The sequence below is a fragment of the Calypte anna genome, chromosome 10 (assembly GCF_003957555.1).
Source record: "Calypte anna isolate BGI_N300 chromosome 10, bCalAnn1_v1.p, whole genome shotgun sequence".
Lineage (NCBI taxonomy): Eukaryota > Metazoa > Chordata > Aves > Apodiformes > Trochilidae > Calypte > Calypte anna.
In genome coordinates this window covers 1,134,010-1,244,659 of record NC_044256.1, presented here as the reverse complement: position 1 = coordinate 1,244,659, position 110,650 = coordinate 1,134,010, and the positions used below count along the sequence as shown (strand labels likewise).

General features: G+C 55.0%; 8 protein-coding genes and 3 long non-coding RNA genes across 12 annotated transcripts; 6 read left to right on the top strand and 5 right to left on the bottom strand.

Annotated features, from left to right (window-relative positions):
- Positions 1-17,490: 17,490 nt before the first annotated feature.
- LOC115598835 lies at positions 17,491-17,840 on the top strand. The gene is made up of 2 exons (XR_003987963.1): positions 17,491-17,564; positions 17,716-17,840. It is a non-coding gene; the product is annotated as an uncharacterized LOC115598835 (long non-coding RNA).
- Positions 17,841-20,901: 3,061 nt separating this feature from the next.
- Positions 20,902-22,353, bottom strand: LOC115598828 (translation initiation factor IF-2-like). Of its 2 annotated transcripts, none has more exons than XM_030457019.1 (2): positions 22,169-22,353; positions 20,902-21,618 (listed from the first exon to the last, which is right to left on the bottom strand). In XM_030457019.1, exons 1-2 carry the CDS (start codon positions 22,341-22,343, stop codon positions 21,008-21,010), a joined length of 786 nt encoding a protein of 261 aa, XP_030312879.1. In that variant the 5' UTR covers positions 22,344-22,353; the 3' UTR covers positions 20,902-21,007. The 2 variants fall into 2 exon arrangements, with proteins under 2 accessions (XP_030312879.1, XP_030312880.1); XM_030457020.1 differs by having other exon boundaries at positions 20,902-21,549.
- Positions 22,285-23,768, top strand: COMMD4 (COMM domain containing 4). Its single transcript, XM_030457022.1, has 8 exons — positions 22,285-22,370; positions 22,448-22,519; positions 22,615-22,680; positions 22,766-22,805; positions 22,880-22,999; positions 23,160-23,240; positions 23,330-23,506; positions 23,583-23,768. Exons 1-8 carry the CDS (start codon positions 22,368-22,370, stop codon positions 23,621-23,623), a joined length of 600 nt encoding a protein of 199 aa, XP_030312882.1. The 5' UTR covers positions 22,285-22,367; the 3' UTR covers positions 23,624-23,768.
- A 141-nt stretch (positions 23,769-23,909) lies between these two features.
- Positions 23,910-28,078, top strand: NEIL1 (nei like DNA glycosylase 1). The gene is given in 10 exon segments (XM_030456993.1): positions 23,910-24,267; positions 24,269-24,381; positions 24,541-24,660; positions 24,790-24,868; positions 26,000-26,099; positions 26,198-26,322; positions 26,623-26,650; positions 27,155-27,216; positions 27,362-27,569; positions 27,729-28,078. Coding segments are annotated over 10 exon segments (1,161 nt in total). The 5' UTR covers positions 23,910-23,961; the 3' UTR covers positions 27,749-28,078.
- A 264-nt stretch (positions 28,079-28,342) lies between these two features.
- On the bottom strand, positions 28,343-41,358 carry MAN2C1 (mannosidase alpha class 2C member 1). The gene is made up of 26 exons (XM_030456969.1): positions 41,052-41,358; positions 40,668-40,793; positions 39,951-40,074; positions 38,998-39,068; positions 38,579-38,756; positions 37,913-38,102; positions 37,383-37,489; positions 37,103-37,213; positions 36,731-36,823; positions 35,701-35,817; positions 35,348-35,443; positions 34,918-35,063; positions 34,406-34,529; positions 33,838-33,959; positions 33,320-33,405; positions 32,626-32,796; positions 32,258-32,340; positions 31,980-32,074; positions 31,741-31,845; positions 31,443-31,599; positions 30,531-30,674; positions 30,340-30,449; positions 29,411-29,490; positions 29,143-29,288; positions 28,899-29,002; positions 28,343-28,815 (listed from the first exon to the last, which is right to left on the bottom strand). Exons 1-26 carry the CDS (start codon positions 41,141-41,143, stop codon positions 28,698-28,700), a joined length of 3,096 nt encoding a protein of 1,031 aa, XP_030312829.1. The 5' UTR covers positions 41,144-41,358; the 3' UTR covers positions 28,343-28,697.
- Positions 41,359-42,970: 1,612 nt separating this feature from the next.
- SIN3A (SIN3 transcription regulator family member A) lies at positions 42,971-73,263 on the bottom strand. The gene is made up of 21 exons (XM_030456966.1): positions 73,182-73,263; positions 66,366-66,587; positions 64,516-64,692; positions 62,980-63,086; positions 61,786-62,068; positions 59,480-59,731; positions 59,113-59,265; positions 58,612-58,770; positions 57,361-57,450; positions 55,807-55,925; positions 53,653-53,863; positions 51,460-51,576; positions 50,497-50,735; positions 49,537-49,720; positions 48,760-49,333; positions 48,104-48,273; positions 46,858-47,031; positions 45,962-46,054; positions 45,534-45,628; positions 44,838-45,045; positions 42,971-44,231 (listed from the first exon to the last, which is right to left on the bottom strand). Exons 2-21 carry the CDS (start codon positions 66,552-66,554, stop codon positions 44,001-44,003), a joined length of 3,825 nt encoding a protein of 1,274 aa, XP_030312826.1. The 5' UTR covers positions 66,555-66,587; positions 73,182-73,263; the 3' UTR covers positions 42,971-44,000.
- Positions 73,264-75,889: 2,626 nt separating this feature from the next.
- Positions 75,890-87,327, bottom strand: PTPN9 (protein tyrosine phosphatase non-receptor type 9). Its single transcript, XM_008494114.2, has 13 exons — positions 87,191-87,327; positions 82,976-83,119; positions 82,373-82,462; positions 82,138-82,262; positions 81,285-81,390; positions 80,550-80,660; positions 79,552-79,880; positions 79,079-79,172; positions 78,910-78,979; positions 78,493-78,571; positions 78,137-78,287; positions 77,819-78,026; positions 75,890-77,523 (listed from the first exon to the last, which is right to left on the bottom strand). Exons 1-13 carry the CDS (start codon positions 87,221-87,223, stop codon positions 77,297-77,299), a joined length of 1,767 nt encoding a protein of 588 aa, XP_008492336.1. The 5' UTR covers positions 87,224-87,327; the 3' UTR covers positions 75,890-77,296.
- A 450-nt stretch (positions 87,328-87,777) lies between these two features.
- Positions 87,778-89,170, top strand: LOC115598832. Its single transcript, XR_003987960.1, has 2 exons — positions 87,778-88,072; positions 88,730-89,170. It is a non-coding gene; the product is annotated as an uncharacterized LOC115598832 (long non-coding RNA).
- Positions 89,171-89,429: 259 nt separating this feature from the next.
- Positions 89,430-91,400, top strand: LOC115598836. Its single transcript, XR_003987964.1, has 2 exons — positions 89,430-89,621; positions 90,963-91,400. It is a non-coding gene; the product is annotated as an uncharacterized LOC115598836 (long non-coding RNA).
- Positions 89,868-99,497, bottom strand: SNUPN (snurportin 1). The gene is made up of 8 exons (XM_030457001.1): positions 99,321-99,497; positions 98,940-99,093; positions 98,157-98,261; positions 97,955-98,051; positions 96,946-97,043; positions 96,576-96,653; positions 94,778-94,858; positions 89,868-90,911 (listed from the first exon to the last, which is right to left on the bottom strand). The coding sequence occupies exons 1-8, from the start codon at positions 99,470-99,472 to the stop codon at positions 90,594-90,596; spliced, it is 1,083 nt and encodes a 360-aa protein (XP_030312861.1). The 5' UTR covers positions 99,473-99,497; the 3' UTR covers positions 89,868-90,593.
- A 608-nt stretch (positions 99,498-100,105) lies between these two features.
- Positions 100,106-105,248, top strand: SNX33 (sorting nexin 33). Its single transcript, XM_008494106.2, has 2 exons — positions 100,106-102,535; positions 104,335-105,248. Exons 1-2 carry the CDS (start codon positions 101,095-101,097, stop codon positions 104,586-104,588), a joined length of 1,695 nt encoding a protein of 564 aa, XP_008492328.2. The 5' UTR covers positions 100,106-101,094; the 3' UTR covers positions 104,589-105,248.
- The last annotated feature ends 5,402 nt before the right edge of the window (positions 105,249-110,650 follow it).

Here is a 110,650-nt window from a genome sequence, read left to right as displayed (position 1 = left end):
CTGAACGACCCCATGCCGGTCCTTGTCTCTCCTTGCTGGGCTTCAGGCTGCTGCCCAGCTGCAAATGTCTCCTGAGGAGGCCATAGAGGGTGTAAAGAGGAGGTCTTGCTCCAGCAGGAGGAAACCTGGTAGCAAGATTCCAAATGGAACTGGGCATTTGTAGCCTGCGTGATTGAAGCCCTTGAGGGGTGCTTGCAAGAACAGCCCTCAGCAGGGATCACTCTTTTCTCTCCAGGAGCTCCGATTTGAAGGAATGGAGCAAGGGCTTCCTCCTCATCATCAGCACCATCAACGTACCGCCTCCCCCTCGGTCAAGGGTGGCTGGCAAGCCAGCAGGTGGGTTCTGTTGGACCCTAGGGGTCTGCCTCGTAGGCCTTGGGTAGCTCTGGGGAGGTGGGTAGGGCCCAGACAGACAGTGGAATTTCAATTGCTCCTCTTTTTCCTTCCCCACACTGCAGCAATGCTGTTCCCTCTCCAGCATCACACCAGGTCCCTTTCCATTTCTCTGCCTTTGTCCCTTTTTTCTTTGCTGACCTCAAGAGGACCTTTGGGAGTCCGCTTAACTGTCCCTTCACATAGCTTCTGGGGTTTTTCCACTCTTCTGGTCCTTGCTGATGGAAAGATCAAACCTTTGAACTGCTGTCTTTGCAGGACCTGGTGATGGGTAGGAGTCTCCAAGGGACAGAAGCCTCCTCTAGACAAGCCAGTAACCAGCCATGGATCCCAGCAGGGCAGAGGTCTCTGCACTCAGCAGATCCATGCTCAGGGTCGAGCACACCAGAGTCTCTGTACCAAGCCACTGTCAAGCCAGGGGATCCAGCAAATGCAGAGTCTCTGCACCAGGCACCACTGGCCAGAAATTTCAGAGGAGAGTGGGCCCTTTTGGATTAGGCAGCCTGGCCAACGATTCATTCAGAATGGGCTCCCTTTGCTGGCAGCTGAAGGTCCAGCAGTTCCTTCAGAGTGGCTCCTTTAGAGCAGCAACCATGGGCCAGCAGCCCCAGAGGAGCTGGTTCTTTGGACCTGCCAGCACTGGCCAGCAGTCCTGGGCGGGTGCATGGGAGGCATCTTCAGGCCGGCCAAGATCCAGCTGGCCGGGAGACGAGAGCAGAGGGTGGCACAGCTTTGGCCCTTCTGCCTGTTACCAGAGGAAGAGCAGGGACTGCTTTATGTGCAGAAGGGAACGTCACTGGCTGCTCCACATCGAACCACACCACCACATGCTGCACGCCAGGCAACAAGACAAAAGCAGAGGCTGGCACTGCTTTGTCCCTTCTGCCTCTTTCCAGAAACCTCCAGAGAGGTTTCGGAGCAGATCCCCCCTGTGGGGCAGGGATTTCCACCCCTTATCTCCACATGTCAGCACTCCAAGGGATCAGGCAGCTCCAAGGGCTCAGGGAGCTCCGGTGCCCCTCAACAGCAGCTCCTTGAGGGTTCCACCACCCAATGCTGCTCAGGCAAAGACACCACCACGGAAGAGGGAGCGGGGCAGGTCCCCGCAGCGGGGCTATGATCGCCGAAGCCCATCTGTTGATGTCATGGACTCTGGTGGGAAGAGGAGGAGGAGGAATTCATCATCCGAGCAGAAGAAAACAGACAAAAGCCCCAAGAGGCAGCGGAAGTGATGTCGGCCCTTGGAGAACAGGCAGCTGCCCACTTCAACAGCAGCTGGACATCAGTCCATGGGGCCTGATGTCCCCCTGAGAAGTCACCACTGTTGAAGTGTCTGGCAGCCTATCGCTTTGTGCCCCCACCCTGCCCGCCTGTCAGCACGTGGGCAGGGGTAACAGCTTGGATGAGTCAGGGGCACCAAAGCCAGAATAAAAACACTCGTTTGCCTTTCATGTGGAACTGAGGGAGAGTTTTCTTCTGCAGGGTTGGGGCACCTGGTGGCAAGAGCCAATGGGGAGGGGTCTGTGATGGCAGGTTGAAAGCTGTGTGCTGGCATGTGCCCCTCCTGCAGCTCTTCTCTGTAGAGAAGAGACTCGAATGGAATAGGCCCAGAGCATGGTGTTCAGTGGAACCCCGTAGGGGAGAGAGAGAGAGGAATGGGGGGGGGAAAAAAGCCCATCGTGGAGAAAAGCAATTGCAGAGGGTTTTTTTTTTAATATATCTTTGCTCGTTGCTCTTTGGTTTTATAACATGCTATTGAAGCTCTAAATGCAACGCCCCACCCACCAAACCTTGATTGCCTCTCTTTGCACTTTATTGTAGTTTTGCCACTGTTTTACACCGGGGTTTGTAATGATTCCAGAGAACAAGAGCTCGGAACTCAAGCCCCGCTACCGGTTCCGCCCGCCAATCCCCTCGCTGCTCCCCGCGACCTCCGGCCCCCTCGTGGGTCCAGACGAGCTTCCCAGGACCGCCGCGGCCCGGCCCCAGCCGGGGGAGCAGCCGAGCAGGACGTGCCGACCCCCGCCCGTCCCCAGCAGCGGCTCCCGCGGCCGCCGGCGCTGCCCGAACCGCTCCGGATCCGCACGCGCACCGCTCCCGGGACCCCCACGCCTAACAACCCTCCTCCCCGCTCGCTGGATATATAGACCCCGGCCCCGCCCCTCCCGCCACCACAGCCAATCGCCACCCGCAGCATCCCCGGCCCAGCCAATCCCGCCGCCCGTTCCCCCTCCCGTGTCCGCTACGCCCAATCCGGCCCGTCATTGCGATCCGGCCCCGTCCCGCAGGCCCACGAGTGACCGTCTCCTCCCCGGGACGGCGCCGGAGTCCCCGCTCTCCCCGCGGCACTAGCAGACCCCCGAAGGACGTGTCCCTGGCCAGGCAATGTGGAAGCCTCTCTGTTTCCTGCTGTGAGCACCTGAAGGAGATAAAAGGCAGATTTGGGGCCAAAGGTCAAAGACCCCAGCCGCTGCTTACATGGAGCTGGCCCAGCACAAAGCTGGCCGGGCCAACCCAACCTGCTGGCAATGCTCTGGTGTGATCACAGCCCGGAGCACCTCTTCCTCCACTTCCTTAATCCCGGGCTTCCTCTGCTTGCTCTTGCTTCCTACGTCCTTGGACGCACCAAGGAGCCTGCGCTGCCACCACCCCCCCTTCCCCGGCCAGAGTCCAGGGAGCAGAGCCTCAGTGCTAACCACGGCAGGGGTCGACTGTAGTGGAACAAAGCAATCAGACACTCTGGATTACCGAGAAGTGGGTGTGAGCCGGTATTCAAATCCACACTGTGCAATTAGGGGCAGGCCCCTATTGAGCATGTGCAGACCAGGGGGCCAATGAAAGGTGAAACTCACAGCCACAGACTAGCTCACTCTCGAGCACTGTATCACCTTTATTGCGCCACTAGCGCTCATCGCCTCCCAAGGTGAGGCTCTCGTGGCGCAGCTGGTTAAGACCCAGTACTGCGCAATGCTGAAAAGACCCAGGTTCGACACTCCACAGAGAGCCTCAGTCAACTACTAAACCATGTCCTTAAGGACCAGGCACTTGGGCACTGAACTCCTCTTCCCTGCAGCTTCCATGGGCTGCACAGACCAGCTGTGGAGATCAGAGCCCCCCTGCTGGGACCTGCTCAGACCCCCTCTTCCCCAGCAGGGTCTTCTCCTTGGACTCAGCACTGGGTGCTGGAGTCTCATGGAGCAAGGCTGGGTAACCCTCTCTGCTGTCTCCTTGCCCACTGGCGCAGCCTGCAGGGATGTGGTTCTTTGCAGACCATCCCCACCATCGCCTCCGTGCCAAGACAACAGTGTGGAGGTCCTGCCTATCCCTTCAGCAAAGAGCAGAAGAGTGGGGAACCCCCAGGAGCTGGCTGAGGGGAAATCTCAGACCCTCCCAACAGGCTCTCCTGGAAGGCCTGCAAAGGCAGAGACGTGGGCTGGATCCCAACGTGTGCCCCTGAGGCCATATGGTGCCACAACTGTGGTGCTGCATGGAACTGGAGGGTTCAGAACACAGGTGCCGGGCCACTATGGTCACAAAGGGCCACTTGTGATGTGCACCTGTGATGTCACATGGCAGGCCCTACAAAAGCCTGAGAAGTGGGCCAGAGGATGCCAGTGTGGTTTGAGCTGACCTTCGGGATAACTCGGCTCCTTCCTTGGCTAATCGTGTGGCCTTTTGTGTTTTGTTCATTGCTCCTTTCCTGCCCACTTTTCCTCAGCTTTCCTCCTCTGTCAAAGGGTGTTTGGGTTTGCCCTGCCGGGACAGAGGAGGAGAGGAGCTCAGGTCAGGGTAACGGAACAAGGAGAGGTCTCTCCTTTCCCAGCTCTTGTGGCTTTCCCGGCTCTCCAGTGGCTGTGGGAAGGATTCATTTCGGCTCCCTCTGCTAACACCACAGGTGAGCAGCAGCTCTCTGCAGACAAGGGGACACACAAGGTGATCTTTCCAAAAGGGCCTTGAGCACTGCTGTCAGATGGAGTCCTGTGACAGGGACAGCAGGGCCATCAGCCTGCAGCTCTGCAGGCACACAAGTTCGAATGTGGCTGGTTGGCCAGGCTGGCAGGGCACAGGATAGTTCCCAAAGGGATTCTCGACCAGACAAGTTCAATTGGCAGCCTCTCCTGAGGCTACATGACTTTCTGTCTTTGAGGTTTGAGCTTGTTTCCCTGGGTGGGTCCTCCTGTAAAACAAACTTGACTTGGGAAAGATGCTTTCGTGAACCAGAAAGGGCTTCTTCTCTTACAATGTCATTTCCCTGCAGTTGCCAATTGGAATGGCTCCACAAGGAAATGAGGACAAGAAGCACAGACCAAGAGTTGGAGCAGGACTCGAGAATATGGGCAATACCTGCTTCCTCAATGCTGTCCTCCAGTGCCTCACCTACACCCCATCTCTGGCAGACTACCTGCTCTCTCGGGAGCACAGCCAGTTCCTGTGAGTACTCGTATGAATGTCTCCTTGTCAATCTGTTGGGCACTTCCCAGGGATTCCCAGGATGTGGAACTGGAATGCAGGAGAGAAAAGCAGGCCCTTCTTTATCACCCCCTGTCCAAACCCAGCCTTGGGTTTCTTGGAAATAGAAAGAAACTTTTAGCATAGAAGCCACTTGTCACATCTGTCAGAAGGGCACCTCTTCCTAGCCCTGGGACTTGGTCTCCACTCCTGCAAGTGAAACCTTTTGCCCCAGCACAGAAAACTTCTGGTCAGTTCAGCATCCTTCTGCAGAAGGTTCCCAGGCACTTGCCGGGACACTGGCCTCTTGAGAGCAGAGGAGGCCTGTTCTTACCACTTCAGGATCTCCAGTAGGTTTTCCACTGCTCCGGATATTTGGCTAACCCAAAGAATCTTCTCTCCCTCCCTCCCCTCCTCCCTCTGTCCCTCTTCAGGTGTTTCGAGCAGGCAACTGTGTGATGTGCAGAGTGCAGGAGCACGTGTGCAAGGTCCTGCATGCCACAGGATCTGGCCATCGTGCCTTGTGGACGTCATCACTGCTCTCCCCAGGTAAGCCCTGTTGGTGCTTTGCCAGGTTTCTTTCCTCCTTGGGATTGGAGGGAGAGAACTCCCAAACTTTCTTCTTTCTTAGAAATCGGAGAACATTTCAAGCTCGGCGTGCAGGAGGACGCCCACGAGTTCTTTGCGCTGTACTCTGGACGCCATGCAGAAAGCCTCCATCTGTGTGATGGCAGCTTGGACACGTCTTGTCAGCACACCCGTCATCCATCAGATATTTGGGAGCTTTCTGAAGATCCAGAGGTACTTTTCCACAACTCTCTCTCCTGGGACTGGCTTGTGCCCTTCCCGCTGCCTGTGGGAAGCAGCTGTGTGGTGTGACTGGCGCAGGAGGGATGAGCAGCGTAAGCGGCACATTCGGTCGCCTTCCCCCTCTCCGCTGAGCTTTCCAACTTCCCTTCCAGTCTGCTCGCTCGAGCTGCCAAGTGGTTTTGATGACTTCGAGGCCCTTCCTGGATATCCTTCTGGATATAATAGTAAGAGAATTTGTAGTTTGTGCTTCAGGATGTCCCAAGGCCCCCTGTAGCTTTCCAGAACCCGGGGGTCTCCTCAGCCCCAGCCACCCGGGTGGTCACGCCAGCTCCTGGGTGAGGAGGTTGGGGGAGAGCATTTCCCTCAGCTCAGGGCTCTCCTTTCTCACTTCTCCAGGCAGCGGCATCTCTTTCTGAAGCTCTTGATACATTCGTGAAACCCGAGCTGCTGGATGCCAGAAGCGGCTTTAGATGTCGCCAGTAAGATGATTCCTAACAAACATCTTCATGTTAGATCCTGCCTTGGGGTTTGCTGTGGTTTAGAGTGCAAGGGAGGCTTTGGTGGAGGGGAGGTGCACAGTGATGGGACACAGCTTTTCTTGTAGTCCAGCCTTCTGACTGTTCTTCAATGAGAGTAAGGGTGTGGGAGATGGGAGAGCTCGTCTGGCTTTCTTGGGGATAGAGAGGAGGGGGCATTGCAAGGGTCCATTGCAGCACTTGGCTCTCTGCTTGCTTTCCAGCTGTGGCCAGGTGACTGCTGCCTCCAAGAGGCTGACGATTCACTGGGCGCCTGAGGTTCTCACAGTGGGACTCAAGAGGTTTGAGGATGCCTCTGGTGGGAAGATCACCAAGGTAAGTTGGCAACGGGAGGGAAACCTTCCCCTTCCTGGAGCAGGAGGTTTCCCCAGGCGGTGTGCTCCCCTCACGGGTTGTTCGTGGTGGGTTTTTTCCTGCTCCCTTCCTTGGAGAGGAGAGGAGAGTTGCCAAGGGAAGAAAAGTGTGTGCTCTGCCCCGACAGAGCTGCTCTGGCCCAGAACAGTTTCTGCCGCCCAACCAGAACATGGAGCTGTAGTGCTGACCAGCTCCAGAGCTGGATTTCCACCACACCTGGGTCCTGGTTCTTGGCAGGCTGTGTCATCAAGTAATTTGGGATCATTTCTGAGCCCCCTCGCTCTCTCCATAGGTTGTGAAGTATCCCAAGGTCTTGGACCTTGGGGCCATACACGACAGCGGGAGAAGCGCAGCACTACTCCTTGTACGCTGTGCTGGTGCACAAAGGAGAGAGCTGTCACTCGGGACACTATTTCTGCTACATCAAGGTAAAGAGCAACTTGCTTCCTCAGCAGGGGGAATTGTGTCCCTGGGGAAGACCAACTTTCCTGGCAGTGTTCCTGGCCGCCAGAGGCTTGGGGGAAGAAGGTCTCCTGAGGGCTGGAGGGGATTGGTTTTGGGAGTGCTCTTGGTTCTGTAGTGTCCTGCCTAGGCAGGAACCTAGGCAGGACACTAGGGCAGGGGCCCACTTAGGCAGGCAAAACCAGAGCTCATCTCCCTCTGATGCCCTTTTTGCAGGCCAATGATGGGCTGTGGTACAAAATGGATGGACACATCTGTGACTCGCTTGTGACGTTGACACAGGCTCTGCAGCAGGAAGCCTATTTACTGTTTATGTCAGGTTAGAACTAGCGTAAATAATGGCTTCAGAACGGTGTTTCCTCTTCCAGCTTTGGCTCTTTTTCTTCTCCTCCTCCTGAGTGTTCTTCTTTTCTGTCAGAGGAGACATTCCTCCACAAAAGTAGCACAGAGTGCTGTCAAAGCTGAACGTCCCCATGCGGTCCTTGTCTCTCCTTGCTGGGCTTCAGGCTGCTGCCCAGCTGCAAATGTCTCCCTGAGGAGGCCATAGAGGGTGTAAGAGGAGGTCTTGCTCCAGCAGGAGGAAACCTGGTAGCAAGATTCCAGTGGAAACATTGGGCATTTGTAGCCTTCGTGACTTGGAAGCCCTGACGGTGCTGCAAAGAACAGCCCTCAGCAGGGATTCACTCTTTTTCTCTCCAGGAGCTCCGATTTGAGGACTGGAGCAAGGGCTTCCTCATCATCATCAGCACCATCATGTACCCGCTCCCCCCTCGGTCAAGGGGTGGCTTGGCAGCCAGCAGGTGGGTTCTGTTGGATCCCTAGGGTCTGCCTCGTAGGCCTTGGTAGCTCTGGGGAGGTGGGATCAGGGCCCCAGACAGACAGTGGATTTCATTGCTCTCTTTTCCTTCCCACACTGCAGCAATGCTGTCCCTCTCCCAGCATCACACCAAGGTCCCTTCCATTTCTCTGCCTTTGTCCTTTTTTCTTTGCTGACCTCAAGAGGACCTTGGGAGTCCCTTAACTGTCCCCTCACATAGCTTCTGGGGTTTTCCACTCTTCTGGTCCTTGCTGATGGAAAGACCAAAACCTTTGAACTGCTGCTGTCTTTGCAGGACCTGGTGATGGGCAAGGAGTCTCCAAGGGACAGAAGCTCCTCTAGACAAGGCCAGACCGAGCCATGGATCCCCAGCAGGGCAGAGTCTCTGCACTCAGCAGATCCATGCTCAGGGTCGAGCACACCAGAGTCTCTGTACCAGCCACTGTCAGCCAGGGGATCCAGCAATGCAGAGTCTCTGCACCAGGCACACTGGCCAGAGAATTTCAGGAGAGTGGCCCCTTTGGATTAGGCAGCGCTGGCCAACGATTCATTCAGAATGGCTCCTTTGGCTGGCAGCTGAAGGTCCAGCAGTTTCCTTCAGAGTGGCTCCTTTAGAGCAGCAACCATGGGCCAGCAGCCCCAGAGGAGCTGGTTCTTTGGACCTGCCAGCACTGGCCAGCAGTCCTGGGCGGGTTGCATGGGAGGCATCTTCAGGCCGGCCAAAAGATCCAGCTGGCCGGGGAGACGAGAGCAGAGGGTGGCACAGCTTTGGCCCTTCTGCCTGTTACCCAGAAGGGAAGAGCAGGGACTGCCTTTATGTGCAGAAGGGAACGTCACTGGCTGCTCCACATCGAACCACACCACCACATGCTGCACGCCAGGCAACAAGACAAAAGCAGAGGCTGGCACTGCTTTGTCCTTCTGCCTCTTTCCAGAAACCTCCAGAGAGGTTTTCGGAGCAGATCCCCCTGTGGGGCAGGGATTTCCACCCCTTATCTTCCACATGTCAGCACTCCAAGGGATCAGGCAGCTCCAAGGGCTCAGGGAGCTCCGGTGCCCTCAACAGCAGCTCCTTGAGGGTCCACCACCAATTGCTGCTCAGGCAAAGACACCACCACGGAAGAGGGAGCGGGGCAGGTCCCCGCAGCGGGGCTATGATCGCCGAAGCCATCTGTTGATGTCATGGACTCTGGTGGGAAGAGGAGGAGGAGGAATTCCATCATCCGAGCAGAAGAAAACAGACAAAAGCCCCAAGAGGCAGCGGAAGTGATGTCGGCCCTTGGAGAACAGGCAGCTGCCCACTTTCAACAAGCAGCTGGACATCAGTCCATGGGGCCGATGTCCCTGAGAAGTCACCACTGTTGAAGTGTTCTGGCAGCCTATCGCTTTGTGCCCCCACCCTGCCCGCCTGTCAGCACGTGGGGCAGGGGTAACAGCTTGGATGAGTCAGGGGCACCAAAGCCAGAATAAAAACCACTCGTTTTGCCTTTCATGTGGAACTGAGGGAGAGTTTCTTCTGTGCAGGGTTGGGGGCACCTGGTGGCAAGAGCCAATGGGGAGGGGTCTGTGAATGGCAGGTTGAAAGCTGTGTGCTGGCATGTGCCCCTCCTGCAGCTCTTCTCTGTAGAGAAGAGACTCGAATGGAATAGGCCCAGAGCATTGTGTTCAGTGGAACCCCGTAGGGGGAGAGAGAGAGAGGAATGGGGGGGAAGAAAAGCCCATCGTGGAGAAAAGCAATATGCAGAGGGTTTTTTTTTAATACATCTTTGCTCGTTGCTTTTGGTTTTATAAAACATGCTATTGAAGCTCTAAATGCAACGCCCCACCCCACCAAACTTGATTGCCTCTCTTTGCACTTTATTGTAGTTTTGCCACTGTTTTACACGGGTTTGTAATGATTCCAGAGAAACAAGAGCGTCGGAACTCAAGCCCCGCTACCCGGTTCCGCCCGCCAGTCCCCTCGCTGCTCCCGCGACCCCCGGCCCCCTCGGGTCCAGACGAGCTCCCAGGACCGCCGCGGCCCGGCCCAGCGGGAGCAGCCAGCAGGACGCTGCCGACCCCCCCCGTCCCAGCAGCGGCTCCCGCGGCCGCCGGCGCTGCCCGAAACCGCTCCGGATCCGCACGCGCACCGCTCCCGGGACCCCAGCGCTAACAACCCTCCTCCCCGCTCGCTGCATATATAGACCCCGGCCCCGCCCCTCCCGCCACCACAGCCAATCGCCACCCGCAGCATCCCCGGCCCAGCCAATCCCGCCCCGCCCGTTCCCCCTCCCGTGTCCGCTACGCCCAATCCCGGCCCGTCATTGCGATCCGGCCCCGTCCCGCAGGCCCACGAGTTGACCGCTCCTCCCCGGGACGGCGCCGGAGTCCCCGCTCTCCCCGCGGCACTAGCAGACCCCCGAAGGACGTGTCCCTGGCCAGGCAATTGTGGAAGCCTCTCTGTTTCCTGCTGTGAGCACCTGAAGGAGATAAAGGCAGATTTGGGGCCAAGGTCAAAGACCCCAGCCCTGCTTACATGGAGCTGGCCCAGCACAAAGCTGGCCGGGCCACCCAACCTGCTGGCAATGCTCTGGTGTGATCACAGCCCCGGAGCACCTCTTCCCTCCACTTCCTTAATCCCGGCTTCCTCTGCTTGCTCTTGCTTCTACGTCCTTGGACGCACCAAGGAGCCCTGCGCTGCCACCACCCCCTTCCCCCGGCCAGAGGTCAGGGAGCCGGAGCCTCAGTGCTAACCACGGCAGGGGTCGACTGTAGTGGAACAAAGCAATCCTGGTCTTGGCAGGCTGTGTCATCAAGTAATTTGGGGATCATTCTGAGGCCCCCTCGCTCTCTCCATAAGGTTGTGAAGTATCCCAAGGTTCTTGGATCTTGGGCCATACACCAACAGCAGGAGAAGCGCAGCACTACTCCTTGTACGCTGTGCTGGTGCACAAAGGAGAGAGCTGTCACTCGGGGACACTATTTCTGCCTACATCAAGTAAGAGCAACTTGCTTCCTCAGCAGGGGGAATTGTGTCCTGGGGAAGACCAACTTTCTGGCAGTGTTCCTGGCCGCCAGAGGTTTGGGGGAGAAGGTCTCCTGAGGGCTGGAGGGGATTGGTTGGGAGTGCTCTTGGTTCTATAGTGTCCTGCCTGTGTTCTGGTGGAGAACCAGGCAGCTCATCTCCCTCTGATGCCCTTTTTGCAGGCCAGTAATGGGCTGTGGTACAAAATGGATGACTCATCTGTGACTCCTTGTGACGTTGACACAGCTCTGCAGCAGGAAGCCTATTTACTGTTTTATGACAGGTTAGAACTAGCGTAAAGATGGCTTCAGAACGTGTTTCCTCTTCCAGCTTTGGCTCTTTTTCTTCTCCTCCTCCTGAGTGTTCTTCTTTCTGTCAGAGGAGACATTTCCTCCACAAAGTAGCATGGAGTGCTGTCAAAGCTGAACGACCCCATGCCAGTCCTTGTCTTTCCATGCTGGACTGAGCCCAGTGTGGGACAATTGTGGTTGAGCCAGAACCAGCAACTAAGGAGGCAGAGTTCCTTATTTTTTGTTGGATAGCATTGTATATCTGATTTATAGCAAGGGCTGTTTGTAGTTCAAAGGACGTCTTGAAATACCCAGATTTTACTGCCCCGTGCAGAGCCTGTCCCAGACATCTCCCTGCCCCCACGCAGCTCCCTTGGCCCCACGGGCTCTCCCCACAGGCCGTGCAGCCTTGGGACAGCAGCACTGCCACCCCATGCCCACTCCCCATGGCCTCTCCTCCTTCCCCAGGATTGAGCAGAGTTCCGGGGAGCCGGCTCCCACTGGCCTGGGTGAAGGATAGGAGAAAGAGATCAGTCTCCCCATCCCAAACAAGGTGGCCCAGCTGCAGGAGACAGGTGAGTGAGGGGTGTTTGGCTGCTTTGCTGTGCTCCTGCATGGCAGGGGCTGCTGGCACATCCCTGGCCTGTTCTGTGCCAGTCCCCTCTGTGGGTCCCCCCGCCAGGGCTGGCTCTGCCCTCGGGAGCTGGCACGGGGCTGGGTGATGGCTAAGGGCCCTTTAGTCTCTCCTGCCAGCACCGTCAGCTCACCCTTCTTCCTTTGCTTTGTTCAAGATTCCTGGTATTCATCTGAGGAGAAGAAAGAGGGCCAGAAGATGGTTGGATGCTCCAGAAGGACTTAGGAGAGGTACCTACAGAGACTGCCACCTGCCTGTGCCTGTTGCACCTGCCCCACGGCTCAAAGATGCCTTCCCAGACAGCTGCCCTAAAAAAACAAACCACAACCACAAACCAGCAGAGTCCTGTGAGTACAAGGGATCAACAAAGGAGCCCATAATCTTCTCTTGTGCAGGACCAGGATCTGAAGTGGTTGAGAGATGTGATAGTCAACCTGTCACCCTCCGTCCTCAGGAGCCTGCAGGATGTCTCGCAGGTCTGGCATTTCCAGAGCAGGTCACAGTTTCCCCCGTGCAATCCCCCAGGGAGGTTTCTCCCCCAAGCCCTCTGCACCCTGAGGGGTCCAGAGGCATAGAAAGGAGCAGAGGCTGCAGTGGGAAGGGGCTCTGGCCACCTCCTGGCTATGGCAGAGTGGTGTGGGGATTCTTCCCTGAGCCTGCTGGCAGGGACCCCAGGGACATGAAGGCAGAGCCAGGCTTTGCTGATGTTCCCAGGAAGCTGTGGCAAATGATCCCCGGGTAAGGAGCCTCAGCTCGCTCAGGGGAGACAGCTGGCCCAAGCTCTGTGCTGCACCTTTGGGAGTGGAACACCAGGACCTGACCAGGGAGCCTGGGCCTTGGGCTGCTGGGAGGGACCCCTCCCTGTGTGTGGCATCTGAGGGGATGGTTGCAGTCCAGTGGCAGCACCATCCTCCCCTCTGTTCCCTGCAGGCCAAACAAATCTTGAAGTGCGTCCACAGAAACGCGGAGCACGTGCGCACAGAACCAGGGCAGTTCCTCCTAAGATCCGTGCTTGGGCTGCTGAGCGAGTGCTGCCCTGAGGAAACAGTTCAGATCCTGCTGATGATCAGTCCCTCCTGTGACAAGTATGAGCCCCAAGAGCCCTGGGGACTTGCTCCATAGCCCAGGCACAGCACAGTGGCCAAGGCAGCCCTGCTAACAGAGTGTTCTGGCTTGCAGTGCTGCGCTGGCCGTGTGGGAGATGCTGCTGTCCCTGCCCAGCACTTCTGGGACAGTTCTTGACCGGCTGCTCAGCGTGATCCAGGGCTGGAAAGCAAAGTGTGCTATCCCACCTGTGAGTGACCAGAGCAGGTCTTGCTCCCCTTCAAGGCTGTTCCTGGCTCCCCAGGAAAAGAGACACAGCCCCTCCTGCCTGCCCCAAACAGCCCCCTCCTCCAGGCCTTGGGGACACAGCCGGACAGGGCCAGCAGGGACCTGCCCTGCACCAACCCCCTTGTTCCAGCCCCACGAGGCTGCCCCGTGAGCTCCCCAAGGACAAATAGGAACCTCGCCCCTATCTGGGCAGCACTCTGCTTCCCCACTGCCTGCACCCCCTGCCCCGCACTGCAGCTGGAAACCTGGGGCAGGGGCCAGAGTTGGGTGCCAGAGGGGGGGTCACCGTGCTGGCCCAGGGAGGCTTGTGGGGCCACCCTGAAGCAGGAGGGGTTCCCCCAGGGCTGCTGGGCTGTAGCCTGGCAGATGGGTCACAGCCTCCTTGGGTGTCTCTGTGGGCTGGGCCGGTGCCTGAGCCGCACTCCACGTGCAGCCCAGGGGCTTTGGCAGTGCCCCAGCAGCTTCCTTGCACCGAGAGCTGTCCCTGTGTCTTTCTGCAGGCAAAGCAGGTCCTGTCCAGACTCAGTCAGCAGCCCCGCTGTCAGGAGATCCTTCAACTGCTCTTCCCCAGGCTCCTCATGAGCGTGATCTACAAGGTTTCCCTGGGTACAGTGATCCTGGGACAGGAGCCGCCTCAGGCTGATCAAGCCAGCGCTTTGGGGTGCGCCAGCCCCTTCCCCTGCCATTCCTTCCCCTGGGCCCGCGGCCAGGGCCCCTGCTCTGTGTGTAACCGGACCTTGCTCTGCACACAGGGTGGCAGTGGAGGGAATTAAAGCTCTGCTGCACGCCGCTGGCTATCAAGGCCACGTCGAGAACATCCAGAAAGAGGGCGGCTGGGACATGATGCTGGACGTGGACACCCTCGAGAGTGGAGTCACCTTGCTGGCCAGGTGAGAGCAGAGGAGTCCCCAGGCACCCAGGCCCCGGGCTGCAGCCGCAGCGCTGACCAGGGAGCGATCCGAGTGGCAAGGGGTGCTCCTTGCCTGGGGAGAGAGCAGCAAGTGGTGTGGAGGCTGTGGCTGGGGGCAAAGGCATGTCCTGGCTGGGCTGGGCAGGGCAATCCCAGCAAGGCTTTGCCTGCCCTGCTCACTGCCAGCACTGCTTTTCTTTCCCTGTCTTGCCCAGAGAGATGAGAAAGAGCCCAGCTAAGCAGCAACGCCTCCTGTTCCAGCATGTCAAGGAGATTCTTGACCAGAGGAGGGAATGGCAGTTCAACTTTGCCATGACTTTCTATACTGAGGTAAGCCTGGTGGGAAGCAGTGCCTCTGCCAGTTGCTCCTGAAGCCGTCCCTCTGGCACAGGCGGCTGCCGCCGAGTGGGATGACAGTCCCTGGAGCTGGGACAGAGGGCTCTGCTGCCTGGCAAGTCAGTCCCTGGGGCCTCCATCCAGCCCTTCCTGCTGGGGCAGTGCTCAGCACCCCCACGTGTCCACAGGCAGGGCTGCCCCCCGGAGGGGCTGTGTCAGCCCCCAGGCCCTGAGCTGGCAGGGGTAGCCAGGAGCAGCAGAATGCCAGGGTCCTGCAGCTCTGCCCGTCTCTCACCGCTGTTGTTCTTTCAGCTGCTGGGCTGCCAGGGCCTTGGGAAGGATCGGAGTGACGTGTACCTCCTCCACTCCTACCTGGGCCATGGCAATCAGACAATCCATCTGATGGCACTCAAGGGCTTGGTGGCACTCTCGGGAGATCCGCGGATGGTGAGTGAGACGTAGTCAGGCGGAGCCGCATCGGCAGCCTGGGGCTGGGGCAGGGGTAACACACTGGCTTGGGCCTGGCTGAGAGGAAGGAGGTGGCTGTCAGCAGAGAGAGGGGTGGCTGAGCAGGGGCCACAGAGCCTTTCCTCTCCTTGTTCTCTCCTTCATTCCCATAGGCACGCGCAGCGCCTGCCGGGAAGCCGGGTGGGAGGCTGGTGCTCAGCACGCAGGGCGTTTGTGCCAGGCTGCTCCTCCACTGCTCCACCCTCACAGCAATTCTGTTTCCTCCAGGCAAGAGAAATGCAGGACAGCTCTCTGCTAGAGAGCATCCTGATGTGCCTGAATGATGCATCCACAAACATCAGGATGGGGGCCTTGCTGCTCTTCCAAAACATGATGCGTCTCCTGAAGAAGAAAGAGGCCAGCCCTGTCGCTCTGCTGCTGGTGGAGAAGCTTCCAGCCCTCTTTGGTGATGTAAGGCTGATGTGGGAGCCTGATCCTGTAGAGGAGCATGGGGCAAGGACAGCTGCCCTCCAGCCCAGCCTCTTTGGGCAGCACATGGGCAGGGCTGCTGCCCTCCTCACGCCCCTGGGCTCTGCTGAGAGGGCTGCTGGGCTCTGCACCCAGCATGGCTTCTCCTTGGCCTCAGCCTCTATAGAGGTGCCCTGAGCCCAGCAACCCCAGAGCATCTCCCCTCACATTGACCATGTTAATAGCCTTGGTCACCGTGGGTGGGGAGAGACTGTAGCTGCAGTCACACCGTCTTCCTTCCTACCAGGAGTCCAGCCAGGTGCAAGAGCTCTCCCTCAGCCTCTTTGGGGAGACAATGAAGGCTGTGGCGAGGAGGGACAGGGGAGAGATGAAGAAGACGCTACGTAGGGTCGTGTTCTCTCTCTTCCTGCAAATGTATACTGAGAGCAGGAGTATGGCCGAGGTAGAGATTTGAAATCTGAGCACCTGCTTTGCCCTTCCTTCCCTCTGCCCCAGCCCTGGCAGCAGCAGCTCATCAGCTCATGCCCGTTTCTCTTGTGCTGGCTGTGAGAGTGCCATAGCTGAGGTGGTGGCTGCCCCGTGTCCCTGCCTCGGGCATTGAAGCCCGGGCATTCAGGCTCTGTCCCCAGTTGCCTCTTCCCATAAGTAGCTGGGGGCAGCTAGCAGCCTTGCCAAGAGGAGGGGGAGGACAGGTCTCCTTCTCTGAGCTGTGGTGCCAGCTCCCACCTGCTGCTGTTTTACAGGCCTCTGGCAAAGCCCTCCTCGTCAGTGCCAAGTTTCTGGGCTGGAGGAAGCTAAAGAGGGTGATCAAGAAGGGGAAGAGCTGGCTGATCGGAGAGACTTTGGTGAGGACAACCCCCAGGTGCCAGGGCCTGGGCTGGACAAGGGATGCTCCATGTGCCCAGGGTGTGGATGTGTAGCTGTTCCTGGCTGGCCCTGATCCAGAGCAGAATGCAGAGCTTGGAGCTCAGTCCCCCTTCCTTCCCCTTTCCCTAAGGCACAGCCAGGGCTGCTTCTGCAGGCCCCTCTTCCCCCCAGCCCCTGGGTGCTTCAGGAGCCCCCGGCCCACCTGGGCCCTGGCAGCAGCACGGAGGGGTCACAGTACCCCCAGCCAGACCCCCTCTGACTGTGGCTCTGGGTGCACCTCAGCCCCCCCGGGGCTCCTGGCTGGCAGAAAGGAATGGCCTGGGGGGGAAGGGGTGGGCTGGGCAGAGGGACTGCTCTGGCACACAGGGAATGGTCTGTGCCACCCCCATGACATGACTTTGGGCACTCTCCAGCTGGAGCAGGACAGGAGCAGGGTGGAAGACTACATGTGTTTGTGCCTGCCCTACCTGTCGGACTCTCAGGCCAGCGTGAGAGCGGAGGCCATGAGGTTCATAGGTGAGCCACAGCCCCCGGGGACCCTCTTCTGGCAGCCCGGCCCCAGCCCCCGGCGCTGCCCTGGCAGGCAGGAGCAGTCCTGTGGCTGTCTTGGGCAGGGCCCTGACCTCCTGCTGCCCCCTCTGCTCTGCCCAGGCCTTGGTGGCCTTGGTGGCCACCTGGCTCAGTGTCAGCAGCGCCCTCGGGGACTTGCCCGGGGCCATCCGTGCGGAGTGCTGGGCAGGAGGGCGTGCGGCTGAGCTGGCCGGGCCGGGGGCTGTGCTGCCGCAGTGCTGGGGACGGGGAGGTCTGACGGGAGCTCTGTGCACAGGGACTGCTGTGCAGCGCCTGGGGAGGAGTCCACCTGAAGAGACGCTGGAGGTTCTGTGCAATGGTGAGTAGGGTCAGAGGTGCTGGGTGCTGCCATTCCTGGCTCCGCTGCAGGGAAAGGAGGGAGAAGCTGTGACTGTCCCACCCCTGGAAGTGTTCATGGCCAGGCTGGCTGTGGCTTGGAGCTCCCCGGCCTAGTGGGAGGTGTCCTTGCCCGTAGTGGGGGGTTGGCTTGGGACTAGGCGATCCTTAAGAAGGTCCCTTCCAGCCCAGCCCAGTCTGGGAGCCTGGGATTCCTGAGCAGCAGCTTCCAGCTGCTCCCTTGGTCCCAGCTGCTCCTCCTAGTTAGGGAAGGAGAGGGATGGGGCTTGCATAGAAGGGTCTGTGCAGACAGCAGCCTTTCACCACTGCTCACTTTCTTTCTGTTGCAGCTGTCAAGCACTTTGATAAGGACCCTGATGCCTCAGCCAGGTCCCAAGCAAGTCAGACCCTGCACATCCTGCAGACGGTGACAGAGCTGCAGAGCCAAAGATGGTCCTTCCGGAGGCTCTGCTTCTGGTGCTGATGAGATGGGGCAAGGACAATCTTGCTGCCCCCACCTTCCTGACGGTACTTTCACCACTCCCCCGTCATGGCTGCTGTTCCCCAGACCCTCATGTGCACCCCCAGGCTGTGCCTGACTGTCTAAGTCCAAACGAGTGCCCCTGGAACTCTCCTGTGCCTTGACTCTCCCAGTTAAACCTCCCTAATGTCATCCCAGCAGGAGGAAGTGGCCGTGCTGGGTTGAAGGTCCTGGTGGGAAGATGTCATTGAGAAATTGTCCCTGACCTAATGGGTCCTAGTGCAGATGGCAGCATGTGAATAAAGATGGAAGAAGCAGCCTAGTGTCATGGCATCCTTCACACAGCCATCACCTCGAGAAGCAGAGCACACAGCATTTGTGCCTGGCCCCAGCTTGTTGGGCAGCCAGACTACCCTTCTTTTGGGGGGTGGTGCAAGGAGGCACAGGGCAGAAGGGAGTCAGGGTTTATCTCAGCAGAGCTCTTATAAAGCCCAGCACTGCTTTGTCTTCAGGGCTTCGTTTGGCAACTGCAGGAAGAAGGCAGAATGTAAAATGGAGGGCGTTTCACCCAGAGTGATGAGCCTCGTCATCAGGCACTCCTCCACCTGGACAGTCCTGGTCACACCTGAGGATGAGGATGAACGCTTGCTCCTCACAGCAGTCCTGCTCAGTGTCCTGGGCATCATGAGCTGGTGCTGAGTTCTTACAGCCCACCTACAGGTGAGGAATTGCATCAGCAGCCAGAGACTCCCAGCTGATTCCAACTCTCCCAAGAGAGTGAGAAGCAGCTGCTGCATTCCTCTTCTGTCACTTCCAGGAGGTCACCAGGGTGTCTGCAGAGTTTGTGGCCTCTCCCCCAGAGACCTGGAGCGGCTCGAGTCATGCGGCTGAGCGCACGCCCAAAGCAGATCCCCTCTCGGAGCCTGTTTGGATTCATCGGGAGCTGCCCCCCAGAGGCTACAGGAGGTTCCAGCCTTGCCGGGCAGGGTCCGTGTCACCGTGTGGGCCCAGGCGGCTTGGGACAGCTGGGCAGGGCAGAGCTGAGCCAGAGCTGCTTTCCTTGTCTCCTCAGAGCAGCGGGACGTGCAGCCTCCTGGCCTCTGGCATAGCTTCCAATAGGTCAAAGAGGTCCCCAAATAAAATGTGGCCTTTGGAAAGCACAGCATGTGGTGAAATCTGTTCTATGGCACCCAGGCTCTGATCCTGGGACAGATGGGTGATTCCGGGCTCAACGCATCACCAAATCACAGGAATTGTCCAGGCTCCATTTTCTCGCCTCTCTGGTGATTGTAAATGCTGAACACTGTGTCACAATCAGGCTGTTCAGTGGCAGCTTCCCTCAGAGACATTTGGGAAAAACAAAACTCTGTTGTTTGATGTAGACTAAGTCTGAGCAGTGCTGTGGAGCTCCAGCTTTGGGTGCAGTTCTGGGTTGTGCCCTGCAGAGGAAGAAGAGGAGCAGTTGCTGCCCAGCTCGTCTCTGTGCAGCCCCTGAGCACGCAGGGTCCTGGCTGAGTCCCCTCCGTGTCAGAGCCCCGCAGCAGCCCCGGCCATGAGCAGCCGGGCCGGGCACTCGGGCTGATGCCCTGCAGCTGGGCAGGGGCCGTGTCCTGGGGGTGGGGATGGGAAACTCCTGGGGCGGGGGGCACAAAAGCTGCCGTGAGCACAGCCCCTCCTGGGTTCCCGTTCCTCTTAGCAAACAGCAGCTCCTCCGTGTGGGGCTGGGGGCTCCTTCCTGCAGTAACTTTGCAAGAAGGTCCTTTTGGGCCATCTGAGAGGAAGCCAAAAGCAGGACTCTGATACAACTGGTAATTGAAAGCTCTTTATTCTGATGGCTGTTTGTTGCTTGGGGGTGTTGGGCAAAGGGCATTGGCTTTGTTGGGTGTGACATCAATGCTCTCTTCTGCAGTAGACTGGGCATTGGCTCTACCTGGTTATCTATGGCAATCTCTACTGAACTGTTAGGGTTTTTCTGTTGATGGGGAACTACACATCCTTCCTTCATACCAAGCTGAGTCCATCAGAGTCTGGAGGTTTTGGAAATGGTTGTCCCTCTTTTATATGTTTGTGTGTCAAGTGTGGTTTCTTCTCAGTAGACATAGAGGCAGCTGTGGGAATGGCAACACAAGTATGGCCACCACTTGAGCTTTGACAGTGGCTTTTACTGCTGTGCCTTGGCCAGTAGTGGCCCAGGGCACTGTTCTGTCAGAGCCTGCAAGAAGCAGTGCTGCTTCCCTGTCCTGACCCGGGGGGACAGGGAGTGGGGGTTTTGGATCAGTTCCCCACAGGTAGCCCCTGTGGTCAGGCAGTGAAGAAAGGCAGCTGAGCCCTGTGTTACTGAAGGCAAAGCAAAGATGGAGCACGTGGGGGAGAGCTCTGATGGAGGTGAAAGACCAAATCCTCTCCACAAATTCTTCAGAATCTTCTGCAGAAGGTTGAGCAGCAAGCCCTTGTGAGGTCGCTCTTCCCTCATTACAAAGGGAGGAACCTGAGCCAGAGAGAAACATTCAATCCTTTCTTCTGAAGGACTTGTGAGATGTATGGAAGGACTTTGGCTGGGATGAAGCTGAGACACTTGGCACCTGCTTGCTTTGGTGTTGGGTTGGTGGTGCTGGTGCAATCTACTGAAATAATAGAGAAGGCAGACAGTTGGGAAAGCTGTCCAGAGATTCAGGCATGGATCAAGCAATCGAGAAGAAAGTAAATGCTCTCAGCCTCTGGAGGAAGCTTCTGGCTTAAGATCAGATATCCATGGAAAACTATTTGGCAGCTCACCAGCAGGTCACCGCTGCCCTCCAGTGTCCCTGTCCCGCAGTGCCAGGGCTCCAGTCCCGGGAGGTATCGCTTCTGCCCGCCTTCAGACGGGCCACTCGAGAGAAACACCGCAGAAATCTCTCCCTTTCTCATCTAGCTTGGTGGCAAAGCAAATGCCCAGCCAGCTCTCTGCACTGACCGCTGTAGCAAGAAACAGCCTTTTGCTTCCAAAGCCAGAGGGCGGGGGGAAGCAGAGGGCAGCGTGTTGGGGTTTGGTTTTTTGTTTTGGTTTTTTGTGCTGTATCCACTCTGCCATGTCTGCTTCTCGGATGTGCCCTGTGACACTTCCAGTTTACGATTAACACCTCTGCTCCCCATTTCTCCTCTCTGGCACTTCACACGCACACACCCCACCAGCTCCAGCACGGCTCAGGATCCCCTGACCAGCTGCAGGGTCATGGCATCCCTTCAGGAGAATTTGGGGGTCCAGTCGCTGAGACTTCAGTGTGGTTGCTGAATTTAATGAGCAGAAAGAAAAATCTGACTGCCTAAATAGGGGGGTAGGAGCGGGGTTTCAAAGCAACGCAGCAGCTTGTAGTAGTGTAGGACCTGTTTAAAGAGGTCCGCATGCGGAGTCCCCGAGGCTGCTGTCTGCCCCTTCAAGCAAACCCATAGGACTTGAACCAACTCCGCCGCTCCCCTTCCCCAGGCGGATCCCGGGCAATAAATGTGTTTATTACTTCAGCCATTCCCGGCTCCGGGGCTCGATCGGGCCCTGGGAGCGGCCTTGTGCGGAGCCCCCGCCCGCCCCGGGACCCAACAGCCGCTGCCGGAGCTGCAGCATTGGGGCCGGGCCCCCGGTAGCTCTGCGGAGCGAGAGCGGAACCGGAGCCTGCGGGGCCGGGGCAGGAGGGAAGGACCGGACAGAAGCGGGCTGGGCGGGACCCGGTGCTGCCTCTGTTCGCGATTGGCTGTGGCGCCGGGAGGGGCGGGGCCTGGGCCTATATAAGGCCGTGCGGAGTAGAGGGTTCCGGTGCTGCGCCTCTGGGGAGGCAGCGAGCGGGAGCTGGGTAGGTCCGTGGCGGGCAGGAGAAGCGCGGGAGCCGCCGCTCGGGCGGGAGTGGAGCTGCAAGGGTTGGAGCTGAGATACCCTCGGTGGAGCTGGAGCTGCCGTAAAGCTTGTGGGACTGGAGCTGAAATCCATGCTGTGGAGCTGGGGCAAGAGCTGAAATAAGAACCATGGATGCCGGAGCTGAACCATGGGGTCAGAGCTGGAATCTGAGATGAAGATGAAAGAAAGGTTGTAGGGCTGGAGCTGAAACACTGGCCATGGGGTTGTGATAGATCCTGTAGAGCAGGAGCTGAAATAAAAACTGGGGCAGAGGCTGGGGCTGGAATAAAGACCATGGGGCTGGGGTGAGAGCTAAAAAAGAGCTGAAATCATTCCGGAGATGGAGCTGAAATAAAGATCCTGGGGTGGAAACAGAGACCAGAGGGCAAGAGTTGGAATGAAGAGCCTGTGGGGCTGGAGCTGAAACAGAAGTGGAGCAGGGCTGAGAGGCAGAGCCCGGGGCAGGGGCTGCGATAACCGCTGCGGGGCTGGGGGGGGGAGCAAAGCCCCTGGGGCTGTGGACGCTCCGGAGCGTTCGCCCTCGGGGCCGGGCCCGCCGGGAGCTGCGGCCGTGGGTGTGAGCGGAACCGGGACAGACCTAGGGTGGCCTGGAGAACGATGGCCAGGGCTGTTCCGGACCGTCCCAGCCGGGCCCCGGCCCGTACCCAGCAGCCACCCCGAGACAGGAACCCCCCCCTTCCCAGGGAGCCGCCGCCACCGTCCCTCGGAGCCTCCGGGAGCTCCACACGCCCCCCGGCGCCCCTGCCCCGGGGTGGCCCCACTCACCGTGTCCCCCGGGGCTGCCCCCGCCTTTCCGGACGGGACTGCAACAAAACGCGGACCCAGACCCGCCAAGGGAGCTCCTGAGCCGCTCCACCCTTTCCGGTCCCGGCCTGGCCCTTTCCTCCCGGGAGCCTCCGGGAACGGTTCCGGGTGGCGGAGGCGGGATCTGCGGCGGCATCGGGGAGCTGAGCCCGGCGGCACCATGGTGGGGCGGGGGGCGGCGAGGGACAGGGGCGACGCGGGGGGTCCCCGATTGGCTCTGACCGCGCCTTCCCCCCGCAGCGGTTCCGCTTCTGCGGGGACCTGGACTGTCCCGACTGGGTCCTGGCCGAGATCAGCACCTTGGCCAAAATCGTTAAGTGCCCGCGCCCCGATCCCCGCTCTGCCCCCCCGGCCCTTGTCCCCATGCCTGACCCGGCCCGGTGCTCACCCTCCCTCTCCCCCCGCAGTCCTCGGTGAAGCTGAAGCTGATCTGCGCCCAGGTGCTGCGGGACATGCTGGGGGAGGCCATGGAGGTGAGAGGCGCCGGCGGTACTCGGGGGTATTAGCAGAGGTGTTAAGCATGAATTGTTTCTGGCCCTGACGGCTCTTCTCCCGCAGTATGAGAAGATCCTGAAGCTGACCTCGGACGCCAAGTTGGGTGAGCACCGGGCCCAGTTCCCCTGGGACGGGCAACCCCTGGCGGGGCTCTCACTCCTGTTCTCTCACCCACAGAGTCAGGGGACGTGAAGGCCACCATCGCTGTCCTGGGCTTCATCCTCTCCAGCGCTGCCAAGCACAACGTGGACAGCGAGTCCCTCTCCAGTGAGCTGCAGCAGCTGGGGCTGCCCAAAGGTGGGGACACTCTGGGGACGACACCATGACTGTTGTCGCAGCCAGACCCTGTGGTGGATGGCGGCTGTGCTGGCCCCTGTCACCTCCCTATCCCCGGGGGCTCCTCTGGGGACTGGCAGAGCTGGCGTCAGCAGATGGTTCTCTACTCTGGCTCTGGCAGAACATGCCAGTGGGCTGTGCCGGTCCTATGAGGAGAAGCAGAGCTGCCTCCAGGACAGGCTGCGGGCCTGCAGCCTGAGACGTGAGTGCAGTGGCAAGGGGAGGTTTGGGGTCTGGGGGAGGTTTGGGGTCCCCCTGTCCCAGGGTGCTGATGCTGCCTGCCCACACTAGTGAGCCGGCTGGGCTCCGTGGGCTGGCGGGTGGATTACACCCTCAGCTCCAGCGAGCTGTGGGAGGTCAACGAGCCACTCGTGCACCTGAGCTTCAACCTGCGGGATGGGCAGTGCGGCAGGGCAGACACCATCCCTGTCACCCTCTCGGCTGACAAGTTCCAGGTGCTGCTGGCAGGTGAGGTCAGAGGGGGTGTTGCGGGGAACGCTGCGGTGCCGACGGCTCCCCCATTGCCTCCTGCCTCTGCCCTCAGAGCTGAAGCAGGCCCAGGCCCTGATGAACACCCTTCTCTGAGAAGCCGCCGGGAGGGGCGATGTTGGCAGGCGCCGGCACTGGATGGCGGGGGGGTGTGCCCCCCAGGGATGCCCGGCTGGGGAGGGGGCAGCCGGGGGCAGCTTTCCCCGTCCGGGAGCTCCAATAAAGTGACAGTGACCAAGCCGAGCCGCCTCCCGTCTGCTTCTTCCCGCCGCTGGCTGCCATGGCGCCTGTTGCCATGGCGCCTGTTGCCATGGCGACGCGGTGGGCTTGCAGCTTCCGGCGCGTCCTCCTCGCCGCGCAGCCAATGGGAGGCGGGGGCGGGGCCTGGGCTCCCCTTCCCGGTCCCGTTGCCGTTCCCGGCCCCGCTTCCGGCCATGCCCGAGGGACCGGAGCTGCACCTCGCCGGGCGCTACATCAATGAGGCGTGCGGGGAGCTGGTGTTCTCGGGCGGCGTGGAGCGCTCGGCGGTGGGCAGGGGCCCGGAGGTGCCCTTCACCAGCCAGGCCTACCGCGTCTCGGCCGCCTCCCGGGGCAAGGAGCTGCGGCTGCGGCTGATCCCGCTGGGCCCCGGCCAGCACCAGGACCTCGTCTTCCGCTTCGGCATGTCGGGGTCATTCCGGTTGTGTCCCGCCGCTCAGCTGCCCCGCCATGCCCACCTCCGGTTCCTCACCCGGGAGAGCCCCCCCGCGGGCTCTCTGCTTCGTAGACCCCCGCCGCTTCGGGTCGTGGCGGCTGGGGGATGCCTGGCAGCCGGACCGCGGACCCTGCGTCCTCTCCGAGTACCAGGCCTTCAGGTGAGTGTCCTGCCCGAGGGGAAGGGGAGGGAAGAGGGAAGAGGGAAGGGGAGAGAAACGGGAGGGAAAAGAACGATGGGAAAAGAGGGAAGGGCGGGGGCCCTGCTTGGCTCTGGCTTCTGTTTCTGCACAGCAGTGCAGCCCCGTGCCCCGTTGCAGGGAGAACGTGCTTAAGAACCTGGACGACAAGGCTTTCGACAAACCCATCTGCGAGGCTCTCTTGGACCAAAAGTTTTTCAATGGAATTGGGAATTATCTCCGTGCTGAGATCTTGTACAGGTAGGGTGACAGCTGGGGAGGTTTGGTCTCCAGGAGCTTGAGGGTGTCTCGGCTCCTCACCTGGTTACACGTTGGGCAAGTGCCAGAGCCCAGAGTTCAGGCTTGTGTGTAACTGATGGACTCTCTCAGGCTGAAGATCCCTCCCTTCGAAAAGGCTCGGACTGTGCTGGAGGCCCTGAAGGAGCAGGAGCAGGCAAAGAGGAAGAAGGTGGGGAATAGCTGGTGCTATTGCAGGCTCAGAAAGGGGCAGGTTTGCAGATGCCATAGCACTGGGGATTCGTCTGCCTGTGGGATGTCTCAGCAGATCCCTGGGGTCCCAGGAGCCTCTTGCTGGAGTGACCTGAGAAATATTCCTGACTGGGGCTTGGGCTCAGCAGCAGTGCTAGGGGTTCATTTTGCTTCCAGCTCTCAGTCTGGGCACAGCTGGCTGCCTTGCTCTGTCTCTGCTTTGGACCTAGCTGAGCATGAAGCTCTGCTTCAGCTCTGTTGTTGTTTTGGGTTTGTTTCAGCTGAGGGGTTGGGGCTGGTTTTAGTTTGTGGTTGGTTCCTCGCTCTGATGGGGCAGAACATGGTCACAAGGTCCCTGCAGAGCTCCCACTGCCTCTGCCCACACTGCTCGTGGGAGGTATTTGCTGTTTTGAGTCTTTGCCAACCCGACAGCAAGCATTTTCCCTTCACACCTGGAATGGTTGCTGCAGGGCATCTTTTTCCTCAGGCACATTACTGTCCCTTGGCCATAAACACCCCTGTCTGAGCTTGTCTGCCTCTCCAGTGGAGCAGCAAATGGGGAGCAGCAGTTGGGTAACCTCCCGTGCCCGGTGCTCCTTCACCCATTGCCAGGCTGATGAGCTGTGGCAGCTCCCCAGGCACAGGGCTGGGTGCTTGGTTGCCCTCAGGACATCTCTGGGTATATTTGGGGTGTGTAAAGAGGAAGGGGTGAGGGAAACAAACACCTTGCAAGCTTCAGCTCTCTGGGGAAGGCTGCAGTAGAGCCCATGGTGAATTTTGTGGCCTTAGGGGAGAGGAAGTGGCTATTTGAAAGAAACCTGAAAACAAAACCACAAACCCCTGAGACTGTGGGAGGGCTGTTTTTACAAACTGCTGGCATTCCTGTGTGCTGGGCACCTCTCATGTCTTTGTAGTTGTAGGGAATGTGCTAATGCCCAGTTCAAAACCGATGGTGACCTCAGGGCTGGCACCTGCCATGGTGGGGCACGTGGTGAGGAGTTTGGCAGTTCATCTTTGGGAGGGCACGAGGAGATGGGGAATCTGCCTGCTGATGGGGAGGAGAGACCCTAATGAGGGTCTGGCAGGTGACTTCCTTTCTCCACCCCTGCAGAGTCCTTCCCTGACACTGAGCAAAAAGCTGAAACTGATGCGGGGGAGCCCGGATCTGCTGGAGCTGTGCCACACGGTGCCCCTGGAGGTTATTGCAGCAGGTGAGGCACCAGGAGGTTCTGTTCCTAGCAGCAGGCACCCCATCACCACTGTCACCACTGCTTCTCTATCTCTATCCTTTCCTTCTCTCTCTTCCCAGAGAAAAATCTCTTGGAGCCAGATCACTCTGACAACTATGCTGCCTTTAAGAACTGGCTGCAGTGCTACTTGGTGCCTGGCATGAGCTCCCTGCATGACCGACACGGCAGGACCATTTGGTTCCAGGTAGGAGTCTGGGGTCACTTCCTGGGGCTGGGTGCTCCCCAACCACTCCTCCAAGGGGACAACAGCTCATTTTCTGCTTCCTGAGATTCCTCAGCATTACGCTGTGACGAGGACCCTCTGTGTGGCTGTGAGAGTCCCTGAGGCACAGGGCAGGCAGAGCAAGCACAGCTCCCTGGGGAAATGCAGCCGTTGTTTTCCTGTCACTGGCTGGGCCATGGGGTGGAGAAGGGGCACAGATTCTGCTGCCACTACCTGCAGAATGGCTGCACCCCACTCAACCCTCTGTCCCCTTCCTTGCAGGGAGAGCCTGGCCCCATGGCTCCCAAAGGTGAGTGTCCCCTCTCCTCCCCACCAGACCTACTGTTTCTCTGGGAGGGCTGGAGCCTGGAAGTCCCAGGGCAAAAAGAGGAGCAAAGTCCCTCTTCCCTGGGACTCTGTGCTTGGGGGACAGAGCCCACTGTCCCCAAGGCTCCCTGCCAGCACACCCACGTGCCTGGGTGTAGCCATGGCCCCCACAGGGTGCTTTTCCAGGCCAGCACCTACATCCCCTCCCACAGCAGCCAGGCTGGGAGCTGGGGTGTGTGGTCTCCCTGGGGCTGCCCTCCTGCACTGAGCAATGTTTTGGCAGGGGAGGGAATCTGGTGTGGGGGGAGAGGAGCTCCCTCAAGCTATTCTTCCAGCTCAGTTCCTCAGTGCTCAGCTCACACATCACCTGGGGCACCATCCCTGCAGGGTCACCGTGCGTGTCACCAGCCTGTCCCCTGAGGTGCAGGCACTCTCTGCCCCATCCCCTCCTCACCTCCCCCTAACCCAGGCACCTCTCCTGATGCAGGGCAGATGCCTCGCAAGAAGCGCACTCAGGTGAAGGCAGATCCTGAGGCTCAGACCCCCAAGGTAAGAAGCTTCATGGCTGATGCAGCTCCTGCTGTGTTCAGAGGCTACTCCTGAACTCACGGTGGGGTTCCTACCCGGAGTTTCTCTGCAGCCAGCAGTCTGACCACACTTCTGCTGCTGAGTTCTGGCTCTGATGTCCATCCAGGTCACCACGCGTGCCTTGAAACGGCCTCCCAGGGCTGCAGCAAAGCCTCCAAAACCAGCCACAGTGGAAGAGAAGGAGGAAGTGGCCGATGGGCTGAGGAAGGGACGTGTCCTCAAGAGAAGGAAAGCAGCTGCTGCTCCAGCCTCGTCCAAGCCCAAGCCACCGGCCAAAGCCAGAAGCTGTCGGACATCTGCACGCAGAGGCAGAGGTGAGGCTGGCAGCCCCAGATGTGCTGTGGGAGCTCCTCCTTTTGCCAGGGGGACCGAGGGGATGGCCACAGGGCAGGAGAGGAGCTCATGAGGCTTTGTGGGGCAGAGCCAGGCACTCCGTCACCCTCTGCCTTCTCCTTTCTCTCCCTATTTTCCAGGCACAGCCCCTGCCATGTGAATGCTGTGTGCTGCCCTCCTTCCCAAGGGCAGGGGGACCTCAGGGGAGGCCTGGCCAGGGGCCTGGGTTAATGCTGGGGAGAAATGGGGCTGCTCCACACCTGCTTGCTATGGGCTACATCCTGCCAGTGCAGGAAGAAACCGAGTTTGGTGATGGGGCCCATTTATCCAGCATCTTCCTGCTGTCCCTGGGCTCTTGAGGGGAATGAGGACCACAGACCACACATTTTGCTGGACTCTGACCCTTCCCATCTGCCTCAAGGTGGATTCCCTCTTCCTTCTCCTCTTCCCCTTTCTGGCTGCTACTTGAAACACTGCTTTTAGCTGATTAATAAAGTATTTTGTGTAGAAATCACTGTGCATGGCTTTTATGCTCAGGATAACACCCTGTGCCCAGCCTCTTGCCTAGGTGGGCTGGCAGTTTTCCCTACCACCTCACATCCCTACCCCCAGAAATAAAGGTAAATCCTGTCTCCTCAGGGCCAGGAGCTGAGGAGCTGAACACTAAGAGAGTGACAGCTACAGCAGAGCCCCAGGGAGGAGGCAGATGAGTGCAGTTACCTGGAAATAAAGTTAGGCTGCAGCTTGCTTTCATGTAATTACTCTCTTTACTTATGCTCCCCTTCCACAAGGGCAGTGCAAGAGGCAGGTGAAGGGAGCAGGGAATGGGACATCTTACACTCACTGCTGGGGTCTGCACAAGATGGAGGCTGAGACACAGGAGCCACCTGGGGAAAGATGCTGTCCCCCAAACACAGGGGACAACTGTCCTCCTTTCCTGATGGGTGCTCTCAAGCACTGCTCTCTGATGGCTGTGGGGGGCCAGGGGAAACTGCCTCTCCTTGGAGCCACCACCTTCTTGCACAGGGATGAGGAGAACCTCAGGCTGCAAATTGAGTTCCTGCTGCTGGCCCAGGTTGCTGCCAAGCCAGCAAAGGTGACCAGCAGTGTCACAGCTCCAAGACTAAGAGGAGGGAGAGCACGTGGAAGGGTGTGAAGGAAAGCCTCACACCCCCTGGCTCCAGTGGCAGACAGCCCCCCTTAACTGGCTGCTCCAGCAGGTCACAGCTGGGGAAGAAAACAGTGGGTGAGAGGCTGAAAAGGACCAAGCTCCATCCCCACAGGTGCCCAGCCCTCCACCATGGACTTACAGCATCGCCTCCTTCACAGGGAGGGAAGTCTGGAGCCAGGCCACAACCGTGCTGCCGTGTGCCTCGTACAGCCGAACCACCATGGCTTCAGGTCTGTCCTCAGCCTTTGGGGGACAGACCAGGCAGATGAGACAGGCACATTCTCTCCTGTCCCCCAGGGTACAGCTGATGGTAGCTGAGCAAACTGTGCTCAACAACACAGCTTAACCCCTTCACCCTCCCTGCTTCTGCCCCAGGGACTCACCTGCTTGACAGTCTCCAGCACAACTGCAGGTGAGCTGACAGAAAAGGCACTCCAGGTTGGGCACTGGGCAGAGCTGGTTGGGACCGTGTGAAGGGGGAAATTCAAGTTGTAGGCACACTGGATCACACCAGCTTCCTGTAAGGAGCCTGCAACACAAGTTCCAGCCAGCCTCTAGGCAAGCACAGCCAGACATGCTCACACCAAGGCTCGCCAGAGCATCCTTCACCCTGAGTATCCCCCCAGGACCCAGCTCTGCCCCACCACTCACCCTGGTGAGGCATCACAGCATAGGTGAACTCGTGGTATCCAATGTCTGCCATGGCATCAGGGGACTTAGGTGCTCTCAGCCTAATGCAACAAGAGGTAAGTGAGACCTTCTGTCAGCCTGACACTGTTCCCCTGCCACCCAGTCCAAAGAAGCACTGTGACAAAAGGCCACTGCCTTCTCTTCCCACCGTGAGACTGTGCCCTGAGGTGGAAGAACCATGCTGCTGGTTCCTGCAGACAAGGCGTCTAAGAAGCTACAGTCACCCTTTGAAGGGTGTTTCCCCATGAAACTTGTGGCTGACAGAGTCAAAATGAAATAATTCAGAGTTTCTCTTAAGCTTTGTATACATCCAAAACATTGCCATTCCTTCCCTCTCACTAAGCCTCCCCTCCTGGGATATGTTTTGGACAGCAACAGAAAAAATCATAGAATGGGCTGGGTTGGAAGGGACCTCAGAGATCATCAAGTCCAACCCTTGATCCACTCCCACTGCAGTTCCCAGCCCATGGCACTCAGTGCCACATCCAGGCTCTTTGGAAAGATCTCCAGACACGGAGAATCCACTACTTCCCTGGGCAGCCCATTCCAATGCCTGATCACCCTCTCCAGAAAGAAATTCTTTCTAATCTCCAACCTAAACCTCCCCTGGCACAACTTGAGACCCTGCCCTCTTGTCTGACCCAGTGCAGCAATTGTGGACCTCACCACTCCCGAATTACCTACGAGCATAACTCATAGGAACTGCATGACCCGAGCCAATGCTAATTGCCTGGCACAAGTTCTCTCTGACAGCCAGCCACTTGGACTAACACCAGAATATTCCCTTACTATGATGACTTTAGGACCAGGTGCTGCCTCGACTTCCAGGAGCCACCTCAGAAGGCACAGTGACCGCTGTGTCCCCACCCTCATGGCCCAACCCGACTCACAGTGAGAGGCTGAGGACGTTCCCAAGGGCCGATGCTCCGTATTTGCAGTCGTTCAGCAGTGCCACCCCGAAGCCGTGCTCGGAGAGATCCAGCCACTTGTGAGCCCACACCTGCAGGAAGGACCAAGGGCCGTTCACCACATGGAGCTGCTGCCTCCCTCCCTGGGAGTCCCAGACCACCTTTCCTCTCACCTCAAACCGGGCCCAGTCCCAGGACGTGTTCCGGTGCGTTGGCCGCTGCAGGTGCCCAAACTGGATCTCATAGGTGGCATTTGTGCTCCGGACCTGCACAGGGAACTCCACCTTCAGGAACTTGTGAGCCTCCTTCCACTCAACCTAAATGTGAGCAGCAGAACATCAGCATCACAGGGGGCTGAGAAGCTGCGCTTGTCCCTGGATAAGGCACCCAGGCCAGCCCAGGGATGTTATATAATCAATGTTATATTTGCTAAGCTTCATTCTTGTATTTCAACAAACTTCCTTGCTTTTTGTTTCTCATTTACATCTTTTCCTTACACGCTGCACTAAACTTGCCTAATGAATAATATATATAACATGCATGCAACAGGATCTGCATCATACTGAATGCATTTAAGACACTATGTTTGCTTACATTAGTTTTTCAAATAATGCTTAAAAAGCTGCTGAAAAAAAATGTATGAAAAGCTATCCAGATGCACAAATGGAAACAAGTCTGTGCAACTCCTGAGTTTGTCTCTGCAGGAAAATACATGTGGGAACAGGAAGGAGAATGGGAAACTCGAGTTAGCCTGTAATAGCTGGCCCACTCCTCTTCCCCTATTTACCACAGTTTAATTCCTAAGTATTAAACACACAGGTTTTCATGGTCCTTGCTCTTAATGCCAGCCCAGGTACAAGAAAAGCAAGGTAGAGTCTCAACACAGACGAACTGGTAAGGGTCCCCCTCACCCTCTGGGATCCCCATCCTTGGGCTGCCTCCTCCTGAGGCAGAGGGGGACAGGCAGGGGGGGCTCAAGGGGAGGGAAGAGGAGGGGGGACATAATTCAGATGTGAGGTTCAGCTCCCCAGAGCCCTGCCCTGCCCAACACAGACGTCTGTATGGGGGGCAGCTGCTGTCCAGACCTGGGTCAGGAAGCGGAGGTACGGGGACGTGGCATCCAGGATGATCTCCTGGGTTAAGGTGCTGCTTTTCCCAACCTGCAGAGAGAAGCTGGCACTGCCCCGCAGGCCCCCACCCAGGGTGACGTTCAGAGGCTTCAGCAGCGTTGTCACTGGCTTCCTAGGGAAAGGGATGAAAGCAGAGCGGGGTGATCCAGGTTCCCAAATCCCAGACAGCAGGCACTCGTTTCTCTGGGGTGGATGCTGGGACCGATGGAAAGAACCTCAGAACAGACAAAACCTGTGTGCACTGCCCTGCTACCTGGTTTCCAAGTGATAATCCATCACATCCCATGCATCCCAATACAGGGGAACGTCATCAAAGAGTGCAAACTGGTTGGCACAGCAGCCATCTGCAACTGACTCTCTGGAACAAAGTGGAAGGGAGAAACAGTGGTGTAAGAACTGGCAGTAGTGAGGGTCTTACAGTGAGATAACCAGAAGTGAGATGATCAGAAGTGAGATGATCAGAAGGCCCCAGGAACCAGGGGAGACCCATACCTCTCAGAGCCCACCAGCTGAAGTGAGGTCAGGCGCCCCATTGCATCCAGGCAGACTGCAATCACCCCATTCTCCATGACAACAGAGCCATCCTCCTGGGGGTAAAGGACAGACACGGAGTTCACAGACCTGTAACTGCGGGAGCTGAGGTGGGTGCAAAGTGTCCTGACTGCAAATCCAGTGTGTGGACTTGCTGCATGCTGGATTTCCCAGATTTGTCCCCAGCGAGCCTCTGATGGAGGTTACACTGATCTGAGGACAACCAGCATTGTACTTACCTGCTTCCACACTGTCACAAGCTGAGGGGGCAGCAGTGGCTCCCTCACAATGGTGTAACCCATGCTGGGGACTGTCACCATAGCTGGAAAGCAAAGAAGTTCTCTTCCAGCTTCCAACATCTGCCCCAGACCTAACCATAACTCACATAGTGCTGCCCCGCTGCTCTCAAGTCACACCTAACACCTCCCTTCATACCCTCCCCCTTCTTCATCCATAGTTCAGGGACGACTTGAAGCAGAATCAGCCCCAAGGAGCCATTTGGCAGTAAACCCTCCCCAGAGCAGAGAGAGGCAGAGTATTTCTTTGCTGTCTGTCTCTGCCCCTGTACTAAATTCTGGTACACAAGTTACCACCGTGTTAGACATACCTAAAGTCTCTGCTCCGGGTGGCCCAGACCTGGAGATGACCTCAGTCCGTTCCCAGGGCAAAGTGTTCAACACAAGGGTGCTCTGGGTGCTCCCCACCTCGGGCTGCAGCAGATCCCTGCACAGACCCTGCACAGCTTCCTCCTGCAGCACAGCACCTGCCCTGCGGATCTCTGAGAGATGAAGAGGGCAGGGTTGGACCCAGCCAGGCCACTCCACACATCTCGGAGAGCTTCTGGCACTCTCGTGCCACCTACACACATTTTAGCTACTTCCAAGCTACAACTGCTAGTTATCACTGATATTAATTACTGCTATCTATTAGTAAGTAATTAAGGCTTATAATTCATCTGTTAACTTTGTTATTACATGATTACAACAAGCTATGCCAGCTTGACTGAAAAACAGTGAAGCTATAATAAATAAAAAACCCACGGGCAGGCAGAAGCAAACTGCAGCTCCCACTGTTGCTGGGGTCTGACTATGCCAGCAGCAGGCAGAGAAGTCAGTAAGTCGTGTTGGTTTTTAATCCCTTGGCTCCTCTGCTCATTCCCTGTGGTGTTAGCACTGTTACAGGCACATGCCTGCACAGGCTCTGCCCATGGTACCTGCCAGTTCAGGACTGAACCCTCTGCAGCCCCACCAGGCAGTGTGGCCCAAAGGATGATTGCTTTCCTACCCCAACCCCCTGCCCACCTGTGTAGTATTGCAGGGCATCCTCAACCACCAGCTGGATACAGCTGCCTGGCAAAACATCGTGGAACTGATTGAGCAGCAATAACCTAGAAGAGAAGAGAAACAAGCAGGTGACAGCACCAGAATTTTCTGGCTTACCAAGCCCTGTCTGCAAGACAGGCAGACTTAATAACTACTCCTTAACCCCCCCGCTGGCAAACACGAGAGAGAAGAAGATTTTTTTTTCACCCTTTAAATCCCTTTATGTTAGGACTTGTCCACTGTCATCTCAAACTGCAACCATGGAGAGTAAGAGCTAATTCTTATTAGCTACCAGATATATTGTTCCACCAGTTTGGACAAGACAAATGTGGTGAAGAGTAAGTTGAGGTCAGAAGCTTCCAGCCAGCAGAACAGTGAGGCTCTGGAGTTCAGACTGACTGGTCTAGGTCTGTCAGTGCCCTGACATCAAGGAATGCTCCACAGGCTCAGGATGCTGAGGATGGAGAGTCATAGTCCCAGGAGCTCCCAGCCCTCACCTCCAGAGCTGCTGCAGCTGGCTGGCAGGGTACTGGAAGGTGCTGTCCCGTGCCACAGCCAAGGTGCTGAGTACTTCAACATCGTGGAGTATTCGCTCACACTCCCGATTCCCCTTCTTTATCTGATGTCACAGCAAGGAGACAAGGAAGATGCTCATGAAATGGGTAGCTGGGAGTGTGGGTCTCTCACGCCAGCAGCACAAGCCCAGCCCCAGTGCAGGAAGGGTGGTCTGTTGTAGACATCATGAATTTGCCATTCCCAGTGAGTTATTTTTTTGCCATGGATCAAACAAACTCCCAGCACAGCTTCCCCTGCCTCTGTTCTCATCTTCCTCCCCTTCTTCTGCCTTTTCACCCAAGCTCTGCAACCATCTGATAAAGTGAAGGATGTGGCAGCTACCGACCAAGCTGCTGTGCCCAGGCTTCCTTCACCCCACTGTCCTGGCTACAAGGTGGCTCCCACTGTTGAGATCCAAAGGACACTGGCCAAACCCTGGAGCAGGGGGTAAGAGACTGAGGAGAGCCATCTTCCCAGGGATGGCCATCCCCCTTCCACCTGCACACTCACCTGAGCCTGGGTGGTGTATGTGCCATTGTGCAGCTCGAGGAAGAGCTCTCCCACCCAGGTGCACAGATGTGACGAATCCTTCTCCAGGATGGAAAAGAGCTGGTCAGGAGTGGAGAGCTGAACCCTGTGGGACAAGATGCACAATGAGTGAGGAGCCAGGGGAGAAGCCTGTGCTGGGGTTCACAAGGAACCCTGAGCAGAGAGCTGAGGGCTCGGGAACCCCACACACCCCACACTGTTCCCCCCCTAACTCTCCCCCCACTCCGTGCTACTCTTTCTACCTGTCACAGAGACATTCTTTAGGCAGGGACAGTCTCCTCAGCATCCCGAGGCCACCCCCTGGACCTGTTTTTACAGCCCTTCCCCCTGGATAGGCTCTGTCTCCCTGACACTCTTTCCTAGCCCTTTGCTTGCCCCTCCTGCCCTCCTCCTCCTTCACACACCCTTCCCTTTGGCACTGCTGAAGCCAACCCAGATCCCAGCAAGTGGGAGGAAGGGAGCTCTCCTCTCACCTTGGCAGCCCATCCGTGTCCCTCATTCTCTTCATCCTGTCCAGCATCTTCTGTGTGGGGCCTCCTCCTCCATCTCCAAAGCCAAAGAGGAACGCACTGTGGTTCACATATCCTTTGTCCTTGTTGTTCTTCAGTGTTTTCAGCACCTGGAGGGAATTTTGGACAGCTGCAGTCCCCTGGTGCCCAGCCCCAGCTCCCACAGCTCTACACAAGAAAACCAGGTCAGCCTTTGGGGTGCAAAGCTCTGTCCTGCCCCTCATTCCCACCCCAAATCGGGCAGGGACGCATCTTGGAGGCAGATAACTGATTGCCAGGCACACAAACAGCCTTTGTCCAGAAACACTGCCAGCTATCCTGCTCCCTTCCCAGGCAGTGCCCTCTCCTAGGAGCCACAGATCACTTTACATGCAGTACTGGCAACCTAACCCACCTCCTCCACTTGTCCGTGCATCCCATAGGAGTCACCAGGGGGGAAATGGGTCAGGACTCGGGAACCATCGATGCCTTCCCAAAAAAAGGTGTGATGCTGGAGGAAAGACAAAGGAAAGCATGGGGAGAGTTGCAGGCAAGGAGCCCAGCTGGGATCTCTACCCATGTCCTTCCTCTCCCCTAAAGCCTGGCAGGACATTACTGCCACCATAAAGCTGGTGGCTTCCAGGAGGAGACCATGTGTTTGCTGAGCTGAAGGACTGGCTTGACCCGTGGAACCAACAAATCCAGCCCTGTAGCCAGCCTCCAGCAGCCCCAAGTCCATCCCCTGGGAAAAAGGGGGGCACAGCTCACCGGGAAGGTGTTCACCAGGTTCCAGCTGAGCTTCTGTGTGAGGAACCGCCTGATCCCACAGCCACGCATCAACTGGGGCAGCTGGGCTGAGTATCCAAACGTGTCTGGGAGCCAGAACTGGGAGCAGAGGGAGAGACACACACGTGGGTCACACTGGGCACAAACCATAGCCTGAGCTTGGGGAGGGTTTCTTGTCAGTCAGGCTCCAAGTCCTTCTTGCAGAGGGAGCAAGGTGTGCTAGACACAGATGGCTGCTGGAAATGCAATTCCACAGGCAGGAAGCAGTCCCAGAGATTCCTGGAGTGTGTGGGGGATAATGTCCTAACACAGCTGGTGATGGAGACGACCAGGGAAGGCTCTCTTCCTAGACTTACTGTTTGTGAACAGAGAGGGACTAGTGAGAGATGGGAAGGTTGGTGGTTGTCTTGGACAAAATGACCATGAAATGGTTGAGTTTTACATTCTTAGGGAAGTAAAGGGGGAGGTCAATAGCACAACCTCCTTGGACTTCCAAAGGGCAGACCTTGATGAGTCTAGAAGACTGGTCAGTGGTGTCTCTCAAGGACAAAGGCTGGATATTAGGAAACATTTTTTCACTGAAAAGATTGTCAAACATTGGAACAGTCTGCCCAGGGAAGTGGTGGAGTCAGCATCCCTGGAGGTATTTAAACAGTGTGTGGACCTGGTCCTTAGGGACATGGTTTAGTGATGAGCTTACAGGGTTGGTCAAAGGTTGGACTGGATGATCTTGAAGCTCTCTTCCAACCAAAGAAATTCTGTGATTCTGAACCTGGACTTAAAACAAGGAGCAGTTCTAGAGACCTGCCAGGGATCTACAGGCAATATAACCACAGGCTGGGGCTCTGCATGGGAAATTAGTTACTCATCCCAGCTTTAGCTGCAAAGAGCAAGCCAGCGTGAGGCATCTGAACATTCTACCTGAAATGGAAACCAGAGAGAAACCCTCACAGCTAGCAAGAGGTGGAAGGAGAAGGTGTGGAAGGAAGGCAAGCTGGGAAAGAGCAAGTACCTCTGAGCAGAGCCGTCCAAACTGCTCCTGGAAGAACCGCTGTCCCTGCAGGAACTGCCGCACCATGGACTCCCCACTGGGCAGGTTACCATCCTGGGGTGAAGCACAGGGAGCCCAAGTCAGGAGCTGGGGAAGGGGGGGGCTCCAGCAAGCATCCCATTCCCACCCGCTGACCTGGCAGATCACAGGGAGGATGTGAACAGAGCTCCAGACCAAAGCCCATTTCTCTGGGATTGAGACAATTTGGGAGAGGGATGGGGGGTTTGCTAGGCTAGACACAGCAGACAGCTTCTGCCTTCTGGGCCCAGAGACCAGGCAGGCCCAGCAAAGACTCTGCTCTCCCCTTCCTGGGGCAGAGGGCACTGCTCTCACCATTTCCACCCAGGTGCCTCCGACAGGGATGAACTGTCCCTTGGCCACAAAGTCCTGAATCCGCGCGTAGAGCCCAGGGTACACGCTTCGTACCCACTCGAACTGCTGCGCCTGCCAGAGCACAGGAGATCAGCCTCAGCTCCCACCACCTTGCTCCACACCCTCTCCTTCCTTTCCCCAGCTGCACAGGATGCTCCCCAGTCACCCCCCTCCAGGCCACCCCAATCCATCTCGTTTGGGGTCGTGCTGGAGGTGAGGTCCCCGGAGGGAGATGGCTCACCTGGGAGCAGGCGAAGGTGAGTTCTGGATTGTGCTCCATCAGGCGGATCACTGTCACCCAGCTCCGAGCACACTTACGGATGGTCTCCTCATAGGGCCACAGCCAGGCTGTGGGGACAGACATGTGGCCCCACCACTGTTATTAATGAGCACAAGCTCCTTTAGGAATTTTCCTCTGCCGAGGAAAATGCTGCTCCTTGGCTAAGTGTTTGGCAGCAGCACAGCCTGGGGCCCTCCAGCTCCTCCTGCTGCCATTCTATTGAAACCCCTCCAGGGACTGGAAACTAGAAGTCAAACAAGCAGAAGACAGTGGCCTGTAATTCATCCTTCACCACCAGCCCCAGCAGTGTTCCCAATGGCACCACTAACCAGACACGTTCTCCTGCCTCGGTGACAGACCAGCTGTATGGCAGCACTGAGGTCCTTTTCCCTTTCCTCGGGGCACAGTAACCAGGGGCTGGAGCTAAAGGGCAGTGAGCTCTGCCCTTGGGCCTCCAGGTCAGTAGAGAGGGAAGGCTGTGCTGCTCTCACCAGAGTCAATGTGGCAGTGCCCCATGGCATGGATGGTGTGCTGGCTCTCGCCGTTCCTCTGGCTGAAGATCTCTGCCGCCAGGTCCCGGGCAGCAGGGAAGGTGGAAGGGTCCATAACATCACACACGTTGACCATCTGGTTGGCAGTGTACAGTGCCTGGAAACTCCTCTGGTCTTCCTCCCCGAGGAGCTGGGGTTGGGAGTGATAACAGTTTGAGTCAGAGCTCAGCACTTCCTCTGGCTCAGAGCAGTTCTCTGTACCAGCTTGGATGCCACCTGCCTCTGGGACAACCTGGTACATCCTTCCAACACCTGATTCTGCCAGCAGTGCCAGCTAAACAGCCTGTCCCAGCTTCACAGACACAACTGATGCCCTTGCTCATGTGCCTTCTAAAGCCAGGTTACATACACTCCCACCCCAGGGGGCTCTGGTCTGACAGATCCTGCCTTGGAGCAGAAAGTGTGAGGAAACCACCTGTGGCTTTTCTCTGTCCACTTTTCTCCCACTCTAGACAATGTCAACGGTGCAAAAGCAGCAGGAGGAAGTTTTTGCTCCTCCACAGCCTCCTGATGGGAGGAGACAGGTCAGGTGGGAGAAGGAGATAAAATGAAGTTGTTGAAGGAGGTGGAAAGGCTGAGAGAAGGGAAGAGAATAAGCTCACACACCTTGGCCATGTCCAGCAGTATTTCCAGATCTACCAGCAGCTCATAGACATCCCTGTTGAAGACGACCAGCTCAGCCTTGCTCAGGGTGAACCTCTTCTCAGGGTCTGGAGGAGCAATCATACTACCCTTGCCAGCCCCAAAGAGGCCATTGCAGGCCAGCTCCACATACAGCATCAGGCTGGAGAGCAAAACCAAACCATCAGGGAGCAGATCACAAAGAACCAGCCAGGAAAGTCCATTCCCCTCCTTGTGGTGGGACTAGCCCAACCCAAACAGCAGACAGAGCCCCTGAATGCCAGATCCTTCTTGGGAAGGATCTATCCTGGACACAGACAAGGATGTTTCAGTTTGGTCTCTTGGCTTCAAACCTCACAAAGCTTTCCCAGTGGTGGGGGTCTCTGGCCAGGCTGAGCACTCACCTGTGGGGCTCTGTCTCCTTCAGGCTGCTCGTCAGGATGTAGCTGGTCTTCTCACCCTCCTTGGTCAAACCCTGCAGGGGAAAATGACACATTTAACACACAGCTTCAGAGGTCCATGGCAGCAGGCTGTGTGGACAGGACAAGACACATCCATCTGGATGTGCTCCTACAGCCCTTGGGACAATGCTTGCCACAAGAACAGCCAGCACAGAAACTGCTGCTGCCCCAGCAATAACACAAACCCTGTGGGAACCACCTCAGAGCAGGACAAGGCTGAAAAGAGGTCACCTGAGCCATTCCACACACCCCCAAAAGCAGAACTAAAGATGACATGTAACAAGAGTCTGTCACCATTCCTCACAAAGATGGAGATCCCCATCTCAGGCCCTGTGCTTGCACAGGCTTCTTCCATGACAGGTTTGCTAACAACCTAAGCAAGGCATTTGCAGCTGTTAGAGGTTTGCAGCCCAGAATTTTAATTCCTGACAGTGGTTAACCTCTAGAAAAGACTCAAACCCACCACCAGCAGGCTTTCTTTTCAGGACTGAACTTTGAAAATAGCCCATAAGATCCTCTGAGATCTGACAGTACAGCATGGGAGTCCACGAGCACAGCCCTGTCTCCCATCCCACACACACACGGATTCTTCACAAACATAACCCTCCTCTGCACAGCAGGTTGTCTTGTGTTTACAGACAGCTCTCCTATTGCCTCAGAGACTACTGCTCGAGGTTAAAAAACCCTATAATGATGTATCCATCTCTTTTTGTTCACGACCACACAGTCTAGACCTCCATTTGTTGCTTGCTGACATGTAGGGGTTACTCTGTGAGTGCATAAGAAGCAGGAGGAGGTTCTTCTCCTGCCCCACTGCAGAGGGGAACGGAGATGACTGCTCTGCAGGACATGGGGTACTGGGCACAGCTGCCACACCTCAATCCACGTCTCCTTACCTGGACTGGCTGGGCATCTCTCCACACCATGCCCTCCCCATCGCTCTCCCAGATAAAGTGCACTTCCCGTCCTGCCCACGCTGTGGGGATGCTCAGCTCTACCTTGAACCAGCACGTCCCCCACCTGGAAGAGAGCAGGCAGCAACTTCATCCCACCATGAGACTTTCTCTTGCGGGAAATTGTAGTTTGCCAGAGTCTCCATCGAAAAAAGCAGAGTGGGGGCAGCTCACAGCCCTTACAGCAGGCTGGTGCCCAGGCTGCAAGGAGGCACAACAGGGCCAGGAAGCTCAGGCAGTGGCACACAAATGCCATGGTGATGGCCCCAGCCTACCTTCTTCGGGAACCCCAGGGAAATGGACAGCAGATGGTGTCTTTGACCACTGCTAGGAAAAAAACCCAACATTCTCCCAGCCCTGACCAGGAACACACGTACTGCACAGAAGCAATCATCAGAGTCACAACCATGAACACAAGCTCTGGGCAGAAAGGCTCAAAGAACCTGGCTCTTTACTCTCCTTGGACACAGACACAACTTGGTCTGTCTCATGAAATCTCCCCAAGGGCTTCTGGGCAGACACCTTCTACTCAAAACCCTGCAATAGGGAAGAGGATTTTCATCTCATTTCTTGGTGATTGAGAACTTGTGAGGCTTCACGCACACAGGAACCTCCATCCCCACTGTGCTGCTGATGGGACCTCCGAGACCTGGTACTCACAGGGGCCCGAAGGAGTCTCCCACTTGAGCCGGTCTGAAGTCCTGCTCGACAGCCTCATCGTAGGGGATGCGCCGGGGGGCCTGGAAGTAGGAGAGCGATGCCACGGGGCACCGATCCCCAAAGAGCCTGCAGAGGGAGACGGCCAGGACACTATTACTAAAGTCCTGGGGGGGAGGAGGGGGGTTCAGAGCCCACTCTGCTCCCCAGCACGGCCCCTCCATCCACTCCCTGCAGCAGACGGGTTCTGCCGACTCTCCCGCAGCATCCCCCGCGCCGGGTGGCAGCCGGGAGGTGCGGGGTTGCTCTGTTCACCCCCAACCCCGCAGCGGCCACCTCTGGAGGGGAGGGCAGTGGAGCTGGGGCACCGGGCAGGGAGCTGCCTACCTGCCCCGCAGGTTGCAGTCGGTGAAGTAAGTCTCGGAAAGGAACTTCTCCACCCGCTCCAGCACCGTCCGCCGATGCTTCAGGGCGGCCATGGCAGCCAGAACGCGCAGGCGCCCAACTCTGAACCGGGCGGTACCGGGGCCGGGCAGGGAGGAAGGGAGGGAGGGAAGGAAGGAAGGGCCAGGTTCCCACCGCCCCTTTGGTTCCTCCTGTAGGGCTTTTCCGGCTCGGGGCTCGGTGCCGTGCCCGTCTGGCCGCACTGCGGGTTTCCTGCGTTCGGTGTCGGCCCGGCCTGAGGAGGGGGCGCGGGGCAGCAGGGAGGCTGAAAAGCAGCGGCTGGTTCCGCCCCCGCCGAACTCGGAACCAGCCAGCGAGTGGGAAACCGGAGGCAGGACCCAAGCACAGGTGTGAATCTCGCAGAACCTCATTTTCCCGACCCTTCTTTGTCCCGCAGAAGAGCCCTAAAAACTTCATGGTGCGTGGTCAGGAAGTAAGGAAGGATGGATCCGTAAGATGAAGTTTAGCCCTGGTATTTTAATAGAAACGCACTACAGTCAAGTTCACAACATTGGTGCAAAAATCACACGGATAGTGGGCTGAGGAGCACATTACAGAACACAAAAACCAAGTTCAAATCGAAAAAATCCCCAAACAGAACCAGCCCTCCCTCCCCCCCCCAGATCTCTGCTGATGTACAGGTCGGGAGCAGAGCTGGGGGGTGCAGGGAGGGTTCCCACGGGGGTATCCCAGGAATCCTGCACTCCTGGACACGCAGGCACGGGCTCCTGGGACAAGACACCCACCGAGCAGCTTCCATGTCATTTCCAAGCTGGTCCAAAGTCTACATCTCACCCAAGATACTTTGCTTCCAGAGCACCTCGAGCATACGACGGTGGGAAATTGAGAGTGGGGGAGCACCAGGGAAACCTTTGGAATGGAAAAGGACAGGCAGGAACCCCTTCCTGCCCGGAGGAGAAACAAGGAGGGTAATTTATTGCTGGCCAGCTGTGAACATTTCTCGTTGGGTTCACCCTCTTTCCCTCTCTCCACAGGAGGCTCCCGTTCCTGATCTGCTGCCAAGGAGTAGTGGCCCCCCGGGCCCGTGCTCCCACCCCATCTCTCTGGCAAGGCAGGCATCACTCCTCCTCTCCCCACGGAAAGGAGGAGCTCCAGTGCCAGGAGATTACCTGCTGTCTTGGAAGAATAAATCCCTGGGAAAGATGTGAGCAGCTTCCCTAGAGCCAAAGATGGTGGAAGCTGCTTGGGGGTCCCTCAGGACTGGCAGCACAGGTTTGTGCAAGGAAAGCTGCCTCCTTTGAGGAGGAAAGTCAGTGCAGACTTTTTTTGTTTTTTAAAATCAGAATCTTGCCCTCGTGTTTTAATTATCTGCCAGGGCTAAGCTTCTGTACTTAAAAAAATATATCCCTTATGTGGCTTTCAGGTGTGAAATGTTCCGGGACCCACCCCATCCCTTCACACACACTGCACTCAGAGTGGCTCCACCCAGAACAGGTTTGGTGCTTCTGATGCTGTTTTCTCCAATACTGAGAGGGAAAAAAAAGACATCAGCTCAAGCAGCCCCAAGCTAAGTAGCTCAGCAACACTTCCCAAAGTGAAGGTTCTTGGAGCTGGAAGACAAGGTGGATACAAATTACCCACCAGGAAAAAAAAAACCAAAAATTAAAGACATTTAAAATTATATAACATGTATTTATATATCTTAACAGACTGCTTAGACCTCGGTTTGTGTTAACCCCCAAACACACGCGCTGCCTCTGCTTTTTCCTCTCAGATTGTGAAGCAAATCATATAAAATGGTCAGATGCACCCCCCCACCCTCCCCTTCGCCACCCCACAAACTGCACCGCTGCCTCTCGGACCAGGAACAGGGCTGTGGGTGAGCGAGCGTCTTCCTCCAGTTAAGAACAAAGACATTATTTTTTATTTACAAAAAAAGGAGAAAAAAGTTTCCACACAAAAGCACTACAATGATAACTCCCTTTGGTAAAAAGTGTAATAAATGTCTCCATCGGTCTGTCTGCCGGGACTAATTCTCAAGCCACCTGGTACTATGGTACACAAGAAGCTAGTACAGTTATGCTAGCACATCAAGCATACTTCTTTTAATTAAAAAACAAAACAAAAACCAAACCAAAAAAAAAAAAAGCCCAAAACGAAAAAAAAAAAAAAAAAAAACCCCAAAATTGACAATTTGTACATTTATTTACAAAAAAAAAAAAAAAAAAAAAAAGGAGGGGAACGTTAAAATCGTGTTGTTCTCTGTTGTGTGTGTGTACGGACATGTGTGAAAAGCTGGTGCATGGCACTAGGAGAGACTAGTAAACAAGCAGGTACAAAAAATCCAAAAAACCAAACCAAAAACAAAAAAACCAACCAACCAAACAGTTCCACTGGCACTAGAAAGGACAGACCGATCTGCACGGGGCAAGTCCAGCCTGGGAGGGAGGAGAGGGAGGCAGAGGAGCCCAAGGTCTGCTCCGTGGGGCTGCCCCACGGCCCTGCAAAGGGAGGAGAATCCGGTGGCAACAGGCACCTGGGGATTTCGGGACACATCCAAGCGGTCCGGCGGTGGAGAGACCCCGGTTCTCTTCCCTCACTTCTCAGGGGCCTCTGGGGAGTCAAAAGCCTCAACACTGCTGGTGTGTATGAGCTCGTTGTGTTTCTCTGGGATGGCTCAGTTCAGAGAAGGGGCCTTGCCGCCCTCTGGGGACGCGTGCCCAAGTCCAAGGGCCGGTGGCCCGCAGTCCCAGCGGAGATCCGTGTCCCAGCAGGGCATCCTGCTGGTGACAGGTTGTACCAGCCACGCACTAGTCAAGTGGCCATGTTACGGAGATACACAGTGAGGGGAGGAAGGCATCCTCCTCCTCTCCTCGATGCGCGCACACACACACACACGTCTCCCGGGCTCTTCCCTCGCCCCAGGGAGCTTTACGGTGTCTTGAATATCGTGCCGTATTTGACACGGTACTTGTTAATGCTGACAAAGTGCAGGGTCTCTGTGTCACAGGTGGTGGTGCAGGGCACCAAGCCCTCCAACCCTTCGCCCATTAGCCACTTGCTTGTCTCGGCTGCCATTTCACGGGGCACGTGCTCCTTGGTCCATTTGTCCACCCAGGCCTGGAACCGCTGGTGCAGCCGCTTGCTCACTCTTTCGTGGGACTACAGAAATGGGAAAAGGTGTTAGGAAAAAGGCAGCTTCAGCCCCCAGACTGCAGCATTATGCAAAGCTTGGCTGCTGGTTGACACAGCCGGGGGGCTCAAGAGCCTCGGGGAAATTATAACACAGCTCCCGCCCCTCATTAAGAAGAGGAAAAACTGATAATGGCCCCCAGGCCTCCTCTGTGAGGCAATGACAGTGGCAAAACAAACTCAAATACCAAAAGGTTTCTTCTCTTTGCTTTAATACAGCAGCTCTGAGACTGGGGATGCAGTACATCCCACAGAAGCCCAGGACAGAGCAAGTTCAACATGCTTTACACACATCAGGGGACCCAACTGCTATGGAAAATGGGAGAACAAGGTCAGGTCTAAAAGGTTTGAGAGCCACTGGACTAACAGAAGCATCAGGAGAAGAACAACTGAGCACACATGTTCAGTAAGAGCATCTGCTTAAGGAAGGTAAAATCCAGGAGAGATGGTTTAAAGCCATGGCTGGAGGGCCATGGCTACAATCATAACTGAAAACAGCAAACAGAATTGAATTTCAAGAGTTAAACTTATTTTATGACTTGTTTTACACAGCCCAGTCCTTCTGCTCAATCCTACCTGCTGAGCTCGCAGCAGAGCGGTCCTCCTGTACATGTAATCCTCCGATTTGATCACGTACACCATCTTATAGGAGTTCAATTTGAATTTACACTCCAGTTTGTCCAAGCTCTCCACGTTCTCCATGGACTTCTTACTGTTTCCTTCCTTCCCTTCCTTCTCCTGCTGTTCCCGACCACGCTGACACTTACGGATCCGCCTCAGATTCCTGCAAACCAGAGAAACCCTCTTGGAATTAGTGCTCACCCTTCTAGCAGTAGTAGGCTGGGTGTATCTGGTGGGTCTCTGCTGGCCCCTCAAAGCCTGGCAAACAGCTTGGAGCACAACTGCCCATTGCAGTCACTCAGGCTCAGACCCCTACAACAAGCCAGCCCACTGGGTTGATCGTATTTCTGAAATTATTGTGCAACCAACGCTCATGAAAAGCCCTGAGGTGGCACCCACTGTTTTCAGGTAGAGGGTAGCCAAGGCAGGGCTGCTGAAACACCAACCCAGCGAGTCCCCAGCCCTCTCCTCCACCATGTCATCTCTCAGTCACTGGGGAGAAAGAGCCTGGGGTGGACCAGGCTTTTAGTATGACTCTGCACCACGCTGCTGGGGAAATGATTTCAAGACAGCAGCGTGAAGGAGCGCAGTGGCTCTGCCCCCTATGTCAGGTACAGCCCATCAGGTAGGGTTCAGGGCACAGCCTCTCACCTTGGCAGGAAGACAGGTTTCTGGGCTAGGTGCTCCCGGAGCTCAGGGGAGGTAGAATCGGAGTTGACGTACCGCTCCACGTAGTCTGACCAGCGCTGGAAGAGAGCAGAGAGAAAACATCAGCCACTGCCTTCCCACCAAACAACGTGGGACAGCTAAGGAGGCTAAGCTGGAAGTTATACAGATGAATACATGGTCACCTTTGAAGGCTCCACGTATCTTCCTCCCCAAAAGCATGTGCAGCATTTCTCTGTATGGTTTTGAGGGGTTTCTAATACAGAATAAGCCAAGAGGGATTTGCCTGCTCACACCACTGAAAGCTTTATGGTGTTTCCTCAATCGCTTCTTTATTGCTTCCCCCACAACAAAAGTCAACTGGACAGCCTCGTCCAGTGCATTTTTGAGCTCTCTGGACAAGTTGCTCTTACCTCTGCTTCTACAGGGTCATCAGAGTTCTCCTCTTCTGTGTCCAGCAGTTCAATAGTTAACTGAACTTGACCTCTGCTCTGAATGAACATCAGCTGTAAAGAAAAGGCAGGAAGGACTTCAGTGAGAAGATTCAAACAGGAAAAAAAAAACCCTCCACTTCTACCTGGGGCAGAGGGAGTATGAACCAAACTGGCACAGTTTTAAGGAAAAAAAGCTGTGCTTCCTGCATGCCAGATAGCAAAGGGAAAACACCAGCCAAACAGCACAATGAGGAACAAGAAAGTTTAAAAGATTTTTGGAAAAAAAAATCTTTTTGTTGTTGTTTCTGGAGTTGTGTGAATCTTCCGTGAGCTCTCCAAAAGAAATTAGAGTGCAAGAGAAGAGAGATGATGAATACAGGCTTTTATCCAAAGTACTTTACTTGCTCAGAAAGGGCATTTCCTGGACTTCAGGCATGGATCTGATGAGGGCAGGGCACCAGATTTATTTAGCAATATCAGCAGTGACTTCGTACCCAGTCAGTATTAGGAGATGTCCCCCCAGTCGACAAAGTTTGAGACACAAGAGAAATGGGAGCACTTGGGACAGAAAATTAAAAAGTGGTGACAGCAGAACAGCTGATGTGATATGACCCAAAGATGCTGTGGAGCACAAGGGATATTCATTGCTGTCACAGGAAATCTCTTTCTCCTTGAAACCCCATTTCCAAGAGGTGCTTACAGAAGCATTAATCTATGTGCCAAAAGTACGGGGACCAAATAATTTCCAGCTTCAGAGCACAGAAAGCCCTCAGGGAGCTCTTGGGTGCAAGGATTCTTTTTTCAAAGGACTGGTGCCTCTCCCTGCTTACAAGGCAGCCCCCTCACTGTTTGCATGGCTTGCTGCCTGGCTGTACCTTGAAGCAGTTCTCCTCGGACATGAGCTGCTCGGCTTTGCGCTGGTAGGCGGCCTCCAGAAGGGTACGAGAAGACTGGGAAGCCAGCAGACCTCCTGTTGCCCCGTTGTTGTTCTCTGACAGGTAGAGGTCTGTCACCTGCACGCAGATCTCATCACTCACTATGTGCTGAAGCTGCAAAAAAGAAGACAGGGAAAGTGTTCCTCACGGAGTCTGCTACACGCACACATCAACGAAGAACAGAAAGAAACAAAGATTGAATCATGGGTTTAAGCCAAGAAAAAAAAAAGGGCTGAAAAAGCATGAGTTTAAGGCTAGATTTTTAGTAGCTTCTTCCAGATGCAGACAGTGTCTTCTGCTATAGAGAAACAACTCTGCCTTATCTTTAAAAAAAATTAGCAGGTGGCAAAGTACAACTACTCAGAAAAATCCTCTGGGCAGGGAACAGCCTGATCAGCAGCAACAGAGGAGGAGCTACAGAATTGTGACATGCTCCATCCCTTCCAGAGCAAGGGGCTGGCTGCTGCTGTGTCTGAGGAGAGGGGTGGGAAATGTAGTATCAAATCCTTATTCTGTACAAGTTTAAAAATCAAGAGTGGCTTGGCTGTCTTTTCAATCAGTTAATCTCTGGACTGAAGTACAGCACTTCTGAAAAGCAGCTCTACCCTTCTGAAAGAGGAAAGGCCTTTCAAGCCTTCCCGTTCCCAGCCTCTTTTGTCAGTTTTTGTTCTTTATGGTACAAAAAAGAATTTTTCCCTTGGTCACACTTTCTTCCTATGAGCCCAATAAAAAGGACTAGAGTTTAACAGCCAAAAGGAGCTACTCAAACGGGCAGATGAAAGAGACAAAGCTTTTTAGAAAAGGCATGTGCTGCTCCTACAATGCTGGCAAAAAGAAGTTACTTGAGTGCCATTTAATTCTTTTTTTTTTTTTCCCAAAGTTAAAGCAAAACAAGTCTGGAGACACTTTGAAATGGAATACTTCTACCTTAAAACTTCTGGAAAACAAATGGGGAACTCTGTGTTGAGAGAGGATATTCTCAACAACTCAAAATACACCAGAAATCACTTGTTATCATATCTCCTCACACCAGTGCTAGAGCTGAGTTAAAAACACACAGAATTTCCCCTCTTATCTCTGAAATTCCCCACTTAGGTGTACAACCCCCCTTCCAGTGCAGTCCTGGGCGAACAACCTGGCTCCTTCCCCAGCCCACCTTCCCCCCCCAGGCAATGCCAGCAGTCACCTGTCTGACGATGCTCTGGATCAGCTTGTCCATGGTGAAGGCAATGTAGGCGTGAATGGTGAACATCTCACGCAGGGAATCCTCGTACTGAGACGAGTCCATGTTCCCATCCAGGAGGTTGCGCACCATGTCCAGGAAGGCCGGGTAATAATCCTCAACATCAATGTCCACTGCAACGAGGGAGAAGGGGAAGGAGATGAAGGCACCGCCCCAAGGAAGGGAGCTTTGAGTTCTGGTCCTCAGGCCACCCATTCAAGGTGAAGAATTACTGGAATAAATTTCTCTTTTATAGGCATTTAAATGAGTCCTTTGGAGGCCACAGGTACTTTCGTAATCTCTCTAGCTCTGGCCTCCTCCATAAGCTTGTGGTTTTGGAAAGACTTTTAAAGAACGTTTTAGCTTAGGATCTCAAGGATACCTTAGATATGCAAGTGTAAAATGAATGTTCTTATGAAATAACTGCTGCTTGTTACCCTTCTGCTGTCCGAGTCCCACATACCCAACACCTCCCCATCTCCTCCCTTAACTCAGTGCTGCCCAGGGACAACAAAAGATGTCCCCATCCTAAGGGTCACAGCTGTAACATCCCTGAAGAGACCGCTAGGAACACAAGTATCTTCCCTCCCCAGCCTCCCCCCCCAGCAGCAGTCACTCACTGGGCTCCTTCAGCCGCAGCTGGATGGCAGGACTGTCACTTTTGTCTCTCTTTATGCCCAGCACTTCCCTCTCCCACTCCCTTTCCCGCGTCTCCTCTTCGATCTGCCGCTCGGCCTGGGTGCAGATCCGCAGCAGCCGCAAGCAGAGGATCTGATGCAGCCTCATGAAGATGTACCAGTTGCTGTTCACGTAGAAGAGGTTGTAGACCTCATCCATGCCCCGCAGCTTCTGGGCCGTTGTGTTGTTGAACATCAGCTTGGTTTTGGGAGGACTGCCCCCGACACCATTGTGCTTTTTCGCAGCCCCAGTAGCTTCATCCACATCCATTTCCTCTTCTTCCTCCTCTTCCACATCCGAGAGTTCACCTCGCTGAGCAAACAGGAGGTCTGGAATGAAGTGATACATGATCTGCTTGATTTTGTATTTGTCCTCTTTCTGGATTCCTGTCTGCCGCTTCACGTGGTGGATGATGAGAGAGGCAGCATCTTCCAGGATCTGCTTGTCTTCATAGGCTAGCGAGAGGTGTGGGCCTGTGGGGACTCCAGCATTGTCTTCTGAAGCTTGCTCTTGCCTCTATAAATGAGAGAAAAGGCACAAAAATTAGGCCCAGACACCTCTCTCCACCACAGACCCTTTCAGAAAGCTCTGCCAGTGGCACAGACTTCTGCTCTCAGGGGGCAGAACAGGAGGAACAGGAATCCTGAGGAAAAGGAACTGGAACCATGTTTGCAAAGAACCTAAGTTTGAGGGAAAGAAACTATTGGTGACCATCGTACCTCATCATAGATGCTTTCAATCTCGTTGAGGAGACTCTTTGACCTCAGGACCTTGGTATCATTCTGCTTGAAGTTGATGCCCTGGTGGTCCAAGGACTTCAGGTAATACTTCTCATTCTGCTCTCGCCAGACTTTGTTAAATCCTCTCTGGGCTTCTCGCCACTCTTCCTCTTTCATCTTTAACCTTGGATCAAGAAAACAAGGGTGAGGGAAGATGCCCAGAGTGGGACCTCCGTGTCTATTAGGAAAGCATGTGCTTCCTGGCCAGGAAGACCTGAACTCCTTATGAAATGGGCATAAATGAAAGCCACAACAGTTATGCTTTACAGAAGGATGACCCTGCACACACTCTTCTGAACAAACCCCTCCAGGCTTCTTTCATGACTAAGTAACACCTCTCAGAGGCCTGAGACAAAGGACCAACAGTCCCAAAGAGATTACAAGTGGCTGGGGAACAGTATCTGCTGCCTACACATCTCCTTGAGCTTACCCATGGACCTGCATCATCTGCTCCCTTTTCTTCACTAAGGAAGGGGAGACTGACAATGGAGACCAGACTGGGAATCTGAGGGTAGCAAATCCACCTAAATCTGAGCCCACGGTCATGTCCAGCCACGGGATTAGGAAAGGGATCAAATTTAGTCCTGGGACAATCCACATAGTACCCACAGTTTCCTCATCTTATACACAATGCTGGGGAAGAAACAAGTTTTAAGAGGAGACAACAAAAGCTCCACCTACTTCCAGCTGAGTGTAAGGTTTTTGGTTCAGAAGGATGACCCCCTCTTCCTAGGTGACTACTACTGACCAGCACAAGAAATGCATTCCTTAACTCACAGCCTCACGGAGGTCACACCCTTTAGGGGCAGAAATGAGCTACTTTTCCACAAACCTGCACGGTGTGTGGTGCACTACCCTTTGGCATAGCCCCCGGGGGCACAGTGCTGGAGCTATCTGTACCTTTTCAGTACAATGGGAACAGCCACGGAGGGGTTCTTCCGAAGTCCATCGATGATGTCGGCGGCTTTGTCAGCGTATATCCTCTGGAGAGCTTTGCGGTGGATCACCTCCGAAGTGCCACCCAGAGTGTTGTCCAGCCGGAATTTCGCCTGCTCCTCAGCAGATAAACGTGACAGTTTCTTTTGGATTGCCTCAAGGACGCGGATGGTTGCCAGGTTGGTCTCCAAGACAACATCCAGCTGAAGGGAAAAAGGTGCATTAGCCACCGCTGAATAGATAAAACACGATGCCTCACAAAAGCTCGCGCTTAAGCGACACGAAACGAGAAGCCACGCATGTTTAACAAGGTGTGCTCAGGCAGTGGTTTTCACATTCAGCTGCTCTAAAATAACCCAATTATATTTTTATCTGCCACCTAGATAACACTGCGTGAGAATTTAAAGGCTACCAGGATGATACTGTTGAGAAATTACATTTTCCGCCTGGGAACAGCACACAATTGTCAGTTCCTCTACAAAAGGATGTGCCAAATCCAAGTGTGTTCAGGTAATTGCCAAGCTAACTTCCACTTCAAGTCAAGACATCTATCATTTAACATCCCGAATGGATTGCTTTTCAGATTATTACAGGGGAATGCATGTTCTCCTGTGTAGCAAGAACAGAGAAGATGCATCAATTATATGCTGGTCATTGAGCAATTTCATCCAGAGAGGTGTGAACAAAGAGCTCTGCATAAAAAGCCAGGGGCAGGGATGGTAGCTTGAAGTGAGAGGTGGGTATGCAGCTGCTGCTTCTTGCTTTAAGAGAACACAAACTTTTGAATAAAAGATTTAAAAAAAGGTGCCAGACCTAACAAAAGCAGATTTTGAGAAGCAGTATTAAAGGCATAATTATATTGAGTTCATTAACTGTTCATGGAACCCCAAGCTTTCCAAGAGAACGAATCAAGGAAATGCAGTTTACCTCGAAACGCTCATCTTCACACCTGTAGATGTGCTCCTCATATTGTGTCTTCTTGGAGCTCACAAACGTGGAGTCTTCAGACCAAGATGGGAAGGAGACCCAGGTGTCATTCAAAACCTTTGGGGGAGACAGGAGGAGAAAAGAGTCACAGTCAGTCTTGCCAAGGGGTCACGCTCAGCCACCTCTGAGCCCAGTCTTCTAATTTCCCAGTTGCAAAACTGTGTGTTCATTCCAAAGCCAAGACCCCACAGCATCCACGACAGAACCCCAACATCCAGAACTGAAATGCCCAGGCAGCCTGAAAAATTCCTTAGCTGGAGCTGTGAGTAAAAAAGCTGCAAGGGAAGAGAAACAGAAAGGTGAAAGGAGCTGTTCTGTTACTTTGGATCACTAAGCTGCAACCAGCTGGATCATTGTGTGTTGTGTGATTCATCGTCACCAACACAGGGTGGTCACCATGTCAGACACAGCTGGTAGACACTGCCTGGTTTCCACCCCCAAACAGGCTAATTAGGAATATAAATCCATACCTTCCCTGACAAAGCAGCTGAGTACCTGAAGCTTTCACCACCTCCAAAACCAGGTACAGAACATTCAACAAAACCTCAGAGGCCAAAGGCAAAGAAATAAGGAGTTTTGGCAGGCAGACTGGAAAGCCAGGCCCAGTTGTCATAAACTTGAAGCCAGATCAACTGAGTCATTAGAGTCTCACAGGAGAAAAATTTGTAACCGTATGAACAGAAAACACTCCTCAGATACACGTCAGGACTTTGCCTCTTGCCCAGGTTGGTTTTGCTGCCTTGCCATCACTTCAGCTGATCACCCATTGCCACTGGGAGCCGTGTGACTTGGTCACCTGCATTTTTCCTTCTCATCTCCAAGGGAGTGTAAGGACACAAAACCCGTGATGTTCCCAAACAGTGATCTCCTTACTATTTGTTGCAGGTGCAACTGCTGACTGCAATTCATCCAGGGAAGGATTTCTGGCATTGTCCTCTCCTACACTGAGTGCTCCTAAGCAACATGTTTATTAACTGGTCTTCAGCAAGAGTCGTGCTCACTCACCTCCAAAACATTTCCTTCAACACCAGTGAAGAAACAGGATCAGCCAGTATCATTGCCACTTTGATTAAGAGGTCATGACAACACAATAAAGGACTCAAGGAGTACATCTGATCCTGCAGCTGGTCAGGAGACCAGCTTTGCCTCTCACCCAAGAGGGCTGGGTCCCTGTAGGGACCTGATTTCCCTCAAGAGAGGGGTCGTCTTCACATGTCAGGTAGAAAGAAAGAAGCATGTGAAGCCTAGCTGGGTGAATCTACATACATAAAATGTGATTTTATTTTAAGATAGGACTAAAGTCACCTCTGAAAGCAGACCAAGTGGGAGTTTGGTTAATAAGGTGGCAATAATTTTTAATTACACACTGCCTTGCAAAGATCCCCAAAATCACGTTAAGACCATCCAGAAAACTAGTTGTGTCATTTCCTGCTGAGAGTGATTAAGTTTGTAATCTTAACATTCTTTTCATACACACACACTATACTACCTAAACCACTATTCTTATCTAGTACCCCTCCATTTGATTTAAGTAGTTAAACATCACAACTACTTGGTGTAGTGCTGCTTCCCAGCTGCTTCCCAACACCTTCCTGTAATCCTTTCCCAGGCACCCCTGGAGAAGAGCCAATGCCAACCACCAAAGCCATGTGGGTGTCGGCACCTCCCAGCCAGCTCCCAGCATAACCCATTCCTAGACTGATGGCTCGCCCCGTGCCATGGCTTCTGGACACAATCCAGCTGTTTGCAGGAGTGCTGAGTGCCACGAGGAACACCTCAGGGTGTGCTCACCTCAGGCTCTAGCACGTCCTGCTGTGATCTGGAGCCAGGGCGGTGTGTCCATGTACACCTGGGTGGGGGAGCAGCACGGCTCAGCGCTGGATCCATGCTCAGTGCTGGATCCATGCTCAGCTGGCAGCTGCCTGGCCCAGTTCCAAGCCCAGCACCGGTTCTGGGGTGCAGGCAGCAGCACTTCTGAGCTGTTGCAGAGCAGGCATGCCCTGACATCCCTAGCGCAGGGATACAAAATAAATTCCCCATCCTGTTCTGTTCTGCTTGGCCTTGCTCCAGCCCTCCAAGAAGGCTGGGAATAGGCTTCCTCTGCCAGGCAATTCCCATCCCAGAGTATCTTACCTCTTTACACAGGGGAGTCCTCCCTGTGCACTTAGGTTGCTGGTAGCTCTTGGGTAAGGCTCGGTAGCTGGAGCCCAGCCTTTTACAGGAGGCATAGTCTATCTCCATGGCAATCCCCTCGGTAGCCCGTTCCTTCGGATACGTCTCCATGTGAACAGACTCTTTATACCCCAGAAAGTTTTTAAACCAAGTGAACAATTCTGGGAATTTCCTAAAAATAAAATGAAGGAAGTGATCAGCTAGCTAGGCAGAAATCAAGTGCTGTGATGCTGAGACTACAGATGATTGCTACAGCCAGCCCATGACCACGACTGCCCTCTGAATTACCAGTCTGGTGAGGGAGGACCCTCTCTGCTCAAGCCCACTTCCAGAGAGCCTGATCAAACAGCAGGCCAGTACCTGTTTGTCCATCAGGTGATGGTTTGCTCTCTCAGTGCAACTAAGGTGCTTTAGGATGATCCCCTGGTATTGCCAAGGATACACAGACAAGAACTGATACATCCTCCACATGCCCCGTGAGACAAGGAGCAGCAGCTCAAAGCTTCCACTGCAGGGGCAGCACCCAACACGAGGTCACATCCATGTTTCCCAAACCATCCTGGTAATAAGCCCAGGACAGCTCACCAGTTGCCTGCCAGTGTTCTTCACCTTAAAACAGACTTTTCCTTTCCAAAAGCAGCAAGAAATAAAAAAGCAATTCTGTAACTACACGGCAAAAGGATTCAATGCTGAGCAGCACTACAGACTACACTGACCAGCATAAATTATGAAGAAGCCTTTGCCTGCCAAGCCCAAGTTCAGCTGCTTGTAGAGAAAAGTTTGCAATAGAATTTATTGGTCTAAAATACTTCATCTGTTCAGTCCCTCTTATCTCATGCAAAGCTCCAGCAATATGAGGAACTGAACCCGTTACTGAGACAAACTGATTCACTGCTCATTTACTGTTTTTTCATTATGTGACAGCAGGTCATGTCCAACTTGAGTAAGAAAACTGTATGACACCTTTCCTAACACACATATTTACCCTTACAGCCAGGACCACAAACAGAAGACGGGAAAAATCCAGAGTTTTTCTGTCAAATATTTCACCTTTCCAAGCTAAAGGCAGCATCCTACTGATGCCTAACTGATTCCAGTGGACATGTGGAGAGAGTGGGTGCTCTTTGGGGCAGTTTCTTTGCACAACAGCAGGGCTAATGGGGTCCTGAACCCAATTTACGTTGCTACTGCCTTCTGCCTTGGAACCAGAACTCAGTTCATATGAAAAAGGAACATTAATCCTTCTGCCTAAAGTTGATGAGAGGATATCAGTTGGTTTTAGCTTGTTTTATACAGAGTTGTTCTGTACACTACCAGCAATTATGGAAGTCATAATTCGTATTTAAACTATAGTATTCCTTATCATTTTTGGCTTCACAACAGAATTCAGCTGCTTTACACATTTTTGAAATTTCAGTGAGTTTATAGCAGCACTCTTTTTCTCATGGACATTTCCTTTGTAACTAAGACAGTCCGTCTCTTCTCGAGTGAAATAATTCATGATCCCAGAGCAAGAGACTGCAATCACAGGCTGCTAAATAATCGTGTTTGCTCTTCTGAAAAAGGAAGCAGCGCAGCAAACGCTGCCTGCCTGCCAAGACACAGCCAGGAATCTTTTTCTCACCTCCTCTCAGAGAAGGAGGAGACAAGAGCAGAGCAGAAGAGGGTGAAGTTGTAAGGGAAACTGAAGCAGGATGCTTTGTCCTGCTCTAAAAACGAGAAGTCTTCAAGTCTAAAGCACGTGGCACGTGCACAGTATTGGCCACTGAAGATCTTCCATCTCAGAGATGCCAGAGACTGCACTGCTGTAAAAGCAACTCATGCAGTCATTCAGTGGGGAGACAATTAAACAGTGGCAGGCTATCCAGACAAAAGACACACCACCCAGCAGTGGAGGAAATGGGCAGCACGGGGGGACTCCATCTCAGGTGTACTTTGTGGCCCAAGAAACCACCCACTGCCTGGCTCCTAGAGCAGTGCTGTTCCTCCTCCTCTGTGCCACACAACCACCCGAGCTGACTGCCCCTGAACACCCACACGGGTCAGCGCTTCCTTTCCTGGCTTTCCAACAGCAAAAAACTTCTCACCTCATGTAAGGAAATGGGTTCCACTTACCCCAGGAATGGAGAAACCAGCTGCACGAGCTCAGCCCGGGAGATGACCTCCTGGTTGAAAATAACCAAGCAGCGAAGGAAGTTTTCATACGCTTCTGTGCTGCGCAGAGCTTTGCGGACCTGAGAGAGAAGAGAAGAGGAGAAGAGCTGCTGTCAGGGTGAGATCAAGCTGTGTGTGCTACCACCATCCAAGAGACCTGGATTTAACACTGTGCTTCCCACCAATCCACCCAGAGCACACATGGAATAAGAAAGGAAATCTTTAAGGGAGCTGAAGAGAGGGTAGCTTGCCCAGTACACGGGGCCAGACAAACACAGACAGGAGTCACCTCCATGGCAGGCATGCCCTAAACACCAGGACCCACTGCATTACTCTGAAGAAAGGATTTGGAAGTGAAGACTGAAATCCCTCAAAGAACACCCTAGCAGCTGGATTACAAAATACTGGAATTGTGGACAACGCCAGTCATAAGTGCAGCACCACAAACCCACCCAGGTTGCCTTTAAACATGGGAGAATATTGCAAGGGAGAGGCAGGGCCAAGAGACCCGTGCCATGGGTGATACCACTCCAGCCTCTGCCTGTGTTCCAGCTTGGGCTGTCACAGATAAACCAGCTCCTGTAATCCTTATCATCACAACACAAGGAAACCAAACAGTTCATCCCAACACCATTACCTTTCCCAGGAGAACAGTTAGCAGCTCTGCTTCAGACAGAGATGCATCATCATTAAGATATTCGTCATTACGGTTGTAATTCTACAGCAGGGATTTCTAGGTTTACTCATGTTAACACCTACACATCCTCTGAGCAGGAGATTGGTTTCCAGTTATCATTAGCTGGTCTACAGCCCACTGCAAAACGCACCACATCATCAGGGAGCAACCAAGGCTTCCATCAACACATGAATATTACTCAAAAGGCTTGTTTACATTCATAATATACTCCCAACCTGAGCTATAAGGAAATGTATGGACATCTTAGAGAAGACACCAAGGTACCACTTGGAAACATCTCACAGATCCTTCATTTGTTCAGTGTGGTAAACCAGCAACAGGTAACAACAGTGCTATTAATTAGATTTGTCTCTCAGGGAAAAAAAGAAAAGAAAACAAAACAAACCAAAACCCAACACTGCCATGAATCAGCTGCTTTGTAAACTGAGCTCCCAACACTGCAGGCAGCTGGCTGGGGCTGTGCCGACACAGCAAGACACACCGTGCTCATCAGCTGTTGGGATGGGGGTTTCATAATGGTGGGGAAAACGTGGAGTGTGCATTAGGGGAAAAAACTCCCCTTCCTGCAAATAGGCTGCATGAGCAGTGGGTGAAAAGCTGGAGGGGAAAAGACACAAATATCCACATAGAGATCTTTCTAAAAGAACCACAATGGATCTGATTTTAGAGGTTGCAGGGAGACATCTGAGGTGAAGTTGATGGCTGTTATCAGACTGCTATACAGATCATACACTTCACTGTGATAAAAATCCTGTGTATACACATTAAGAACATAAATCACTGAGATGAGATGGTTTTCTCTGAGGCTCCCTTCTCACCTTCTCAAAGAAGAGAGATTCGGTCCCCACACCATGTTTGCTGGCTTCTGCCAAAGACTGGTCTTTCAAACCAAGCAGCTTCGGTTTCTTCTGTTAACAAAACAAGAGAAAGGCAAGAAAAAAAAAAGGGCTGTTCAGTGGAGCGAGTTGTATCACTCAAGGGTTTCAGCTTCCTGGCCCATTTGCTTTCCAATAAAAGAAAGGTGGCTTTTTTAGAAGCACACCTGCACTAATGCATGCACCACAAATTAAAACTACTGAAGAATAACACAGAAATTCAAATATTTTTAATATACTGTTGCATCCTTTTCTGTAACTAGTTGATTGAAACAGGCAGCTGACTTAGCTCATTTTTCTAACCAGTCTGCAAAATTACCAAATTAAATGTTTGTGGTTTTTTTTTTTCCTATCAGTCACCCAATACTTTAAAGTCTTACACCTCACTAAAACTGTAGTATTTCTTTTTCTCTCTCACAATCTCCTGCAAGATCTTTTCTTTTCCCATACAAACACCACAATCTACATCCTCGGAAAGGCCAAAAGACTGCCTTTAAAATCTGTTTTGCTGCCTTTCATTGGAAGAGAAGAAAGGGCAGAAGGGGAAGTAAATCACTGGATTTAAATGACACAGTTATGTGTGCCAATGCTTTTCAGCACAAAGCAAGATACACCACCTTCAAATAAAACAAGCAAACGTACCCTCAACCCATGAACACTAAGCCACCTGGCCACAGGACAATTTTTATTACACTATAAAGCCTCACTCTCTCAAAACCTGCGTCATCTTGAAAGGGCAAACTCTGCCAAGAGAATAATAATTCGTCATGGTTATGACGAGGTTTAGTACAGGAAAGATGAGCAAACATGATTTCACCACATCTGCTCCAAGTTCCACTACAACAAAGCTTTCAGGCACACCTTTATCCTGCCCTCAGCTTATCTTCCCACGTGCCTTAAAAACATCACAACAAACGTTGGACAAATTTGTTTAGCAATTTTAGAGACTTTATCCTTCCAAGCCAGTAAAGTAACTATTACCACCTACAGGTACAGGTAACACCAACAGCTTGTGACAATCAGAGGAGAAGCCTTACACTTAGAAAAAAGAACACCTCCTTTAAGGGCAAGCATCAGTTGCCACATCCTCAAGCTGCAGCCTGTGCTGCAAGAAAATGGCACAGACTTTTAAAATGCACCCCAGTCCACCACTGCCTCCTGGACAAACCAGGGCTGAGCAGCACAGGCTCTTACCTTCACCGGAGGGGTTGCTCCAGTCCCCGAGTGCCGTCGGATCTGACAGCCATTCTGGTTGGGTCTTTGCTGTTTGTTGTTGAGCTGTGGCTTCTTCACCGTGCCACCGTGATCATTTCTTACCGATTCCACTTTCTCTGCAGTTGTCTTACTTAACAGCTTGTTTAGAAACAAACCCATAAGATCATTAGAGCTGAGTTCCACGTGTGCAGGCAAAAACACTTACGCCTGCACCTCCTAGCTCTAGACGACCAATGTATTTTACTGCAGCCTTAGAATAACCCTTTTAGGCAAAGGGATTGTGTCTAGAAGACAAGATGTGGCCAGAAAACACAGTCTATCCCCCTGACCACATGCCCACACTCAGCGAAAGATCACTCCAAAAAAGCCCCAAGAAACAAACAGCAAAAGCAAATTTTCTGAACTCTGGCTACGCACACAAGCAGCTTTCCACAAGGTATTTCAGTTCCACTCTCTCTCTCTCTCTCCAAGAGGACTCACCACAGAGCTGTTGGCATCTGGCAGAAACTGCCCGAACTCTGAGAGCAGATCCTCCTGGTTCTTGAAGAGACGAGCCACCTGCGCGTACACCTCCTGCTCCGTCAAAGCCGGCGTGTAGTTACCTCCTGCCTCCTTGGCATTACGCTGCTCTTTCTGTCACAGGAAAGAGGAGAAGAGTCAGGAGAAAGGATGCACGAACTATTCAAGTGACAAACCAAACTATTCCAGAAAAAACCAAAGCCTCACTGATACAATGAAATACCAGAGGTCTCTTGGCTGGCCAGCAGAAGGTCGAGATTCAAGCCTTGGACAGACACAATTATTTCCCCACAGGATGTATACCCAAATCTGCGTTGTTAACACTCACCTGATATGTATGGAGGATCTCCAGAAAGGCCTTGTAAATGTCTGGCTGTCCCTGGAACCGATTCTTGATCTTGTTGACATAGTTGATGGCATGATTAAACTCAACGGGCTGATTGTTCTGCAGGGATGGTGTGGTGCCCAAGGAGATTGTCACAGGCGTATGAGGTTGGACCGGTGGCGAGCGTGGTGATGCATATGGTGGAATGGGGGGAGTTTGCTGGCTGGTGGGAGTATGTGCCTGCAACTGGGATGGCTAAGAAGAAAAGAAGCCATGTTAGGAACCAGAAGATTCCATTATATTTGGAATAAGGGCATTTTTATTCTGCATATGGAGCACAGCCGGATGAAACCACCCAGCATCTGATGCCAAAGGTGGAACCACATGGATTCATCGTAGAGATACCTCTGAGCTGGAATATCACAACTCAACAAAATCTCCTGCTACCACATCCAGTTTAACAACCTCTTCCCATAAACTGGCCCTGGATGAAACCTGCTGCACTTCCTTGACAGACTGGTCTTTTAAAACAGCTACTAAACAATTAATCCCTTCACAGGCCTAGGGAATTTTAACTGTATCTGTCATAAGCTGAACATTTCCTAGCAGCTGCTGTTAAGAGTCAAAATGAAGAAGTTTAATTTCACAGGTTTGGGTTGCACAAAACCAGGTAAATTAGGCAGAAGAAAACCATTATCCAAAGCAATGAACAGATAAGTAGTGGGCCAGTGGAGACTACAATTTGTCAGGAACAACAAACACCCAGACCATTCAGGCTGTTGCTAGTAACAGCTGTTTTTCCTTGCTAATTGCTTTTGAGTGAAATCTGGTGAGAGACACACACACAATCTCACAGATTTCACAGAGCCAAACGCAGAGGCAGAGCGTGCTCCAATGCTGCAAGTTAGTTTGACCCTAGTGAAGAATTCTGGGATGCATAAAGTAAGGCAACAGCAGAGGAAATCTAAAATTTCTTTCAGCATCAAAGCCAAAAGCAGGCAGGGAAGGCTCTCAGTAATTATTTTCAGCTCAATAAATAAGGCACCTGAAAGCCACAGGAAAATTCAGCAGCAGTTTTGGGCTGGTCATTTTAAATGCAAATGGAAGTACCCAACTCCTCTCACCTTCCAAACTCCAAAATGATTATTACACAGTCTTCCCTACTGACAGCTGCATTAGGATGGCCAGAACCATCCCATTGCAAGACCCTGCCATCCTCACCTACAACTTCACCTGTCTGGTGAGGGGATCACACCTCAATATCTATCATGTCCCTCAGGTTTATTTTAAAGTTTCAGTATAAATAGTTCAGTTCTGCAGGATGATGCCATGGGGAGAAAACCACTCAGCCCACAGTAACGAGAAAGAGACTGCTACCTCTTAACTCAGAGCATTTACACCTACTTTGGCAAAAAGCCTTGAAATCTGGTACAGGTAAGTTCATTCTTCAACACCCTAACTCTGCAAATCTTTTAGCACGTTTTTCTCCACAGGATGTTGCAAGTCGTGACAATGTTTGTCTAGAGATCATCTCATTGCCACATTTTGAATCCTGCTGCTTTCTACCTGCCTATTCCCCCTTTTTTTTTTTCCCCTTCTCCAACCGCTAGCTAGTTACACACTTTAGAAATTAACTCTTGAAACTTTGGGGATTCTTTCCCTCTCTGAGGCTCACAAATCTTTCCGCATTTTGAGGCTGAAATACAGAAAATTTTATCTAGAATAAGCTCCCTGAACACCTCTTAAAATTATCCTATTCTGTTTTCAAACACATAATACACCTGTCTAAAAGCCCTGGGGATCTGGAACCATACATTATCTTTCACAGCAATATCTTTATCACACCCTCTGTTGTACAGGGAATTTTTGAGACTTCAGTTATTCTGGGAGAATACATGCAAAAGTCTGAGAGATTATCCTGGGCAGTTCCCATGTGCTGAGGGCTTCAACTAGGAAGCCCATCCTTCAAAAGTCAAATATATTTCAGGGACCTTTTTCCTAGGGCTGCTGGACCACTCCCTAAATAACAAGTGGACATTTTACCAGCTGCTCTGAGCAACTTTCAGTTCCTCACTGAAACCAACAAGACTTTTCCAAACCCTTAAGGTGGCTTGTCTGAACGATTGCCACACTACTCGGACACATCTCAAAGTCTGCAAAGGAGACTCTAATCCAGCAGAAGCACAACACACGCAGGTTTGCAAATACTCTGAAAAAGCAGTGTGGAGGTTCTTTTTCCTCTCTCTGGCTCCACCCCCAAGGCAGCAGGATGCCTGTGTTATCAGTGTCTGTCATCCCAAGCCTCTCACCTTACTGATTTTGGCAGGCGGTGGCTGAGGCGCTGGCTGTGCTGGTGTTGGAGTTGATTGCGCCGAAGGCTGCGACTGATGCTGGGGCTGTGGCTGGGGCTGTGGCTGCAAGCCATGAGTGGGGATCTGGTGAACCTGCCCCGGCGTTGTCACGTTCACCATATCATTGGTCTGCACCTCAATCTTGTAACCAGGTGGCAAGAAGGTGTTGAAACCCATGATCAAATCTGGGTGGCCCTTGAAGAGCTGCGATACGCGGCTGATCACTCCTGGAGTGTCAATACTGAGGAAGGAGCAACATCAAAATGTCAGGAACCTCAGAGTCCCTTTCAGGGGTGCACCAAGCCCTCCACACCAGAATTTCCCTTAGGATGAGGAATTTTTCACCTTGTCACCCCTAACCCATGGAACAACACAATCCTGATTCCTATAGATACAATGTTAGAGGGATGGAGAACCTCTCAGTGAAGCCAGGCTGAGGAAGTTGGGGTTGTTCAGCCTGGAGAAGAGAAAGCTCTGAGGTGACCTCATAGCAACCTTCCAGTATCTGAAGGGGCCTACAAGAAAGCTGGGATAGGGCTTTTTGCACAGGTGTGTAGTGAGAGGACAAGGGTAATGGTTTCAAGCCTGAAGAGGGGAGATTTAGGTTGGACATTAGGAAAAAATTCTTTCCTGTGAGGGAAAACTGGAACAGGTTGCCCAAGGAAGTTGTGGTTGCTTCCTCCCTGGGAAGTGTTCAAGGCCAGGCTGGATGGGGCCTTGAGCAACTTGGTCTAGTGGAAGGTGTCCCTGCCTACCCAAGGGGGTTGGAACCAGACAATCTTTAAGGTCCCTTCCAACCCAAACCATTCCCATGATTCTATGAAATACTCTACTGAGCTTAAGAATGAAATTAGAATTATTTTATTAGCCCAGACAGCATTTCATATCTATGAGATCTGACCATTATTAATGGGCAGGCAACCTGACAGCCTGATGAGTCAACTGTCAAAGCTGATTTTGTAAACTCTCACTTGAAGCAGAGATTTGGCATAAAATAAAGAATTAATTTAACTTCAGAAAAGCAAGCACACAACTGCTTTTACAAGTGTGATACTCTGCACACAAAAGACAGATTTTAGCTCCTGCTCAGTGCTCCCATGCCCACATACACTCTTCCTAATCTGGAAGGGAGGACCAAACACAGCTTGTTACCTTTGAGATTTAAATTCCTTCATAATATCCAAGAAGTCATTGTAGACCTGTGGCTGGCTACCAAACTGCAGCTTCACCTGGTCAAGGTAAGACAAAGCATCCTCCACCTGGAGATGGAACAGACAGGTTATATCAGCAGAGATTTGATTTCACCATCCTGTTGTTCTGCCAAACAAGCAATATTTGAAAACACAGCTGTCAGCCCTGAACCTGGGCAGAGAATTAAGGGGCAAAAGAAAAAAGAAAAAAAAAAAGATCATGAGCCTGGTTATTCTGCTACCAGCATCATTTGAATAAGAGATACTCATTCCCCACTCCTGGCTCACAGGATAAAACTGTACCAAAAAGGAACAAAAAGGAAAAAACAACAACAACAGAAAAACCCCAACACAGATCAGAATTACTCACAGAAAAAAACCCCAAACCAACACATACCCCAAATTTACTACCACTGAAGTATAAACAGAACTAGACTGAGTATTTTTCCTGCATTCATATGTGGAAATTATTAGGGAAGCCTAACAATAAGCAGAAAGTGGAAATGAGATATTCAGCTGAGCAGCTGTCTGCCAGGTACACACTTGCACTTTCTTTCAAAAACCCAGACATTCCAGTTCAGTGTATCAGGATTTTGAAAATGGCAGCTGTGGGCAGCAAATTCTTTTACATCTCAAACAGCAAGAAGTTTATGGACCCCTCCTGTACCAACATCAGATTTTCAGATGCCTAAAGTGAGAGACCAGGGTCCTTACTGCCCACCACAGCCAGGGCACATGCTCATCAGCTGCAAGAGCTCCACAGAGGACCTCTCCTTCATCTGAAATTAAACAACAGCAAAGGAAGGAGGACTTCCACGTATTTTTTTGCCATCAGTTTCACCGGGAGAAAGGACCACAGAGTTGGAAACCATTTCCATGGGTCTCTAGAAGTGAAGTGCCTTGCATTCAGCAAAAGAAAAGAGCCAATGATGCAGCGGGTTCCACCAAAGTGGGAAGAGACCCGAACCATATTTGGAAGCAAGTGAGAAACAGGCACCAATTAATATTTATGTGCCTTCTTGCTAGAGCTGAACCAAGCGTGGCTACTTACAGGGGTTATTTTTGGTGGAGTTTTTCCCTCTTTAAAGGATTTTACAGCACATAATCCAAGAATAGAGCCTTCCTTACCCCCAAATTACTCCCGCACGACCACCCACATAAACCATGTGTTCAGCAAAGCACCAAATGGTTTGGCAATTTAACCCATTCAGACAAATAATCCAAACAAAACCCTTTCCTCTCCCTGATCTTTCCCGAGTAACTCTGGTTTTATTATTGCAACGACACCGTTTCAGTGGGAAGAGAAATCCCTCTCCACATTTCATCGCCTTCCAAACGGGCAAAGCAGCTAATCCTTGCCAAAAAAAGCTTCCAGGAGGTCACTATCTGTCTTTGCAGGGAGACCTCCCCTACAACCTGCCTGGAAGAAGGCCCCCAGTCAGCCCAGGATTTAGGTTGGAGAGGTTGGTTGACTCAAAAGACTGACGCCCAGCGTTACCTTGAGCCTCTGGAACTGCTGCTGCCCCTGCACGGGGACGGCCGGCGGCGTGGGGTGCGTGTGGCTCTGCACCACTTGGCTCCCGTGAGGCTGCACCGGTGCCGGGTGGTGGTGGCCGCTGTGGACGGCTGCAATGGCGGGGCCGTGGCTGCCCGAGCTCTGCGGCACGGCCGACACCTGGCGAGGCAAAGAAGGGGTCACCTACGGCCGGGGTTTGGCTGCTGCCGCCACCGCGCGCTGACGGGCAGAGAGCAAGATCCATCTTCCCCCAGACCCAGGTACACGAGGAGGATTTGAAGGGAGCAGAAGCATCTCGACTTTAGCCATGGCTGCTGAGAGCCTCACTCCAAAAATATGCCTCGTTCTCTTCAACAAGGATCCAGAGAGACCTTAAAACGGGACAGCTCTCATCCTATCCTCCAAGCACGGGAGGCCCTCTCTGAAAACATGGTATAAGAGGGGTTCTCTCCAGCCTGCAGGCTCATCAGCTGCCTACTCACTAACCTGCAAAAAGTGCATAAAATAAGATTTTAAGCCTGACAAGAGTTCCTGCCCTCTCTTTCCTCTATGACATTCCTGTGTCTCAAGCAGTAACCTGAATGAATTATTACTTATGAGATTCTACACTCGGTGTGAGTACTAGAAGTCCAATTGTGGCTCTCTGGCACCAGGGAAAACTCAGCTTGGTACCTATCCCAAAAAAACAGGAGGCATGCATTTTTCAGGTCTCTTTCATACATCAAAGTGTCTCAATGTGGAAGACCCATTAAAAGAGCTTTTAAAATTAACCTTTTTTTGAAGCAAATTACTTTTCACTTTCCACAGAACTGGTTTTTCATCCAAGCCTCTTTCAGATGAGATATACTTTTAAAAACTCTTCTATGAACAAGAAATGAACTGCTTGCTGGCCCATCCAAGACTTTTTAGGAAGGACTGTCAGCACAAACACAGCCTCTTCCAGTCCCTCCAAGTGCCTGCCTGCAGGCCCTTCAGCTCTGTGGCTGCTACTGTATGTATGAACAACCCTTCTGCAGAAGTAAGGAAGCTTTTTAAATGGGTTGGAAACAGAAGTGCTGAGGTACTTACAGGCTGACTCCTGTTCTTACCTCTGCTGTCAGAGTGGTTCCAAAGAATGTTTATCAATATGGTGACAGGGGCTTTATATATATAAATATAAATATATATATAAAAAAAACAAGGCACTACAACAGCTCACTAGCACAAGCATGGAACATACAATGTGCCAGAAACATGGCAAAGACGAGCAAAATGGGAATGGCTTTTCCCTGCTCTTTCACTGGGAGGTCTCTCCAGTGTACTCCTGAAGTACAGTTTTTTCTCTCCCCAGCTAACAGCTCCTTGCCAAGGAGGCAGGAGAGGGAGGAGTGCCACCTAATGACTCTGGGGTAATGCCTTTGGACACAATTTTCAGTTTTCCTGAAAGTCTCCAATCTAAGTGCTGATCCAGTCTGTTAAGCTTAAGATCACCCAACATGCACCATCCCCCTGTGACAGAGCAACCGTTAAGAATAAACCATTCCCTGGTGAAAAAATAACAGAAAAATGGAGAAAAAACCCTGCACACACTTGCCTCAAAGATTCAGAGACCACGACCACAATTAAAGAATCGTGTTCCAAAAGGCCAAGTCACACCACATTTGTTCAGGAGGCTCTGAACATGGATGGAGCTGCTAAGTCCCGACGTAAGCGCTTAAAACGCGACGTACAACCTCGTACAACCTTGGCTTTTCTTTAGGAAAGCACTAAAAATCTGTCTCGCCTACAGAGCTCTACCACAAAATGACACGGTGCAGGCAGCCCAGAAGCAGGCAAGGGAGGAGCCCACACACCTGGTAGCTGGGAGTTACGGAGTACTGGATCCCTGTGGCGGACTGCATGGTCTCCGAAACCGCCTCATACACCGGCGGCGCCGGGGCGAGCACGCGGTGCTGGTGCTGGAAAGCTTCGGTGCTGCTGGTGATACGTCTCTGCTGCGACGCATACACGGGTGACTCCTGCTCATCCAATCGCCGCTTCATTCTGAACTCATGCTCGGGGCAGCGCTACAAAACCTGGTGAAAAACCAAAACAGGACAATTAACAGACCAAGTAACGCGCGCGACGGGTTCGTCGCTCCCCCGCGCCAGCGCCCTGGATGCAAAGTTCACCAGGAGCAGGGAGGGCAGGTTTCTGGCTGTTCCTTTAGGGTACTGCTATCGTGAGATAGCAGAGCTGTGTGAGGATTCAGCGTTCTGCCCAGGGAAGTAGTGGATTCTCCATCCCTGGAGATATTGTCCAAGACAAGAGGGCAGGGTCTCAAGTTGTGCCAGGGGAGGTTTAGGTTGGAGATTTGAAAGAATTTCTTTCTGGAGAGGGTGATCAGGCATTGGAATGGGCTGCCCAGGGAAGTAGTGGATTCTCCGTGTCTGGAGATATTTAAGAAGAGCCTGGATGTGGCACTCAGTGCCATGGGCTGGGAACCACAACGGTGGTTCAAGGGTTGGACTTGATGATCTCTGAGGTCCCTTCCAACCCAGCCAATTCTGTGATTCTATGAATGCGCTCGTGTTTTATCAGGAAAAACATGACCTTATTGTCAGAAACAAAATGCTCTGCTTAAAAGTTAGTGATTTCTTCAGTCACACTTACAGGGGCACCTGAATCACACGCAGATCCCAAGCAATGCACAGCTCAGAGTGAGGGAGGAGGCGTGACCTACACGCACTATAGGGACAAGGTTGCCTACTTTGAAAGCAGGAAAAAAAAACCAAACAGCAAACATCTTCTGGCCAGTCCAGGTACGCTGACAGGCAGCTGTGAGAGATGCTTTAAAAATGTAGGAGGAAGGTGGAAGGAGAAGGCACAAAGCAGGATGCACACTCAGAGTTTGAAATCAGAGTCCCTGGCACCCTGTGTGCTTGCTGGTGAGCTCTGACCAGCTGCTCTCCCACTTACACTCCACTCTTTTCCTCCTCCAACATGCAGGCATCCTCCTGCCCCACTCCAAGTTGTCTTTATGCAACTTCATTTCACTTCAAATCTGACAGGTCACTTTGCTACTGTCCTCTTCCTAAAAGCACCATGAATTCTGCACTCTGTTTGACTGAACTACTCAACTACTCTTTTCTGCAAGCAAATTCCACTTTGTTGATAGTTATTGCTGCATCCTTGAAACCTTGCCTGCTGTTCATCAAACCACCAGGTACTCAAAAGCATTTTCAGCCTATTAAGGAATTTGATGGACAAGAGAACAGAGTGAAATCCACCCTCTTCTGTCTTTAATGCATCAGGACCTCTCCAAAGCAAGTCCTTTTCAGTTCCAGTGCAGTTAAACACATTCACACAAACAGATAAATAGGAGGGAACAAAGCTCCCCTAGAAAAAAGACAACAACAGCCAGCTACAGAAAACCTCATCAGGACATCTTTTCCCAGTCTGAACCCGTCATTACCCAAAGAACTCAAAGATCATTCACCAACATCTCAAATATGTAAAGGGGAACTGGCAGGTTCAGAACAGCTCAAGGTGGGCTTGGGAACACAGGCTTTGTGCAACAAAGCTTTTTCCCCTGCGTGTTCCTCTCTACCAGTCTCTCCTTTCACTTGGAGGGGGTAGGACAAGAAGGAAGATGACTTCATTTATTTTTGAAGTTGCTCTTCAAGTTTAACTTCTTGGCACAGTCCCCTTTCAGGTCCCCAAAGCAGCCAGCAGGTAGAAGACAGCTGACAGAGGAGGACTCCTCATCCCAAGTAAAGGCCAGAGCTTGCTAACTGGATCTTATTTACACATCCCAAGCAGGTCTGACCTCCAGTGTGCACTCTGAAAGCAGAGGTGCACACTCCAGGAGCTCATTTTGCTAATGGTGCCTGCACTGGTTGTCTTTTCATTCACCTGGGCTCTGCTGACAAATAAAGATCTCAGCAGGTTAACCTGGAGCTACTCCCCTGGAGCACAGCCTGCATCCAGCTTCCTAAAATCCTCCTGGTTTATGCTAACAGGGCTGGGACTAAACTGAAAAAATCTGGCCAGGCACCACCATCCCACCAGCAGAGCTAGCCAGGATTTTGCATGAAAATAGGCTGAGTAAAGTCTGGGCAAAGCCTTGGGGGCTTCTATTTACAACCTGCTCACCAACTTGGGACACCTTTCTGCTCCAAACACTGGTACCCCAGCCAGTCCTTCTCCTGGCTTTTCATCTCCCAGGCTGGTGCAGCCCCTTCAACTTTCAGCAGTGCATCAGCTTTCCTCCCCGGCAGAAGCAACCGAGAGCTGCTGGTGTGCAGATACACACAAGCAACAACCTCCCCCTCAAAATCACCTGAGATTTGCTGGAACAAAGGGAAAGGGTTCCACCGGGCTGCCCAGGACTGGGGGTGCATGGTGTGCACGAGGGGTGGTGGCTGTGAAGTGTCCCAGTCTTGTGTCTCCCTTCCCAAAGCAACACTCCACACTTGTCACTTTGAATGGACTTACCAGCCTTTAAAGCAGAGGCTGTCTGAGGACAGAAGATGGCTGGAAGACTCATGTGCCCTTCCTTACGAGGATTAAAATGCCACCTTAGGCTGACCAAGGAGCCTTTCCCCCACGGAACCACCAAACATCTCAGCCCTGTGAGGCCATGGGAAACGTGGCAGCACTGCAGATCCACTGCCACATTCACAGCAGCAGCCAGGTGTGAACACCAAACACATCAGGTTTGGAAGCTCCTGAGTCACAAACACCAGGAAAGTAATCCTCCAGAAATCTAGTTTGCTTCATAGTCAACATTAAGCTTCTGTTTAGTGAAAATTAAAACTTTTGTAGGTTCTGCCCCCCTCTGACTTCCCATCACCTTCACTAACTCATCTTGGACTCTGCTTCTACACAACTACCTGCTTCAACTTTAAAATTTCCTGTTGTAGTCTATATATAGAGAGAGCAAGAGTCAGCATTCCAAGGAACAGCCAATAGCATTAGTCAATCTTCCCAGGTAACACCTGCTGAGGGTCTGCATCCACCATACGAGAGTGGCTGGCAGCAGACTGACACTTAATGAAGATTGCTAATTCACAACCTTTTTAAATCCCAGCACAGAGATGATCTCAATACTCAGCAACACGATGCTGACTGCTCCCAAAGTACATTCACTTCCACACCAAATCCTCCTGATCTTGACCAGGCATCTTCTAAGGATCTTTCCCACTCAAAAGCTGGAGAGATCTGTTGTGCAGCAGCAAGTCCTACCCCTCCTAGTGCACTTATTTTGTCTTCTCAGGCATGTACCATGCAGCTCCAGCATCCCCTTATGGCTTTTGACATGGACATTTAGAAAGCCCCCATTGAAACTGCATCACCTGCAATCTTAATTTGGGGGTGGGAAAAAAAAGCCCCCAGAATGCAGCAAGGAAAAAAAAAAAGCCCCCAAAATGCAGCAAGAACTGCACAAGACTAAAAGCAAGTCACAAACTTTAGGTACTTTCCTTCATTAAAATTAACCCAGGAACATAGGGGGCTTATAAATACCTGCAGTGACCGAGTCCCACTCTGTGTTGTCCATGGGGAATTGCACCCCCTTTCCCCACCATCATTCCTACCCCAACTACCTGTCTGCCCACAGTCTCTTTATGCCAACAGGAAGATCAAAAACTATTACTTTTTTTCTTTTCCAAGGTTTTCAGCATTCTCATTGCCAGGGAAGGGACACTGTGTAGGTAACCATCCCTGATCTTCCCACCAGTGCCACCTCCCAGCTCAAGAGCTCTGCTACAGGGAGGTGCACAGCCACACACAGGACCCTCAGCTGCCAAAGCAAAGGAAAAAAACGTCACAAAGGTGCATTGCAGCTCAGTAACACCACCAGAATTCAGCAGTTCTGCCCTGCCAAGCTCTTCAGAGGATTCCCCTGCCCATCTGCCTCACGTAAGCCAGCGGGACCCATAAATGTAAGTGGAGCACATCCCTTCCTCTCTGGGATCATCACGGGGAGAAGTGGCAGCACTGACACAGAAAGAGAAGGAACAAAAGTGGGGACAAGGCTGGGTTCAGCTGGCAGAGCACCACACAGCTCCCCTTTACCAAATAAGATCTCAAAAATCTGCAGTGTATTTTCATTTTGGGTTTTCTGATCAGATAATGCCAGGGTTTTCTGGCATTGAGATCAGCTGTTAAACCAGTGTCAGGATCAAAGGGAAAACAGAGGATTAGAAGAAAGCAAATGGAGAAGGTTTGCTGCCTTGGCACCTGTTGGAACCCCAGCGTGCCTCTGAATACAAACCAGCTTCACCAACAACTTCTGAAAGTGCCACTAGAGAGGATTCTGGTCCCTGCAGAGCGAGGACCCTTCTGAAAGAGGGCAGGGAAATCCCATAGCTGGTTTTTTTTTTTAAACTGCTGGGGTTTTTTGTTGGGTTTGGTGTTTTTTTTTTAATTCTTTCCTTTCACAGAAGAAAGGACTCAAAACGTGGGAGCAGCAAACCAAGCTACAGCTCCAGACCCTGGAGGTGTGACTCCAACCCTGGAGCTGTCACAGATGTCCTGTGGGACAAGTTCCCTGTAGGATTTCAACGCCGTATATCAGTGTGCCTGCTCGAAAGCAGTCAGCTCAGGTTCTGGCACCACTGCTCCCTGTGCACTAACCCAGCCATACAACTTCCAGAACATGACCCAGCTTGTTCAGCAGTCACTGGTGTATATTTTTTGCAGGGTGCCACACTGCCTGGATCCCCTCCTCTGTAAGAGGGGAATGAACCCCCAACCCCACTGCAGAGGGGTGCTGTACACAGAGGCACCTCCACGACTGCATCATCCCAAAGTGAAATGGTGTCCAAAAACCAAACCAAAACCAAAAACCCCACAAACAAACAACAAACTGGGAAGAAAAGCTTTTGGAGCAGTTAGTTTTCTGTGAGGTGACACGGTGACAGCCCACAGACCATACTTTTTTTTCTATTTATTCTTTTTTTTTTTTCTGTTTTAATAAAAAAGTTACAAGACCCCACAGGAGCTGCAGCCCACCCCCAGAAACCCACCCCCCATCTAACTGACTGAACTGACAGTGATTATGGGACTCTCTTACTCTGTTCCAGCTTTAACAGCCGTAAAAGCTTTCCAGAAGAGCTGGAGAAGAGCAGAACAGCAATCTGGACAGAAAACGATTCATAAATCCTGGAACCATAAATGATCCTCCTGCCAATTCCAAGGCAATGCTCCCAGCTCCCAGCCCCACACGTGCCAGGAGCCTGCAGGAAGGGCTCTCCCAGCAATCCGGGCTGGGGTGGGAAGCAGAGCAGCATTCCCCCTTCCCACCCTGCTCCCAAAAGCTTGCTAAAGCAGTCAAGAGTTCCCCCCAAATCACTGCCATTTTATGGGGTGAACGATCACTTCAGAGCTGTTCAAACACCTTCATCCCCTTAACAAGAAGGGATAGGTGGGAGGGATAAGGATAGTTTGGGGTGAGAAAGCAGTTCCCTTCTGCAAAGACCACCCTGGACCTGAAAAAGTGCCCTTTAAAAGTGCTTTTTTCTGCTCCTGGAGCTGCAGCATGGGCTGACACTGGGCAGCCAAGGCACTTCAATGTGACAAGGGAACTGTACAGGTGTAAATCAGTGCATTAACGTTAAGGTGCCATTTTATCAAACAGAACGGGCAGCACAACGTTTTAGAACAACACATACCTCTTTGGGAAAGGTTTTTTTTTTTTAAAGAAAGCATCTACAAGTGAAGATGTGAAGCCTGAAGCCTGGACTGAGCTGCACCGTAGGGATTTGGGTGGGCCTTTCCCACTTCTTTTACTCACCCCACACACCTTTTAGTATGAAAAGCAGCAAGTTAGGAAAGGAAAGCGAGCCGAGAGGTCACCCTGCAGCTGCACTCCAGCACCCTGGCCACGTTTTGAGTGGAGGGCAGGGAGAAAAGGTTGCGGCTCGCTATAAAAAGCGCTTAAAAATTCATGGGAGCGAGAGAGCAGCTCTCCGGTTTCCGCCGATCCAACAGGTCCTTACGGATCGCCGCGGTTATTAAGCTGAAAAACGGCAATTTTGGGGCTCACCCAACGCTCCGCCACCACGCTTTGTCGGTCCCGAGGCGAGCGGCACCCGGTTACCGAGCGACGCTTCGAACCGCAACTTCTACGGGACGCCGTGGCGGGGGCAGGGGAAACCGGGGAAGCCTCACGCTCACACCACCACCCCCCAACCCTCTCCCCGGGCTCCCGGGACCTCGCTCCCCCGGGCGCAGTGCGGCCGGTGCCGGGGCCGTGCGGTGCGGTGTGAGCGGGCGCTGTCGGGGGGCGGTCCCGCCGCAGCCCGGGAGCGGCACCGTGCGGAGGGCGGGAGGAGGGGCTGGGGGGGAGGCGCCCGCCTCGCAGCGCGCCCAGCGCCCGCCGCACGCTCCGCCCGCCGCTCCCGCCATGCCGAGGCCGGGGCACCCCCGGCGGGGCGGGGCGGGGGGAGGCGCGACCGCTCGCTCGCTCTCTCGCTCGGGGCTCCTCGGGGAGACGCGACCACCGACTGCCCCCTCCCGCCTCCACGCCAGGAACCACCGACCCCCCCTAAACCCCCCACCCCTCTTTTCCGTCCTCCGCCCCCCCCGCAGCACCGGCGCCAGGCCCCGCCCCCTACGGATGGCCGGAGGGGGCCGGCACCGGGTTCGGCGGCCCCGACTCGCTCTCTTTCACCGCCCTCGTTTACCTCAAAGCGGGCCCTGGCAGCGGCCGAGTCTCCCTCAGCGGGCGGCGGGGCCCTCCCGGTCGGGCGGCGGGGGCGGGGGATGTGGGGGGTCCCCGCGCCCCTCCTCCCGGAGCAGGGGGGCGGGCGGGGGCGGCGCCGGGGCCCCGGGCGAGGTGTGAGGGGGTGGTCTGGGCGGGAGGGGGGGGTAAGATGGAGTAACCGTCTCTCGGCCGCCGCGGCGGAACGCTGCCCGCTTCTCTGTTCCCCGGGAAATCCCGCCCCTCCCCGCGCAGGGGGGGAGCCCCGAGAGCCGATTGGCCGCGCCGCACGCCCGTCAGCGTTGCGGCCAATTGCCGCTGAGGTCCCGCCCACTTCGCCCGCCCCTATTGGCCGCGGCCCCCAGGAAGGGGATGTGGAGAGGAAAAGAGGGAGGGGGGGAAGCGAGGGGGGAGGAGGAGGGGGGGGGGAGCGACCGCCGAAGAAAAATGTCCGTATAAGCAGCGCGCCCCGCCTCCCCCGCCACCCCATTGGCTGAGCCCGACAAGCGACAGCCAATCGGCGGGCGGGAAGCGCAGGCGTCACGGCGGGGGAGCCCGCCCACACGGCGCCGATAGCCACGCCCCCCAGCGCACAGGCCCCGCCCCCTCTCTGGGGAGCCCTTTTGTGGAATGTTTACATCGGCTGCGGCGACCCCCCCCACCCCGCCACTTCGCCTTCTCCGGGGCCCCCGCCGTCGACCCCGCCCCCCCGACGCCGTTCGGCGTCGGGGGGGCGGGGTCGACGACGGGGGCCCCAAAAGAAGGGTGCTGAGGGGGCGCGGCGCCGCTCTGCCTTTTGTCCCCGACCCCTTTACTTCCGGGATGGCAGCGCCCCACGTGGGGCGGGTCGGTTACACGTGTGGGGGGCTACACACACGCACGCACGCACTGAGGGGAGAGGGAGAAGGGGGGGGGGGAAGAGCGTCCCCAGTTTAGGCTACGCCCCCTTATCTCTGATTGGCTGAGGCGCGGAGGACACGCCCTCTACGCAGCGCGCGGGCCTCCCCCCCCCCCCCCCCCCCCCTTCGTCGCCGCGCGGCGCCGCGCGCGCTTCCCGCCGTTGGAGCGCGCGGGTCGCTCCCTCGCCTCAGGGCTGAGGGGGGGGTGTGAGAGGGGGGGGGGTGGGTTCCTCTTCCCTTCCCGCTGCGCGGTGAAGGTAAAAGGGGAGAAAACGAGACAAAAAAAGGAAAAAAAAATATAAAAAAGGAGCTGCCGGGCCTTTTAAAAAAAGCAGCTGTTACCTACCCTCAACGCGCAGGCGAAGAGACCTGAATGGAGTACGGGGGAGGGAGGTTGAGGAGGGGGGGGGGGGGGGGAACGGGGAACTCCCCCCCGGGCGGATTGGCCCCGCGGTGCCCATCGTCACCGGCCGCACCGCCCACCGGGAGGGGGTGAGGCCTCCGCGGAGGAAGGCGGGAGGGAGATGACCCCCCCGAGGCTGGAGGGAAGCACTGTCCCCGGGAGCAGGGAAGCAAGTGACACCCGGTCCCTTTTTGCCGGATAAAACGCGAGCTGGGGAATGGGACAGCGGGTGCCGGTTTTAATTAATTTATTTATTTTTTGTTTTCTCGCAGGGTTTATAAAGTTGCCGAGGGAGTTCTTGGCTTCCCCTCTGCTGCAGGACCAACCCTCCTGCCTGTCTGGGGGAGCCATCCCGGGATTAGCTGTCATCCACAGCGACCTCGGGGTGAGAACATAAAACACACCCCTTCTAAACTTCTACTAAAATACATATTTCAAACATCTTCACTCAAACGACACCTAAACCTCTTGTGTTATTTTGATTTTTTCTTTTTTTTCTTTCTAGCTGCTTTTCCCTTTCTCAGCTCCAGCTCCTCGCTCTCACAAACAGGACGTGCAGGCACAGCAGAGAACCTCTCTCTCTCTCTTTGGCTGGGAGCTGCAGCTCGGTTTAGTTGCTGAAAGGTCCCTGGCCCGGGCTGTTTGAACCTGCTCAGGCTGCTGTGCCGCTGGGGATGGAGCCTGGAAGCTGGTGGCAGAGAAGCAGGAGAGCTGAAAGATTTAAGTGCTCCAGAGCCAGGCTGTTTCCAAACTCCCAGGGCTCAACACGCACTGGGCAATTTACAAGCACTAAAGTAATCATAATTAGCGAGGCAGTGTGCACGCAGCCAAGAAAACCAGAAAGCCAAATGAGACAGGTGGGCATAGGGATGGCACCACCACGTTGGGGTTTCCCTGTGCTGGCTTGATGTCATTTCCAGCCTTGACTGATGCTTTGGATTTCATCCCTGGGCTTCTTTTGTTCTAGGATGCCCCCGCTGTGAATTTTACCCGTGGAAACTGACCTCCTCCCCCATCCCTATGAGCCCTGCTCCTGCCTTGGCTCTCCCAGAATCCAGCTGAGCAAACACAGGTGCTGCTCTTCCCTCTCCCCCAGGAACTGTGCTGAGGCTGGCTCCAGGGCTCAGCCCATCTTGTTGCTGTTATCCTCTTCACCCAGGAGAGCTGCAGCCTGGTTAATTCTTGCTGGTCCTCACCCAGGACAGAAGCCCTGTGCAAGTCCTACCCCATCGTTTCCCCCTGCAGCACGGCTCTAAATGCAGTTTGGTGACCCCCCCAAAGGCTTGCAGCAGGCTCCTGCATCCCCACGGATGGAGCCAGGTTGCTTTTGGGGACCTCCCTCCCTTTTCCTGCCCAACTCCACCCTGAGAGCCAAGAGGACTGGTCACTGGTACTAAATTTATATTGTTGATACAAAAAGGAAAAAAACCAAAAACTCAAACACACACACACAAAAAAAAAACCAACCCAAAAGCAAAAACCACAAAGAAACCCAAAAAGTAACAACAAAAATGTTTCTCTGAACAAGAGCAAAACAGGAACATTTACAAATACTTCTGGCTCTGGCTTGGATCAAGTTAATGTTAAATATAAAAGGAAACAAAGAAAACCCCAAAACAACCCCACCTCCCTCCCCCTCCCAAGATTATAAAAAAATAAGAATATACACATTCAAAGAGCTTATTACAGTATAAACTTACGGAGGCCCAGGTCCCAGCTGCCCAGGCAGCACAGAGGGGCAGGGGCCGGAGTGGTGGCAGGGGACAGGGGACCAGGGTTGCTGCAACCCCCCTGAGGTCAGCTCGCTGCCTCCCCAGGGTTTGGGCTTTTTATGCTCAGAGGTTTTCCAGCCAGTGCCTCGCTGCTGGGCTGGGCTTGCTGGTTCCCACTGCTGGCTGGGGAACACCAGGCAACCCGGAATGCTGCTTGGTCCCCATCACCTCGTACCTAGTGACACCCAGGGGGCAGGGGACATGGGGAGCTCCTCATCCCCCCCCCCTGCCAACCAAAATCCTCCAGCTCCTCATAAGAGCAGAGCTGCACTCTGCCAGCCAGAGATGAGGATGGGGAAGATGAGATAAGGAAAGGGAGGGATGCTGCTGAGCTTCCCCACGCCATCCCGCGGATACCAGGTCCCAGTGCTGCCCTGCTGAGGAGCAAGAAAGGGGAAAACAAGGAAGGGGGAAGGACAAAACAGAGCCAGGACCAAACTCACCGCTGCTGGGATCACAGCAGCGAGCTGGCAGGGCAGCAGGGACCCACAGGAGATGCTGAAGGGGCGTGTGTACATATGTATGTTTATGCCAGCCAGGGTGGGGTGCAGTGAGGATGTATTATACACACGTACATACAGACACAGGTGGGGGGGGGCAGGTAAGACTGAAGTGGGAGCCTCTTCCCGAGCCCCAGGCCAGGGCACGACTGGAAATACAATTCCTAGGTCTTTACAAAGCCCCTCTCCGAATACATTTCAGATGGTCCCAACAATTTAAAAAAAAAAAAAAAGAAATATAAAAAAAACAATTTAAAAACCAACCAACCAAACAACAACTCAAAGAGAAGGAAAAAAAAAAAACACCTCCCCAAACAACCAAACCCTGCAAATACCACAGAGAGGAGCGAGAGCCTCTTCGTCCTCCACCCGCGGCGAGCGACAGCTGCCGTTTGGTGTGAATAAGGCACAGTTCGACAGTCCTGGGACGGCCCCACCGGCTCCGAGGAGTCCAGGCAGGCAGGGAGGCAGCTCCGGCAGCCCCAGGAGGGTGGGAAGGGGGTTTGGTGGGGAGGCAGCAGGTCTCAGTGTCCCAGCGAACTCTTCTCCTGGGTGGCCCGGCTGTGGTTGGCGAGCAGCAGGCCCTCACGCTGGGCGTGCTCGAGGACGGCAGTGTAGCAGAAGTAATACTGCTCGGGGGTCTGGATGCTGAAGGCACGCTGGGTCCGCATGCGCAGCACCGTCTGGTAGATGTTCAGTGTCCCCACATCCTGCAGCTGGGACAGGCAGATGTCCAGGGCACAGAAAGTACCTGGGGACAACGATGGGGATGGCGTCAGCCACCGCAGAGAGACATCACTACCTCCTGAGAGAACTGGAGGCAGAGTGGTGGTCCTCAGCCCCTTCAGAACCTCCCACAGAGGACCACAGGCATCAGGAGAAGCAGGACAGCAATGCCCCAGGTCTGATGGCTGCAGCAGATCTTAAGGACATGTGTCCCTGGTCAATGAGTCTGCAAAGACACCATGCGGGTCCCCAGCACAGAACTGCCCTGGAGAGGCTGGACTTGCCCAACCACTGCCCCAGCATCTGGGTTACCCCATTACCTGTCCTGCCAATGCCAGCACTGCAGTGCACCACGACCGGGGGTCCACCAGGGTGACCTTTGAAGCGAGGGCCCAGGGCACTCACTGCCACCCTCTGCTGCTGCTTCACGGCCCCTAGAAAGTCAATGAGGGTGGCAGCAGAGGAGGGGACACCGTAGTCCGGCCAGCTCAGGTACTGGAAGTGGGACACCAGCCGCCGCTCCCTGGTCTGGAGAAAAGCAGGTGGGAGTTAGACCCTCTCCCCTCTTCTGTCCCTGGCCACAGATCATCTCTGGCAACCCCAATGCCATCCCCTGCCAGGTCCCTGCACCCACATACCTCCGAGCTGTGGATCTCCAGGATGGTTTTCTTGTAATGGTTGAGGTTCTCCACACCCAGGTTGGTGATGGTCAGGGCCCCAAAGCAGACTTGGAAATCCTTCTCCAGGGGCCAGTACTGGCCACACTTTCTCCTTCCTCCCTCCTCCAGCCTAGGAGCAGGAGGACAAGCTGGTGATTATATGTCTTATTCCACCTGACCTCGGTGCCTTGGGGATCCCGCAGGCACCAAACAGCCCATCTCTGACGTGGTGTCCAGCTGGCACTACAACCCCAGGGTCACTGCAGGGAGCTCAGTGCTGCCCACACAACATTTTGCCAAGGAAAACAGGGCCATACCCTGCCCAGGGCACTCACCGAGTTGTCATCACAATCACCAGAACATTCTGCTCCCACACCATGCGCCAGAAGTCACCGTAGGTGTTTTCCAGAGGCCCTGTGGGGAGACCCTGGACGTCAGCCCAAAACCTAATGGGTTTAGGCAGAAATCCCTTCGCCCAGTCACCTCCTTGGTGACTTCCCTGGGGGACCACAGCCCCTTTCCACAAGGACTGACCCTGGTGAGGAGCTACCAGCCCTGCCTGGAGCTGCAATCTCTGGTCACCCCTGGCTGGGGACCGGGAGTATATACACATGGAGAAGAGGGGTGCTTGCCAGGTGGTGCCCTCCTCCCAGGATATTCTCCCCTGTAGCCAGTGGCTGATTCTGGGCGGGGAGGTGAAGCCCACAGATGAATCAGGAGCAAAATAACCCCCTTGGAGACCCCAGCCATACCCTGAGTCCCAATGTAAGCATTCCTCTGCTTGTAGCCGTCCATGAAGCTCGCGTTGATGTAGTCAGTCAGCTGCCAGGGGGGAAAAGCAGGCACAGCATGAGCCCCCCGGAACCCCCAGACCAGGCTGGCCGCAGTGGGACCCCCCGCCCCCACCCCAGGCTGCCTCACCTCCGGGCGGCTGTATGGCTTTGCCAGCTTGACACGGGTCTGGTCCAGGCAGGGCACATCCCCGTACCGGTTCTTCTCCTGGTTGTAGGGTGCCCTGGGAAGCCGGGGAGAGGGAAGCAGGGATGTTTTCCAGGCGGGAAGGGAAAAGGCAGCCTCCTTCCCACTGCACAAGCCCCTGTCTCCTGGGCTCTGCTGCCATCACCTGGCCAAAGCCTCGGGAAGCAGAGTCCCAGCCAGATCCTTGTCCCTGCTGTCCCTTTACAAACTCTCTCTGACCCCCGGGGGCTTCAGGAGTTGCAAAGGGGGTTCACAGCATCACTGGGCTGGGGGTCTGCGTTGCTAAGCCAAAGCACTGCACCCCAAGGAGGCAGATGGGCCATGACCCAGTGGCAGAAGTGTGGGGAGGGGGAAATCACAGCTTTTTGGAGACACCCCACCCTTGCCTGCACCCAGCTCCTTTTTCCCCAACTCACAAAGAGCAGACGAAGGTGCCGGCCGGGCTCCTGCGCCGAATATCTTCGTACTCTTCGTAGATGCCCCGTTTCTGCTTGTGGCTGACATGATCCAGCAGCTCCTGGAGGGTGATGGACTTGGGCCCAGGGACGTGGACAGAGCCGTTATCTTTGGGGGCCACCAGTGGCACCAGGATGAGCTCGTCCAGGGGGTCAGGGTGCCCGTTCTGCTGGGGCAGGAACCGGCAGTTCCAGCTCAGAGGGTCCAGTTTGAGGGACCCCCCCAGGTACTCGGGGAGGCACTCCTGAGGCAGGTGCTCCTTCAGCTCTGACATCTTCACCATCTGCACCTGCAGTATGAAGAGGAGGAGGAGAAGAGGTGACTCCTAGAAGGATGGTGAGGGTTCAGTGGGGACAGGGATGCCAACAGCCTAGCACAATCCTGATGGAGCCTGGGGGTTTCCTCCAACAGCATCTTCCTCCTGCCCCGGGAGGGCACCTGGGGGAATGGTGGGGCAGCAGCTGCTCCCCCCCCCACATCAACACTCTGTTCCAAATTTGCAAATGGTTCCAAGCCCCCACCAAAAGCAAAGGGGCAAAGTGCAGCCCAGGGAGAGGTGAGGCTGTCCACCTGAGGACACTGCTTTAGGGACTTTGGGCTTTGCCAGGCAGGGCCTGAGCACAGGTATTTAAGTTTCCCTTCTCACCTGCATGCTCAGCAAAGGTTTCCTTTCCCTTTAATAATTTACCATCACCTCCACGGCTACTGCTGACAGCCTCGCTGCAGACAAAGGATTCCAAGGTGATTTTAAAAGGGGTTTAAGATAAAAATACCAAAACAGGTCAAATCCTATGGAACTGCCTGAGAAAGCCCTCGTTCCCCAGGGATTTCAGCTCAGCACTTTCCAGCAGCAAGGGCTGAGGGGCACAAGCTGCTTACACCACTCTGTCCCAAACAGAAAACAGCCTCAACCCTCCCCACCCAGGGTCCCATGCCTTGGGGGGGGACCAGCACTCACCCTCTCCCGCAGCTTCTCCTTCAGCAGAAGGCTGATGATGGAGTAGGGCACACGAAACCACATGGGTGCTCCCACGATGAAAACCTTCTTGAGCCGAGCTGGGAAAGCACCCTGTGGGCAGGAGGGGTCAGATCCAAGTTGCCAGGGAGGAATCAGCCCCCCTCTCCATGCTCCTGCGGGGGCAGGGGGCATGTCCCAGCAGGAGTGACAACCAGCAAAGGGACCCTGAGGTGGCATCTGAAGCATGCCGTGCACACAGCCACACAGCTTTTTATGCTCCCCATATGGAAACAAATTATTTCCTTGGAATTAGGTAGGCAGAGGGCTTGGCTCTGTGGGGGAGAGGTGAAGCCTGGGAGCCGGGATTTGTGCAGAGAACACACCCTGGCCAATATTTACTGTTATTTTTTTTCCAGAGAAGGGAGGAGGCATGAAATGCCAGCTCGGTTTAAAAAAAAAAAATTGCATCTGTTTTCCCAAAAGTGCTGCCAGCAGCTGTGAGAGGAATCCAGGATGGGGACAGCTGATCCCTTCCCACCCACGGGACACCCAGCCCTGGCTGGGTCCAGCATGGCAGGCTTCAAACACTGCCCCAGGGCACCAGGAGCTGGTGATCCTCATCCAAGATGTGGCCAGCATGGTCTAGTGTGAAAATTTACACCCAAACCACAGGACTTCACATACTCAGTGAGACTGTGTGACATCCCCAGATGCAAGGTCACCCCCAGCTGTTACCTTCAGCAGGTTGAGGATCTTCTTGCTGAGGTCCAGCTCAAAGTTGGTGTACTGTGAGCCTGCCATGTCGTAGATGAACACCAGCCCGTTCCTCTGGGTTTCAAAACTGAGAGAGGGGAAAGAAAACATCAGCCCCACAACATCCAACTGCTCCACTCCCAGAGGAGCAGATCTGCCCCACGCTAACCTCATCCTCAGCTTCCTGACCCCCAAAAAATACCCTCCTGTGCTTCCAGAAGGATTCACAGACCCAAAGCTCACAGACCTAAAGCTCACTTCTGCACTTCTCAGCTGCACCCCTTCCTACAACCCTTATTTAAGCCTGGCTCATGTCTCAAGCCTGTGTCAGCTGTGATGAGTGAGTTCAGAAATGGAAAGAGCCCAGGAGGATGAATGGGACCTCCCAGGTTTATATTTCTGGCCAGGCTCCATGCTGACTCCTCCCAAGCTGAAGCCTGCAGCGACTGTTTTGCTAAACTGAAACCTGGACGTGAACAGGGGAAGGGCCTGGATCAGGGGATTTATTCCCCCTGCTTGAACGCCTCGATGGGGATGAGTCGCTTGAGTTCACACCTGGGGAACACAGGGAATTTCATGGCACAGGGAGCTGTGACCCCCTTCTGTCCCTAAACTGGAGCTGGGACACCAGGAGGCACACAGACCCAGCCACAACTTCACCTCTCGGAATTCCCAGTCAGGGGAGGGACAGCACATCTCTACCTGGTGAAGCTTTTCAGAGGGACTTCCCCTAAACCTCAGCTCCCAGCAGCACCTCCTGTTGCCCCTGGGAGGGAAGGGGGCACCCTTGGGACCCACTGCTTGGGACACAGCACCTCAGCAGAGGCAGGCTCACCTCTCCACTGCTTGGTCCAGCAGGTAGAAGAGTGCCTGGAGCACCACGTGCTGCACACTCTTGCTGGGGTGATGCAGCTTGGCCGTGAAGAGGGCAATGGAGGCTCCAGAGGGGTCCCGCACACTCTGGCAAAGAAACAGGGTCAGGCTCCCACGACCCCCAAAGGACACCCACGCAGAGCAGAGCCAGGACAAGCCACCTGGCTGGGGTAACCCAAGGGTATTCCCCCACCTACCAGAATAGTGAACTTGCCGCTGAGCAGCTCCGAGCGCAGCGGTTCCTCGTGTGGCTTCAGCTTCACGATGCCCTCCTTCAGCCGTGTCTCCTGTGGGTGAGGAACCCATGGGATGGTCAGCACGGCCACCCCAGCCCTCCACCTGCTATCAAGTCCCCATGGGGCACCCAACCATTATGTCCCTGCGGGTAACCCCGCCCTCCTAAGGAAGCCCCAGCAGGGAAGCCTCTGCTCCATGCCCTCATTTTCCAGCAGAGGACTGCAACCAGCTGCAGCACGGAGTGGAGCAGCTCTGTGAGACCAGGATGGGAAAGGTGTCTCTGCAGATAAATCCTTTACATAGGGGGCGATGATCTGCAGGCAGGCATCCCACAGCTGCCAGGAGGGCAGCCTGTGAGAACTGCACACTGCTTGCAGGGGAAGGGGCTGGGGTCGGTGAGATCTCCATGGTGACTCACCCGAGCTGGAAAAGTATTTTCCAGATGGATAAAAATCTCGTCACGGAGAGTGGGGAAAGAAAAACAGCAAGGGGAGGAGAGGGTCTTTCTCGGGACCTGAGATCTCTGGCAGAGAGATGGGGGGTACCCGGCTCGGCTCGCTTACCCGGTAGGAGTGAAAGAGCTCAATGGCCCGCAGGACATCGAACTTGCGGGCCATGAGGAACTTGACAGCCACATTCCAGGAGAGCGGGGACACATTGTACTGGCCCGTCCACTTGTTGATCTCCTCCAGGAACTGCTTGGTTGCCTGAGGAAGAGACAAGGAGTGTGCAGTGAGATGGAAGGGAGAAGAAGGAGAATAAGTGTCCCAGGAGCATCCCTGGTTATGGTGGTAGCTACACAGTCCTCGGTGTGTGGGCAAGGCCTGATCATGGCTCAGCAAACCCAGCAGCTCCTCGGGATGAAGCAGGGAGCCTACAGAAGTGCTGGGAAAGGACACTACTGGCCATGGCCCAGCTTTCCCAGTGAGGCCAGTTTCACATGGACACGGAGGACCAGACAAGAAGCTTTCAGTCCAGGAGGTTCCAGGATGCTCCCCACACTCCTGTAACATGCTGGGGCCACCTCACCTGAGCGAGCTCCCCTCCCAAAGCACCAACACTGAATGCACCTGAGAGTGTAAGAAACCAATATAGAAACTTTTCCACCCCTAGCATTGCTGGAGCAGAGACACAAAAGCCAACCTGCAGCCTTCTGGCAGGCTTCAAGTCCCTCCTGAAGGCAAGCAGAAAAAAAAAGAAACAAAACCCAAAATGTACTATTTTGACAAGCTGCGTGGGCTTGGGGTTTCTGAAGCTCATGCTAATGGAAGCAGCTTTGCTTTCGGCTGTGTATTGACCCCCTTGTCCCAGAGACACCTCAAGGGAGAAGGGGCAGCACAGTCCAGCTTTTCACCAGGCACTGCTCAAAGGATGCGGGCAAGGACCAAGCAGGTCCCCGAAATGTCCCGCTCCCACTCGGGCACACCCAAAAATGGGGGTTTTCCATCCTCACAGGAACAGAGGATGGCAATGACAGTGCGAGGAGGAGGAGGAGGAGGAGGGAGGGTCAGCACTGAAGGATGGTTTCCGAGCAGGCGGTGGTGTTGGGTGTCACGGCAGAGTTACTGGGAGCTATTCAGCCAGAAAAGCTCTTCGGCGTTAATGACTTCCGAAGGAGGAAGCGAAGGGCCGGGGTTTATCGGCAGCGGGAGGCTCGGAAGAGGCAGGGAGTCCCTCTCGTAGGAAGCCTGGTTTGTCCCAGGGGTGTCTCCGCAGCCCACCTGGCACAGCACTAGGCATTTTTGGAAACAGTACCAGCTCGCCCGCCTGCTGGAAGTGGCCAAGGTCCAACCCTGACCCCGAGCACAACGTAGCCGGAAGCTCCCTAACACGGGATGGGGTCCAACAGAGTGACTGGGTGAGCACCAGCCAGAGGGAACTCGTGGAATTGGGCTGGGTCTGCCACCAACAGTGCCGGGAGGAATGCAAAAGTGGATTTTGAGAGCCCAGCTCCAAGCCCTTCCAAAAATCCCCTTTAAGCATCACGAGCCATCCTGGTGTGGCCACGTGCCACCGTCAACCAGATCGGTCCCCTCAGCTCTGAAAATGCTGGGGGCAAGGGATGGAGGGGAGCAGGCAAAGGGGAAGAAAAGGAGACAGGGTGGGATACATCCTCCCTACCTCCCATCCTCACCTCCCCACTGGCAGGAGCTTTTCCTGGGAGCTCCGATGCCTTTATCCCCATGGCTTCCTCTCCTACAGCCTCCACTTTGCCAAAACAAAAGCCACTCTTTCATGGCCCAAATTTCTAACCACTCCTCCTCTGTTGAAGAGGGATGGGAAAATAAACGGGGCAGTCCAGAAACCATCTTCAGCCTTACTGCACACATTCACATTTGTTTTCCATCCACTCCCAGCCTGGGTTTGTTGGCTTTTTGGGTTTTTTTTTTTTGCAAGGGGGAAGACTCACAAGAAGACCCCTGCTACTTTGCAAGACAGCTCAGCCAAACATACAAAAGAATAACTTTTCAAACTTTAAGAGGCAGGTTCACCTAGACTGATTGCTTAAATACATAAGGAACACTCTGAATATCAGTTTTAACATGATGGTAGTTCTTGATATGAAATGCCGTTTTTGCCAAGTCCTAAAAAAGTTAATTGTCTAAAAGTTGCAGAGTCTATATTCACACCATTCATTTACTTTGATCTGAGGAAACACACACTGAATATTACAACTTAATGCTCTGCCACGCAGGAGAACCCAGGCCTTTTTCCAGCTTTGCCCTGCTCTCTCTGGGAACAAAACGAAATCCCAAACTTACCAGTTCAACAGCAGGCGAGCCACAAGTTACCAAGCCGAGCATCACTACCAGCCACAGCTCTGACCCCTCCCTTACATGTCCCACTGGGTCTCACCATCGCTTCCGGCCCCAATCCTAGACTGATTTATTCACCAGGGTCTCTCCAGACGCTGGAAATGAAACGGGTGACACAGAGCCACAGCCAGAAACCCCGTTCCTGCAAGCAGCGGCAGCGCTGCAAGCGAGACGCTCTGTGGCCCGGCGTGGGGAACAATGCTGGGCTTTGGAGAGCTGGCGTCACCGAGGTCCCTGCTTTGCTGCGCCAGGGCAGGGTGGTGACAAAGCCACCGCTGCAGGGACACGGGGGCTCTTCAAGCCCTCCTCCTCCAGGCTGTGCAGGCAGCAAACCCAGCCTCCTTCTTCAGCCTGCGGGGGGAAGGGGAGGAAGGAGGATATGTCCTGTGAAAATTGAAGTTGGGCTGAAAAGCCACAAGGAAAATTGGGTTTGTTCCTCTGGTTCCCCTGGGATAGGCTGGGAAGGGAACTGCAAAGGTCCTACGGAGCAGGAGACATCCCAAGACTGGCAAGAAGAGGAGAGGGAGGAGTTCCCTCCCCCCGGATTGCTGTCAGGAATGGGGTAGAGCGGAGCGAGCAGAGGAAATCCTGATGGTTCCAAGGAGGACACAGGGATGGCAGGAAGAGGACATCCCAGCCCCAACCAGCACTTAGCCAAGAAAAGAGAGAAACTTACACGACTTTGACTTCTGAGCCATGGAGGGCAGCACCGAGGGCAGCCTTCCCCCATGCCAGCCTGATGATCCAAACCTGGAGCAATTCTTGCAAATATCCCTTCATCTTTGCCAGCCAATGTTCTCACCCAGACCACCCATCTTGGATTCCTCTCCAGGAACCGGGGAGCCCAGCCAAGGCTCTCCCTGAAGGGGCTTCTAAAAACCCCATTTGCTGGAAGCTTTGCCTCTTCTGCAACACAGGGGGAAATACAAATCCCCCTGCTCCTGGAGATTTTATTACCCTGGAGCAGGTATTACTGGAGCGGGTCCAGTAAAAAGGAGGTGTGGGAGAGGAGAAGCCTGGAGCACTCCCCTTTCCCCAGCAACAGCCAACTGTGGGACCAACTCCTCCAGCTCCAGGAAAGCCCTCCCTCCAGGGGCATGGGGGATTTGGGAGACCTCGAGGGCTTCGTCCCAACCCTCCTAAACCTCCCTGTGGAAACAAAGGATGTGCTAAAGAAAACCAACTAACCAACCAGCAACCTGACCATCTGGTCCCTTTTGCCTTTGCAGTGCAGCCCTCGAGGCTGATGTGACACCATGCCCTTGGCCAGACCGAGGGGAACCCGGCTTGGAGGCAGCCCCGGCAGCGTGCCCGGCTCCGGCACCACTGCCCCGGGTGGGCGCCCTTAGGGATGAGAGAACGAAGGAGGGGAGAGGCGAAGGCTGTTCTCGCCATCAGACTGGGTTCCCGGCCCCGCTCCCCAAGCCCAGCAACATCCTCCCGTGGTGACGCAAGGCTGGCGGAGGAAGCCGGGACGTCACGGGAGGCCTGGGGCGTGGGAAGCGTGTGCTCACGCATCCCCACGGCAGCCTGCCCACGGGGGGAGATCGGGGCACCAGAGGCTGCCGGCGCCCGGGGGGAAACACACCGGGATGGGGGTGCATGAGCCCAGCCCCACGCTGCAGTACCCTGCTCGTCCCGGCACCCACGGCACAGGCCCCGCAAAGGCCTCTGGGGTGCGCACTGGGCGGGCAGCCTGGGGGGATGCGGGGCTGTGCGTGGGGGGCTGCGGGGATAGGGGGCTGCCCAGATTTAGGGGCGGAGGGGAGAGGGGCGTGCAGTTGCAGATGGCGTTTTCCTTAGGGGACAACCGCCCCATTGGGGAAAAAAACCAAAACAAAACAAAAAACAGCGCTGCAAATGGGGGTACCCAAAGGAATGGGACGTAGGGGCGGGGGGTAAAGCAGCGCACGGGGTCCTGCCCAGCCCGGCACGGGGAAAGGGAGCCCGGCGGGGACCTACCTGCTCCTCCTCGGCGCTGAGCTCCGCGGCCATGCTGCGCGACGCGGCCCCGCTGCCCCGGGAGGCCCGAGCCGAGCCGAGCCGGGCACGGCCGAGCCGGGCTGTGCCGGGCCCGGGCTAGGCAGCGGGCGCCCCGCCAGAGCCCATCCCCAGGGACGGGCGGCGCTGCGGGTACCGACCCCTCCCGGTCCGCAGCAGGCTCGGCGAGGGCGGCTCCGCCCCGGGGTCTTTAACGAAAGTGCCGAAAAATTTAAAATAAATTAAAAAAATATATTTTAAGAATAAACATATATATATATACATATATATATTCGTCTATATCTGGTAGCCCCCCGGGAAGTTTCGCTGGCCCCGGGGAAGCACGGATGGGCTGGGCCGGGCTGAGCTCCCCGCCCCGCTCCGCTCTGCCCCGGCGGGGGCGGCGGCAGGAAGCGCCCGCAGCCCCCTCCCCTCCCTCGGCTCGGCCCCGCGGGCGGGGGACAGGCGGGCGGCCAGGGGAAGGCGGGGGACAGGAAGCCCTCCCAGGCGGGGGGGCGGCCGGGGACGGGCTGGCGGTAGCCGCTGAGCTCTGCAGCTCCCTCCCTCCCACCCACCCTCGGTTCTCGGGCTCTGCTGGCATCCCCCGGCGTCGGTACCGCTGAAATGGTGGCGGGCAGCGCTGCCTGACGCCCCCCTCCCGGAGCTGCCCGCGGCAGAGAGTGCGGGGCAGCACGGGAAGGAGGCTCTGCCTTCCGTCGTACCCGGCTTACGAGGGTCTTCGGAGGAAACCCAGAGGCCAGGGTGTGTTTGTGGCAGCCCACCGCCAAGGAAAGCTCTCCGGAGCCCAAAAGCAAGCTTTTATTTTTATTTAAATACTGGATATGTGCTGAATGCCCGAATCGGGTGAGGAGGACTCAGGGAGGCGAGCCCCCAGCCCGCCCCGAAGCTCGGCTGCCTCCCAGCCCGGCGTTCCCAGCCTTTCGCTCTCCTTCCTCCACAACCCCTCCTCGGCCGCCCCTCTCCGGGAACGGTGGTTGGCACCGGGATGGGGAGTCTTGCTGCTCCTCCGGGGGGGGTGGTGGGTGGGTTGCCGGGGAGCAAGACCCGGCGACAAGCCAGGCTCCGGGACAGGGGGACATTTTGTTCAGCCGAGGAGGACTGCGCTGGCAGCGTGCCCGCAGCCGGAGCCTCTGCACCTAAGTCGGAGAAAATGGAAGAAAGGGCAGAGGGAAGCGACCGAGTCCCGAGCTGCATGCGGGGCTGGCTGGCTGGCTGGCAGGTTGTCCCTACCCCAGGCCACGTTTGAGCTGCTCGCCTAGCTCTCCAGACTATATTTAAGCCCCCTCAAAGGGGATGACCCCTCCTCAGTCACCGCCAAGCTGCTGCCTATTCCAGTTGGGAGCAGGGCTGGGAACAGCTGGCAGCGGGATCGCACCCAGCAAATAAAACAGCCACAGCAACAAACTGCACTGACCCCGCTGGCTTCCGTTTAACACCCTCTCTCCAAACACAGCCTTTGGTTTCCAACAGCCATTGTAACGCAAATATTTATTTCTCCAGCCCAACTTATGCTCTTAAAAGGGGAACTGTGCAGCAGCATCTAGATGCTTCCCTCCCGCTCTCCAACGACCGGAGCAAGAGGCTGAAGGCAGCCCCTCTTCGGCTGTATTTTCTCCCTCGGACCTTCGAAGCTTGCAGGAGGACCTTGGAAGGTTGCTGCAGGGCAGCAGGGAGGCGGTAACCTGAGCTGCAGCTTCCTCTGCCCCGAGGGATGCACAAATCTTAAATCCAGCTGCCCACCTCCGGGCTTAATTGCCTGACCAAGGAAAACTGCGCTGATAGGAGGCTGGATGTGGTCTCTCCAGCTGGGGCTCTTCCTGCGGTCCTTTGCCAGCCAGAGCTGCCCAGAGCCTTTGTGGGATGGGGAGGACAAGGCAGGCCGGGTGTTTGAATTCTTTCCCAGGCCAGTTGCTCCAAATGTTAAAAAAAAAAAAAAAAAAAGCAAAATAATAATAAAATAAGCAGCTGTTTGAAAAATCTTGCAGTACACTTGGCTGCACCTGAATGCTGGGAAGCTGGGGTGCTGCTTGCTCTCCCCCAGCCAGCTCTGGCCCCCCAGTTGGGTCAGTTCCTGCTGCCCACTGCTATAACCAATAGTGGCAACTGAGTCAGATGATTGCAGGCAGCCCACGTGCTTGGCACAGAAACAAGGGTTTTTCTGGGAAAAAAAGGGGGGTGCAAGGGCAGGATACAAGTGCCCCTGCTATCTGCAGGCAGCCATCCACACCCTCGTATCTCCTCCTGGATACAGGCTCTCAGGGGGCATTTTAACAGAGGGCCAGGAGGAGACTCCCCAGCACAGAATTCTGCCCGGTATTTCCGCTCCCCTTCCATGGTGAGAGTGCTCTCACTCAGCCCTTTTCATCTCCCTCTGGAAAACAACCCAGGGCTGGTGAGTACAATCATTTAATCTCTGCTCAAGTCAGGGAAAAGCAGCAGCCAGTGCCTGCAAAGCTGGCTCGGGCTGGGATGAGGGGGTAACAGTGGGGAGGAACCAAAGCACCTCAGTCCATGGAGGAGAACCAACCCCCCAGCAGTGTTTCCTCTGCTCCATTTAGCATCGTAGCAGATTTTTCAATCCCTGTTTGGGAGGCACAGCACACACCCACCCTTAGGTAGCAGGAAGACGCTGGAGAACTTGTCTTTCTGAGAAACCTTTTATTTGGCACAAATCAATGCTAGTGTTTCCCAGAGCACAACCATTCCTTCCTCCCCCTGCTGAGAAAAGCCTCAAGTCCAGGCTCCTGCCATGCTCACGTCACACAAAGCTGTGCTGGGAGACAGGGCTTGCTGTGATGCGAGGAAATTCAGCTTTTCTCAGTTGCATGTGGGTGTGGAAAGCCCAGCTTTGGGATTTTCAGCAGCCTGCTGCAAACTTTTTTGTTACTAGAAGCTGACTGACCACAAAAGTGTCATTAAGAAGGCCTCAGTAAACAGCTGGATCAAAGGCTGAAGTGCCCTGTTTTCCAGGGCCAGGGCTGTCGTCGGGGCTGGGGTTTAGAAGCAGCAGCTGCACCTCGGAGGTCCGAGCACTGTTCCTACCCTGGAGCTTTGCCAGAGGCTTTAACAGAATCAGGGATAGGAGCTGCACCAGGAACCCTGCAGTGTGGGCACAGATTGTTTCGTTTCCCAACGCACGACTGCCTCAGCAAAGAACCAGACAAATCCTGGGGAGGCCTCACAGAAGCTTTGGCAAAAAAACAACAACAAAAAACCATCCAGCACTTAGGAGCAAGGTACTTTTGTGCCCTTTAAACAAAACCATCCTATGATTACCTTTGCCCCCCTCTCAGGGAGCATGAGTGACAGTGAGAAGTGGGGAATCTCTTGCTGTCTCCTTCCCCAGCCAGCCTGTCCCAGCAGCCTAACCCTCCATCTGGCTCCCTGCTCCTTCCTGGCCCTCTGGGGAGTTTGCTGACTGAGGGGTAGACAAGTGTTCCAGCTCGTAATGTCCATTCCTTGCAGCCGGGTGCCCCTTTTCTGCTGACAGCTTTTTACTCCTTTTGCTCTCAATGATCTGCTGGAGCTGACGCCCAGCATAGTCCGGTTTGGCGGTGAGGGGGGTGGTGGGCACAGAGAGCCCCAGGATTTCGGGTACCATGTAAGGCCGGAGCCAACCCACCAGTGGGGTGCTGCCAGGGGTGTAGTGGGTTTGCTTGTGATAGAAGAGAAGTCCATCGACCTGGGAAGAGGAGAGAGAATCAATGAAGGAATGAATGAAAGGCTTTTGCAGGTGGATGACAAAGTGCCAGACGACAGCACCAGTCTCCCAGCTCCCAGGCCAAAACTACCAGCTGGATCATTTTTCCTCAAGCAGTGCAATAAATAGCAGAAAGGAAAGAAGAAACCTGCAGAGCTCCTGCCCTGAAAGAGCAGTGCAAGCCCAGCAGCCTCCGGATGGCTTTAAATCAAAGGCAAACAATCTCAGCCTGATGTCAGCACAGCCCAGTGCCTTCCCCTGCTCTCTCCCATCCCCTTCTGCTGAAGAGCCATCAGGTTTCTGAATAAAGCAGCTCACAGGAAGGCCACTTTACTGGATTAAGGTGATTTTAAATAATACATTTGGAGAGTAATTAGTCCGAGAGTGTGACGCCAAGGAGCCCCGATTCGTAATGCTGCCACAGCCCTTTCAGCTGCCTTATGCAAAATAAATTCTCTGTGCTTCCCAAGAGAGAATTTCTCCTGCAATCAAAGACAGTGAAGGGCACTCCAGCCTTTGAAGGTTTATGCCCTCACTCTTGTGCTGCTCTTTCCAACACTCTGCAGCTGGCTGACATCTCCCCTCCTTCACCAACAACGCTCCAGGATTCTCACCCTCCTCTTCCCGCACTTCCCAGGGCTTCACTCCTCAAGGGCAGCCCCTGCTGTCAGGCTAAGGCTGGGGGTTGTGCTCCTCTGAGCTCAGCCTCATGAGCTGTTCAACAGCCATTTGCCTAGAAGTAATTGAAGCTGGGTGGGCAGAGATATCTACAGCAGGACAGGAGCTACACGGGCAGTGAGCTGAGGCACGGGGGAGTCATGATTGGGGTGATCAAGAGATCAAGAGATTGGGGTGATTCCTGCTGCTGTCTGGACTGGGAGGCAGGCTGAGCAAACAACAGCATCTGTCCACCTCCAAGAGAGAGCTCAGAGCTTCTTGCACTACTCTGTCCATCATTTTCAGTCACTGTTAAGATCTTGTAAAATAATCCTAGAAAAAGGGGGATTCCTCTGCTAGGAAAACATGAAACCAGACCAATAAACATCATGATGAGTTTGTGCAACCCTCTGGATATCTGAAGTACAAAGCTTCTCCTCCCATTGCCTCCTGGGAAGGAGAGCCAGATCCTGTGGCACCACCCCTGCACATTCAGACTATTCTTCTGGGTTTATGGCACTTGGTGAGCACAGGGGATTTGCCAGCACCCACAGGAATGTTTTGGTAAGAATCAAAGCCTGGAAAGGCTTCTGCCTTCCAAATTACACCAAAGATCTTCCCCAGATTGAAGAATCCAAAGGAGTTCAGTCTGGTGAAGAGTTAGGTCATGTTCTTTCTTCCTCTGATTTCTCTTAAGTTACTGCAACTCCCATGTTCCTTCCAGTTTATTGAGTCTGTTGGCCCTCTCCATGCCCTGAGACACCACACTGACACCAGCTGCATCAGAGTAGGGGTTGACACTGTCCCTGAATGACCAAACCTGGTGAGAAACTGGCCTGGCAAGATTTCATGTTTCACAGCCACACTTTTCAGGCTTTAGGTGCTTAACATTACAGCCATTCTTTCACAGTGGGGTTTCTCAGAGCTTTGGCTCACCCTGCCTTCCAGGAAACCTGAACCTTGTTGTGCTGGGATATGTGAGCAGAACAGTAGCTCTTAAGATCCACTCCAAAAACCACTTCAAAAATTCAGCACCGGTCAACTGATCCAAAGCCCACGGAAGTCAGTGGAAAAAAAACTTTCCAGTGAATATAAGGGATCAGTAACCTAACTCAAAGGTTACAAGTTTACCCTGGAAAGCTCTGACTGCATCTGTTGCCACCAGATGCACGAGATCCTTTCAAGGATCACAAGATGCTGGGCCCAGGCACAAGGAGATCTCTATTACACTGCACTGTCTATAGCAGGGCTGGAGTTTGCCTTCTGCAAAGTTTCTTTCTGTAGGTACCGCCGGTGGGAGATGTTCACGGGGATTTCTTGGGCTCCCTCTTGTGGCACATCACCAGGAGACCCGTGGGGTCTCCCTTCCTTCCTTCCTGGAAGTGGCAGCTGGGTTTCTGTGGGGTTACCAACTGCTTTGAGCCAACTCACACCTCGTTTCACTTGTTGGGGTCACAGCTCAGTCTATCGATCACAGAATCATGGAATGGGCTGGGTTGGAAGGGACCTCAGAGATCATCAAGTCCAACCCTTGATCCACTCCCCCCGTGGTTCCCAGCCCATGGCACTCAGTGCCACATCCAGGCTCTTTGGAAAGATCTCCAGACACGGAGAATCCACTACTTCCCTGGGCAGCCCATTCCAATGCCTGATCACCCTCTCCAGAAAGAAATTCTTTCTCATCTCCAACCTAAACCTCCCCTGGCACAACTTGAGACCCTGCCCTCTTGTCTTGCTGAGAGTTGCCTGGGAAAAGAGCCCAACCCCCCCCTGGCTCCAACCTCCTTTCAGGGAGTTGCAGAGAGTGATGAGGTCTCCCCTGAGCCTCCTCTTCTCCAGCCTCAACACCCCCAGCTCCCTCAGCCTCTCCTCACAGGATCTGTCCTCGATCAGAGCTCTTAGCTGGAGTGAAAGGGAGAGCCTGATTGCCTCCCACTTCCCCCCCATCCCTCCCGCAGTGTTTTGCAACCCAGAACGTTTCTTGCTCTGACCACAGTGGGGCAACACTGCTCGGCCTTTTCTCAGGGGAGCAGATGCCTCAGGAAGGAATGGAGCTTTCCTTAGCAAAGATGGGAATGAGTGTCTGCAGAGGCACTCAGAGCTTTGGCAATGGAGCCAATCAGCTGTAGGAGACCTAGGGTGCCTTCTCAACACTCCCTGAGCCATGTTCAGAGCAAGACCCCTTAAATTTAAACCTGCCCTTGGGTTAATCACTAACTTGGGCCAGGAAAGCAGGAGAGACACAGTCAGACCAACATGGCTTTCAGCTTAGTGGGACGAGCAACCTCTGTAGAAGCTGCTCCTGCTCTAGGGCTGAGCCTGGACACTCCACAGCAACTTCCGCAGCCACCAAAGGAGCTTCTGGCTCCCAGGTGTGTATCACTAAGACTGTGCTGGAATGCCACCACATCCTCCATCCTCTCCCGCTTCAGTGCCAAGGCAGCCAAGACAGCCACCAAAAGCAGCCTGAGCTGTTTCAGGAGGCTCTCACCACCACACAGAGCTGTGCCAGGTGACACACCAAGCTGTGTGCCCTCCCCATCTCCCACAGGTCAGCAGAGAGGCCTGAACAGCACAACAGCACCGACCTGTAAAGCCCCTGAAGCAAAGCCAAGTGTCAGCCACAGCAGAGCAGCAGGAGCTGCTGGTTCTGTACCACAGCAGAGCTCACTATCCCCTCCTCAAGATCCAGCAGCTGAAGGAGAGACTCATCTGAACCTCCACAGCCACCTGCCCCAGGGGTTCCAGGACATCTCAAGACACACATCACTAACACCTGAACCTCTCCAAAATCACTGGGGGGCTTAGCACCACCCTCCTTCCTCCTCACAAGACCCCAAATAGCTGGGTGCCTTCCACAGCTAGATACACCCAGACAGCCCACCTTGGGCAGCAAGCAGTGGCCCTAAAAAAGTCACTTTTAGGTCTGTCACAGGGCCAAGTGGAGGAGGGGAGCTGTGCTGCTCCTGGAGGTGGGGTGGGCACCAATCCCCTCCACCCTAGGGCTCTCTGGAGCAGTCAAACCAGGGAACACTGCAGTTTCCACTCCCACTAATTAGTTTGGTAGGAGACAGCCTGCAGCTGGTGACAGAGGAACAGCCAAGGGGACACAGCTGGCTCCAAGCAGTGGCAGATGTGTGGTGGGGCTGCCTCTAAGGCTGAGGTCCACGCCCCTGTTTCTGTCTTCTCACCTCAAAGGGGAAGTCCGTGGCCAGAACCTTACAGAGGCTGTCCGAGGAGCAGGGGAAGTTCTGCAGGCCCACGAATTTGTACTGCAAGAATAAGAGAAGGTGAGGTGAAACAACTGCACAGCCTAAAGCAAGAACCAGCCAGGGAATCAAGCACGGGTGTGGAGACAGCTAAAGGAGGAAGGACTTCCCCCAGCGCAAGATCCAGCATGAGAGAGACAGGCTGAAGGATGGGCACCAGAGGAAGTCAGCAGAGAGATCTTGGTCAGGGTCCACATCACTGGACTGCTGATCTCCTTGGGTACTTGGGAGCTCAAGAGCAAAAACAGGCTCAAAAGAGAATCAGAGCAGCTTCTGAAGGGCAGGTCCTCTGCTGGCTATTAGCTCCATGGCCCAGGTACAACCACTGGCTGATGAAGTCAGAGGGCACATGACAGGTATCCCCAATTCCTCATTCCTTCCATAGCAACTCTCCTACAGGACAGACAGAATTCTGACACGATTTAGAAAAGCAATTCCTAAAGCAAACCCTGGGTCTAAAGAAAACGACAGGTCCAAGCTGTCTGTCAGTGCTAATCATACCCCACCAGAGTCACCAGGAGCCCCTGCATGCAAATCTGCAAACACCAGAGTGATCTGCAAAAACTGGAATCATCTATTTCAGGTGTTTCATCATCCCAGTTCCAAACAATTCCCTCCTTGGCATTTTACAAGATGGCAGAGACCCAGCACATACACTCCTGACACCTTTTTCCCAAGAAGCTGAGACTGCTGGAAGAACTTTTCAGGAGAGCTGACCCTGAGATGCTCTTTTAACCAAAATAGAAAGCCATGACCTCTGGGCAGGATGCAAAGCAGACAGATGTCTGCTCCAAGCTGCTGGCTCAGCCAAGAACATCTTTCCACCCAGGAAATGAAAGCTGAAACACTCTCCCCTCCTCTCCCCAACCCCCCCACCACTTCACTAGGTAGTTGTGTCCTGGATATTCACACTGGAGTCAGAACAGGATGTTCTCCAACTCTAGCCACCCCTGCTGCCAACAGCAGAGCACTCATCATCCTCAGTGATGCCTGAAATGCTCAGCTCAGCACTGGCTGAGCACACACACACTCAGCAAGCAGCAGGTCCCAGAAGCCAGGCTGCCAAACCTCTTCTGTCCATCCCCCAGAATCACATTCCAAACTGCTGGGGCTCCTAGGGATGACATCCATACAGTAAGATGTTTTACCCTTGCTCAGTGGGGACTCCAGGTGACAAACTGCTAACCAGCCTGACAACACCACTGACTAATTAATGCAGGAGGGAAGGATGAGGCCTCACAAGCCTTTGCTCTTGCCTCCCAAGCCCACAAACATCCCTCCTATTGCAGACAGGCTGCTGATCAGCACTGCCCCTCCAGAAACCACACTGGATTTCCATTCTGTTTTGAGAGAAAGCTAAAAACAACATGGAAGTTACCTGATACCCTGCAGCCTGATCTCCCTCAGCACTTTGGCTGGGAGAAAAAAAAACACAACAAACCCACAAAAAAAAAAAAAAAAAAAAAAAAAAAATCTAACCACAGTTGTTTAAAATGCTCTGTGGTTCTATTTCCATCCTGAACATGGCATCCCATTTTGTCAGTACACTTTGAAGCCTGATCTGTGAGAGGAATCAATCAAAAAGGAGAGGAAAAAATCAGAATCAATCAAAAAAGAGAGGAATAAAATCAAAAAAGCTTCTGCTCATGAAAGAAAGTGCTGAGTTTGCTGAACAGGAGAGCTTACCCCATCCTCCTCCTCCTGTTAGGAGAGAACTTACTGGATTGATTCTGCTTTTCTCTCCCAGCCCTTCCTCCTCTTGGATCTTTGAGGAGAGCCAGAAGAATCTGAAGTCTGTCTGTGAAAGAAGGCAGAAACTCACTGATTATCCACCACACATCACCCACCCTCACCTCCTGAGCCTCACTGTCCCTCTGGGGGGGTCACACTCACCCCCCCTGCAGAACCTCCCAGTGCCCCCAGCTCAGATACTTCCCCTACCCAAAAATGCACCCAGTTATCCCAAGCTGTGCGGATTACACCTGGTGCTCAGGTGAAACATCCACCCAAGGGCACAGTGGGCTCCCCCCAGAGCAGCTGATGGAAGAGGAACAAAAGGGTGGAGAAGGCAGAAGGGGAAGATTCAGTACCTGACAGTCATAAACGGGGTGTCCTCTCCAGCACATCACATCAAGGATGTAGTAGGTCTGCTTCACCTCGTTGTAGATGCAGTCCAAGATGGAGTACACTGTGTGCAAACAACACAGGGAGGTCCTGACACACTCCAGAGACTGCCAACCCCCACCTCAAAGCCCTCCCCTCTTACAGAGCTGCAGGGGGATTCCTTGATGCTAACAGAAGGTGCAGACACAAAAGAACCCAATGGGGCTGCAAGAGGCACAGCAAGCAAAGGTGTGTTTCAGAAAATGCCACTTAGCAAACAGAAACCCCACCTCAGAGCAAGCAAAGAGACAGCAAAATGGGTTCCTCTGGCCTACAAGAAAGCTGGGGTAGGGCTTTTTACAGGGGTCTGTATGAGCAGGCAAGGGGAACTGGTTTCAGATCTGAAGAGGGGAGATTTAGGTCAGAGATTAGGAAGAAATTTGTTCATCTGAGGGTGGTGAGACACTTGGAACAGGGAAGCTGTGGCTGCCTCCTCCCTGGCAGTGTTGAAGGTCAGGCTGGATCCCTTGAGCAACCTGGGATGGTGGGAGCTGTGCCATGCAGGGGGGGTTGGAACTGGATGATTTTTAAGGTCCCTTCTAATGCAAAGCATTCTATGATTCTGTGACTGCAAGAGGTACTGAGACTGATGGCTCTGTATGCAGCTTGCTGCCAGGAGAGAGGCAGGACGCAGCAGTTTAAGAGTGTCAGTTAACACTACGTTAAGTGAAATGTATTCTTACCTAGAATAAATGTATCTGAGCTAGAATAACTATCTAGAATAAATGTACCCACAGCTAATTATCCCCAGGGATACAGGGATACACCAGCAGGCCTGAAGCCAACCCCTCCCCGCAGCACCAAAGGGCCCAACCCCAGGGCTGGGGGAAGCTGCACGGATTACAGCATCCAGCAGGATCACCCTGGGGATGATCAACCCTGGAGAAGGGTTCCCCCTCCTTCCCTCCACCCCAAATCCCTCCCCCAGAGTGGCACCTTTGTCACTGGTGGAGTTGTGGCGGTTCCCCCCGGGCAGCAGGGATGGGAACCTGTTGACACAGAAGCCACTCTTGGTGTAAGCTGCTGTGGTGCCCTGCAAGGAAACGAGAGTGTTCTGAGCAAGAGACAGGAGCCAGGCTGAGGAAACACCTCCTGAGTGTCACCCAAGGGGTGACACGTCCTGACTGCTGCCACTCACCCTGGATGCCACCACCAGTGCCCTCTTTCCGATGGGACACACCACCAGCACCCACTCCTGCTCCAGATCTGAGGGGACATCGACCAACCACTCAGACAGCATCAGCTGGGGAGAAAAAAAACCAACAACAAACCCCAACAAAGCAGTTAGCTGGAGCTGACTGCAGGGGAGTCAGAGAAAACACACACCATGGAGGCCCTGCCCGGATGCTCCAGAGCCAACCTGCATTGTTCTACTGCACCAGAGGGCTCCCTGCCCCCTCCAATCAACCTGCCCTGCAGACCCTTCCCAAGGTCTTCTCTTGCTTCCCAGCTGCTGCCTGAGCTTCAGAGCACAGCACAGAGCTCAGAGCCCTCGCTTGGGCACCTTGGTCTCCGCTACAGCCTCACTTCAGCACTTTATTTATTTGTAAGTACATGACAGAGCTTCCAGAGTCCTGAACATCAGGAGTGAAGAGCCCAGAGAAGTGGACTTCTTCAGAGGTTGTCCAGCTGAGATCACCTCTGTGTCTTTTACAAGCAACAAGGCTGATAAAACCCATGAGCTGAGGTTTCCTGTCCTTCTCAGTGTCCCAAACATGGGGAGAGAGAGATGGAAACCTCAGTGGCTGTGTGCTTCACAGTGAGATACAAACCTCCCACAGCACACAGGCAACCAACCTCTCCCTGTCCTCTGTTTGAAACTGGTGTGCCTGAGGGGCAGGGGAACTGCTCAGGGCCCTCCCTGAGCACCATGCCAGGCAGGATGAGCATTCCCAGCCTCACACCACCCCGTGCCCCTCACCTGGTTGGCGTAGCGCTTGGGCAGCTTCTTGCCAGCATCCACCTCCATCTCCTCTTCCTCTGCATCTTCCCGTTTCTCCTCACCCTCGCTCTCCACCCCTGTCCAGTCGTCCTCTGCCAGCCTCCTGGCATGGTTCACGTAGTCCAGCCGCCTCCTGGTGGGGGCACAGGGAAGGGAACCTCCTGTCTTGTTGGCAGGCAGGCCACGACCTGCAGACCGCGTTCCCCACAGCCCAGGCCCTCACACCCTCACACCCAGGTCACTCCCACCTCCCACGCAACCCGGGACGCCCCCACAGGCCCAGGCCTCCCGGCAGGCCCCGTGCAGCCCTGCTCGCCGCAGCTGCGCCCCCCGTTCCCAAACGCGACGGAGCTCGCTCACTCTCTCTGGATGCGGAGGAGACGCTGGCGGCGCTCGGCTTGTCCCAGGCCGCCGCGGGGCTTGTATGCGGCCAGGCGGGGGTGAGGGGCGGCCGGGCTGTTGGGCGCTGCCGGGCCCACGGCTGCCGCCAGCGCCGCGCTCAGCTCCTCCATGGCAACGCCCGCCCGCCGCCGCGCCGTGACGCACTTCCGCCCGGATACCTGAGGCAGGGCCTCCGCCGCGCAGCGCCCCCTGGCGGAGTGGAGGTTCCTTGCGCACACACACCCCTCACACCCCCCCCCCCCAAGTCCAGCGTCTGATCCGCTCCCCCGCCGTGACTCAGTTTCCCCTCCTGCCGGGAGCAGGCGGGGACAGTCGGTCCCGGAGGTGGGGGCCATGCATCCCGGGCAAGGATGGAGGGGACATTGAGGGTGGAGATGGAGTGGAGAGGGTGGTCAGAGAGAGAGGGGGACACCACGGGCTGGGAGTCGGGGGCAGCCCCAGGCACGGATGGAGGGGACACCGTGGGGCGGGGGACACCGTGGGGCTGGGGACACCGTGGGGCAGGGGGCACGGCAGGCAGGGGACGTAGGGAACCCCCTCGGGAAGGGGCGGAGGGGGACACCGCGGGCAGGGAGAGTAGGGGCATTCCGGCCAGGGATCTCCGGGACGGTTGCCCTGAGCCATCGGTACCGGTGTCCTGCTCGGTCTCCGCCGTCCAGTCCGGACTGCGCTGGGTGATCCCGGAGCGGCTGCCTGCAGAGGGCAGCGCGCACCCTGCCGAGCCGCCCCCGAGTGCGGGCCGGGGAGCTCGGCGCTGCCCTGCGTCACGGGAGGCTGGCGGCCAGCCCCTCACCGACACCGACACCACCGGCACCGACACCGAACAGCGGCACCGACAGCGCGCGGCGCCCACACCAGACCCGGGCGGCGGTACCGAGAGCGGCACCGGAGCAGCCCGGGCGGCGTCCCCCGGGAGCGGCGGCGGCGGCTCCCCCCGGCCCCTTCCCGGCCATGCGGTGAGAGCCGCCCGCTCGCTGCCCCCCGGTTCCCCCTCTCGCCGGTCCCGGCAGCTTCCCCGCAGGCTGCCCCACGGTACCGGCGCCGGTGCTGCCCTTCCCCTTGCATCCCGCCGGAGATCGGCGGCTTCTCGCTCGGCTCCTCGATCTGAGGAGGGAAAACCCGCCCCGAAATAACGAGAAGAACCCCCCGGCCCCTCGGGAGAGGCGGCCCGGAAAGGCACCACCGGGATCAGCGGGAAGTTGGGCTGGGTTTGGGGCCGGTTCCCGGTGCTTTCCCGCTGCCCGCCGACAGGCAGCGGCGGGTGGGAGGCAATCGGGGTGTTTCATCTACGGCAGCCCCCAGAAAAGTCGCTTTGGATTTGTTTCCTCGCTGGCACCCGGATCTCCCTCCCCCTGCCCTGGGCTCAGCCGGCGGGACCCTCCGTGGCCATGGCCGAGCGCGGGCCTGGCTCCGGCCGGGCCTCACATCCCGGGGGAGTGCTGGAGACGCCGCTGGTTTGACCGGGGAATGGTGCTGGGAACCGGGGCGCTGGGATCGCTCCTGGGCCTTGCTGTCACCTCCTCAGGGATTTCTCCTCCACCTTTTTTTTTTTTTTTTTCCCCTTCTTCTTCTTCTTCTTTCCCTGAAAAACCAGCCAAGGCTTTTCCCCACAGCGCCATCCCGGTGCCGAACGAGCTGACGGGATCACCGGGAGGGGTTCGGTGGCTTTTTTCGGCCGTGGGGATTGCGTTAGGACGTGTGCGTGTCCGTCCCCCCGACCCCGGAACCGGCCATGGCGCTGAAAGCCCGAGCACTCTACAACTTCCAGAGCGAAAACAAAGAGGAGATCAGCATCCAGGAGAACGAGGAGCTCGTCATCTTCAGCGAGAACTCCCTGGACGGATGGTTACAGGGCCAGAACAGTCGCGGGGAGACCGGCCTCTTCCCAGCCTCCTACGTCGAAATCCTCCGCTCCCGTTCGGGCTCCAACTACACGGACTACTCGGGCAGCCCAGCCGGCTCCCCAGGGCACGATTCCTCCTTCTACACAGCACCCCCCAACCCCGGCATCTCCTACCAGGGCAGTTTTGAGGATGACGATGATGATGATTGGGATGACTGGGACGATGCTTGCACGGTGGTGGAGGAACCCCGGAGCGCGACGGGTACCAACGGGCACCCTTCGCCCAACCTGCAGTGCCTGCCGGCGTACGGCCACCACCAACATGCCGGTTACCGTCCCAAGCCGGCCCTGGAGAGGCAGGACAGCATGAGCTCCTCCAAGAGGGGCAGCGTGGTGGGCAGGAACCTCAACCGCTTCTCCTGCTTCGTCCGTTCAGGGGTGGAAGCCTTCATCCTGGGTGACGTGCCCCTGATGTCCAAGATCGCTGAGGCCTACTGCATTGAGATGGGGTCCAAAGGGCCCCAGTGGAGAGCAAACCCCCACCCCTTCATCTGCTCTGTGGAGGACCCGACCAAGCAAACCAAGTTCAAGGGCATCAAGAGCTACATCTCCTACAAGCTGACCCCCAGCAACATCAACTCGCCCGTCTATCGGCGGTACAAGCACTTTGACTGGCTCTACAACCGCCTCCTCCACAAGTTCACCGTCATCTCGGTGCCCCACCTCCCCGAGAAGCAGGCCACGGGGCGCTTCGAGGAGGACTTCATCGAGAAGCGCAAGCGGCGGCTGATCCTCTGGATGGACCATATGACCAGCCACCCCGTCCTCTCCCAGTACGAGGGCTTCCAGCACTTCCTCTGCTGCCGCGACGAGAAGCAGTGGAAGCTGGGCAAACGCCGGGCGGAGAAGGACGAGATGGTGGGTGCCAGTTTCCTCCTCACCATCCAGATCCCCACGGAGCACCAGGACCTGCAGGACGTGGAGGACCGCGTGGATGCCTTCAAGGCCTTCAGCAAGAAGATGGACGACAGCGTCCTGCAGCTGACCAACGTGGCCTCAGAGCTGGTGCGCAAGCACGTGGGGGGCTTCCGGAAGGAGTTCCAGAAGCTGGGCAACGCCTTCCAAGCCATCAGCCACTCCTTTCACATGGACCCCCCTTACAGCTCAGATGCCCTCAACAATGCCATCTCCCACACGGGCAAGACGTACGAGACCGTGGGGGAGATGTTCGCCGAGCAGCCCAAGAATGACCTGTTCCTCATGCTGGACACTCTGTCTTTGTACCAAGGGCTCCTCTCCAACTTCCCAGACATCATCCACCTCCAGAAAGGTAAGAGTGGCATTTTCTCACCTGATGATGAGCTCTCTGGCGTGATGGCCCTGGGTGGGATTGGTCAGCATGGGGAGTGGGATGGGGATGCAATGGGGAGATCCTGCACTGTGCAGTGGCAATGGGAATGACCATAGGGATGGGGATGAGGACGGTGACTGTTGCCTGTGGCTCCCAGAGGGGCAATGTGCTCCCTGCTGGCACAGCTCCATGGTCACCACAGCCCCTGGAGAAGCCCCTGGAGGCTGTTAGGCCCGGGATCAGGTTCTGCCCCATGTTGTGCCATGCGCTCCAGAACTGCTGTTGGCACTGGGGTGGTGAGCACAGGCATCGCTTCCTCCAAGATCAGAGATGTTGGTTCCAGGGTGACCTCCTGGCACCTCATGAACGAGGAGCTGTGTCACATCCCCACCCACCAACACCACCTCTTGTCCTTTCTCATCCCCCCCTCCTGGCCCAGGCTGTGGTGGTGTGGCCATCCGTGATCAGGTGGGACATGGCTGGACATGGCTGTGGGTCAGCCTGAGGGGCTGGGGGTGTGCATGACCACTGAGATGTGGACATGTCCCTTTGTCCCACCAGTCTCACTGCACTCCCCTGGCTGAGGGGGACACACACTGGACCTCTTGAGAACAACCAGGGCCAACCATGAGTACGTTGTCCCTGCTCTCCAATCCCAGGAGGAGTGGGTTCTGCACCCAAGGAGAGCGGGGCTCCCCTCATAACCCTTTGTCCCCTTGTTCTTGCTGGTCCTCATGGTGTTTGGGAGATGTGGAGAAGAGGGAAGAGGCGGGGCTGGGTGTCCCATGCGTGGCAGAGTATGGCACAGCCGGGGAGCGGGGCCAAAGTCCACGCACTCCTCCCCACCCGCCTGCCTGCCCCGGCGTCCCTGGCTTTTGGGGGGCAGGTCGGTGTCCCTGGGGTGAGGCCAGGCCTGTCCCCATGCCAGCATCTGGGGGTGTCCGTGCATCGCTCCACGTCCTCAGGGGGGCTGGGAAGGCAAAGGGGGAAGGGAAGGATGGGGTCCAGTCCTGGCTGTGTCCTTGCCTTTCCCTCCCCGTGTTGTTTACTGCGGCGGGAGCAGAGGAGGAGCTGGATCCCATCCGGAAGCAAGGCTGTGTGGGCAGAGCGCGAGGCAGGATTTGGCCTCCAACCTTTGCTTCTTCCTCCTCCTCCTCCTCTCAGCTGGGAGCAGGGCTGGCACGGCAGGAGCACAGTGACCCCGGATCCAGCGCTCCCGGCAAGGGGCAGGGAGAAGCGAAAAAGGCTGTGGAGCTGCAGGCCAGATCCTGCTTGCAGGCAAACAGCTTCTCTGCTGGCGAGGGGGCAGGAATGCAGGGCCTTAGCCAGGCAGGATTCTTTTGAAACCGAGCTGTAAAAATACATGGAAGGAAGGGGAAAGTCTGGTGTCAGAGGGATGCTTTCCCAGCCGAGCTCCAGCATCCTTCCCGCATCCTGATTCACCACCTTGAGCTGCACCCCTCCAGCATCCTGGAGCCCCCCATCCTCCCTGCTAGATAAATACAGGGATGGCTGCCCAGGGATGGGATACAGAGAAGGAGTTGAGGAGCTCGGAGTCCAGAGGGAAAAAAGGCTCCTGGTCTTTGCCTGCCTGGAGGAGAGGGATGGAGACCGATGGGCACGGGGAGGTGGCAGTCCCGGCAACGCACGGATCCCTCCGGGATTCATGGTGGGCAGCGCTGCGCTTCTGGCCGTTCCTCTGCTGGCGCTGCCTGGGGACAGGGGTAGGGGGGCAGAGGGACACCCGGATCCATCATCCTCTCCCCCTGCCTCCCCAGGCGCCTTCGCCAAGGTGAAGGAGAGCCAGCGGATGAGCGACGAGGGCCGGATGGACCAGGAGGAGGCGGACGGGATCCGCAAGCGCTGCCGGGTGGTGGGCTTTGCCCTGCAGGCCGAGATGAACCACTTCCACGAGCGGCGTGTGGCCGACTTCAAGAGGATGATGCAGTCTTACCTGAAGCAGCAGATCGTCTTCTACCAGCGCGTCAGCCAGCAGCTGGAGAAGACGCTGCGCATGTACGACAACCTCTAACGCCTCCGCTTGCTGCCCCGCCGAAAGCACCCGCTGCTCTGTCCGCCGCCTCGCAGAGCCTCCTCTGACTCTGACCAGCTGAGAACGAACGGGAACTCGTGATGCTAGTGACCAAATACCTTTGGGCTTTCTTCCCCATTCCTGGGCTGCGGTCCCGTGGGGAGGGGGCTCGCCCACGGGCTGGCCGTGCCGCCTCTTTTCCTGGGGATCTCCCACCCTGCCGCGGGCCTGGTGGGGGTGTGGGGGTCTCCCGAGAGCGGTGGGCATGGAGGTAACGGTGCCGTTGTCTCTGCCCAGTGATTTTTAGCTTTCTAATACCCCATCCTCCCAGAGCAGAGAGGTGGGTACCTCCCAGCCTGCTGGGAGAAGACATCAAAGCGGTCGACATTTTGCACACTAAAAGCTTTTCTGATGGAAAAAGGAGAAGAAAGAGATCTTTATTTGGAAGAGGATGACTTTCTTGGGTTTTTTTGTCACAAGATGTTTTCAATTTTTCGCAAATGTTTCTGCAGCATTTTTACCAGTAAGTTTTTAAATAGACACACAGAAGCGAAGGGAAATCTCCTTCTTGAGCACAGCTGTTGACTGGGAAAAGGGAGGGGGGGAAAAAAAAAGGGAAAAAAAAAAAAAGACCCACAGCCTTTTCAATAAAATTGTTGGTAGAAAAAACACCCACCTCCTTCCCAGAGATGTCTGTGGAAAATGGAACCGCTCCAGGATCCCGGGGAGCATCCGAGCATCCCCTGGTTCCCAGCCAGCTTCCGAAAATCCCCGTGCCATGGGCAGCGGGGGACTGAGTGCTGAAGGGGTGTGGGGGGGGGCACAGTGCTGGCTCTCCTCATTCTCTCCAAACAACTCACCCAGAGGCAAATCCCACCCCCTCTTCCCCTGCCCAGCTTCCCACTGCTGGGGCAGACGGCGGGGCTGGCACGGGGGCCTTGTTTTCTAAGGGAAATGGCTGGGATAAATCGCAGCGAGGAAAGTTAGGGCCATCTTGGCCTGGCTCCAGGGTTAAAATTAGCCCTGGCGTGTGGGCCAGCGGGGTATTGTTAAATCACAGCGGCCCTGGGAATGCAGCAGGCTGTGCTCCCTCCTCCCAGAGCCCTCCGTGGCCCCAGCCCGTGGGGACCAGCACTCCAAAACCCATCCAGAGGCATCGTGCAGCCTGCGTCCAGGTTGGATGCGTTTCCTCCTGCATCCCGCAGCTGGGATTGTCCCCTTTGCTGTGGCCCTGTCCCACCCCAGCCCCATCCCACCTTGGCCCCATCCTACCTTGGTGTCATCCCACAGCATTCCCATCCTATCCCAACCTCTTCCTATCCCATCCCCATCCCACTCTGGCCCATCCCACCCCATCCCCATCCTACCCTGGCTACATCCTCAGCCCCATCCTACCCTGGCTACATCCTCAGCCCCATCCTACCCTGGCACCCATCCCATGCCATTCCCACCCCGGCCCCTCCAGCACCAGCAGCCGTGGCAATAGACCAGCCAAGCTTCACACTAACCCCATGGGAGTTATGACCTTTGTGTCCCCGTGCACTGGGTGACCCTGGTTGTCTTGACCCCATCCCTGCTGGGGCCATGTGCCGTGGGGGATGGCGTGTTCCTCCCCCGCAACTCCCTGCCTCCTGCTTTCCCCCAGGAGCACAATGGGCAGTGGGTTTGAGGCTGTCACTGCTGTCCCCGGGCGGGCAGCCAGCCTTTGGCACTCCAAGCAGCCTCCGGAGCTGTGCAGGCACCCGGCTGCAGCATCCCAGCTCCCTCAGAGCCTGCTCGGTGGGGGAACACCCTGCCTGGGGTCCCCCATTACAGCACAGCCCATGGGATGTCCTGGAGACAAAGCTTTGGAGGGTCTGATGCAGGGAGAGGGATAAAGGACCTGGGAGGGTGGGAGAGGTGGTAGTGGAGTCAGGAAGGTGTGAGCAGCCCTCAGAGCCACCTTAATAAACAATTGCAGATTTGGGCCCCAAACCCAGGCTGTCACACCCTCAGCAAAGGCTGAATGCTGCAAAGAGCTGCCTCTGCTCCAGAGCAGGGAGATGTCCCAGCACTCCAGGAGCTCATCCACCTCTCCAGTGTTATCCCAGCACTGGAAGAGGAACAGGACTGAGTGCCTACAGGCTCTGTGCAATCCCCCTGGTGACCATGCCTCAGTTTCCCCCAAGGGTGGACCTCTGCTTCCTGTGGTCCTTTGGCACCCACAAAGGTCTCCCTGCCCCACCCCCCGCCCCCCAAATGTATCCCCACATCTCGACCATGCTCCCAGGGCTGGCTTGGCACAGCAAAACCAGCTTCCCATTAACATTCCTGTCACTGGGCAGCAGGTGGCTGGGACCCTCCTTGCCCATGGGTGGGTGTCTCAGGGTCTTCCTCGGTAGGGTGGGGGACACCAGCATCCTCCTGCTGCCCCCTGCACCTCCAAAAGCATCCTGTGAAGCTCTGAGGTTTGGAGGATGGCACCAGCTCCTGTCATCCCTGTGGCAGGGTGGTGGTGGGGAGTGGGCTGGGGGTACAGGCAGGGTTTTGGCTGTTGCCCTTCTCCGGGGCTGTTCCCTGATCCTTCGCAGGGTGACAGCAAGGAAAAAAAAAATAAAAAAATTAATAATAATAATAATAATAAAAAAAATAGAAACCCAGGACATGCAAGACCAGAAGGAAATGCCGGGAACATGGGGCAGGTCCGCTTCCTCCTCCTGCTTCCCAAGGCTGCCTCGCCTGGGAAAACCAAGGCCAAGGCCCTGCCACCAGCCCCCCCCAGGGGGATGAGCCACCCCCAGAGCCAAAACCACCCCCCGGCTGGATGTGCTGGGGTGGAGGACCCAGTGGGAGACCCCTTCCCGTGGGGATGTGCTGGGTGCCTTCTGCCCCAGCTGGTGGGATGCTCATCAGGTGCCTGCAGCAGATACCTTCACCAGCCCCAGTAATTTGGGATCAGAGGCCAAAGCAACCCAAGAATCTAACCCGGCTCCTCCCAGGGCAGGATGGAGCCTGCTGGGCATGCCAGGCTGCCGGCGCTGGGCAGATCCTCCCAGGGGAGGGAGCAAACAGGGGCAGAGGGAGACAGCTCCAGCTGCTAGCTCAGATCTTTTCATCACTTCTCAAATATTCCTGAAGTGTGACCCTGATTCCAGACAAAGAATCGAGCTACAGCTGGTTCCTTTGGCTGAGGCTCTAAATGCTCCATCCTGCTCCCAGCCCACGGCAGCTCTGGAGGATCGGCAGGGCTTGTGCCAGGGGATGGAGCTGGGAACCTCCTCCAGCCTTCCTCCTTCCCCTGCTGCTCTGCCAGGGGCTGGGCCCCCCGGATGGGCTGGGGGGAACGCTGGGGGCACCCCTGTCCCAGCTCTCTGTGCCGGGGTGGGTGATGTCCCCCAGGTCCCTGGGGAGATAGGTCCTGGGCTGCTGGGGAGATGTGTCTCTGGGTGGGTTGTTTTTTGCAGGAGGGGTGGAGAAGCCAGGGTCTGGCTGTGGCTGTCCCTTCGTCATTCCTTTGGAGCTGCTGGGTGTGGAAACGGAGGTCAGGCTCAATATGGCTTCAGCTTCAATCAGCAGTCAGGCTGGAGAGCAGCAGCTCCCCTGGGGGATGCTTGCTGCTGTCTCAATCTTTTCCTATCCAACCTTCCCTCCACTTGCCAGGGCCTGGGAAGCTTTATGGCAGGTAATGGGGGGATGCAAGACTCCTGTCCCTGCATGGGCTGGCTGTCCCCATCTCTCCCCAGCTGCTCCCAGGGTGCTGTGCCTGCAGCCAGCTCTGCCCCATGGCACCAGGCTTGCTGCCAGCTGAGCCTGTTGGGCAGGCTGTGGGCACACCGAAATCCAGGAGGCACCTACCAAGGAGGGAGGGCTGCTGGCACTCTGGGGTGTGGGGGGCTTGGCATGCAGACCCTGAGCCTCCTTTCTCCAGGTAGCAGCCAGCCTGAGGGCTGTCTCCAAGCTTCCAGTGTGGGGAAGCTCATAGGAGGACCCGGGCATTCAGGTCAGGACCTTCTCCTGCCTCCTTCAGGAGGAATAGGTGTCCTCTTGCTCTCACAGGAGACCCCTCCTCAGGAGCATGACCTGTGCCCCCTAAGGGGACACCAGCACATTCCTCCTGGCTCCCAGTGAAACCCAGTGCATTGCTGGTGAGGGTTTGGGATAGGGACAGGGAGCTGAGAGCCCTGGGACTATGCTTGGTCTCCCCAAAACACTGCTTGTGTGAATTCAGGGTGTGGTTGAAGGTTCATGCACTTGCTGTGCCTCTGTTCCCAGGAGCAGAGTGGCCAAGGTTGTCAAAAGGTCCTACAGGGTGCAGTGGTCCACAGCAGGGGAGGATTTGGGGGCTGGTGGCACGATCTTGCCCTGGTCCCAGTCCCGTGTGCCAGGCTGGGATGTGCTGGCCTGGAGCCCGGCTGGAAATAAAGTCCCTCCTTTGTTTGAACCCCATCATTTGCATGGCTAAAGCTCGCGGGGAAGGGTTTCAAAGCCAAGAGATCCGATCTGCTCTGGGTGGATGCCCAAAGAAACCTGTTTGGCTTATTATTTGTTTGCATTTGAATAGGTGCCTGGAAACTGGTTCATGAACTGTGATGGACCCTCCTGCTGCCTTGTGTCCACCTCCAAGCCCTGGTGTCTTGGGCTCCTGCTGGAGCTGTTACCCTCATCCTGGTGGTGGTGTTGGTCCAAGAGAGATGCCAGTGTGGCAGGGCTGCTGCCTCCCTTAGCCATGTGAAGTCCTCCTGGCACCTCCTGATGGCTCTTGTTGGTGCTGGCTTTGCTTTTGGTAGGCCATTTCCTGCCATTTGGGAGGTGGTGGCAGGTAGGGGTTGTCAGCTCCATTCTGTCATTCTGTCACACCTCCCTGAGTCACTCAGACTTGCTCATTCTGTCCCTGGGTGTCTTCTGGGTCCTCCCCTACTTTCTGCCACCCTACTCTTCTGGCACCCCTGGAACAGGCCATACGAGTTTATGGGCACATCTAGCTCTTGCCAGCCAGCTGTGCACATCTGTCCCACCTTGGGAGGAGGGGAACAGCACATCTGCCAGAGCAGCTACACCTCTTCAGCCTCCTCTTCCCTAAACCTCTGCAAGCCTTATAACCAGCTCAGCTGTCAAGAGTGCAGCCCAACGCCCGCCCAGCCCCCAGAAACCACCCAGATCATGGAGGTTCCTGGATCAAACCAGGATAAGGAGTAGCTTTGTGTTGTGTCCTGGTGGGGCACAGAGCCCACGGTGCTCCAGGGAAGGTGGAAATGCTGCACCAGCTCCCGATGCTGGGAAGCCAAATGCCCCAGCCAGGAAATCTTTTGGGCTGATTCAGGCTGTGGTTTGTAAGTGCCATGGATGGACAGGAGCCCCCCAGCCCTTCTCCAGAGGGTGCTGGGCTGGTCCTGGTCCTGCCCCACCCTCCCTGCTGCAAGCCCCCCAGAGCCCAAGTGGAGCCAGCAGCTTTCTTGAGGATTTAAACGCTGCCAGCAGAGCTTTGCCCCAAGGAACCACAATCCATGCTGGCGTTTTCCAGGTTACCCTGTGTCCTCCTCTTACCCTGAGTAGTGGATATTTCCCAGCAGCAGGAATACAACCACAAGCCTTAAAAATAACCTGCTTTGCTTTCAGTGCTCCTTACTAAATAGGCCACGTTCCTTCTGTATAATCCCTGGGCACGAGGAGAAAACCATTTGAAAGGAAAACACGGCGGATGCTTTCAAGGGGCCCTGGGTGGATGGATCCCCATCCCTCGCCGGGGCTCTGTACTGACTGAAGATCTAACTAAATGTGCTTGTCTGAACCTGAAGGGGAAGGCACAGAGCTGGGCTGATCTCGAAGAGGGAGGGGAGCAGTGACACTCCCTCTCTTTGGCAGCCAGAGGTTGTCCCGACCTTTTGGGAACAGCAGCCAAGATCCTCTGAGGCGAGCTCTGGGCTGTGGTGTGGGTCATGCTGTCCCCATTTTACATCATCTTCCCCTCCCCTTCGCTGGCTGGGGCAGAAGGAGGGCTTGGGAGGTGGCAGGGTGTGGGTTTGGCACCCACAGCCATGGGCTGCCCAAGGGCTCTGAGGTGCTGGGGCTGCCTCCATTTCACC

Bases quoted from the DNA above. Each gene is read 5' to 3' on its own strand.
- PTPN9 (XM_008494114.2), bottom strand. From the start codon at position 87,223: ATGGCCGCGGAGCTCAGCGCCGAGGAGGAGCAG. The intron at 82,463-82,975 runs GTAAGCGAGCCG...CCTCACCCACAG, and splicing joins AGCTCTTTCACTCCTACCGG to GAGACACGGCTGAAGGAGGG. The intron at 78,572-78,909 runs GTATGGCTGGGG...GTCTCCCCACAG, and splicing joins TGCTTACATTGGGACTCAGG to GGCCTCTGGAAAACACCTAC.
- COMMD4 (XM_030457022.1), top strand. The intron at 22,520-22,614 runs GTTAAGTGCCCG...CTCCCCCCGCAG, and splicing joins TCAGCACCTTGGCCAAAATC to TCCTCGGTGAAGCTGAAGCT. The intron at 22,806-22,879 runs GTGAGCACCGGG...TCTCACCCACAG, and splicing joins GACCTCGGACGCCAAGTTGG to AGTCAGGGGACGTGAAGGCC.
- SNX33 (XM_008494106.2), top strand. From the start codon at position 101,095: ATGGCGCTGAAAGCCCGAGCACTCTACAACTTCCAGAGCGAAAACAAA. The intron at 102,536-104,334 runs GTAAGAGTGGCA...CTGCCTCCCCAG, and splicing joins CATCATCCACCTCCAGAAAG to GCGCCTTCGCCAAGGTGAAG.
- SNUPN (XM_030457001.1), bottom strand. From the start codon at position 99,472: ATGGAGGAGCTGAGCGCGGCGCTGGCGGCAGCCGTGGGCCCGGCAGCG. The intron at 99,094-99,320 runs GTGAGCGAGCTC...TGCCCCCACCAG, and splicing joins CTCCTCCGCATCCAGAGAGA to GAGGCGGCTGGACTACGTGA. The intron at 96,654-96,945 runs GTACTGAATCTT...CTTCTTTCACAG, and splicing joins ACCCCGTTTATGACTGTCAG to ACAGACTTCAGATTCTTCTG.
- SIN3A (XM_030456966.1), bottom strand. From the start codon at position 66,554: ATGAAGCGGCGATTGGATGAGCAGGAGTCACCCGTGTATGCGTCGCAG. The intron at 63,087-64,515 runs GTAACGCTGGGC...TTCCATCTCCAG, and splicing joins AGCAGTTCCAGAGGCTCAAG to GTGGAGGATGCTTTGTCTTA. The intron at 50,736-51,459 runs GTAAACTGCATT...TTTTCCCTTCAG, and splicing joins GTGAAGATGAGCGTTTCGAG to CTGGATGTTGTCTTGGAGAC.
- LOC115598828 (XM_030457019.1), bottom strand. From the start codon at position 22,343: ATGCCGCCGCAGATCCCGCCTCCGCCACCCGGAACCGTTCCCGGAGGC. The intron at 21,619-22,168 runs GTGAGTGGGGCC...CCTGCTCTACAG, and splicing joins GGGCAGCCCCGGGGGACACG to GATCTATCACAACCCCATGG.
- MAN2C1 (XM_030456969.1), bottom strand. From the start codon at position 41,143: ATGGCCGCCCTGAAGCATCGGCGGACGGTGCTGGAGCGGGTGGAGAAG. The intron at 35,444-35,700 runs GTGAGCTGTGCC...TCTTTCCTCCAG, and splicing joins ACCTGGTGAACACCTTCCCG to CATCACACCTTTTTTTGGGA. The intron at 29,003-29,142 runs GTGAGTCCCTGG...TGTCCCCCAAAG, and splicing joins TGCTGGAGACTGTCAAGCAG to GCTGAGGACAGACCTGAAGC.